Source organism: Adiantum capillus-veneris, chromosome 3 (genome assembly GCF_014529385.1).
Source record: "Adiantum capillus-veneris isolate H3 chromosome 3, ASM1452938v2, whole genome shotgun sequence".
NCBI lineage: Eukaryota > Viridiplantae > Streptophyta > Polypodiopsida > Polypodiales > Pteridaceae > Adiantum > Adiantum capillus-veneris.
Genome location: NC_140933.1, coordinates 93,714,290 through 93,858,468, shown reverse-complemented (window position 1 = coordinate 93,858,468; position 144,179 = coordinate 93,714,290). Strand labels below are relative to the sequence as shown.

General features: G+C 42.9%; 2 protein-coding genes and 1 long non-coding RNA gene across 5 annotated transcripts; 1 reads left to right on the top strand and 2 right to left on the bottom strand.

Annotated features, from left to right (window-relative positions):
* Positions 1 to 7,747: 7,747 nt before the first annotated feature.
* LOC147461323 (putative glucan endo-1,3-beta-glucosidase A6) lies at positions 7,748 to 14,081 on the bottom strand. Its single transcript, XM_086508892.1, has 3 exons — positions 13,092 to 14,081; positions 12,464 to 12,898; positions 7,748 to 7,966 (listed from the first exon to the last, which is right to left on the bottom strand). Exons 1-3 carry the CDS (start codon positions 14,062 to 14,064, stop codon positions 7,929 to 7,931), a joined length of 1,446 nt encoding a protein of 481 aa, XP_086365018.1. The 5' UTR covers positions 14,065 to 14,081; the 3' UTR covers positions 7,748 to 7,928.
* A 26,848-nt stretch (positions 14,082 to 40,929) lies between these two features.
* On the top strand, positions 40,930 to 112,110 carry LOC147461321 (uncharacterized). The gene is made up of 2 exons (XR_015187584.1): positions 40,930 to 41,304; positions 111,823 to 112,110. It is a non-coding gene; the product is annotated as an uncharacterized LOC147461321 (long non-coding RNA).
* LOC147461322 (uncharacterized) lies at positions 108,922 to 112,000 on the bottom strand. 3 transcript variants are annotated; one of them, XM_086508894.1, is made up of 4 exons: positions 111,807 to 112,000; positions 110,992 to 111,100; positions 110,558 to 110,913; positions 108,922 to 110,055 (listed from the first exon to the last, which is right to left on the bottom strand). In XM_086508894.1, exons 1-4 carry the CDS (start codon positions 111,998 to 112,000, stop codon positions 109,275 to 109,277), a joined length of 1,440 nt encoding a protein of 479 aa, XP_086365020.1. In that variant the 3' UTR covers positions 108,922 to 109,274. The 3 variants fall into 3 exon arrangements, with proteins under 3 accessions (XP_086365020.1, XP_086365021.1, XP_086365022.1); XM_086508895.1 differs by having other exon boundaries at positions 111,817 to 111,952; XM_086508896.1 differs by having other exon boundaries at positions 110,992 to 111,149; positions 111,807 to 111,926.
* Positions 112,111 to 144,179: the final 32,069 nt, after the last annotated feature.

Sequence of the window (144,179 nt, the reverse complement as noted above, 5' to 3'; positions counted from 1 at the left end):
AGCTTTTGAGTTCTGACCATCAAATTTTTAATTTTTTACAGTTTATGGTCGTTTTGCCCAAAATATGGTTTTCAACAATTTTTACCATGATCTTTTAGCCCAAATTTAATGGTGGTAGTTTCTATTTACCCTACTCCTATGTACTGGAAAGAAACATGAAACAAAAATAAACAAAACAGTATAAAATAAAGTCGTAACAGAAAATTGAACAACACTCTGAAAGCATAAACAAATTAGAAGAATGAAATGCTTTTAGCTATCTCACTCACAACACCCTTTACCTCTCAAGAATAGATCTAGCAAGTTCTCAACTTCTAGACTCTATCAAGCACTAAACCCCGTGTCTAGCTGCTTCACTGCTAGTGTAAATGGAATGGAAAGATTCAAAAAAGAATGCTCTAAATATGCACTAGGTCACTCACCATCTAAGGATCATTCCCGAAAATGGCACCAATGTTAGCGGGTTGTAGCGACAGATGTCTATTGCATAGCTAACATAATATATCAATACTCAGAGAAATGACTCGATGGGGCTCGAAGACTCTTTGAGGTTGTCAATCCTCAAGAAGTGAACCTAACAGGCAATCACATCAACTCAATAAGCAAACCACCACTCAATGATCGGAAGTTTGCCTATGTTCTTTCTCACCACTCTCAATCATCACGCCATTTTGGAACTCAAACAAACTTAAAATGCTACAAAAATTTAGGAGGAGGTCAAAGAGGCCTAGGTGCACTATCCTACTAAGTCTGGTCCTAATCTAGAAAGGTACCAAAATCACAATCCATCATAATCAAGGTCCTAAAAATTGTAACAGAACTATCCAGAAAGGTCACCCTATGGCCTAGGAGCACCCTCCTATGACCAAAACGTCAAAAAATAGTGATTTAGGCACTCAATTATGAAGAAATAGCTCACTGACACATAGTTGCAAATCTCTACAAAACTGACAATGCTTACACTTAATTGAAAGAGCAAGGAAAGAGGAACACAATGCAAGTTTTGTAATTGAAAATGAATAATCTAATCACCATATATATTGATTACAAGTTGGAGTTAAGAAGCCACTTGAGCGTACAACAGAGCTCTTTTCTTCCTCTAAAGATAAGCCTCCTTTCACATTAAGGTTATTGACTTTTATACCTTAGGCTTTCTAAATGGTCGGTGGCCGGTTTACATGGGCATTTACAAATATCATGAAAAAATTACTACTCAATGAAAGATCTGCTCCTCTCATATTAGAATTTACACACAATGTAGCTACACTAGCTCAAAAAAATAACAGAGTACAAATTCATTAAAAATGTGGTGTTCTGATAGGCATTTGGCTAGGTGGGCATCCGTTCAATGAATCCACCAACACCCACTCTCTTGCTCTCTATCTCTCAACACCCTCTCTCGCTATACTCGTGAGATGTTCCAACCATTCTCTTTGTGAGCTCTCTTTACATCACAATCTCTTCCCTCCACTACTTTTCCGCATACTTTCTTTCTCTACCAAAACCAAATAAGACTTTCTTCACGCGACACAATTCACTTTACAATTATGCACATACATGTAATCAACAACATAATTAGAAAGAAATATTTCTAAATTTGTCAAAAAGGAATTACAAGGTAGAATTAGACCACCAAATGGCATGGGTGTTCTTGGGATGCAATAATTATAGTGTACTCATTAGCTTTGACTAAAATTATGAGACGATAATTGAACACTCAAAGTAGATCCTCATTGGTTAGCTTGCTTTGATGGATAAACATGTTATGGTTCACATCCAAGACAAAGTAGCAAAGGAAGAGAAAGTAAATATGCTTGCAAGCCATGTACGTTTTGTTCAATGCCACTCTATCTGCAAAGTATCCACATGTACACATCGGACTACTTGCAATGTGAACTTCATACATCTTGCCTCAGACCTAGGAACTCGTTGTTTCAACCATGAATTTCTCATGCATGTTTGTCTTAACAACAATATGTTGTACAATTTGAGCTCCATGGTAACTGTTGAGTCAATTCTCTTCGAGTCTTGAATTCCTCGTCAATAACATGCATTGTGTGTTTTTGTAATTACACTCTCTTAACTATGAACTCTATTGACTCCAAATTTTGCAATTCAATAGAAGTCAAGTTTGTTCCCCCTTTGTTCCCAGCTACACTGGCCATATGTTGGGTTCTCTAGATGGACATTGAATGATTGTGTTACAAATCTGCCATGTGTGATCCACACTGTCATTGTAGAATCACATGGATTGGGTCTTTGAGCCTCTACCATAAGCAATATCTGTTCCATTTTCCCAGGTTTTGATACCCCAAAAGGATGGTGCAGCAGCACCTGTACCGGTGTTTTTAATGTTTCTTTTGCACTTCTCGGCTCTAGACCCTAACCATCCTTGGCATTGAACTCTATTGCCCTTTGGTATACAAAAAATTTCCCACATTGTCTTGTGTATGTTGATCTCCTCTATCACTAGTCCCTCCTCATGTTCTTTGCATTCTTGAGAGGCCACTCTGCTAGTTGCTTGCACACCTCTTTGATTACGCGTAACGTTTTGCATCAAGTACTTTGGTCGATGTGAAGCATTTTCTTTCTCATAGTTGACATGTCATGTTTGTTTTTTCTTCCTAAACACTGTAATATTATCCCCTTCAACTGTTGGGTGTTGATAGAAAGGAGCACCTCCAATTTGATCCTCAATCTCTCTTGCAATAGATGCTAATGTGGGTGCTCATCCTTGTTCTTCCCGATGAGCCAACTTTTTTGCAAAAGGGTCCCATGGCATTTGCCCTCAACAAAAGCTAGCATTTTCATGCTTTGAAGCAAAGAGTTTGAAAGCTTAGACACGCATGCATTATACAAGCTCAACATCTCTTTGTTGACCTCACCTCCAACCAGCTCATGTGCTTTGTTTTTGCCAAGTTTGTTGTAGGAATGAATGATAATTCCTCCATTTCCTATAACACAACTATTATCCATGATATTTTTGTTTAATACAATTGCTTCATCATCACTTCTTGCAAAATTCCATAATTCACACAAGCACTTGTGCTCATGTGAAAATTTGTATGCACATATTAAGTTGTGTGAATTTGCAAGCTTTGCTCCAGTGAAACAAGCAAGAACCCTCTCTTCCCTCCATAACATTGTTGATCCCACCGTTAAATACTGTGGGGATTTCTTTTTGGTTTGCTCCTGCCTCATCGGCCATGAATCCTCTAAAATCACCTAGACGGTGTCCGTTCCCAAGAAACACAGCATTCATCATTTTCCAAAACATGATCTTTGCTTGCGTGTCTTCTCCTTTCATCTCACATACATCAATGGTTTGCATTTCTTGATCTTTGCATAGTTAGAGGGTTGGTAAATGGCTTTGTTGAATTAAAAAAGATCAAAGCTTACTTAGGATAGCTATACTTACAAAGGATCGTACACATGTGCTACCATTGTTGTCTAGCCCACAACCTTGCATACATGGTCAAAGCAAACCTAGCTTATTTGCAAGCCTCCATTCCCATCTTGTCTCATTCTATTGACTAGCTCAACAGCTGACCCGTGATTGATGGTCAACATTTTGAACACGTGACGTATTTTTGTTTGGATATGTGCACTATCTTGGAAAAACATGCCATGAAATACCTATACCCATATGTGTTCTTCAAACTAAGCAACTAAGACTCTGGTCCAGCTCCAATTCTTGTAGCAGTGGCTTCTTTCATCATGTGCTTAAATCTGAAAATGCAATTACTATGTTACTATCAGATTGCATGAATGTTCACTCTCCTCTCAAATAGGAATTGATACATTACCTTTGTGTATGGATCAATGGTCGCATACCTTCCAAGATGGAGAGAGGCTTATTGCTATCTAGTGTTCTCTCTATTTACGAACATGTGCTCCCATTATCATTTGATTTGCAAGATTTAATTCCAAATGCCTAGGGCTAGTTGTAGGTGTTTTGGAGACCACACAGGCAACAAGCTCTCTTATCCGCATATTGTTGATCACAACACACCTTTTTTCAAGATGGATGAACAAACAGGTCCAGTTGTTCAGTGAAGAGTAAGTAATAAATAGTGCAAGGGTAGTCAAGAAGTAGAATTGGACTTTGCCCACAATAAAAGCACTTTAAAGTTCTTTTTATTGAGCTTAACATACCCACATAAAAAATTGACGTCAATAATTCGGTCCATGATGTCTCATTTGGGCATATGTTTATTGCTCTGGTGGGGCATGTAATGTTGTTGCAGAGAAGATATCCACCACATTTACTTCGCCTGATGATAGCAAGATACTTCATTCTTAACTGTACGTGCTTCACCCAACAATAGCCATCATACTTTTGTTCCATTTTAACCATTTTTGAAACACCATCTGGTATAGGATCAACTTGTAAACACAATTATCATTTTTTTCTTGTGGCACTTCAACCACCTTTTTCCTAATTGAGCACCTTGAAATCTTTTTGCTCAACTTGGGGTATTGGTGGCTATTTAGCACTATGTACTCTAGAGTACTCTATGTTTTTTGGCTCTTGTGGGAACTTGCAGGAATGTTGCTTTCTTTGTTTTAATTTCTTCTTTGATCCAAACTTATTCCACAAAAGTTTTGCATAGTGAGCTAGAATCCTATGTTCTTTTTGGTTACAAAGATTATAAAAAACTTCCTCTTCAAAAGAGTTGTCGGATAGCTCTTGCTACGTTTGGAGTTGTGGACATATCTCTACCCATAGTGCTAGTTGATCCCTTGTTTAACACCAAGAGGAATCTTGTAGACAAGGATGAGTCCAATATGAATTAGAACTGATCCCCAAATGTCACACTATCTTTCACTTGGGTTTGATATCTCCCTCAGGGGTAGACAGATTGCATACATTTCGCTATTACTACAAACCCCAAATCTCTAGGGCTGACCATTGCAAACCTTGCTAGACGATCAAGAAATATTGGGTCAACAAAAAAAGCATCCAAAAATAAACTAACCTTGCAAGACGAGGAATAAGCCATGGCTCCAAGAGAGAGGGTCAGTGTCAAGGTGTATGGAAAATGGAAGTTAGTTATCTACGAAGGTATATTTATAGACAATTTACAGAACGATTATCTCTTTCAATCTCTCTCCATCATTGTGCATCTCACTCTCTCTCTCTCTCTCTGTTTCTCTCTCCCTCTGTCTCTCTCTAACTCTCTCCCTCCCTCTCTCTCTCTCTAGTCATTACTCTCTTTGTCCTCCTCTCTATATCTCTATGTCCCTACCTCTCCCATTCCCTCTTTCTCTCCCCCATCATCTCTTTGTCTATCACCATCCCCCTCTCTCTGACTATTTTACCTAGCCTCTCTCTCTCTCTCTCTCTCTCTCTCTCTCTCTCTCTGCCATCCTTTCTCTATCTCTATCACTCCCTATCTCTCTCCCACCCTCTCTCTAGTCTATTTCAAGTCTTTAGTCTCTCCATCTCCATCTCCATCTCCCTCTCTCCCTCTCTCTCTCTCTCAATATCTCCCACCCTCTCTATCCTCTTCGTACTCTCCTTATCTCTTCCCCATACTCTCTCTTTTCAAAATCTTTACTCTCTCTCTCTCTCTCTCTCTCTCTCTCTCTCTCTCTCTCTCTCTCTCTCTCTATATATATATATATATATATATGTATATATATATATATATATATATATATATATATATATATATGTATATATATATATATATATATATATATATATATGTATATATATATATATATATGTATATATATATATATGTATATATATATATATATATATCACTCTCTCTTTCTCTATCTCTCTCTCTATCCCCCAATCATCTCTCTCTCTCTCTCTCTCTCTCTCTCTCTCTCTCCATACCTCTTGCTCTATTTCTCTCTCTCTCCCATCATTTCTCTATCTCTCACCCTCCCCCCTCTCTCATTTGTCTCTTTCTCTCTCTCTCTAACCCTCTCCCCTTTAATCACTCCCTCTCTCTCTGCCATCTCCTCTCTATCTATCTATCTCTCTTTCTCCTAGCTATCTCTCACAACCCCCCCCCCTCTCTCTCTCTCCTTCCCACACTCCCTCTCTTGCTCTCTATGTCCCTACCTCTCTCTTTCTCTCTCCCATCATCTCTCTCTCTCTCTCTCTCTCTCTCTCTCTCTCTCTCTCTCTCTCTCTCTCTCTCGTGCATCCGTTTTTGACCTAGTAGACAATAGTTCACTCTTTTGGTCATGAACGTTCCACTCAAACTCCGATTTGGGTGATCTATAGCCTCAATTGAAGAGCACAACATTCTCTATGCATTGATGTAAAAGAAGAAGAAAATTAGAGTTATCGAAGGTTTTTCTACAGCAGCATTTCTGAAGTTAACAACTTTGGGAAAGTTAACTCTCATATCTTAGCTTACATACAATGTCTTTCGACAATCGCAATGGTTCTTCTTCTTCAACAAGGTCCGCAACCATTGTAGCACCTAGGTGCCATGCATTTTCAAGTAGATGCAAACTTTGTTCCTCATATCCAAATGATATACATGGGCCCTTCATTGTTTCTTTTGTTGTGGAGAGTTTCAAAACTAGATAGTAAAAGTATTCCACATACCATTCAGAAGGGGTCTACACTGAGAACCAATGATGTGCACACAGACGATCCAAAGCAGCTAGCATATACTTCGTATGAAATTTAGCGCAAAGCTTCAATCAATGGTATAAAATCATGAATTATCCATTCTTTACGTTTATTTATTTTTGTTGCAAAATTGGTAAGAGAAGGGGAAATGTCTAAGTAGGCGTCCAAACACTACGGAGGAAATAGTGAAGGATGGAAAATGAGTTGAAGCATGTCAAGTTATGGGGGACAAGTTGAGATTGTTTGTGAGTTTTGCCAAAAATTAAAAAATTAAAAATTGGGATTGTTTGTGGCATGTTAATATTATTAATCCATGGATAATATCTAGAAAAGTGAACTTAGGTCAATATGCCATACTCGCAAAGTGGAGAATATATTGCTCCCTACAACAACTCGGTAAGCTCACAAGTGAATCCTAAGTGTCAGAGAGACAAAAATTCTACTTATATAAGAAAAAAGAAAAGCTAAAAAGATATGGTGATCGTATCTATATTAGATTTCTGTTTAAGCCAAAAAAAAAAAAAAAAGTTAGATAATGTAAGGAAGGGTACCATTAATGTGCAAAAATACTAATTTTTTGGTCTTTATTTTGCAAATTAGAGGATCTTCAACTATGCAACCATATAAGATATTTCTCTAGATTTCGAGTACACGAAAGTTAAGATTTCGAGTACACGAAAGTTAAGGTCCAACACATTTATGATCTTAATTTATAAAAAAATTATCGTATAAAGTAGGATGTGTGAGATATAGATAACATCATTGATGGCAATGCCAATGACATTGTTAACCTCATAAATGGAAGAATACTAATATGTTTTTGTCAACAAAATATGAAATTTAAGAGTAGAGAACGTAGCACCGCGATCAGGGCTAGAAAAATATGTTTTTCCTAACCAATCAAAATAAGGGGAAACTTGACATTCTCTGCGTTTTCAGGTCAAAATTTGAAGCTTTTGCCGGTAATAACACCAAAACTTGTGCAAATTTGCCGGATTTCTTAAAGGCAAGCTCAAAATCTAACCGGGATTTTCTAATTTCAACAAGTTAAAATACACTAGACCCCGATTTTTTCTAACACTGACCGCGATTAAAGAACTGAGTTAAAGAACATCAATAAGAGGGGATTTCAATAAAACAAAGTACCATAAACCATGTGCATCCCTTCAAGAATAGTAATGCTTAAGTATATACACAGCCAAGGTTGTTTTTTGCACAGCATTTATCTATTTCTAAGTAAATTGACCAATTTTCACGGGTGAAAATGTGAGTTGCATTTTGAAAAATGCCATAAAATAATGTTGTAACTCAATAAGTGTATGGTTCAAAATACCAAAGGGGAGTATTTGCAAGATCCATAACCTGCAAAATAAAAGCAACAAAAGATGATTAAACGACTACTTTATTAAAGGAAATCTTTCACCCCTATTTTTTTTGCAAACGTTGGAGTTGATTTATCAATGCCAAAGTTCTTCTCTTCACTTTATAAATGTAAAAAGTGCATCATAATGATTTAATTATGTAATGTAGCAGCTATCTTTATTTGTGTTTGTAGACAAGTTTGCCATTCTCAACTCATGCAAGCTCACATCTTTGCTTGATGCCAAAAGCTATTCTATGCATGAAACATATTGAGCATAACAAAGGTCTAATAATTCCTATTCCTTTTCAATTCGTTGTGGAGTTGTATCGTCCTTCTAGTGTAAATATTAAATGTTAGGTTTATGGTTTTATCTTATGCTTGTGTGTAACACCTCGTCTATTCGATGCTTGGGTGGCATGGAATCATGTGGTAGCATTTGGAAAAACAACTAAAGGATGCAGATATTCGTGAGAGGCATGCTTACACTAGCTCTATATAATGTCCTTTTCGTACTCACGCTAAAGTAATCTAGTTATCAAATTTATGTTTACACTCTACTCCAATCTCTAGTGTGTAATTTGTATTTAAGTGTTGACTACTATGCTAATGCCACGAATGGTTCCTTATTTTACCCTCCCTAATCTTTACAAATGGTATCAAACCCATAATTAGTTCTCCCTAATCTTTATCATTGATTATCAAACCTATAATTAGTTCTCTCTAATTAATTACTTGGTTCATCTCTCTAATTAATTATTCTGTTAATCTCTCTCTAGCATAAGTTCCTTAATCAATAACGATGCTGATTGATTTTTTGGTATGTCCTTGACAATACCAATGAGCCACTACCCTCGTCTTGAGGGACTTATGATTAGAGGAAGAATAGGCCCTATGATTGCATGATTAAAAGCACACTTTATATTACTGTTTGCATAATTTTTCCATTCCCTAGAGTTCCCGCTGGAAGAGGGATTCCATTCATCAAAAGGCATATAACAAGAGCTTTCACATGCACTTTTTAGCTCTTAGTTTGGGTTTGATTAGTATATAATAACTCCATTAAGGAATTGTGCGTGCATGTGTAGTTGGCCCCAAGAAACCGTACAAAGAGATCCTTTTGTGGCCTCCCTCCACAAGGAAACAACATGGATGGGTTGGTTAACTTACAAAGTTTGGGTCATTGACCCACACATCACAGGCTCAATCCTTGAGGCTATTTCAGATAGTGGGCGGACTTCAAACCCTTGCACCAAATTCCATTGTGCCCACGTTCGGGTATGTAGGCATTGCTCATACATACGCGATCACAAAATTTTTCTTTGGAGAAAACTCCAACACCAACGGCCATTCACATTGCCTCAATTCTCTTTTCAGATCCCACCAAGGGTAGCTTCCCATGACTCTCCTTGCCCAAATCCTTCAAGCTCTAAGAGCCCCAAGCCCTCTAGGGCCTCTTTCCAACAGGCAAATTTGAGTAAACCCAAGCCCTCCTAAGGAGTGATTCTCACGAGTAGAAGGCATGTGTCATGTCCAGCTAAGAGACGGTTCCCATAGAGGTAGAGACTCGTCTCTCTACAACACCAAAGTGCAAAAGGAACTTCAACGAGGCTTCAAAGCAAACAAAGGCAAAAGGTGTTATCTATTGGGAAGGGACTTCACCTCAAGGTGAAGATGTACTTCACACAGAAGGAGAATTCACTCTCTCTCTCTCTCTCTCTCTCTCTCTCTCTCTCTCTCTCTCAAAAACTGATTAAAATCCAAACATTTGCAACCAAGCAGAATATCTTTGATTTATATGCTTTTATATTACAAGAAGAGCATTTGCAGTTAGTTTTAGCAATAACACTTGTTTCAAGTGTGGCAAAGAGGGACATATAGCAAAAGATTTCCTAGCATCAAAGGCTTGTAGCATTTGTGGGAAGAAGGGCTATCCTCCTTCCAAGTGCTTCAAAAAAGAGAAATAACAGCAGTTCGAAGCCTAGTAGATCACTTTGTCTGGCAGAAGAAGGCAAGGAAGAAGATAAAGAAGAAGACTACAATAGCCTTCTAGTCTCTTGTGGCTATGACTATGATGAAATTCTCTAGCTTTTGCTTTATCCTTTACCTCTTAGTGTATTTTGTTGGAGATAGCTTGGATTAGCTTGGTCTAAATGTTTATACATCTGTTCAAAGGAAGGTGTGTAGTGTCTTTTAGATTAGAGATATTTTGTCTCTTGGATTGGGTATGGTCTCCTAGATTGGAAATGTTCTTTTGCTCCTTGATTGAAACGTGTCAGAGTTATCAGATATCATAGTCTAAACCTCAAGGAGAGGATTGTTAGGTTTATGGCTTTATCCCATGTTTGTGTGTAACCCTCTTGTCTACTCGATGCTAGGTTGCATGGAATGTGATAGCATATGGAAACACCACCTAAAGGGTGCACGTAGCCATGAGAGGCATTATTAGAGGGTGTGGACTTAAGTAAATTTAGTAAAAGGGTTCCTAAAGTGGCTTAAGAGAGTACCCATGAATTCACAAGTGGATTTGGACTGATTTGAAGCTTTCTATGATGTCATGTATGATGTTGGATGAGATTCGTATACTAACTCTATATAATGAGCTTCTTTGTACTGACTTTGAAGCAATTTAGTTATTAAGTTTGTGCTTACATGCTACTCCAAGCTCTAGTGTGTACTCGGGGAAGGAGAGTTCACCCATAAATATATTCACATAGTACATGAGTTCAACATAAGGGGTTTAAAACCCTATATTTAACCCTTATTTAACATACAAAAGGGTATCAAATAAAAGAGGCTTACACAAGTTGAATAAAAAAAGGTGCATTTAATCCATGAAAAATCAATAGGTAGGGGGTTTTTAAAATAGGCTTTGAAAGCACGTGATATGGGAGGTTTACAACCAGTGAACCCCCCCCCCCTTCTCTTCCCGAGAGTATGTAATTAACTGTTAATTATGATGCTAATGTCATGAATGGTTGTCTATTGTATCCTCCCTAACCTCTACATTAAAGGGCCATCTTACTATGCAATTCTCTAAAATGGTGTCCAAGGTTGTCTTCCCATCTAATCTACCTAGACAAAAAAACCATTCAAGCATGTAAGCATGTTCTTTCCTACTAATAATTCACAATGATCTTAGACATCTAGAAATCAAAACAAAATGAAAAAAGGTCTCAATGATGCAATCTTACATACACTTTTGGGGTAAATTGCAACAGGGTAAGCTAAGTACTTCTTGACATCAAGCCACTCTAATCGCTCTTTGACATTAGCTAATTTTCTACTGCCTATTACTCCATTCAAACTCCAATTTTGGCTTCCATTAATACCAAATCAACGAGGAAGAATGTGTCGAGAAAATTGTTTACTTCCCAAAGGTAAATAATTTCCTAGTATAATATAAGGCTTGGCTTGCTTCCCATAATTGTTGACATTGATTAAGGAGGTTCTAGCTTTTGAGTTTTGTAAAGCTTGCTTAGAGTATAAGCTCGTACAACTTGGAGGGTCTTCCAAGCCCTTTCAAAGCCATCACATGGCCATAGACAATGAATCAACTGGTTTACATATGTCCAATAGCTCCAAGTATGACGACAAGTGTAACACATCGAAAATAGTTGATATGCTTTACCCAATGAGAAGACACATTGTGAGTTGGAGAACAAAGCACGCTCTGCATTGGCCTCCAGTTACGAGCGAATCCAAGAAGCAATAAGGATTGATAGGCCCCAAAATGTGGCATATGTGCTCACATTTCCACTGTGGAAGTCCACAAAGTGGGGGTATATTATGCGGTCAAAAGTTTATCTTATAACTATGTGGTCACAGTAGCAGTTATCAGTAATATTTTACTGTTGCAACTATGCCAAAATAGTTCCTGTGAGACCAAGCATGAGGCACATTTGTTTCAAAAAATAAATGTCAACTATGCAATGCTCATCAATAACTGCCTAACAAGCTTATGGAAAAGAAAAATGGCATCAATTATCAATTATCTATCTTATGTAACTGTGGAAATCGGCTAGGATGTAAAAGCCTCGCGCATACACAAGAAGATCTATAAATTTTCTCATGTAGGAAAATGGAGTCTTTTTCATTGTTTTTCATACAATGCATAACATCATGAGCTTCTGCTCGGGAGGCACCAAATACCCAGCTAGGTACGATTGGGGGCAAGGGACCCCCAGCCCTCCCCGGCCCCCAATCGTACCTAGCTAGGTATGCAGTGCCTCCCTCACAGAAGCTCATGATGTTGAGGTAAGTCACAATGTGAGAATTATTGTGAGAATGTGTCCAAAACTTCCTGTGATAGTTACATAAGATAGATAATTGGTGCAACTGTGACCGTTGGTTACAAGTAACTTTATCGATAACTACCTATATGCCTCTTCCTGCTTCGCGTACCCACTGCTTTGTACTTTATTTTTCTCCACAAAGGTCTCTCTTAGAAGGCCTAACAGAACACTTGAAAAGTGAGCAAGGAGAGGAAGGGACCTTACTTGGATCTGTGGTGGTGAGATGGGCAGAAGCACCAAAGACGCAGGAGCCACCGAGGGCCTTGAAGAGGACATAGTAAGCGTTGAAGGCAAAGGAGGCATGCGAGAGGGTCGTATTTGGTTGGAAGCAGGGCTTGTCCGCTTGCAATGGTGCACAAATGGAAGGGTCCTGTGCACACGCGTACTCCAAACCCGCTTCCAAACTCTCCGAGCTGGCACTTGAATTCGCTACGCACCAAAACTTCTGCGACCCCACCGGCGGCTCCGCTGGCGCCGGTAGCAGCGGCGGATACGCTGCCTCAGCCATCTGCCCTGTCAGGTCCACGTCATAAACTCTAGTTCCGTTGGGGTACAGAAGGCCCCAGTTTCGCTCGGTGGTAGGGCCTGGCTTCTCGTTCTCGTTGAACAGCGCAAAAATGTAGGTTGGAATGTGTGTTCCTGTATCACAGAGGGTTTGGAAATTGGAATGGGCAGAGAGAGAGACACAGACGAACAAGAGTGTAATCGAAAATGCATCAAACGAGTTTTGAACTCAGGCCGTGTGCGCCGGTAAGAGATAGATACAATGCGCCACCGACATTGGCCAGGCAGTAGCCACGTCAGACAATGAGAGAGGAGCTGATTATCTAACCTGGGCGGCGCGGGGTGCCATGCGGCGGGACCGCCACCATTTTCTGAACGAGGCGGCGGTTGTAGAGGGCGGCGTTGTGGATGTTGGCGCCGCGCTCGTCCCACCCTTGCGCCGTCGGCCACCCCGTCTCACTCACCACCACCTTCACCTCATCATCTTCTTCCTTATTAAATCCCAGCCTCGCCATCGCTGCCGCCACCGCATCCAGCTGCACATCCAACAAGCTCCCATACCTCAGCCCGTTCCCCCCATCCTCATACTCCCCCTCGAACAGCGCCAGCCCTAACGGAATTTTCCCTGCATCATTCTCCCACGCCAAATACGGATACACATCCACAAACAGCGCTCCCCTTGTCTTCCCCAGAAACTTGAGCAGCGGCCTCATCACACTCTCCCGAACATTCTCTCTGAACGTCGCATTTGACGGCGGGAAGAAGGCCGAACCCTCCAGCATATCCATTGCTAGCGGCGTGCTGATCTTGATCTTGTGCCGCAGCTTCTGCTTGATCAAGGCTTGGCGAAGGTTCTGCATTGCCGGGACTATTTGCGTCCATGTCTGCTTTTGGTTGATGTCGGAGAGAAGCTCGTTGCCGACTAGGATGGTGCGGATGCGAGTGGCGGGGAAGAAGGCGGAGACGTTGTGCGCTACCCACAGATCTGCCACCTTCTGGCTTGCGGCTATGGCGGGGACCTCCGCATCAGTCACCATGACGGCGACGGTGATTTGGGTTCCGGCGAGGGCCTGCAGAATGGCGGGATTGGCGTCGTAAAGCTTGACGTGGCCAATGTGCATGGATTGGAGCAAGGCGACGGCGTGAGCAGGCGATGGCAAGTTATTGGCGAGCTGGCCATAGTTGACGCCGATCTTATACTTGGCTTCTGCAAAGGAAATGCAGAGAAATATGGCGGCTACTAGAAGAGAAGCCATGGCGGAGCTTGATCTGCAGAGCAACCTGAAGCAGCACGATGTCATTGAGTGAATATATATCACAAGAACTCTTCCTTCCCCGCTCCCGTAGCTCGGTGCGGCCTCATTCTTTGACTTTGGTTTTCTCGTGTCGAAGGTCAACAACACCAACAATTAGCAAAGTCCACTCACACGTGTCACCGTCGCTCACGAGTCACAAAATTCACAATCTAGAAGCTTTTAAGTTTCGACAATATATATGCTGAAACGTTCAAAGCCCATGGCTGAATCATGGCTTGCCTAAAACATAAGTCCTGACCAAAGAAACTAGTCTTGCTTGGTGGCCTTTGCTATAGAACCAAAGAGGACATACACATCTAGCACTGAAGTAAACAAACTACAAAGCACATTGACGAATTTTTTCAACAAAGTTGCGTATACGATGACCAATTACCTCTATAGCTGTCTGTAAAATGGTCCAATTCCACGGCATTGATGAACTTTTAAAAATGAAATGCATGTGTATTTATTCTCCAAATCAAGTGTAGCCAATTTTCTCTTATGGGTTCTTTCACTTTTCTTCAAATAGGAAAGGAGAATCTTGGAATCTTGGAGAGCTTTTAGTTTTGGATTCTCATTGGTTGATCATGGTAGTAACTCCTTAATACAAAGAAAATGGCAAGTTGAAATGCACTACCAACATTGTAATCGTGTACGGGTGTTATCCCATTCTGCAAGTCGGGAGGACAATGTTTGAATCAAGCTACATAAAAGCAATGTGAATAGTTAAACATTTCATTTTGCAGTTAGGCACAAAGTGAAAATGCTAAATATATAGTGCACGTCATGCAGAAGTGTCGAACAAAAGTATGGTGGAGAGTTGGCACTGTGGTCTCTCCAAAAATTATAAGAAACGGAAGTCATGCCCTACCCCGTAGCATTTATGTGTGCGTCAAGCAAACGTGTATGCATAAAAAATTGGATACATATAACGGACCTTGCAATGTTCTCGAGCTAGAGTCATGCTTGTGTAGTCAAAACGCCCACTATTGTGAATATATGTCCTCTCTGCCAAACACAAAACAGGAATCAAGACAAATATAAAAGATACAAGATATTGATTAAGCTTAAAGAGAAGCAGAGGTAACTTTATATTGTACATCATAGAAAGCGTAGGGTTTATTGTAGTCATGAGTTCTCATTTTGAAGTTCCACTAGAACCTAGTGAAGCACATTGCTGCTATGAGCCATCTCATAAATTGCAAATTTTACATATCTCAATCATTAGCAATTGCGCTAATGCCGAAGAGGTGACAGGTGTCAAACTTGTCCAAATTAGGCGGACAAGTGTAGTGGTTTTAAGCGCTTTGGCAGCACCTCCACCACACTCATCGTCTCCTTTTGACCAGATATGGATCGAGGTTTAAAGCTTTCAACCTATTGTCACAAGCTTCTACAGTCCGAAAAGCATGTTTGTTGCCTATGCAACGTGACCAATACCATACAGATCAAAAGAGCACTCTGCTAATGATAGATCTAATTATGTGCCACCTCTCATCTAGCTCCTCTTCAGTATATTCATTCCAATCCTCTGTGCCCAAGCCTCCTCGACAATGATGCCTCCTGCTCTCAATCACCAAGAACCTAAGCTACCTTGAACCCCTCAATGGTGTTGATCGGGTGCTGACCTCTATCATCCTGTCTTCAAAAGACTTTCGAGCCCTTTGATGCTCTCTGACATTGCTTGCTCTTCAAGCATCATCACGAGCCATTACTTCTATATGCCCTTTGAAGCACCCGCTTGCTTTGGCCCCCTCGCTCTCGCCACAACTCCACCATGCCTTTTTTCACCCACTCACTATCATTGTCCACGACTCTTGGAGGGACCACATAAGATCTTTGTTACCTTACCCAATATAGTCTATGATCCATGACCATCTCTCTCCATCTAGGACGGCCTAGGCTCAGCTTGAGCCACATGCTTTTTGTTTACCCGTCATGTCTCAATTGCAAGGATGGAGTTGATTACATAGTAGAGAGCCTTCTTTTTTAGAGTTTTATGTAGGCAGGTTTGTTTGAGCTGGTCAACCACACCGGACTATTGTGGATTTACCCCATCGAGCTATTTTTGGTTGATGCCACTTGTAGTCCATAGAGCCAGGGCGTGCTATGTCTTTTTTAGGATTTGGAGGGAGATTGCAAATCCTTCTGTGCGAGGCAACGACCCCTTTATTTTCGCTACATACAAAATACAATATACGAGCTAACGACCTCTCAATCATACTTATTTTCAGTTTTAGAGCCCAAGTTGGTTCCAATGTGTTGTTTGGTACTATAAAGAGACTTATGTAACCGCCAAGTGCCAACAATCTAAGCAATGACTACCAAAGAGCCTTTGGTAGTACCACATGCGTTCAAGATGAAAGCATAGGTGATTGCATTTGAAGAGATCGCATCCGCTGAAAATAGCCTAGTGCTTCTTGGACTGCAACATTTGGCATACATATTGACCATGGTAGGGCCAAGCATAATGTTTTTTTTTTTTTAGTCCGTGACTAATAATATCATTGTGGGTTCTTTTGCCCATCTCAACATCTTCCAAATTGCCACGTGCCTTTCAGGTGCAAGCATAGGTGATTACATTTGGAGAGATACACTCACTTTGTATAAGCTGAAACAGTCCAGAGCTTCCTAGCCCTGCCCGTTAGTCGGCATATTCCGCAATCAATGAGTTCTAAGACTTAACATTCTAGACAAGTAGGTCCTCAAGAACTCTTTGTGCTTTGTGAAGTACACCACATCTTCCTTGCTTTGCCCCTCTTCAGAATATCCTGCAATCCATGCATTCCAAGAGTCGACGTTCCGTACAAGAAGCTCCTCAAGCACTTTTTGTGCTTTTTGAAGTACACTATATTTGGCATACATGTCCACCAAGGCAATGCCAAGCACAACTTCTTTTTTTATCACCCCCAACTAACAATGTGATCATGAATTTTGTTGTACCTCCAATAGCAAGGGGATCGACAGAGACGAGGGCCTATGGGGGTGGACCGACATAGTTGATGGCCTTGGGGATGGATTGATAGGGTTGCCGACATTGGGGGACACCATGAGTTAGGCGCTCATATGGGTGATGGATTTTGTGTTTCTTTACCAAGTTAACGTCGCCCGTCTGCATGCTTGGAAAAGTACTCTTAAGTTTTTTATTTAACGTCGTCCTTCTGCTAACAGTTTGTGAGAACCGTCGATGATGGCCTCCAGATCTTGTGTAAACCTGCAAAATGAGTACTCTAAAGCTTGTAACTTATAACATCGACCTTCTGCTGATAGTTTGTGAGAACCGCCGATGATGGCCTCCTGATCTTGTGCAAACCTACGAATGAGTACTCTAAAGCTTTTTAACTTAATGTCTCCCTTTGTGAATCCTTGGAGGAGACCACTCTCTATGGGAGGACTGTGATGAAGCCGCCCACATAGGTGATGAGCATGAATCACCCATTAATAACCGTGAGGATGGGCTGTTGTGTGCACATAACGGCTATTTTGTACTGCTAGAATCTGGACGGCTAAAACGCTGTTGAATTTCTTTGGGAGCCATTGTGCACGCGAGGAGTCAGGGAAAAAAAGCAGTTGTGAACTATCGTTGTTGTACAGTGTGCGTGAATCGCGTAAAAAAAACGGTGCAATCATGCGATGGGCTCAACCTCAAGCATCGACGAGGAGTTGTGCGCTATTAGAAAACGCAGGCGATAGCCTCAATTTTGAGCGTCGACGTACGATTTAGGTATAAGCCAATGGCTTTGATCGTGGCAAGCGGCCTCTTATTGGCTCAAGAATCCATGTAAGGATGTTAGGCTTACCAAGTAAATAAGGGCACACCCAAAACTCTTGGGGTTCTTATTAGGTCAAAAGTAGCATTTACAGATGTTTACCTTAAATTTTTTAAAAAAATTCTCCGTTTTTTCCGAAGGCTAGCTCAAAATCTAGCTTGGATTTTGCAATTTAAGCCGCTTAAATATACATTAAACCTCCATTTATTTGCAATGCAATTTTACCCGCTTAAAAATACACTAAACCTCCATTTATTTCGAAACACTAGGGTGCATGGATTGTGATGAGCGAAAACCTTAGCACACATTCTACAAACACTTGCATTTTGACGAGGGCAAAACGCCATTCTACATTCAAGTTGGATGCTCAAATAGCATTTCCAATTCCCCAAAATTAAAAAACCATTTTCTCAAGCATTGATTCTCAAGGCAAACTAAAGTTTGAGGCAACAAGGATTTACAAAAAAAATCTACGCTATTTATAACTATGTTGCCCAGATTTTCAATTTGAAAATGAAGATGCGACAAAATTATTAGATACAAGGATTTTTTATTTAGAGCTAGGGAATGCACACTACAATAGTGTGCATTTTCCCCACTCCTTTGGTCATCTTCTTCATGAGGGGAGAGGGGGGAGGTTGCATTATGAAGGGCTTTGCAATTATCATGTGGTGTACCACCAAGACTATGTAAGCTTGTGTTAAAAGATGACATAAGTACTCGATGTCATGGCCATTCGCTTCTATGATGGCTTTCTAAAACAAGCCTTAGTGAAGAAGGGAGTAAGGAGTGCACTTTACCGTTGCATGTGAAGCATTGAAATCTTCTTTGTTTTCATTTGGCCACGAGTACACTTTACTTTTGCATGTGAAGCATTGAAATCTTCTCTGTTTCTTTTTGGCCACTGAGTGGCAAGGCCTTAGTGTTGGCTTTGGTTATTTTTTGAGCTTTATAGATGAGGTAATGTAGGTGCTTTCAAATCATTGTTTGTTCCTCAATGCTAAGTCATCAAGACTATTCTCTTTGCTTTTCCACTCCTTTCCTGAGATCTCTCTCTCTCTCTCTCTCTCTCTCTCTCTCTCTCACACACACACACACACACACTCTTATGAATATTCTTCTTGATTTTATGATTTTCTTACATTCTTGAACGTTTCTAATGCTTGTTTAGTTTGAAGATGGGCCACAAGGGTGTGCTATTTAGTTTGTAACCAGGTCAAAAAAGGGTATGCTATTCACACATTGGGCTCTAAGAGTTTACTCATGAAAATCCACGTCGATGTGACTTTTCACAAATAAATTCTTAGTGTCACGTTTCCTTGTTGCCCTCTCCGTCCTCATCATTGCACTTGATTGCCCTCCTCTCTTATTCGTTGCTAGTTGCCCCCTAACTCCAAACAATTAAGAATCTTATCGTCATGATAGCGGTAGTGTCAATTTTAGACAATAGGATTTCATCATTTGAGCCTATCATAGGCTTTCACCCTCAATCATGAGACAATGTGGGAGCCATATATGTAGGGAAGCATAGCAATGATTGAGAACTAGCTCACAAAACAATAGTATAAGAGGTAACATGGGAAGACAAGGAATCAAGAGCGGGAAGAGGCATCGAGGGAAGCTGATCACATTAAGTTGAACAGCAAGGTACAAGTCTTTCCACTCGAGTTACACAAGAGGGTCCCTATTTTGAGACAGAGAGAGAGAGAGAGCGCGCAAATTAGAGAGTATGCACGAACCACATGGCTCATCCTTCAAGTTTGAACTTTTTGGCTTCAAATTACAAAAGTTTCACATATTTCCAATTAGGTCGTGGTCACTCAATGCACATATTTTTGTTCCTTTTTCCAATGAGTGTGCCTCATGCATGGTCACACATGGGCTTGTTATTTGTTGTATATACAACAACCTAAGTCTTTTTGTAACTATGCCAAATTTTGGCATAGTTGCATTAGTAACATATTACTAATAACTGGTGCATGCATGATTTCATCCTCAATGACCCCCATTTGGTCATCGTGGGTTCAAATGAGGGCGAATCCAGCCCTCCCCTCTCTCACTTGCCTCCGCTCTACCACTTCACAAGAGCCAATGGTAGAAACTTTTCAAGATGAATTAATGAGTCATATTCTTTTAGTTGCAAAGCTATTGGTGAGTGTTGTTGGAATTAGGGTTGCAGAGAAATGCACACAGCTTGGAGAAGACGAAGGAAGCTCAAGGCACACAATAGAGAGTGTGTTACTTAGTATGGAATGGAAAGATAGATAGCCCTAGAGTGATGGGCGTATATACAATGCTCGGGGGGGAAAACCTCCTAAAGAGGGAAAAATGCTCCAGCGGTCCTAGTGTGTTCACACACATCACTACCACATGTATATGGTAACAAATCCCCTTGGAGTGATGCTGTGAACGAGAGCTGGCACATGAGTAAAGGGAAGTGCCATGCCCTGAGGAGATCAGTCCACAAAGGGGAGTAAGCCCAAAGCTTTGCGAAAAGCTTCAAGCTTCTCACGAGACAATGCCTTTGTGAAAAGATCTGCAAGGTTGTCCTGTGTTGCCACATAAGCCAAGCTGATCTCTCCTGCTAAGAGCCTCTCCCTGACATAGTGGTAATGCACCTCAATGTGCTTTGTGCGAGCATGAAAAACTGGGTTCCTCGCAACTGCCAATGCGCTTTGACTGTCAGTGTAGATAGTGTTGGCAGTGTCTTGTCCAGCACCCAAATCAGCCATAAGGCGTTTGAGCCATACACACTCAACCGTAGCTGTGAAGACTGCCCTGTACTCAGCCTCACAACTCAAAGTGGCCTTAGTAGGTTGCTTCTTGCTCAACCATGATATACATGAACTGCCAAGAATGAAACAAAAACCACTTGTGGACACTCGCATGTCAAAACAACCAACCCAATCTGAGTCCCAAAAAGCATGTAAGTTTGGCGGCAATGATCCCCCCTTGGGATAAAACAAGCCAAGATGTAAAGTGCCACTAAGATAGCAGAAAATCCTCTTGACAGCCTGCCAATGCTTAGACCCTGGGCTATGCATAAATTTGTTGACCTGTGAGACTGCAAACTGAATATCTGGCCTCGTGTTGTATGCATAAATGAGGCAGCCAATAGTAGTTTGGTAAAGAGTGACATCAGCAGGATCGCCATCATCATGTAGACTCAACTTCAAACCTGTTTCCATGGGAGTGGCAATAGGTTTGCAATCCTCAAGTCCAAACTTACATAGCATGTCTCTCTGTAACTTTTCTGACACAAGGCAATACCACCATCACACTGCTTAAACTGTATACCCAAGTAATGATGCAACAGCCCCAAATCTTTCATTTTGAAAGTAGCATTTAAATCAGCCTTAAATTCAGCAATATGTCTCTCATTTGGTCCAGTGATCAGCAAATCATCGACATAAAGAACCACAATGAGAAGTACATCATCCTCACACTTTACATACAATGTGCTTTCTATTGGACTGTTATGAAAGCCTCGTTTAACCAAATGAGTGTCATCTTTCTCATACCAAGCGCGAGGAGATTGCTTCAACCCATACAAAGCCTTCTTACATCTTCACACTTTGTCCTCTTGTCCTTTTATGACAAAACCGCGAGGCTGCGTTACATAAACTTCCTCAAATATGTCACCATTCAAGAAAGCAGTAACAATGTCTTTTTGTTGTGCATAACCCTTTGCAACAAGTCGAGCCTTATGGCGATCGATCTCACCATCCGGCTTGCATTTCAACTTGTAAATCCACTTCGTACCAATGGCCTTTTTGCCAGGAGGCAAATCACGTAAATTCCATGTGTCATTTTCTATAAGTGCATCATATTCTGATTGCATGGCAGCCATCCAATTTTCTGAATTCTGTGCTTCATCAAAAGACAAAGGCTCCTCAACATCATGTAAGCTAGACACAGCCAAAGCATAACAATCTGATGCATAAGATGCATGGCGAGAGCCTGAACGAGTACGGCTAGACAAAGGTGCATCCAATTTACTGTCACGCAAAGTGTGCACCAACCATTTTGGCATACCTCTAGCCTGCTCATTTTCAGCCCTTTCCTCATCAAGTACATCATGTACATCTTCATCAGTAATAGGTTGATCTGTAACATTTTCAGAAACCCCCATAGGCTGTACATTTGCCTCATTGGAACTTACATTCGTATTTCCACCACTGAAAAGAGGCAACAAAGTGTCATAAATGTCTTGTGAGCTTACATTACTGTCTCTATTACATGACAGCAAGGGCTGAACAGAATCTTCCACAAACACTACATCCCGTGAAACCAGAATACGTTTTGTTTGCGGATGATACAACCTGTAACCTTTGCTTTCAGCACTATAACCAACAAAAATACATTTGACAGCCTTATCATCCAATTTTCTGCGCTGCACTTGTGGCACCAAAGTATATGCCAAACAGCCAAAAACACGCATGTGCTCAATAGAAGGCTTTCTATCACGCCATGCTTCATATGGAGTAATAGAGTGCAAAGCTTTCGTAGGACACCTATTAAGTACATAAGTGGCACACATGATGGCCTCAAGCCAAAAAGAATGTGACAAAGCTTGACTTTTGACCATACATCGTGCCATTTCCGTCAGTGACCTGTTTTTCCTCTCAGCAACACCATTTTGTTGAGGTGTATAAGGCACTGTACATTGGTGTTTTATCCCACGACTATCCAGAAATGCATGAAATGCATGAGACATATACTCCCCCCCTCGATCGGAACGGAGGAGTGCCCATAGTACATTTCGAGACATTTTCAGCCATAGCCAGAAATTGTTTGAAGCACATAAAAACTTCGGACTTCGCTTTAAGCAGAAATACCCATGCATGCCTGGAGTAATCATCAATGAAAGTCACGAAGTATAGGTAATTGCTTAAGGACGGAGTTTGCATGGGCCTACAAACATCACTATGCACAAGAGCAACCTGCATGTGGCCTGAACTGAAAAACATCCTTTGGAAACTTAGAACGCTGCATCTTACCCAAAATATAGCCTTCACAAACACGTTTGATAGGTGCTTCAAGAGGTGGCAAAGAACCAACCATATTAGATTTCTGCAAACGCAGCAAACTGGCAAAATTCAGATGACCAAAATGTGCATGCCAAAGTTTTGCATCTGAAATAGCCCTTGAATCTGCAACAGCATTTGCAAAATTTTGTCCACACTTGTCATACAAAGTGAGCTTATACAGCCCACGGCACAAAAGGCCAGATGCAACAATTTCATCACCAAAACTGAGATCATGAATTGTACATCTGTCATCCACAAATTCGACTACAAGTCCAAGTCTAGCAAGTGCGGATACAGACAAGAGATTCTTCTTGATCCCAGGTACATAAAGTGCATCAACAAGTGTGAAGGAACTGCCATTAGTAGCAGTGAGCACAATCTTTCCAACTCCCTGAACTCAATAAGAGACATCGTTGGCATAAGTGACAGAATTCCCATGAGGGATAGCCTCAAGAGAGGTAAACAATTCACGATGTGAGGTAATGTGCTTTGTAGCACCACTGTCGAAATACCACACATGTGAATCTGTAGCAACTGACAAGCATGCATCATGGACAACAGGATTATAAGTGCACTCTGCGCTAAAAGCCCATTCTGCATCAACATCAGCATCACAGTCTCCTTTCACAGAAGACTCAACAATGGCTGCATTTGTAGTGGAACCAGCATTTGCAGTGGAACCACCCTCTTTCTTCTTAGCCTCTTTGGCCTTCAACTTAGGACACGACTTGATCAAGTGATCATTAGCTTTACAATAATGGCAACGCATCTTCTTTTTGCCCTTGTCACCAGAATTGCCCGACGAATTGCTGCTAGCAGAACCATTAGGAACAAAAGTTTTGCCACTCGTAGCAGAACCATAAGAAGTGGCTGCATTGCTGTTACCACCCTTTCTTTGAGAAGCAATAAAAGCATGTTCAATTGCACGCTGTCTAGTCCTATTTTTTTTGGAAAGTGACTCTTGTAATAGCAATGTGCATAATGCATCAAACTTGACAACTTCTGGATTTCCTTGGGTCATAAGTCTCCAAGTACTAGCAAAAGTCTGGTAAGAATCTGGTAAGGCATCAAGAACAGTCTGCACAAGGGAACTGCCTGAAATGACTTCTCCTGCAGAAATAAGTTGCTCATTGATATCCTTGACACTAGCAAGGAAAGTTTCCATATCATCTTCCTCATGCATAATCTTCGACTCCAGCTCATTATGTAGCAAAGCAATTTTAGCCTCATTGCGACTTGCATAAAGACCAGTCAAAATATCCCAAGCCTGTTTTGCAAATTTTGTTGAACGGATGTGAGGAACAATGGTGCGTTTCACAAACAACACAATCAATGCATGAGCCTGCGCATCCTTAACATCCCAACGAGCTTGTTCTGCCGTAGGCAAAACAACTCTAACAGCAGCAATCCTTGCAGCAAGACCTGCAACATCCTCAACATCGCCTACATCCTCAGAACCAGGACGTACATCAATGCCCTGCACAATATTCGAGACGTCCTTTGACACAAGAATGTGTTGCATCATATAAGCCCACATAGGGTAATTGTCCCCATCCAACCTGTCCTCAGCAGCAAACATCTTGAACACATCTGTGTTGTTGTTGTCAGCTATGGTAAATGCTGCACCTGATGTGAAAACTGCCCAAAAATAGGAGAAACGGAGCGAGAACAACACGTGTTATATAGCACAAACCGTGGAAGACTATAAGGCACCTGTTATGCAGAAAACGGCCCTGACAAAAATTCTGCACAAAATGACGAAATTGCATGTGCAGACCTGCCTGTAGTGGAAACGGAGACCAAAATGAGTCCGAATCAAAAATCTGAGCAGACTGAGCTCTATGAGCTCACCCGAAATATTTTTCAACTTGCGAGCGCTTGCCAAAGCTCACTGAAATCGGAGAAAGTGAGCAGGCGTGTGCTGGAGCAGCTGGCGACTAAGCCTGGGAGGATGCAACCTGCTCTGATACCAATTGTTGGAATTAGGGTTGCAGAGAAACGCACATAGCTTGAAGAAGACGAAGGAAGCTCAAGGCACACAATAGAGAGTGTGTTACTTAGTATGTAATGGAAAGATAGATAGCCCTAGAGTGATGGGCGTATATACAATGCTCGGGGGGGAAAACCTCCTAAAGAGGGAAAAAATGCCCCGGCGGTCCGAGTGAGTTCACACACATCACTACCACATGTATATGGTAACAAGTGCAACACGCTTACCTTGTTTCATGTTGGAAAAAAAAAGGCATAGGTCTTTTGGGGGAAGGCTCATTGGATTTTGTGGTGGGTCCAAAAATGGTAGTACGTTTTTCATCCAATGATTGATTGACACATAGATTTGACACCCCCATTTGATTCTTTACCTTTGCCTCATGAACTTGTCCTAATATTACCCCATTATTTGTATTATCTAATCATCCGAGGGGAAAGTTTTATTTTTTATTGTCAAAGAGATGAGGTAGTATTAGATATATGACTTGAGAAAACGCCATTGATGTGGCTTTTTCTTAGGCTGCAACCATTTGGCTTTGACTATTATCGACAAAAACTCGCTTTCTCTCACATCTCAACGCTGCATGCCTTGTGTAGCATCAATGTGTTGCCTACCCATACAGTGGCAAGAGTGTCCCTCTCCCCATCTCCCTACATACCTAATGAGTGGGAGACTATATATATGCCACGAAGTGACCAAGTCACTTGTAAGGACATAGGAAAAATTACGTCCAATTCTTCACCCAACCAACACCTATATAGCCCTTTAGCTATCCTAGGTCCCCTTTCCATTCCATGTGTGCTCGTAGCCCCTTGCTCACGCCTTGCCCACCAGGACCCTTGTCTTTGCACTAAACTATCAAACTTTCAAAACATTTACAACGGCCCTTTACCGCATTTTGTAGAGAGAGAGTCCAAAATGGGATGGGCAAAGGAGAGAGGGGGGCATTTTTTTGCAAAGTAAATATTACCACTGCTATTACTTGTATCAAATTTTTGGTCAGTGGATTGATGGGATATAGATGACTTGTAGAAGAGAAGTTCAAAGTGAATACATTGATATTATGTTACAAGAAAATAAAGGTGATCACTCACTTACTCACAATTGAGTGACAAAACTAAGTTGTCACACCTCCCCTTGTGATGCACACTAGAGTCCACCATGTAGAGCCCATTCTCATGCCGTTTAGACACTCAAAGATGAAGGTATGAAAGGTTTTAAAATTGACCTTTAGTATCCTTTCAATAGTCCCACAATACCTGGATTCATCACCATTTGTGTTAAGGTTGCCCATGATGCCACAATCCATGGTGGTTTGATGCTCGTCAATGTGGCATGTATGATAGTGTCGACCCTTTGATCACATATACAAAATGGTTTAAGCGTATGAGTACTCTACCTTTGGTACACAACCTTGTGCATACTCCCATTCTTTGTCGGTGATGTCCTCTCCTTGTGCCTTTGCTTACGTCATTCTCTCATGGATCCTCTCGGCACTAAATGAGATCTAGGAAATATGCAAGGTGTTGAGGAACCGGGGGTGCCTTTCTGCCTCCATGAGCTTGCTTCCATGCTTCCCTCTCTTGCAAAGGCCTTGCCTTTGCCTTTGTCCACAAATCGACCCTATTGACATAACTCTTGTATTGAAGATGCAAAAGTTGTTGACCACTTGGCGTAGATCCATATCCATGTATTTTCATATGCTTAATCTAGTGCAGCATTGTAAGCATTGACAAGGTTCATATTATCCTTAAGCTAGGTTCCTTGCATCCATTGAGAATCTTTAAAAGGATATTTCTTTAACTTAATAAGATATCGTCAGATAATCTTACCGTTTCTTAATACCTTGTCTTCATGTCATAGGATGGGCTTAGATTGAAGTACTTCTTCTTGATCTTCAATTTTTGGAGGGTCTGCAACTATTGCTTCTTTTGATGGCGCTCCTTTGTAAGGCTTATGTAGGTTCTCATGGAAAACATTATGCATGAGCCAATGATTGGGCAACTTCAATTGATAAGCCATCTCATTGACTGGCTTAAGAATTTTAAGGACCATAGTATTTTTTTGCTAGTTTAGCATCATATTCTTGGTGGTCCGTAGGACTCTTGCCCGTAGTATGTCTCGGATGAGCCTTGAGAAACTTTAGCTACTCGACCCAATCATTTTCCTTAAAGGCTAAGGCTCTTTTGTGCTTATTAGCACCATCCCATTTTGCCTTTCTGTGAGATGGATATAACCCCTTTAATCTTTGTAAAAGATTCTTGTACGTCTCGGCTACATTCATCAGCAACGAAGAATGTACTTTAAGTAGTAACAGACTTTTGGATCTTCCTTCTTTAACCTCAAAAGGTACTTTTCCCATAGAAGTATGTACAATATCATTGTACGCATATTCTATAAGTGGTAGGCACTTCTATCATTGAGAACATTGATCTACTTCCATGACATAGGCTTTTAGTAGATCAAGAATCATTAGATTAGTTATTTCACTTTGGTCATCAGTTTGTGGATGATAGGCCGAAAGAGAAATTTAATCTACTTCCTAGATTCTCAAAGAGACCCTTCCAGAACTTACTGGTCATTCTAGGATCTTTGTCCGACACTATGGGTGTTGGAAAGCCATGATGCTTGAAAATTTAAGATCTGAAGAGGGTTACCATTTGATGTGCCTTAATAGTCTTTTTGACAGGCATAGAGTGTGTTTTCTTGTTAAGCCTGTTGACTGAAACAATCCAAGTTGCTTCCCTCGATCAAATTTCAACTTTTGGTATACCACACATTTTGAATACGCTTTTATGTTTACTTTTCATGGTAGACCAATAGAAATACATTTCTAGTCCTTGAAGAGTAGATTATGGATTCCCTCTTTGCCCCGGATAAGGAGAAGTATGGGATTCATACATGACCTTCTTATTGTATGGGTGAGTAACACATAGCCTATTGCCATTTGGAAGTTAACCATCCTTCAAGGTGAGTGGTTCTTTTTTCTTCCCTATTGCAAAGGCTGTAACTATGTAATTAAAGTTTCAGTTAGTAGCATACTAATCTATCATAAAAGATAGATCATTGTGAGTTGCTATAGACACCACATTTACCCTTGGTCGTTGTGAAAATGCATCGACCACTTGATTGTGCTTGTTAGCAATGTGAGCAATATGAAATTTAAATTGAAAAAGAAAATTTGCCCACCTCATTTGTTTGTCAGAGAGCTTGGTTTGTGTCACGAAGTTCTTGAGTTTAATGGAATTGGCCTATATTAGTTTGAGAGTAGCGGAAATTAATGAGAATACTTTTGGGAAATGACTTTGTGAGCATAGCGGGTGAACATAATTGAATATAGAAACATAATCATAGCAATTAGTTAACTTGGCATGAACAATACTTTTGCAAGAGAGAGAATTTAGAGAACATGACAACAGTTGAGGACCGGATTTACGTGGAGCCAGTCCCCCCTCCAATAGGCATTTGTATTATGATTTCTCCCATTAAGAGAGACTTGTTACAATACAATCTTTTTGTTCCTTGTGACCTAGGTGATGCAATGAAGATGGAAAGCTTCATGCATCACAAACATAACATAAAATTGAAGAAAGCTTTAACTATCCCAAGACCTCAAACACCTTCGAAGGTGGAGAGAGCTAGCAGGGAATGAGGGTAGGGAAGAGGAAGAAGAAACATTTCGTAGGAGAAAGAATTAGTTCCTCACTTATCATAACTCTTGTTGCTAGCATACGTAATAGCATAGTAATGAAGAAGAAGGAGATGGCAAGCTTAAGCATTGAAGCATGGCTCTTGGTTGGATTTGCACTCCATATCCAAGAGTGTTGGTGTAGGCTCTCAACCTCTACTTACTTGGAGAAGGAGAGGGAGCTCTTGCACTTTGCATAGCACACAATGAGAGTGTTTGTGAGTGTGTGTGTGAGTGAGTATACCCCCTAAGCAACCCCCTAGCTTGCTTGGGCCGACCCCCCCTTGTAGCTCATGCTTGAAGCTCATTGGACCCCTCCAGGCCTAGCCAATCACAGGCAGGAGGCATTACAAGCAGCAAGGGTAGCCTTGAGACAAGTGTCCCCCTTTCCCCTTTGAGAGAGAGGGCTAGATAAATGCTAAATCAATTAATTAAATCTCCTAAATTATTATTGGACCCCTTGGGTGGCCAACCAATAGGCTTCAGGCACACCATGAGGGCAACATGAGGAGGAACTTGACAAGTGTCCCTCTTGCTTTCTTTGTACCATGCATGCCTAGTGTGAGTGTGTGGGTGTTCTCTCTCATCCCCCCTCATGTAGGGCTCACCCCCTCCTTGTAGGGATTGAATATTTGACTTTTTGACACCTCAAGCCCCTCATACATAGGCCCAGTTCCCACCACAAGCTTGGTCGTTAAGCACTTTAAGCTTGGGCTAGGTTCTCACCTTAAGTGCAACCCTAGCATCTCAAGCATGTCAAGCACCTCAAGCATCTCAATAATTAAACACCTCAAGCACCTTAGTCATCAAGCATGACAAGCAGGACAAGCACCTCGAGCTGGGTCGGGTTCCCGCGCCTCAAGGTCAGCCCTAGCTTACCTAAGGTCAAAGGACTTTTACACACATTATTGGAGGTCTTCAATGAAGCTAACCCTAAGGTCTTATGCTCCGTTGGTTAGCCTTGCTCTTTGATAGACCATCTCTCATTTGGGCCCCTTTACCATTTGCCCCATGTTGAGATAGATCTATAAGCACATGTCTATATCTTAACCCTTGTTCCCGTTTATTCTCCCACATTAAGTGATCAGTTTAATATGAGAGAATCATTTGGGTTGGTTAGATATTAGATATAAGATTTTATGACATTGAGGCTTTGTGATCCATTCGTAGGGTGAATGGAGTCGCCAAGAGATAGTGTTTCCACGTGTTTAGGACATATAGAATAGCTAGTAGCTCTTTTTCGTATTTGCCCAATACACACTTATCGAAGTTGAGTCTTTGACTCTCATATGCCATGGCATGCTCTTCTTGAAGCAAAATAGCTCCAAGGAAATCACCACAAGCATCATATTGGACCTCAAATGGCTTTGAGAGATCTAGTAGTGTGAGCAAACATTGAGAGATAAGCTTCTCAAAATCTTCTTGCACTTTTGCAGTCCATGAATACTTAACGTTCTTTTTTTGTTAAGTCATGCAATGGGCCTACTATTAGCGAGAATTTTTTCTAAGAAGCATCTACAGTATGCACACATACCTATGAAGCTTTGTACCTCCTGTAGATTCCTTGGATTAGGCCATCCTTTTATTATCTCTAACTTTGTTGGATCCATACGGGTGCCATCTTTAGAGATAATGTGACCTAAATATTGAATCTCTTGTACGAAAATATCACTTTTCTTTTGATTAATGAAAAGCTTATTCTCTCTCACAACTTGAAAGATTACCTGGAGGTGTCCCTTGTACTTCTCAAGAGAATTTGTCATGGCCTGAAGATTTTTGTCCATCATGAGTTTGAATGCATCTGGAGCAGTTGTCAGGCCAAAACTTGTAATTATCAAAAAGATCTTCTACCCACAGCACGGGAAATATATTTTTGATAGTGATCTTATTTAGTGCTCTATAATCGACACACATGTAATATGTGTCGTCTTTCTTTTGCACTTAAAGAAATGGTGAACAAAATGGAGAGCGGCTAGACCTCACCATCCCTTTTTTCACCAATTCATGCATTTGCCTCATGATCTCCTCTTGTTGAGCTTGTGAAACTCGATAAGGAGGCTTGTTAGGCACTGAGCTTCCCTTTATTGCTATTTGTAAAACCATTGGAATCATTTGCAGATTCTCCAACAAAAATCATATACGCAAAAGTAGAGCTTTTCATGGACTTACCAAAAGCAAGTGTTTTAATAGTGGATATGGTGTTCCCTGACTCATTAGCATGTATGTACATGCTCTTTTCCCTGAAGGTGAAGTAGATTCTCCTTTCAAGGTAATTCATGTTGGAAGCCATGGAGTTAAACCATGGTGCCCCAAAGATAACATTCTCATGTTTTAGAGGGCAGATGAAGAAATCCTTTTTGTCCACATAGCTTTGGACATGAAGCCTTAATTTTCCAATTAAGGAAGTAATTGAGACATCTTGTCCCTTGATAGCTCCATTGGCTTTCAATGCATCTCCCATCTCGTGGGCTTGTATGCCTAGCTTGGTGGTCAACTCCGTGGATATGAAGTTGTGAGTTGAACCAGGGTCAAACAAAATAAAGGCATCATGCTCTTGCAGCTTTCCCCAAGCATAGGAAAGGAGAAATCCTTGGCAATGAGCATCCTCCTTTGTAGCTTCAAACATAGAGGCTCTAGGAGTCTCATTGTGGCCAATTCTCTTGGGGCAAGGACGATAACGATAGCCTTGTCCCCCCACTTAAAACATTTGTGGTCCTTACAAAAAGCTTCTAGCTCTTTAGGAGAGAGTTTATATTTACCTTTGTAAACCCCCTTCTCCTTGGACCGATTGTTGTTGTTGTTGGAATAGCCTTGGTAAGAATTTTGGGCATTGGTTTTCCCCTTGGCATCACTTTTGTCTTTATTTTCCATGGGCTTGACATTACGTCTAGCCCCTTGTTGGAAATTGATGCGCGAAGTAACCATGGTGTGGTGAATTACTTTGGTGATAGAACCAGGCCGTTGAGAGTTGACATACTCGGCCATCTCTTCGGGTAATCCCACACAGAATTGTTTCTTTTGCACGACAAAGTCTATCTTTTGAAAGATAGTAGCCATGAGATGTAAATCCCAAAACTTGTCCACATATTTGTGGATAGACTCATGAGAGAGGACTCAAACTCCGCCATTCGGTGAGCACTTTGTCCTTTGCATTGCTTGCAAGGAATTTCTTCATGATGGAAACTCGTAGAGTTTTCCATGTCTTTGGGGCTTCGCCATTGCCACGAAGGCTAGCCCACCATTGACGAGCCGATTTTTGGAAGTGCACAGCTACATGGCATAGCTTGGAGGACTCCATGAAGCCCTCGTCTCCAAAGGCCGCATCAAATTGTTGGATGAAGGCCAATACTTTGTTAGTAGCACCAAAGGTGCCATCATAGGTGAGAAAAGAGATACTCTTTCCTCCTTCTTTGAACTTCTTGAGCTTTTGTGACCTTAGCCATGCAGGATAAGATTTGCGATGTCCTCCCTCTTGTATACTCTAGGAGAATAACTATTGCTTTCATTGGAAGAGGAGGAAGGTGAAGAAGAAGGAGAAGAGGGTGACCTATTTCTTGCCCTTTTCTTCCTTTGTTTCCTCTCTTCCCTTTTGGAGTGACGAGGAGAAGGACTATCGGTTAATCGTTTCCTCTTGGCAGGAGTTGACAATCGTTTGGTCCGCCTTCTTCGTGGAGCCACATCTTTGGAGGAAGTTAGGGATTCATTACTTTCTTGATCTTCCGATTCCTCCTCTCGTATATGGGAGAGAGTCTTATTTTGGGGGTCTCATCAAGAGGCCTCCTAAGCTCTCTCTCCTCTTGGAGAGGAAAGAAAATCCCATAAGCATGAAGTTGTTGAGTAACTTCGGCTGGCAAAGCGGGGTTGCTCATAGCTTGTTGCAACCTAGTAACAAGATAATTAAGAAACATGGGGGCATCATCATTAGCACCTTCGTGCAAAATCAAAGTTATCAATGTTCATTCTACTCTCTTGGTTATTGTCAGTCATGTTAATTAAACTTATGTGTTTACTTATTGTATGCTTCGGCAATTCAAAACCTTAGTTGTTACTCCTCTTAGCCTTTGAAAATAGGCACTTAAGTATCTACACCCACGGCTCGAATCGGTTAATAGAGAGTAGTGGAGTGAGTCTAACATAGCGAAGTTGCCGAGCGATAGCTCCTTTTGGACTTCTTATGGCTCAATAATGGTAAAGCCGTAGGCAAGTCTAAAAAGACTCCATTATTAAAACCAAAGCTCCCGAGGTGTGCACCATATCCCACATAGTGGGCTCAACAAAACCGATAATAGATCCCAGTCCCACTTACCGTAATATAATTAACAAAATCAACCATTAATAGGCTACTTAAGGATCTCTCTTCTTAAGCAAGAAAAGAGAAACCAAATGCTCTGATACCAATGTAATGGAAATGGCCTATGAACTTTGAGAGTAGCGGAATTAGGACATTAGGTGAGCATAGCAGGTGAACTTGATTGATGGTAGCAACATAAACATGGTACTTAGTTAACTTGGCATGAACAATACTTTTGCAAGAGAGAGAGTTTAGAGAACATGACAATAGTTGAGAACCGGATTCATATGGAGCCGGTCCCCCCTCCAATAGGCATTTGTATTATAGTTTCTCCCATCAAGAGAGACTTGGTACAATACAATCTTTGTGTTCCTTGTGACCTAGATGATGCAATGAAGATGGAAAGCTTCATGCATCACAAGCATAACATAAACTTTGTAGAAAGCATTAACTATCCCAAGCCTCAGTCCCAAGGCCTCAAACACCTTCGAAGGTGGAGAGAGCTAGCGGGGAATGAGGGTAGGGAAGATGAAGAAGAAACATTCCATAGGAGAAAGAAATAGTTCCTCACTTATCATCACTCTTCTTGCTAGCATGCATAATAGCATAGTAATGAAGATGGAGAAGATAGCAAGCTTAAACATTGAAGCATGGCTCTTGGTTGGATTTGCATTCCATAGCCAAGAGTGTGGTGTAGGCTCTCACTTCTCACAACTTGGAGAAGGAGGTGGAGTTCCTCAACTTTCACCAAGTGAGAATGAATCCACAAAATGAGTGTGTGTGTGTGTGTGTGTGTGTGTGTGTGTGTGTGTGTGTGGTGTATATCCCCCCAGCACCCCCCTTTCTTGCTTGGGGTGAGTTGTAGCTTTTACACATGTTTCAAGCTCACTGGACCCCTCTTCCCCCTAGCCAATCACATGCAACATGCATTCAAGTACATGGGTAGTCTTTGGACAAGTGTCCTCCTTACCCCTTAGAGAGAGAGAGCTTGAAAATATCTAGATATTTGATGAATGGAACTAGAAGCTCGTTGGACCCCTCTTTAGCCCAGCCAATAGCATTCAAGCACACCATGTGGTTAAGCATAGGGAGAGTCTGACATGTGTCCAATGTGCCCCTTGAGAAAAGGGGTGCCCTTTGGGTGAGTGGAAGGTTAAGTCAAAGATTATCCTAACTTTGGGACTTTCACCCTCCTTTGTAGGGTCTCTTTTTGACTCAAACACCTTACCCCCCATGCATAGGAAGCTTCTCAAGCACCTTCCTCATTAAGTTTGTAGGTTCTTTTTTGACTCAAGCACCTTACCCCCCATGCAAAGGAAGCTTCTCAAGAACCTTCCTCATTAAGTTTGTAGGTTCTCTTTTTGACTCAAGCACCTTATCCCTCATGCATGAGAAGCTTCTCAAGCACCTTCCTCATTAAGTTTGTAGGGTCTCTTTTTGACTCAAGCACCTTACCCCCCATGCATGGGAAGTTTCTCAAGTACCTTCCTCATTAAGTATGACAAGCACCTCAAGTACCTTAGTCATCAAGCATGACAAGCACCTCAAGCACCTTAGTCATCACGCACGACAAGAACCTTAAGCTTAGGTCGGGTTCCCACCTCAAGGACTTTTAACACTAACCATTGGAGGTCTTTAATGAAGCTAAACTTAAGGTCTTTTAAGCTCCATTAGATGCACATTGCTCTTTGATAGACTACCTCTTTTGGACCCCTATTGAGATGTAACCATCTCTCCTCTTGGTCCCTTGCTGAGGTAAGTCTAGAAGCACTTATTGCACATTGCTCTTTGATAGACCATCTCCTTTTGGACCCCTATTGAGATGCAACCATCTCTCGTTTTGGTCCCGTGTTGAGATAGGAAGCACATGTCTCTATTCTAACTCTTGTTCCCGTTTATTCTCCCACATTAAATGATTAATTTAATGTGAGAAAATCATTTGGTAAAGTTAGATATTATATTTTATGACATTTATGTATGCAACACGAGGCCGGATATTCAGTTTACAGTCTCACAGGTCAATAGATTTATGCATAGCCTATGGTCTAAGCATTGGTAGGCTGTCAAAAGGATTTTCCGCTACTTGAGCGGCACTTTACATCTTGGCTTGTTTTATCCCAAGGGGGGATCATTGCCGCCAGACTTACATGCTTTTTCGGACTCAGATTGGGCTGGTTATTTTGACATGCAAGTGTCCACAAGTGGTTTTTGTTTCATGCTTGGCAATTCATGTATATCATGGTTGAGCAAGAAGCAACCTAATGTGGCCACTTCTAGTTGTGAGGCTGAGTACAGGGCAGTCTTCATAGCTACGGTTGAGTGTGTATGGCTCAGACGCCTTATGGCTGATTTGGGTGTTGGACAAGACACTGCCAACACTATCTACACTGATAGTCAGAGCGCATTGGCAATTGTGAGAAACCCAGTTTTTCATTCTCGCACAAAGCACATTGAGATGCATTAATACTATATCAGGGACAGGCTCTCAGCAGGAGAGATCATCTTGGCTTATGTGCCAACATAGGACAATCTTGCAAATCTTTTCACAAAAGGCATTGTCTCGTGAGAAGTTCAAAGCTTTTTGCAAAGCTTTGGGCTTACTCCCCTTTGTGGACTCATCATGTCCTCAGGGCATGGCACTTCCCTTTACTCATGTGCAAGCTCTCGTTCACCACATCACTCCAGGGGGGATTTGTTACCATATACATGTGGTAGTGATGTGTGTGAACACACTAGGACCGTCAGGGCATTTTTTCCCTCTTTAGGAGGTTCCCCCCTCCCCCCCCCCCCCCCCCCCGTGCATTGTATATACGCCCATCACTCTAGGGCTATCTATCTTTCCTTTGCACACTAAGTAATACACTCTCTTTTGTGTGCCTTAAAATTCCTTCGTCTTCTCCAAGCTGTGTGCGTTTTCCTACAACCCTAATTCCAACACTCGGTTTAGACTAGCCTTGAGCCTCTAGGAACTTGGCCTGACACCCTAGCCCCTAGGTGGTGAAAGACCTTACCTTTTGAGACAATCTCACCAGACCATTGAGATGGGTCAGACGGGTCATTTTCTGGAAGCATTTGAACAATCTATAGAGCCTTTCTCAGCATTTGAGGACCATCTTTTAAGAAGAGCAAGGAGTGGTCTGCAAAGATCTTAGCCAGGAGTTGTTTGTTACCTGGTAAGGACAACCCTCGAATCTCCCCCCTTGCAACACTTGCTTCCAACATGGTAACAAAGGGGATGAGAACCGATGGCAAATGAAAGTGGGGCAAGAGGGCAACCCTATTTGATTGATCTTTTGACTTCAAAGGAGCCCACAAAAATAGTAGCTCAGAGTGGCTGCCTACCAAGGGTATGTACCAACCGACATAGCCGAGGTCCAAAACCCAATTATTTCAAGACGCCTTCTACGGACTAGGCAAGTGGGTCATATGCATTGTCCACATCAAGTTGCAAAAGGATACACTCTTGATCGGTGAAGTTTGTATATTCAATGCCGACCATTGCTGCCAGAATGTTTTCATATATTGACCTTCTCTTTATGAATCCATGTTGATGAGGGGTGATGGATTTATCAAGGAGGATGTCAATTATAGAAGTTCTTAACCCAAGTATGAAAAGTTGGATATGATATTGCATGTATCATTTTAGGGGAATCTTGTGTGATTCTCTCTCACTTTTATGGAAACCATGTTCAGGAGGTAAATGTCAATGTAGTAGAAGGCAGGGCATGCGGTGCACTATTGATGGGCAAGGGCACCTAACACCATGATACGCACCGCATGTAGTAAGTGGCAGGAGGTACCTAGCGGAAACAAGGGCGACATGGCAGGGCAACATGGGTGGATGAGTGCTAAGAAGCATTGCCTTTCTTTAAAAAGGGGGAAGGTGCATATAGGCTATAGCAATGGTTAGTGTGCAAGTGGTTAGTGCAACCTGCAAATAGGCATCTCCATATGCGCTCATATTCGAGCCCATTTCTCTCAGAGCTCTTGAATTTGAAGCTTCATGGGGAGGGGGATTTGCTGAAGGAATCCCTAAACGGAGTCATGTTTGAGTCCATTTCTCTCAGAGATCTTGAATTTGAAGCTTCACAGGAAGGGGGGATGTGCTAAAGAAATCCCTAAAGATTCCACATGATGTCAAATGAAATATAGCCATTAGGTCTCTCCAATTTTAGAAAATTAAAAATCCTTTCAAAACATCTCGATTGCATAGTGAAGATGGAGGTGAAAAGTGAAAAGAAATTTTTTGTGTGCATATAAATAGAGATGGTCGAATGCACCTTATACATTTGTGTTTTTCTTCTTCTTCTTGATTTTCTTTCCTCTAGCATTTTTAGGAAAACCTTTTCTTTTTTTTAGAGCCATTAGGTTGTGGGCTTAAAATTTTGGAAATTGGTTTCTATTAGGTGGAATCTCAAAAGATGCTGGCTTCGAGATTTAAGAGGAAAAGGGAAGGGACAAAAATATATATCTCTCCTTTTCTTTTCATGCGTGTGATATTTCTATCTCCCATAGTGTTTTTGAAAGTGGTTTTGTTAGGTGGAATCTCACAAGATGCAATTTTGGGGATGTAAGGGGACAAGGGAAGGGAGAAAAAAATATATTTCTCCCTCTCCTTTTCTTTCCACACGTGCATATATTTCTCTCTCCATCTCTCTCTCTCTCTCTCTCTCTCTCTCTCTCTCTCTTTTTTTATTACTTTGAAGCATGAACATGAGGTTCTTGTCATTCCTCAGAGCATGAGGTAGGGATTGTTGTTGGGAAAGGTCCCTGTGCCGCAAGCCCTAGGTCTTGCAATTTGGGTGTAGCAGTGCATTCTTGAACCTCATGGGCAAGGTGTGGTGATCAAGAGGCGGAGGGATGGCAAGAGGCAGTGATCTCTCTCTCTCTCTAGCCTCCATAGTCTCATGCTTTGATAGTCCCCCTAGGGCGAGGGCTAGCGCTATAGGGGACATTAAGCCTCTATCATGCACCAGCCAAAGTTGGAGCTGCTCTCTCGCCTTCCTCCAAGCAGAAATCACATTTTCTAACAAGCTCATTAAGCTGAGATCTTGGCGTTTCAAGTCAACCTGCATGTTGTTTGTGTGGTAGCCCTATGAAGCTCCCATGGTTGCTCTCGGTGGAGCTGCTCCATGGAATTGACAAACCCATGGAGGGGACGCTCTGTGGCAGACAACTGATATGCGACGCTCTAAGTCGATCTCCATTTTCTGCCAAAGTTTTGTTTCTGCACATCAAGTCTATTTTTTGCCAAAGTTATGAACAATTTTTTGCCAAAGTTAAAGACATCTGCCACGAACCAAGTCATCTGCCGCATACCAAAAGGATCAAATACATGCCTTTTGGAGCTCAGCAATGATGAATACCCCAAGAACTCCAGCACAAGGCATAATTTTGCGGCTGTGGTAGCAGCCCCTAGCAAAATTGATAGCTTCACCCAGGTTCAAGAAGCCCTCGATCGAGTCATGGAAGAAAATCGTGAACTGAAAGCTTGCCTTATCAAGCTAGAGGCACACTTTGATTCCATGGTCAATCTTGTCACTGACAAAGTAAAGAAAGTTGAAGCAAAAGTCACCCAAGCTCACTGGACAACTATTGCCAAAATGAAGACTCATGTGACAACAAAGCTTCGTGAAGGAAGACTTCAAGAAGAGAACACCCTCCAGAAACCATTTCTTGGATCAACGACATGCATAGACAGGTGCATCTTGATCACTATGTTCTCACTTTCAAGGACAAAGAGGACCGGATGACACTACTACATCAATTCCGCCTCTCTCAAGGGAAAAAAGCTTTCGATTACCAAGGAGCTAACCCCGAATCAACTCAAGATTAAAAAAGCTAAGCTCAAGAAGATGCACGAAGCCCACAAGCAAGGTAAACGGGTAGTTTATAGAGGCGATAAATCCGTAATCCAAGAGTTTGGAACTCCCAAAGGGGCTCTTGACCCCACTTAGGTTTTCTTCTGTAAAGCCCCTCTGATGGGCCCTCAATCCTTAAGTGATATGTATCTCATGCCTTCATTTAGAAGGAAGCGTTGTACTGTTTTGTCTATGGTCCCATGGGTCATATTTGACCTTTGTGGATGATAATCCGAAATCTCTCTCTCTCTCTCTCCCCTTTTAGTGCCTATCAGAGGCTGTGTTACCAAAGGGTATGTGTATGTGTGTGTTTTGGTTTAGGCATGAAGGAACGAAAGTAAGCGTGAAGTAGAATGGGGACAAAAATTGTGTAGTAGATCTAGAAGTCAAGAAAGTGTGTAGGAGGGCAATCGACACACAACAGGGTCGTGGCCCTCTCACTGAGCATCGCACTGCAAGGTAGGGTAGGTTGCAATAGGGCTGTGCAGAACCGGGGGGGGGGGGGGGGGGGGGCAATGTGCAGCGGGTGCCAGCTGCCAGTTAGCTTTTTTCTTCAGAGGGCTAGATATATTCCATCCAAATGAAGCGACTCCAAAATGGAGCCATAAGGAGGGGTAGAGATTGAAGGGAGCTTTTTGGCACATCCTTGGTTGCATAATTTGACAATTGAGTAAAAGCTAAAGTTGATTTTGTGAAGGGTTGTCTTGTCTTCTCTCATGGCAAGCGGTGTCTGTATATAGAACCTATTTACCTCCCTCTTTTTTGATGAGCTTGTAGATTTGTTAATTAGCAACTTCTTATTCTTTTAGCATAATTTATCTAAATGCTACAATTAGTTTAAAAACATGCAAAATATCCCACCTTAAAAGAAAGTGCTTAATCTTCACAGATTTTTCACCTTAGATAGATTCTTGATGGCAACATCTTCCTCTTTGAGTTTGAGGACACATAAATGATCATGATCAAAATTAAAAAGCATAATTACTTTTAGAAAGCACGTTTGCTTTCTTGAATCTAAAGGTGCTTTCTTGAATCCAATACCTTCAAGAAAAGAAGTGTATAACCAATTTATTAAGAGGTGGTAAAAAAATCATAAAATGCACATCATAAAGTACATAATTGGTGACATTTGAGGAAGGTGATCAAGTTTTACTATGTTCCAGAGTAGAACAGATTAAATGGGTGCCAAAAATATTGATCCTGTTGAGCATGGTTTGTGACATGTAATCATTTGTGAGTTTTGCCAAAATAAAAAATAAAAAAAAATATATTTTTTACTATGTTCCACAACATTTCAAAAGTCCATTGGAAGTCCATCCACTAGAGCTCTTAGGTATCGTGGGCCATTCACAATAATAAAGAAGGCACTTTAAGGCCAACAAATTGTATCTATCAACAAACCCTCATGTCCATAGAGTATACCCCCACACAACCTAATGCCTCACTTGATAACGATGTTTGTACACTCTCTTATGAGCCACAACACATTCCGGATGATCACAAACAAGAAGTGCAAATCATCTTGGAAGACAACCACTTGATAGAAGTCAAAACACACAAGAGAAAGGCTCCACTTGAAAAAATATCAGTGCTCATGTCTTTTACTATTATACTCATGCTCAAGTAGCCACCCAATGATCAGAAGGGTCAATGGATAACCCACTATAGATCAGCTTCTTCCCGGGGATCATAAAATTGCAAAGCTGTCTTTGTAGTACGTTTTTAATGAAGAAAAATTCAAAGCTTAGGAACATTTATCTCGGGGATAAGCATGAGTAGGTTTGTTCAATTTTCATGCATTACTTTTAGTAGCAAGATTCTGATGAAAACGTTTGAGTGAAAGCTAAAAAAAATGAAAGGGGAAAAGGGGGGGGGGGGATATGCGCACACACACACACACACAAAGAGAGAGAGAGAGAGAGAGAGAGAGAGAGAGAGAGAGAGAGAGATTTATTTACTGTGAGGACGGCATTGCGAGAGCATTTTGAGAAAGGGCATCCCTTGTATACAGAATGAAAGCATGGAGCCATTGCTCTCAACATCAAGAGCTAGAGTGTTATCGTGAAACTCTACGGCTCTTGTATGATTGTGGAATGGTTGAGAGACATATCGAGATGGGAGGGGAGAGGTGAAGTGCATGCTTGCACAAGAGAGCGAACATTGCTCACCCATGGGGAAAGGGGCTGAGTACAACAAGTCATGAGTAGGGCTATGAATTAATACATCTCTTTAACAATAAGCTGTCCTTAGGACCATAAGGAACACTTTTTTTTAGCAAAGAGAATAATCCCCCACAGCGGAAGGTAATTGTTACTTTTTGGATGTGACCTTGTCACACCTTTGGGAGCGATTATGCAACAAAATGTACATTTTCATGTTGGATTAGGCCAGCCTACCTTCGCGCCCCCCCTCCCCAACAAAAAAAAAAAAAACCAAAAGAAAAATTCTTTCTCTACACGTTAAACAGCAAGCATCATCGCAGGCTCTGGAGTGGGCAGAACGAAGACGCCATCTTGAAGCTGCAAAGCAGAGCAATGAAGACGCCGTTTTGAAGTTGAAGAGCAGCAGAAAGAAGACGCCGTTTTAACGCCGGTTGATCGCCTCCTGACCCTCCAGGTCTGTTTCCATCTCATCCTCCAGTCTAGGTATACTTCAAGCAAGCTAGATCTCTTGAAGACGAACAATGCTGGTGTTTTTTGCTTTGTTGAGCTGTCATTGGTTTATGGAGTTCGCTCCATTATTTCAAACAGCTGGTGGATTTTCGTTCTTTCAACTTATATCATAATGACTTCCTGCCTGTTACAAACAATTGATCCTCGCATAGCACGGTATTATTTCATTCGCTAGTTTCGGAAGAAGGATTGGCACATGCTTGAAGTAGTGCTCTGGACAAGCTTATATTGCTGTCTTTGTTTTCGAACTGATTGACTTTTGAAGTAAAGATTGGGACAAGAGAAGTACTCCCATTAAAGCAAAGAGAAGTAAGTAACAAGGTGTAAGATAGGTTTGCATCATGTAGCTGTAGATTTGTTTCCAGTTTATGTTGTTGGCGTGCAGGAATTGCATGCGATGTCTATTGTAAGAAAGAAAGGGTTTGCATGTACATGCATTGGGTGTTGTCTGTAGGATTAAGCAGATTTCAATACACAAGAGTCACTCAAATAATATGAATAAGGAGTTCATAAATATTCTAGAGCTTGAGTTTAATTATTTTCCTTTTTAGCCGGTCCAATGCTTGTTTTTTTTTCTTTTTTTTCTCTTCTTTCTATTGGCTGCTCAATGGTATGACAAATAGACACAAAGTTCCTCTTACATTGCACCTTTGTTTGGGGTGAATGTGCTCAAACTTTCTGTTGGTGATCCTCATAAGTAAGAGTTGCTTGCAACCCTTGAAAGCGGTTTTCATGTTTCCAGAGCCTCACCATCCTTTTGGACATTTCCTGTTTCAGTTTGGCTTGAACAGAGCTTGCACTTAGAGGCTCATTTGGCGCAAATTCCTATTGTGTTCAGCATGCTTGAAGTGATTGTTCTCTCTCTCTCTCTCTCTCTCTCTCTCTCTCTCTCTCTCTCTCTCTTTCATTGAGTTCGAGATTGTTGGATAGATCTTTGGGTCTCTTGGGATAGTTCTGTGATGTTAAAATTTAATTCTCTCTATGTATCCATCTATCTCTCAGTTTGTTACATGATTCTTCGAAGATTGCAGCCCAGGGCGCTGGCTTGGGCATCTTTGCCCTGTGTGGCCCTTTGGAGGGCAATTTTTGGTTGCTGTTCTCAATTTGAGAACGTCTAGAGGCAGAGCTTATCGGTGGCATTGTTGTTATGTTTTTTTCATTGCTGCAAGCATAGTGGCTTCGATGTGAAGAATCAGGTTTGCAAAAAAAAATCTCTTTCTTTCTCTCTAATAGCATAGCAGTCATCACTCAGTCATTCTTGTACCTTATCACATCCAACAGCTATTGTTCACATTGTCATTGCTGTATTTGTACGATGTCTAGAGGGATAGATATCTGTACAGGGAGTCGTTTCAGCAGCCAGTTTTCCATGGCCTTTAGATGACATTGATATAATCTTTCTCTTGATTTATTGTCTTTCTTTTATCTCTATTTCAAACTAGCATGTTCTTTAAGGAAATGTGGAGCTTATGGACAAGTAGATTTGTGTTCATCAAGCTAAGCACTTCCTTTTAGATTTGTCAACTGGATGGAAGTAGGTAACGCATGAGAATTTATTGCGGTTTAGTGAAAGCGACAAGAAGCTGTTGTGACTGGATGCGCAAGCAACTCAATCCAAAGGAAGAAGGGTTACTGTTCCAAACAGAAACCCGCACAATGGGTAACCGTGCGGCCTTGGCCACAACTGATGCAGTAGTGCGCGAGGTCTCCAAGACGATTCCAATCATGGAACCAATCGTGGAAAGTAAAGGGAGATATTCCCGCCTTAGGCCTGGGAAGCAGATTGAGATAGGGAGATCTGCCTCCTCCTCAAGCACATCTGACGTTGGGTCGAAGCAGTGGTGCCGCTGTTGTAAGCTTGAGCCGCCCTAGCGGGCTCATCAACATCACATTGGCTGCCTTCTATGGAGACTCAAACTCTTATCTGATGATAACCTCTCTCAAAAATCTGCACACCAATGATCTTACCCACTTCAGTGAGGAGTCGGGCCTGGAGCAAGTCCCGAACCTCACCTTGGTTAGGCCGTGTGCCAACAATCTTGCAAATGACAAAGGTGGCTTGGAGCCATTCCACCTTGGCCGTCAAGCTTGCTTGCTCTTTTGGCAAAAGAGCAAGTCGAAGGGTCAGCTTCGCGGTGTCGGACGAGGGGGCGTCAGTAGAGTCCCCCTGAGATGGACCAGGGGCCGCCATTATGTGTGCTGTTGTAAAGAAGAGGAGGGAGGCGTCAATGTAGACCATCAGCAGGTTGAAATCAGCCCACAAACAACTTGCGAGGGCGAAGGGGGGATGGGGCTATTGGATAAGGATGTGGCGGGTCGGGGGTGGGGGCAATACGAAGCACAAAAGGGGTGGGGTGGGGTGGGGTGGGGGGGTGGGAGGGAGCATTGCGAGGGAGGGGGGAGGGGTAGCGAGGGGTTGCAGTGCGAGGGCAGGGGGACGAAACGTGTGAGGGGGATGGAGCGAGCAGCGAGCTGGAGAGAAATGGAACGGCGACCTTTTGCTACCTCTCAAAAATTTCGGGAGTGGCACTGTTCCTTTAGAAGTTTTGCATATTTAGGATCCTTTGAATACTTCATAAGGCACTTAACACAAGTGCTAACTTGCAGTTTTTTTCGGTTACCTGGAAGTTGTGGATCCTTTATTAAAGATTCTTCAAGTTCACAAGTGCTAACTTGCAGTTTCCGTTGGTGATCTGCAAGCTGTGGATCCTTTACTAAAGATTCTCAAGTTGGTCATCCAACTCGGATTTGTCTTTATTCGAATCTCTATTGCCGTTGTGTTCTTCATCCCTCAAAACTGTAGGTGGGATAACTTCGCTTTCTTGATTGGATTCTTTGTCAGAATCCATGGCATGTGTTGCAGAAAGTCTGACCGGATCCTCCGTAGATAAAGAATCGATTGTAGCCCTGATACCACTGTAACCGGCTTGGCCTTAACTAGGCGGTAATCTCACAACACATGAACAAAATTGAAAACATCAGCACTTGAACTTGAAATCAAACTATAGTTGTGACACGAAGTGGCAGAGTTCCGCCTCTAGATGCATTGGCCCCAAAGTATGGCGCCCCTTTCGGTACTGCTTTTATATTGATAAATCATAGGAGTACAATTGTCGGGGAGTCATCTTGCAATTTGCTTCCAAGCAATGATCTGCCAAAGTGCTCACTTGGCATCGCTTAAAAAGGCTCTAGGCCCAAAAGCAATAGATACAAAAAGCTGGCGCTGTCAAAAGCATCTACTAAAATAAGCCAGTCCACTCAATAGTCAAAAGGCAAGTGCCACTCATCCTGCAATATGGCCTGCCACATGTGAGCAGCCGTACAGATGCCACATCAGCACCGTAATTCGCGGTGGGTTTTGCACTGATACTACCACGTCAGCAATTCTCTCTCTCTCTCTCTCTCTCTCTCTCTCTCTCTCTCTCTCTCTGTGTCTTTGTCTCTCTCTTTGTGTCTGATGCACTTCATGTACCAAGGATCGAAAAGAACCTTTTGTCTGTATTTGCACTTGCAAGATTTGCACTTCTTGTCAAATTTGTGGATGATAGATGTACAGTTCACGATCTTAGTTTTGGTGATGAAATTGTTGCATCTGGCATTTTGTGCCATGGGTTGTATAAGCTCACTTTGTGTGACAAGTGTGGGCAAATGCACTTTGTTTTAGAAACCAAACTTTGGCATGCACATTTTGAGCATCTAAATTTCGCTAGTTTGTTGCATTTGCAGAAATTTGAAATAATTGCTTCTTTGCTGCCTCTTGAAGCACCTTCTAAGCATGTTTGTGAAGGCTATATTTTTGGTAAGATGCAACATTCAAAGTTCCAAAGGATGGTTCAATAAGAGCTACATGCAGGTTACAACTTGTGCATAGTGATGTTTGTGAGCCTATGCAAACTCCATCCTTGGATAATTACTTGTACTTCGTGACTTTCATTGATGCTTACTCCAAGTATGCATCGGTGTATCTACTTAAAGCCAAGTCTGAAGTGTTCATATGTTTCAAGCAATTTTTGATTATGGCCAAATATGTCTCTAAATGTACTATGGGCACCCTCTGTTCAAATCAAGGGGGGGAGTATATGTCTCATGAATTTAATGTATTTCTGGCTAGTCCTGGGATAAAACACCAATGTATTGTGCTGTATACACCTCATCAAAATAGTGTTGTTGAAAGAAAAAACAAGTCATTTACGAAGATGGCACGATGTATGGTCGGGAATCAAGCTTTCACGTATGCTACTTATTGACTTAACAGGTATCCTACCAAAGCTCTGATACCAATGTTAGGTGTAGCGGAATGATTGTTTGCGCTTTGATCAAGATGAGTGCTCCGAACTGTGCTCAAGGTTCCTTTTGTTCTTATGGAAGGTAGAGCCTTCCGTTCTTAATGAGAGAATGCTATGATCACAAACAAAGTGAATGGACACTGTGCGTGTAAGTGTATGAGACTGAGAGAGAGAGAGAGAGAAGAGAGATATGACACTAGAGATGTTGTAAAACCCTCCTCCGAAGGCCCCACTCTCGTCGGCGAGAGTGGTCTACTATTGATTGCACAATCTGGTACAAATGAATGCAAGTGACTGATGCAAGTCTTGGCTATGTCGATGATGACGACGGGGATGACGAAGTTGACCTAAGGGCTGAAATCTGCAATCTTTCTACTGCTGTCCAAAAACGCTATGGGTTGAAATTTGCGACTGAGCCAAAAACGCTGATTTGGGGGCTGTTTTCGATGGTTCCTTAACGCTGAAAATTCAGGTTTAGGGCTGAAAACTGAGGTTCCTAAATGCAGAAAACTGATGTCTTTACCGGGCTGAATCTGCTACTTCTTGTGGGCTGAATCTGAAGGTCTTTATCGCTTGGGATCTGCAATCGCTGGACCTCCTCAAAACGCTAGGGTTGCTTGTCTGCTACTGACAAGAAACGCTAGCTGATCTTGCATCTTCAAAAACGTTGGGTATGCGAAAAATGCAAGGCATGTGATGGTCTTTCCGGCGACGATCTGATGCAAAAACGCCAAGGGCTTGGCTTTCCGGCGATGAAGGCTGTTGAAAACGCTAGGGATAGGAATCTGCTGCTTGGAGAAAACGCCAAGGCTTGGGATCTTGCTTGGAGGGAATCCACCAAGGTTCTGCTAAGAAGTTGCCTGTTGAGCAAGGTGCTCCTGCCGCCTCTTCTGCCATTTAGTGCTAACTTGGATTTGCTTATATATTTTCTTAGCAAAATTGCCCTACTTACTTTTGTTGGAAAGTCACTTAAATTAATAAGTGAAAAATGTCAAAAGTAGGGAAAATAGGCTAAATGCACTGAAAAAATCCCATAACTGATTCTGATGGGAATACTGATGATCATGCTGTGTGCAACCAGAGGATATGCATCTATACTAAGTGACTGGGCATGCACGGTCTACGAATAGACTCACAAAAGTGCCAGATCACTTCTAATCTAGACTGACTGGACTGACCGAACCCTGATCATGCTGTAGCTTGTCCACGGACACATAGGGTTGGATGTGTCACGTGACATCATCAAAATAGTGTTGTTGAAAGAAAAAACAAGTCATTTACGAAGATGGCACGATGTATGGTCGAGACTCGAGCTTTCACGTATGCTACTTATTTACTTAACAGGTATCCTACCAAAGCCTTGCAGTCTATGACTCCTTATGAAGCCTGGCATGATAAGAAGCCATCTATTGATCACATACACGATTTTTTGGTTGTTTAGCTTATGCTTTGGTGCCACAAACGCAGCGCAAAAAATTGGATGATAAGGCTGTTAAATGCATTTTTGTTGGTTATAATCCTGAGAGCAAAGGGTACATCTTCGTTTCATGAAATATTGTATTTGTGGAAGATTCTGTCCGTTCTTGGTTATCATGAACCAAAAACATAATGTAAGCTCGCAGAACATTTATGACACTTTGTTGCCTCTTTTTAATGATGGAAACTTGAATGTAAGTTCTAATGAGGCAAATGTACAGCCTATGGGGGTTTTCGAAAATGTTACAGATCAGTCTATTACTGATGTAGATGTACATGATGTACTTGATGTGGAAAGGTTGAGAATGAAGAGGGTAGGGGTATGCCAAAATGGTTGGTACATACTTTGGGTGATAGTAAATTGGATGGATGCATCTATGTCTAGTTGTACTCATTCAGGTTTTTGCCATGCATTATATACGCCAGATTGTTATGCTTTGGCTGTTTCTAATTTATATGATGAAGAGGAATGTCTTTCTTTTTTATGAAGCATGGCTGCAATGCAATCAGAATATGGAACACTTATAGAGAATGAAACATGGACTTTATGTGATTTGCCTCCCGGCAAGAAGGCCACTGGTACGAAGTGGGTTTACAAGTGAAATGCAAGCCGGATGGTGAGATTGAAAGCTACAAGGCTAGACTTGTTGCAAAGGGTTATGCAAAGCAGAAAGTCATTGACTATAAAGAGACTTTTGCCTCCACTTGTCGTATGATTGTTGTTCATTTTCTTCGTGCATTGGCAGCTTTCTTTGGATGGAATGTACATCAATCCAACATTGTTATTGCTTTCTTGAATGGTGATATTTTCACAAATTGATGACGTGGCAGCTTGCAGGACATCCCTGAAATGCGCCGACAGGCTGACGTGGCAACCATCGGAAAATCTGTCGCAAAACGCGTTGACATGCTGACGTGGCAAGCCATACGGTAGTATCAGAGCACAAAAAGATTCTTCTTCTACCGAGGATACGATCCTTTTTGCAGCACACGCAGACTTTTGTGAAAGAATCTTCGTGTCCCAACCCCGGACTTATTAGCCACTCCCACCCTTCATACATCGTGCATCGGGCGCGCTCTCGTCTTCATCGCTGTGTCTTACAAGGCCTAAAGCCATAAAGAATCCCAGATTACACATGGGTACTCGTGAAGAATTTGACTGAGATGACACCTCTCAATGGGAAGGCAAAGAAAAGTTGAAGATCCGGCGCGGGAACTGAAGAAAAGAATGAAGATTTGGGCAAATTTTTTTCAGACAAGTTTGCCAGAACGGAGTACAAACATCACCTATAGGTTGGCATGTGTGGACAGATTGATCAAGTACTCCAGGGACCTGAGATTGACGAGACACCTGAAGAATTACCCGATTGATAAGATTTACTCGAGATGGCATGTAGCCATTGTTTCTCCTCTCAGGTAAGGAGGAAAGCCGAAAGGACAGACGAGTGCAGAAAAGCGGAACCTGTACACGCAGAAAGAGATGGACCAGAACTCAAAGGACCACCAGAAGATAAACTTGAGAGTTACAGAGCAGCAACCGAGTGCGGAAGAAAAGGAAAGATACTAGTACCACATTGAGTGGGGCTCGAACCGAGTTAGATGAACAAAAGTACAAAACTTTGCCGCCCTTGGGCAAAGTGAAAGATGTGGAAGCCCTCATTTTTTTTTAATGGAGGAGCCAAGGCCAACTTCTTGAATTGGCGGCTTGATTTGGAATTATGCTCGACAGGCTGAGGCCGCAGGCGGAGGCAGTTCTAGCGGCACCCGGACGGGATGTTGCCATTACACTGATCATTGGCAAACTTCGTTTGCAATGTCAGTGGTTTTAGGGCACGAGGACTTCTACGTAATGCCCTTAGGAAGGTTGTGACGTCCTCCTCGAAATCCCTTGGTACCACAAGAACAATGCAGTGGTTGACTATCGGATTGAGAGAGCAACTTTGACAAATGAAGGGCAAAGAGATTGTACTTGATGAAATTCAGTTTCTTTATTCGATTTTTCTTGAGAGAACTAAGTGATTGAAGGTCGAATATGTTTGACCTCCAAAAGAAACGACAAGATTTTTTTGCAATAGAGGCTGACTATTTCTCTTAAGGCGTACAAAACGAGTTACCTCCTTTACGTCGTGAACATCACATGATTGATTCGGCCACCTTACAGCGTTAGCCGAGGCCAAGATAAAGAAACAATGAACCAGAACAAATTTCCACATTACGAGGATCGATGATATACTCGACAGACTTCAGAATTTTACTTGCCGAATTGATATGAAGAGTGATTATCATCAGATTGGTATTGCTCCTGGGGACGTCTACAACACAACTTTCAGGATGCCTTTTTGGATTTTCAGAGAATATTGATCATTTGTGGGTTTCCCAGACACTGAGGAAGCATAAATTGCTTATAAATGTGAAAAAGAGCAAGTTTTTCTTGCCTGAGATACATTTCTTGGGACACATCGTCTCAATAGAAAGGGTACAGATGGATCTGGCCAAAAGTGACACTATCTGCGATTGGCCTGACTTGAAGAATGTTCATGAAATTAGAAGCTTCTTGGGCTTCTGGTCTTACTACCGGTGGTTCATTCGAAAGCTTGCAGAGGTAGCTTCCCCTTTGCACATTTTGACACAAAAAGGAGTCCCTTTCTCTTGTGCGGATCCACAGAGGTGACTGCCTTTCAGACACTTAAAGAAAAAAACTGACTACTGGATCAGTGTTGGCTTTGCCAGACTTGCAAAAAAACCATTCGAAGCATATTGTGATACTTGTGGTCGTAGTCTGGGAGCGGTCTCAATTCAAGAAGGCCATGTGACTGCCTATGAAAGACAATGTTTTCAAGGCCTGAATTGACAACACATATTTATGAGAAAGAGCTATTGGCATTGATCCATGCTCTTAATCAGTGGTGACATTACCTACTCGGAGCCGATTTCACGATCTTTACTGATCATCAGAGTTTATGCTACTTCTTGTCACAGAAGCAGCTTTCGGAAAAGCAGATGCGGTGGGCTAACATCTTGTCACAGTTTCACTTCGAGATTGTCCATGTTCAGGGACAGAAAAACTTGGTGGCAGATGCTTTGTCTCGGAAGCCCCTAGTCTTGGCTATTTCCGCGATTCATCATAGAAGCTTCGATGACATGGTTGATCAGCACGCCACATATCCGGATTTTTCGGATGTATTCACTCGAATATAGAATGGGGAGGTAGTAGCGGGATATTCCATATGGGATTTCCGATTGCTACTTGATGAAGAAAACGATGTTGTGCGTTACACAGCCGTTGAGGGAAAAGGTTCTGACTGAGTGCCATTGTCTACCTTTTATGGGTCACCGCGGCATCGACACCACCTTGAAAGGTGTGGAGTGTTACTTCTTTTGGCCGAGACTCAAGAAGGGTGTGAACGACTTTGTTCGCTATTGTTTAGTACGCTAGAAGGTCAAGTTTGACAGGCATAAGGCACAGGGATTACTACAGCCTTTACCCATTCCCACCCGCCCCTCGGAAAGTAATGCAATGGATTTCATCTTTGATCTCCCGAAGACACAGAGTGGGCATGATGGCCTTTCGACGATCATCAACAGATTCAGTAAGCAGGCTTACTGCTCTGCAGTAAAGAAAACAGTTAAGCCCAATCCTTTGGCAAAACTGTTCAAATATATGGCATGTTTGAGTCCATTGTTACAAAGATCCCCGATCTACTAGTTGTTTTGGACAGCAATTTGGGAGAACATTGGCATGTGGTTGCAGTTCTCGTCCTCGTTCCACCCGCAGACAGATTGGCAATTTGGAAATAGCCAATTCAATGGTTTTGAATTTGTTGAAGGCTTCTTCTTTGGATCAAAAGACTACATTGGAAAAGTATTTGCCCTTGGTGGAGTTTGCCTACAACGACACACGAGAAAGATGCCATTTGAAGTGTTCGAGGGTGCTAAGAAGCTTCTTCAATTTCTAAGCACCTAAGACAAGATTCTTTGAAGGCGATTTTTGAAACAAAGTCTAGAAGGCATAGAAGGCCATCTAGCTGTTTACAGGAGGAGAGGTCGTCCTCTTTTGACAATGAACAAATCAACAAGAAAACCAAGGAGTTCAAGGAAGGGAGTCAGTCCAGGACACCCATCGAGCCCTTGAGTTGAACAGTTAGACGTCGCCTTCTCTGGAGCGTGGTTCTCAGAACATTGTAGGGAGCGAAAGGTGGCATCTTACTTGAAAAGAACGATGAATATGCAAGAGATGCCATCATGCCTTGACATCACTTGAAAATGATTGAGAAAGATACATTGGATGGCTATTGTCCATAGGTTTTGGGATACTTGTCGAAGATTCTTTTGAAAGACCAAATTGAGTAGTTTTGCTATGATTTGCTAAAGAGATTCAAGACTATGCTTTAAACCAGAAGTCTGACTCCATCCAGAGACTTATGGGACATGACTAAGTAACGATTTGGAATGCATGCCGGCTCATTGACCTATGCAACGGGTAGGATAGTATCCACCTCAAAAAGGTAAGAGTCTGCCAGTGAAGAGAATGAATCAACAGAACCAGATGATAGCTCATCACAGGATTCTGGTGAATCAGAGAGTTTCGACGAACTAAGGAAACCAGATGCAAGTTCATCAAAGGATTCCAAACAAGGAAGCGAAAGACGCTACTGGCAGGTCCCAGGGCACAAGGAAAGAAAGGAACAAGGGAATCAGCTGGTAGATCAGAACATTCCCCAGACCCAGGATAGGATTTTTGAAGCTGACCAGTACCTGAGGGACTTGGACACTGCTTTTACCAAGATCCGGGAGGCTTTAGAGAAATCTCAAGAAAGACATAAGAAGGCAGCAGATCGACATCGCCGCGATTTGAAATTAAAGGACGATTGGGTGCTCTTACGTTTTGAGAAAGCACGCCTAAGAAAACGAAAGAAAAGGAGTGGCTTTTTCCAAAGCTTGGCATGAGGTATTATGGCCCTTTCCAGATAAAAATGATGTCTCCTTTAGACTGAAGCTGCCCGATACTTGGAAGATTCACAATGCATTTCATGCGAGTCTATTGAAGCCTTTTAAAGGCGATGTGCCCGATGATGGGGAGCCAGATGAGCAACCCGAAGTGGAGGAAAACGAGGAGACTCGTTCCAGAACAGATATTGGCACACAAGGATAGAAAGATTAAGGTAAAGTGATTAGGCGGTTCTTGGTTAAATTCAAGAACTATCCTACATTCGATGCGAAGTGGATGAAGGAGGAGGACCTAGCAGATACTCCTCAGATTTTGAAACTTTACCTTGAAGCATTCGGTTTAGCATAGTCTATCCCAATACAACCTCGATTTCAGCATGGGTGAATCTAGTGCAGCAGGTTTGCACAAGAGGGGAGTCACTCCGCTCCTTTGTCAACGGATTACCCCGATTTTGAATAGAGTCACTAATGTCCCTTTGGGTTTCAGGGATACTGATGGCCTGACAGTATTCTGCTCTATGACTTTATGAACTGGAATTCTCGAAAATGAAAATGAAAATGATTGATTTGTACTTGACTTCTTTGAGTGCAGGAACTGAAAGACGAAACGACTACAACATTTCGGTCTCATAAATCTCTATAGACATGATTGCAATAAGGATTAGTTAATCGGGCATTTGCGAGGTCCCAACTGGATCTAGATGCGATTACTGAATACATTGCCATTAATCATGGTATGAGATTTGGGATGAATTTGAATGTGATTTGTCCTGTGATGTCAAGTGATGTCTGGTGATGTGACTGTCGATTTGTACAAGTGCTAGATGTGTTGTGTCTAGTGCGTCGGTACTAATAGTCAGTGTCTACTAAGACAGTTTATGGCCTCTGTCTATTTTGTAGGCGTAATCGAGGGTGATTACAATTCTTTCAAGAGGGGGGTATGTCACAAACCGATGATGTGGTGGCTTGCAGGACACCCCTGAAATGCGCCGACAAGCTGACGTGGCAGCCAACGAAAAATCCGCCGCAAAACGCGTTGACATGCTGATGTGGTAGGCCGTACGGACAGCTGTACGGACATCCCGCTTTTTACGTTGGCAGCCGTACGGATTTCCGGAAATTGCGTTGAGAAGCTTTTTGGGCTTAATGCTTTAAATTTTAAAAGCTTTTGGAAGACCAATTGTTTTTGGGAACTTTGCTTTTGAGATGAGATTTTTGGGGCTCTGTTTTTGGGCATCCCTTGTACCAATAAATAAGTTGGTTGGGCACTCATTACTCAGAGCATCTGATGTGTCGTCTTTGTAAATCGTTTTGAAGTGAATCTCTGTTGTGTCGCGGTAGAATCTTGACTTGGGGTGTCCAAGTTTGTTACAGATATATTTGAGGAAGTATATGTAACACAGTCTCCCGGTTTTGTCAAGAAAGGACAAGAAAAGAAAGTCTGCAAATTTAAGTGTAAGGTGTAGCGGAAGTGAATGTTGAACTTTGCTCAAGATGAGTGCTCCGAACTGTGCTCAAGGTTCCTTTTACATAGGGAAGGGAGAGCCTTTCGTTCTTTAATGAGAGAGTGCAATGGACACAAACAAAGTGAATAGACACTGTGCGTGCAGGTGCTGAGACTGAGAGATAGAGAGAGAAGAGAATACAACACCAGAGATGTTGTCAAACCCTCCTCCAAGGGCCCCACTCTCTATGGCGACAGCGGTCTACTATTGATTGCACAATCTCTACAATGCTTGGACTCGCCGACGATGTCGACGACGACGAGACGGGCTGAAATCTGAAAATGCTAAGGGCTGAAATCTGCAAATCTTTATCTGCTGAATTCGGACTCTTATGTCGATGACGATGCAACGACGACATGCCGAAAACGCAGATGCTGAAATCTGGGTTTTCCTGGCTGAAACTGCAAACTTCGCGAGATCTGACCGTGCGGCGTGGATATGTTGCAGGAATGTGAGATCTGCGAGGTTCGAGACTTGTTCTGCGGAGAGTCTATGCTGAAAACTGAAAACGCTGGTCTTCTTGTTGTCTTGTTGCCACAAAACTGCAAAAACGATGGTGGTGAAGCTGCTCCAAAAACGCTAGGCTGATTTGGTGTCATGCGGGGAGAATTTGCTAACGCTAGGGCTGATCTGCTGTATCCTTCTATCGCCAGGCTGCTGCAAGTGCAAAGCGTTGGGCTGATCTGCAAATTGAAGGGAACGCTGGCTTCTTGCTTGAAAAACGCCAGGCTCCCTGGTTGGTCTTGCTTGAGAAGGTGCATGTTGAGAAACGCTCTTGCTGCCTCTTCTGCCAAAAAGTGCTAGCTCTGGTTTGCTTATATATTTCATTAGCAAAATTGCCCTACCTAGTTCCCAACAAAAGTCACTTAAAATAATAAGTGAAAAATGTCAAAAACAGGGAAAATAGGTCTAATGCACTAGAAAATTCCCCTGATGGATTTTGATGGTAATGTTGATGATCATGCTGTGTGCAACCGGAGGATATGCATCTACTCTAAGTGTCTGGACATGCACGGTCTGCGAACAGCAGACTCACAAAAGTACTAGATCACTTCCTATTCTAGATTGACTTGACTGAACTGAACCCTGGTCATGCTGTAGCTTGTCCACGTACACATAGGGTTAGATGTGCACGTGACAATAAGAAAGCTTTATATGGGTTGAAGTAGTCTCCTCGTGCTTAGTATGAGAAAGCTGACACTCATTTGTCTAAACAAAGCTTTCAAAAAAGTCCAATTGAAAGTACTTTGTATGTCAAACGTGAGGATGATGTATTTCTCATCCTCGTTTTGTATGTAGATGATTTGTTGATCATTGGTCCGAATGAAACGCACATTGCTGAATTCAAGGCTGAATTGAATGCAAGTTTCAAGATGAAAGACTTCGAGCTTTTGCTTCATTACTTGGGCATACAGTTTAAGCAGTGTGATGGATGTATTGGTTTGTCCTAAGCAAGATACATAGAAACATTACTATGTAATTTTGGACTTAAGGACCGCAAACCACTGCTACTCCAATGGAAACAGGTTTGAAATTGAGTCTGCATGATGTTGGAGATCTTGCTGATGTCACTCTTTATCAGACTGCTATTGGATGCCTTATTTATATATGCAGTACGAGGCTGGATCTTGCTGATGACACTCTTTATTAGACTGTTGTTGGATGCCTTATTTATGTATGCAATCGTCATTTTATTTATTTATGTCTCATAGGTCAGTATATTTATGCATAGCCTAGGATCTAAGCATTGACAGGTTGTTAAAATCTACTTGAGTGACACTTTACATCTTGGGTTGTTTTATCCCAAGGGGGGATCATTGCTACCAGGTTTGCATGCTTCTTCAAACTCAGATTGGGCTGGTTGTTATGACACACGAGTGTCTATAAGTGGTTTTGTTTCATGCTTGGTAGTTTATGCATATCATGGTTGAGCAACAAGCAACCTAATATGGCCACTTCTAGTTGTGAAGCTGAGTACATGGCAGTCTTCACAACTACGGTGGAGTCTGTATGCCTCAGATGTCTTATGGCTGATTTGAGTGTTGGACAGGGCACTGCCAACATTATCTACACTATCAGTCAGAGCGCATTGGCAATTGCAAGGAACCCAGTTTTTCATACTGGCACAAAGGACATTGAGGTGCATTATCACTATTTCAGGGAGAGACTCTCAATAGGAGAGACGAGCTTGGCTTATGTGCTGACATAGGATAAGCTTGCGGATCTGTACACAAAGGCACTGCCTCGTGAGAAGTTCGAAGCTTTTTGCAAAGCTTTGGGCTTGCTTTCCTTTGTGGATTGATCATGTCCTTAATGCATGGCACTTCCCTATACACTATGTTCTAACTCATTCACCGCATCACTCCCGGGGGGATTTGTTACCATTTACATGTGGTAGTGATGTGTGTGAACACACTTAGGACCACTGGGTCACTTTTTATTTCACTAGGAGGTTTTTTTCCCGTGCATTGTATATATGCCCATCACTCTAGGGCTAACTTATCTTTTTTTTTTTGTGCACTAAGCAACACTTTTTTTGTTATGTGCCTTGAGCTTCTTGCATCTACATCCTTGCAACCTTGATTCCAGCAAAGTTCTCCTCTCTTGTAGTGCTTCCAAGCTTATCTCCCTAAGAGAGAGCCTTGGACACACTTATGAAGGTTTACAAGGGACCCAAGAACAAGGCGCCACCAATTGCTTTCACTTGCCAAAAGATATTCCCAAAAAGCCTTTGTGAAAAATTGCCCCGACTTGCTGTATGGATTGCCACATGGAAGTCCGCAATTGGCGATGTGATTTGCTGGTCTAGACGCGAGCTGTTGCTATGCAATTTTTAATGGCCTTGCTTTACTTTGTATGTCCGGCCTTTTTAGTGGGCCCCTTAAGATCCACTAGGGTGTCACATTTTCACACTTGTGATAGAGCGCCGTCTTGAAAAAAGAGTAGTCACCCTCGATTACGCTTGCAAAATAGACAAAGGACAACAACTAGCTTAGTAGACACTAACTCTTATGTATCTATGCATTAGAAAACACACATCACGGGTATCTTGATCTACTAAATCTTATTGCTATCTCATTCACATCACCTGTCAGGTGAATAGATAAAACGTTACAGTCATTTCATCTTTTCAACACATACTCAAACAATACACACATGAAAGAGCACATGTAACAAGTTCATTTCAGGAATTCTCATTTCAAAGTACATCTATTCGTAAAGTCATTCCGCACGATATTGTCAACCTATCAATACCCCTAAAATCTCATGGAGAAATTAGTGACTTCATTCCATCTAGGAAATTTGTGGCAAAGGAATGGAGTGGCTCTCTCTTGTGCGACACGTATGGCTCCTGTCACGTGCACATCTAACCTTATGTGCATGTGGACAAGCTACTTCAGGTCTAGGATTTAGGTCAGCTTAGGAAGTGTTCTGGCACCTTTGTGAGCCTGTGAGTAGGCCGTGTACGTCCAGGCACTTAGAGTAGTTGCATAACCTCTGGTTGCATACAGCATGATCATCAGCATGACAATCAATAGCCATCATGAGCATTTTACAGTGCATATAACCATTTTTCCTATTTTATCAAATTTTCACTTATTATTAATAAGTGACTTTGTTGGGAAACTGGGTAGAGCAACTTTGCTAAGTTAATATAAAAGAAACCTAGCGCTAGCACTTTCTGGCAGAAGAGGCAGCAGAAGCTCCTACACTTGTAGTGCACCTTCTCAGCAAGACCGGCAGAATTCCCTAGCGTTTTCAGCCAACAGACCTTCTGGCGTTTTCTGCAGTAGGTCAGCCTTGTCGTTTTGCTGCAGAGTGCCTAGCGTTTTGCAGATCCCCAGATCAGCCTGGCGTTTTTGCAACTTGCAGATCAACATCAGCATTTTGCAGTTTGCCGGCAACAGATCAGCCCCAATCATTAGCGTTTTCAGTTTTCAGCACTTAGACTCCGCAAGAGCAGCCCCAAACCTCGTAGATCGCACCTACCCGTAGCAGATCCTCGCCGCACGGTCAAATCAGCCAGCGTTTTCAGTTTCAGCCCGCTATTCGCAGATTTCAGCATCTGCGTTTTCAGCGCATCGTCGTCGTGTCTTCGCCATCGCCGTCCTCGCCGACATAGTGTCAGAATTCAGCAGTTAGCAGATATGTAGAATTCAGCCCTAGCGTTTTCAGATTTCAGCCTGTCTCGTCATCGTCATCATTGTCGTCGACATTGTCGGCAAGTCCATTGCATCTAGACCATTGTACCAGATTTTTGCAATCAATAGCATAGACCTCTCTCGCCATAGAGAGGGGGGCCCTTGGAGGAGGGTTTGACAACCGTTTGGTGTCGTATTCTTCTCTCTCTCTCTCTCTCTCAGCACCTTCATTCAGTGTCATTCACTTTGTTTGTGATCATTTGCATTCTCTTATTAAAGGAACGGAAGGCTCTCCCTTCCGTAAGTAAAAGGAACCCTTGAGCACAGTTCAGAGCACTCATCTTGAGCAAAGTTCAACATTCACTTCCGCTGCACGTTAGAGCACCAGATTCAACGGTCAACCCATTGATCCGATGTGCACTTAAGGAATAGACAGTGCTAAACCAGAAGCCTTAAGGTACAACTCTAGTAACTGAGGAGAATCTAGTAAGTCGTCCTTGTCCATCCACTTTGCGTCAAGAGCAAGATAGTTCCTGAACTTGACCAAATATCAACGGACCAACTTACCCTTCACTTGCCTTTCCTTGTGCAGCAGGACCTGTTCTAGAACGAAAATCTCTTCTGTCTCTACCACTTCTAGATGCTCCTTTGGCCCCTGTTCTCTAGCACCTCACCTTTGAAAGGTCTCAAGAGACTCACAAGAAAAGCATTGTGAATCTTCCAAGTATTTGGCAACTTCAATCGGAAGGATTCATCATCTATCTTTCCTGAATTTGGAAGGGCCCATAGTATCGCATACTAGGCTTTGGGAAAAGCCTCTTCTTACCCTTCCTCTTCTGTAGGTGTGGTTTCTCAATTTGAAGTAGCACCCAATCATCTTCTTCAATTGCAAGTCACGACGATGTTGGTTTGCTGCCTTCATATCGCGTGATTGAGACTTCTATAAAGCCTCCTTTACCTTGGCAAAAGAAATCTCCAGATTTTGTGTACGATTGATGCAAAAATCTTGTCCCTGGTGCACAAAATCGGTGAAACCTTTCTGTCACCCTTGACAATCTCAAATGGCGTCTTCCCTGTAGACTTGTGAACAATGTTGTTGTAAGCAAACTCCATTAGAGCCAAATACTTCTCCCACTGAGTCTTGTTGTCAAAGATATAGGACTTCAACAAGTCCAAAACCACCGAGTTAGCTATCTCTGATTGCCCATCTGTTTGTGACGAAATGACGACAAAAGTTTAAGCTGAGTGCCTTTATTCTCCCACTCTCTCCAAACTCTTGAAACTGGGGTCTCTATTTGACACTATGTCATGCAATGTGAAAATATGTGAGACAAACAATTTAGCCATATGGTCAGCTTTTACTCTCTTCTTTACTGGTACGAAGTGAGCTTGCTTGTTGAATCTGTCGATTATGGTTCAAATACCATCATGCCCACTCTGAGTCTTGGGAAGATCAAAAGTGAAGTCCATTGCTTTTTTTGCCAAACTTAGACTTGGAATAGGTAAAGGCTATAGGAGTTGTCCTGATTTGTGTCTGTCAAACTTTACCTTCTGACACACCAAACAAGTGCACACAAACTCGTCCACGTCCTTCTCGAGGTGAGGCTAGTAAAAATACTTTTTCATCCCTTTCAAGGTACCCTCGATGTCTCTATGCTCAACAAAAAGAGGAATGTGGCACTCCATCAACATTTTTTGCCTCAATCCACATGTCACACACAACATGGATTTCCACATCAAGTAACCTTCCTTGATAGTATATCCTGCAATCATCTCCGCACTCTGTACCTAGATGTTTGCAAAATCGGGATCTGTGGCTTATTGATTAAGCATTTCTTTAAAGTTTTGACGATGTACTGCTGTGATAGTAGATATCCGTGGCTTGTGAGACTAACACATTTGCCACCATGTTCTTCTTTTCCGTAACATGCACAATGTGGAAATGTAATTATAACAAAATGTTTGCCCATCTCATGTGCGTATCCGAAAGCTAATTGGGACAAGAAATATCTCAAATACTAACGATATGTAAACACTATGAAATGTGCTCCAATTTAGTAACGCCTCCACTGAAATAGAGCGTGTATCACTGCTCACATCTCCTCCTCATAAATTTGTGCACCCTCTCATGTCTGGAGAACATTCAACTCTCGTAAGCTATGAGATGGTCCTCTTGCATTAAGATTGCACCCAAAAGCATCACAATAAACCTTAAACTGTTTTTGTAAATGATGTAAAATGAAAACAGGACGAATCGTCAACTTCTCTTGAACGTTGCAATTTTTGAGGGTCCCTAGGTGAATGGAACACCTTTCTGAGTTAGGGTATGCAAGGCAAAGTAATCTCGGTTAACTTTTTAATGAACCGCTTGTAATACGAGCACAAATCCAAACAACTTCAAACTCCATGCACATTCTTAAGATCCGCCCAATTCCGAATAGTCTCTACTTTGGCTGGGTCCATCTATCACCTTCTGTTGAGACGATGTGCCCAAAAGTGTATCTATGGCAGAAAGAACTCTGTCTTCTTCCCGTTGTTGACCAACTTGTGTTTCCGTATTGCCTTAAAAACCTATAAGAGATGTTGCGTGTGTTCCCCTTCATTCTTGGAGAATATGATGATGTCATCAAAGAAGGTGCCCACAAACATAATCTCTGAAAATCTGGTTCATCTTCTTGCTGAATGTTGCAAGAGCATTCGTGAGACTAAAAGGCATCACCAGATACTTGTACCATTCGAAGGATGTTGTGAACCGAGTCTTGTATACATCTCCAAGAGCGATCCTGATCTGATGATAGCCACTTTTTAGATCGATTTTGCTAAAACACAAAGAACTTTGTAGTTTGTCAAGTATATCATCGATCCTGGGTATTTGGAAGTTCTTGTTGGTGATTTTGATGAGAGCTCTGTAGTTAATGCACATTCTCTAAGATCCATTTTTCTACAAAACAAGAAACACCGGTGAACAAAAAGGCGAAGTACTATGTTGAATCAGACCCTTTTCTAGAAATTCTTTCACTTGGTTCATTGTTTCTTGATTTGGGCTTTGCTCACTCTGTAAGGTGGCTAGTTCAGTGGCGTATTGCCAGGTATCAAATCAATCGCATGATCTTCATGCTTTTCAGGAGGTAGGTCTCCAGGCAAACCCTCTAAGAAACAATCAGCTTGAGCTTGCAAAAATTCTTGGCATTTTGTTGTGTAAGAAATCTGAATTTTTATGTTCTTCCAAATCTCTCAAAAAGATGGAGTAAAGAAAAAGGCTAGATGGCGTTACTTTAGAAATAGTTGAATCCGATACAAGTGGTATCTATCGTCCATTAATTTTTATATCTAGGATGATTTCTTTGCCATCTCATTCTTCAATTCTGCTAGTCTAGCCCAATAGTCAGCCACAATATGGTCCTTGTGGTACCAAGGTATCCCCAAAAGTACGTCACACCCCTCCAAGTGTAATAGACTTGGACACTCTTAAGTCAAAGATCTACAACACACGTGAGAAAATTGCAAACAATTGAACTGAACTTGAAAAAGAGGGAGAGAGAAAAGGAGAGTCGACACGGCACGGCGGAGTTCCGCGCCCAGATGCACTAGCCCCAAAGACTGGTGCCCCTTCTCGATATTTCTTTATTATTATGCTTCACAAGGTACAATGTCCGAGGGTCCTCTTTCTCTTTTAGTGCTTCCAAGCTCATGTGAGGAGAATGAGGCCCTAGTCACACTTATAAAGGCCCTTGGTCTATTCCAAAAGTAGTTACATGAAAAGCTTCAATTTTAAAAGAAATTGGACTAAAATCTGGCGCCCCAAAAGACTTACGCAAATCGCGGAAATCCGTATAGCCGCCACATCATCAGCCTCTACGCAATTTTGTAGTTCTTGCTTTATTTTAAGGGGTTTGGGACCCCTCGGCCAAACTCGATAGGCTTATAATTTTAAAACCTAATGCTATTTATTTTGGGCACTCGGCTAGAATCTGTAAGTTGGTGAAAACTTCTACTTCTTCCATCAGGGTTTAGGCCCCTCGCCTACCCGTTAGGCCATTCCACGTCATCAATTTGTGACATAACCCCCCTCTTGAAAGAAATGCAATCGCCCTCAATTATGCTTGTAAAAACAAACAGAGGACAAAAATTAGTATAGTAGATATTGACTCTAAGTATCGCTGTACCATACCACACATATCCAACACTTGCACAAAGACGACAGTCACTGAATATTCACCCGTCGAGATCTTAGATGAGAATCATGATCATTGTAACTTATTTAGCAGTCACATCAAGACCGCATTTATCTTTTTACGAATGTCGTAATCTACTAAATCTTGTTACTATTATATCCACATCACCCCTCAGGTGAGTAAGACAAAATGCCGCAGTCATTTCGCCTTTCAGATACGCACTCAAGCAATACACACGTAAGAGAGCACATGCAATAGATTTATTTTTGAAGTCCCCCCCAATACACCAGTACTCTGCGTGGGACGAGGACTCCACAATATGTGACCAAAACTTAGCCTGTGCACTTGCATGATTGGGCGCATAAATGTTCAAGAAGCCCACAAGGCTACCTTGAACCTGCATGGTGACCCACTGGGCCCTACTTGGCACAATAATCATAGTTACCAGGAACGGGGAACCGGAACGGGAACGCCGAACAAAATGCCATTCCCTGTTACGGGTACTCACGTTTGAAACACGGAACGGGGATTCGGAACGGGAACTTGGAATGGGAACGGGGAACGGAGACCTGAAAACATCCATTCCCTGTTACTATGACAATAATACCTCTGCCCACAATGGCCTGCTGCCATGAGTCCACAATAGTCATACATACACCACCCTGAATGCCGCCATGCCCAAAAGCAGCTGACCAAAAAGTCTCATAACGGCCATGCAAGATCTATCCACAACATCGAATACAACTCTCACAAAGATGGTGCTCCTGAAGCATAAGAATATCTATTGTGCCACTCACAAGGCATCTCTAGAGGTCCTGTCGCAATCGACCCCTCTAGCACAGAAATTGGGTCCACCTAGACCTTGCACATTCCATGAGACAATCCTCATGGGATCAGTAAAAGGGCCGATGTTTCCACGGCAACCAACCTCGTAATCTTCAAGGCTAGCTTGGATGGGGAGTAATCCGCCTCCGAGCAACCCCGAGAGAGGCGTGTCTAAATTGAATGTCCAACCCATGCCCAAGAAGAGCATGCAGACCGTAGGGCTACATCCTCTGTCTAGGAATCCTCATGTAAAAATTGATAACATGGAGCACTTTGATTGTTTGCAAAGAAGTATGTGTCTACATCCATCTGCATCAGGTGGCGTCACAGTGAACTTGGCTAGCAACCAAAGTGTCACCAAGAAACCGTGCAAAGTCCGAGTCGAAAAAATCCCATCATCGGCAAATGTCAAAATTGGTCAGCCGGCGAGGGACTGATGCAAAAGGAGAAGCCTTCACTAGAATTAGCGTTTTTAGGTAGGGTTGTCCCTCCCAAGCCATCCGGCTTGTAGCGAAAGCATTGCCAAGAGATTGTCGAGCTGCTGAGGAGTGTCCAGTCCCCTGAGCATGAGGTGGAGTGCGGGAAGGGTCAAGAGATGAGGCTAAGGGGTCAGTGGGAGAGATGGGGGGCGAGAGGGCATGCGGGGGGGGGGGGGGGGGGGGGGTTTGGTGGGGTCACGGCGAGGCTGAGGTGGAAGGAGACTTCTCAGGAATATCCTGTTGTAAAGGGTCAAAACGGTTCACTTTAGGAACCAAATGTTGCTGGCCTGTCATATGTAGGCCACCAAGAGGGGTGGTGTGGCGAGCCTGTCCCTGACGGTGGCAGCCGTGAACCTGCTGCCTGATACCGGCCCGTAGGGCGATAGGCTTTGGCTTTCACCCAAAATTCTTTACTTTAGACTTTACGACACAAAGGAACTTCACGAATAAGCCTGTGATTGACTGGAATTCAAGACTTCAAGACAAACCACGGCCTGGCAGCTAGAGCGCTACCAAGTAGACAACGACACCCTGTTGGCCCCAAAGACTGGCGCCCCTTTCGGTATTTATTTATTCTTATTATACTTGAGAAAAACCTGTAAACTTCCACAAGATGTCCCACTTTTATCGGGCTCAAATTCCTCTACTCCAACCCCATTTCGGGAACATAACCACAGTAGAAGTCTCCACGGACAAAATCCCAGGCAAACATTGACTTTCCACGCACTTTAGAGCTCTTTGCAAAACCTGGCAAGAAATTGCAGCTCACTGAATTCTCTGTTTTTGCGCTCCGATCTGCGTGCTGATCACTATTTTGGGTAGTCCTCGAGCTCTCGCACCTGTAGGGTCACTTGTCCCTTGAATTAGACGAGATTCCTCGCGGGAAATCTCTTCAAAATGGCCTGTACAAGCACCCAATGCTTTCCCGAGACTCCCCTGACAAATAAACGATCCGAACCCTTGCATCTAGCCCTCACCAAGCTGTCCAAACCTGTCCATGGCTGTAATTGCAGGTTTTTGACCCAATTTCGCCAGCATAATGACGCAAATATCCCTGTAGGTCAAAAGTACACGTCAAGGACACTTTCCCTTGTGGTATGGAAGCTTTCCAGTGAGCTGTAGGTCATTTTCAGCATGCTGTAATTTTGTTATTTGCCACTTTTAGGTGCCTACTGCCCTGTACACGCATCCTAAGGCCTTTCCAAGGCTCCCCTGGCGATTCCCTGCAGTTTAGGTGCGAAACCCTAAATTTGCAGAAAAACACAGCAAGCTGTAATTCTCTGTTTTGGACGGTTTGGAGCGGAGCGAGCACGCCTACGCGTGTCTCAGGTGCTCCCGCACGCAATGGGACAGTTCCCCTCTAAATCGGACGAGTTTTCATGCCGGAAAACTCTCCGTTTTCGCATTCCTTCGCGATGGAACTGTGCGTACTTGAAGAGGATTAGCAATTAGCTAATCCAGTTCCTGTACAGAAGGCTCTTGCCTTGGCAAACGCGCATAACATGGTCATCTGAGAAGCGCAACTAGTGGGGCATTACCATATGTGCAAAGGGGAGAGAGAGATGCGCGAGAGCAAAGCATCTCGCTACATAGAGCAAGGGAGAAGGCAAGCTTTCCATTAAAGGTGTGATCACCTGCACCCACTACTCACACACACTATAGCACTTAATGGGCTGAAATCAGCCCCCTTTCTCAAATTGGGCGCCCCCTCTTCATGCAGATCTAGCAGATCAGCCTGGAGCCGCCATGTGTCCAGTTTGCCTCTTTTGAGTTAATTCCCTAGTACCCACCAACTTATAAGTGTCGCGAGGGGCCTAAATGACTTTGCAATGAGCCTAGACACCCTTTTATTGCTCGGATTCCAGTGCCGATTAGCCCGACGAACTCGTGGTAACCTGCCCTTCCCGACTGCGGGTGAAACTCTTGGTCGTCGGCCGTTTCGCACTGGCCACGCAATTGCCGGTCATTTGCAACTTCAAAAAGAGGGTTCCAAAAATTAAACAAAAATCATCGGAAAGAAACCAACAACTCAAGTTAGCAATTGCCACGTCCTGGTGACATACCGCCCTCTTAAAATCGCAAACGTCCTCGATTGCGTGCCATATATACATGTCATAGATGATCTTGTGTGGTAAGCACCCTTTTATCATCGCATGTATCCGCAAGAAAGACTGTCAGAACATGTGTACAATGACTTAATGAGACCTTCATACTTTTGTCAAACTGTACACTTCTATTGCACTGAATCCATGAGTACATTTGATGTGCTAGCTCTATCATTACCTCTCCTTTGCAGACGTTGGGTTGGGGCTGTAACCCAAAGGCCTCAAGGTAAAGCTGCAATACAGTTCATGCTCTTCCATCCACTTTGCATCCATAGGTGGATAGTTCTTGAACTTCACCAAGAAGCATCTTTGCAACCTGTCCCTTAACTTTTACGTGTGCAAAAGGCTCTTGCCTCTGCAAACGAGCATAATTCCACAACCTGTGACGTACCACCCACGACCAAGTAAGCTCAAATTTCAAGATGATTTACCGATGGGTCAAAGAATCCAAGCAATCGCCTCAGAGAATCGGCAAGCAGCGTGTCACTTGGCAGACCCACATCACTCCCGCGGGAGATCTAGTGGCCAATCTACCACCGTGAGACCTCTCCCTATCTCATCTTGGTTTATACTTGCAAACCCTAAAACGTAGCAGAAAATCAGCCCTAATTTGACCACTTTTTGGCAGGGCGAACATGCAGAATTTCCTGTTTGTCCTGTGAACCCTCTTCCCTGGTGTCATCTGTCCTGTCAGCCATAGTGTAATTCCAAGTTCCTGTACTCTGTGTCTTTACCCAAAACAACCGAGGCTCACTCTTTCAGGAAAAAGTGATTGATATCCTAGCAACGGAACCTTGAAACCGGTCCGTAGGGCGGTAGGCTTTGGCTTTCACACGAAATTCTTTACTTTAGACTTTACGACACAAAGGAACTTCATGAATAAGCTTGTGACTGGAATTCAACACTTCAAGACAAACCACGGCTTGGCAGCTAGAGCGCTACCAAGCAGACAACGACACCTTATTGGCCCCAAAGATTGGCGCCCCTATCGGTATTTCTTTATTCTTATTATACTTGAGAAAAACCTGTAAACTTCCACAAGATGTCCCACTTTTATCGGGCTCAAATTCCTCTACTCCAACCCCATTTCGGCAACATAGCCACAGTAGAAGTCTCCACAGAAAATCCCAAGCAAACATTGACTTTCCACGCACTTTAGAGCTCTTTGCAAAACCTGGCGAGAAATTGCAGCTCGCTGAATTCTCTGTTTTTGCGCTCCGATCTACGTGCCGATCACTTTTCTGGGTAGCCCTCGAGCTCTCGCACTTGTAGGGTCACTTGCCCCTTGAATTAGACGAGATTCCTCGTGGGAAATCTCTTCAAAATGGCCTGTACAAATTAGGGTTTCTGCTGTCCGCCACGTCATCACTTTGTGACAACAAGCACCCAATGCTTTCTCGAGACCCCCCTGACAAATAAATGATCCGAACCCTTGCATCTAGCCCTCACCAAGCTGTCCAAACCTGTCCATGACTGTAATTGCAAGTTTTTGACCCAATTTTGCCAGCATAACGGCGCAAATATCCCTGTAGGTTAAAAGTACATGTCAAGGACACTTTCCCTTGCGGTATGGAAGCTTTCCAGTGAGCTGCAGGTCAATTTCAGCATGCTGTAATGTTCTGTTTTGCCACTTTTAGGTGCCTACTGCCCTGTACACGCATCCCAAGGCCTTTCCGAGGCTCCCATGACGATTCCCTGCAGTTTAGGTGCGAAACCCTAAACCTGCAGAAAAACACAGCAGGCTGTAATTCTCTGTTTTGGACAGTTTCGAGCGGAGCGAGCACGCCTACGCGTGTCTCAGGTGCTCCCGCACGCTATGGGACAGTTCCCCTCTAAATCGGACGAGTTTTCACGCGAGAAAACTCTTTGTTTTCGCATTCCTTTGCGATGGAAGTGTGCGTACTTGAAGGGGATTAGCAATTAGCTAATTCGGTTCCTGTACAGAAGGCTCTTGCCTTGGCAAACGCGCATAAAACCCCCATAACTGTACATGGTCATCTGAGAAGCCTAACTAGTGGGGCATTACCATATGTGCAAAGGGGAGAGAGAGATGCGCGAGAGCAAGTCATTGCGCTACATAGAGCAAGGGAGAAGTCAAGCTTTCCATTAAAGGTGTGATCACCTGCACCCACTACTCGCACACACTGTAGCACTTAATGGGTTGAAATCAGCCCCCTCTCTCAAATTGGGCGCCCCCTCTTCATGTAGATCTAGCAGATCAGCCTGGAGCCGCCATGTGTCCAGTTTGCCTCTTTTAAGTTGATTCCCTAGTACCCACCAACTTATAAGTGTCGCGAGGAGCCTAAATGACTTTGAAATGAGGCTAGACACCCTTTTATTGCTCGGATTTCAGTGCCGATTAGCCCGACCAACTCGTGGTGACCTGCCCTTGCCGATTGCGGGTGAAACTCTCGGCCGTTTCACACTGGCCACGCAATTGCCAGTCATTTGCAACTTCAAAAAGAGGGTTCCAAAAAATAAACAAAAATCATCGGAATGAAACCAACAACTCAAGTTAGCAATTGCCACGTCCTCGTGACACTGCCAGCCATTAATTGATTGGTCACCCATCTTTGAAGAAGTGCCAGCATGTTGTCGTATTGCAATGTGAGCACGGGTGGAAAATCAGCAATCAGAGAGCAGTTGTGCGTTTTTGCGGATTTGGTGCTTTTGAGAAAAAGATCCTTCCATTAGTTAATAAAACTGCCCATAGGGCTACAACCACCTCTACTAGAGAGGGTTACATCAACCATAAGGGGAGACTCTCCCAATGAAAAACAACATATGTACAATGAGGGCTAAATCAAGAGATGGGAGGAGAGAAGAGCCACACAGGTGGGCGGTAGTGCCATCTGGGCTTACCCTGGACCATGGTGAAGAACGGCCCATGGTGCTAGAGTGGAAGGAACGCCTCTGTGCGCTCCCGCATGCGGTCGGAGCTGCCTTGAAGTCTCTCGAACTGACCCTTGAGAGTATGGATCAACTCCATCCAAAAATCACGAACAGTCTCTGCCTGTGGGACAGGGCGAGCCTCGAAGATGTGGAAGCAACGGGCCCGCCAAATGAACCAGAGTGTCAGGCCACAAATGAGCTCTCAACACACCTCTCTCTCACTGCACCACTCTTGGGGGGTAAGCTCTGTAGCAAGCTGGAGTGTAGGTCGACCTCCCTGGATCACTATCATCTTGCTAGTGGAAGATAGATCAAAATGTAGCGCAGGGCCCGTGAGGGTTGACCAAGCAGTTGCACCCCAAGTGTACTGTCGTGCTGTGGAGAAAGCTTGCATCAGCTGAAGAACCCGAAGCCAAACCTGTTGTGCCATGGGGCAGTCCCACGGACATTGACACTGACTTTCCAAAGGATGGTCGCAAGCTGCACAGGCTGTCGAGAGGCCATTATGTACCAGCCAACTCCCCACTACTATAGTTCTATGTGCAACTAGCCACTGGAACGAAGTGACTCGCTGTGGCTGTCTGGAGTCCCACAACCTCGCCCAAAAGCTTGACAAGAACTCAGCTATGAGACCCTCCTCCTGCCAATGAAGTGCTGCAACAGGACGAGCCTTTTTCCGTGCTGCGAGTATGTGATGCCCAATTGAACAATGTACTGAAAGAAAGGGATCCCTGGGTGGTTGGCTGAAGAGAAAGGGTCTCTCCAAAACCACTCTCTAGGATCCCACTACACTCTTGCAAGAGGGCAGCTCTCCCAAGCCCAAAGCCTCCAATGGCCTGTCTCAAGAGCTGCTGGGTCATGATCTATGACACAAGTCCTCCCACAGATACCCACTACTCATATCCTCTGAAAACAACACTCTGCAACCTGTGGAGCCTCTACTGAGACGCTGTGTAGTCGACCCTCGCCCTGGATCTCAAAGAACATGGAGGGTACGGTCTCTGAGCAAGTGCGAATTGCAATGAGGACCTCCAGTCGCGTAAAGGCCCCCATCCATCTGGGAGCTGCTGGCTCTAGAGGAGTGAGCCACTTAGTTGGTAAAGCCTCTTTGATGTCTTGGCACATGCTCTGGACCCCTCTCATGCCCTGCAGCTGAATGCTCTCAGCTCTGTATCTCCTCTAGCAAACCTGAGAATTGAATCCAGTTGGACCCTCTGCCATGGGACCCCAAGAAACATGGGGCCTGCTAACCACGGGGTTCCACACAAGAGGTTGTCTCAAGCGCTCCTCCGTGCAAGTGGGCTGGTGTTGCTCCAAGCCACTCCGTAGCTGCTCCCAAGAGCGTAGCAGGCTCGCAGCAAAACGATCCTCCAGTCTCCTGCTCAGACCAATCCTGCGCATCTCTGTAAAGATCCACATGGTGGACGGGCTCCAAGGGCCTCCTGCATGAGGCACTTGCGCTCTAAGTCGCTGAAGCAACAACTCCTTCTAGGGCTCCTCCCTCGGAAGCAGTGCTCTGACCACAAACTTCCCAAGAAGGACGTTGTTCTGCTGTGCTGGGTCTATGATCCCCAACCCCCCCGAGAACATGGTAAAGTGATGACCTGCCATGCTACTTTGGCCCGGGCTAACTGAGTGTCGCGCCCTGATCAAAGAAAATTCTTGATCAGCCTCTCTAAGTTCTAACTGGCTGATACAGGAGCTTCAGAAAATCCAACAAGATGTAATGTACCACATAGTAGCCAACAACACCTGGTTGGCCACTACAACTCTGCCTACCAAAAAGAGCCGTGCCGAACTCTAATGTAGAAACTTCCTCCTGATGGACAAGAGGTGGGGGGCAGTTTGCTGCTTAGGAGACAAGTCTAGGCCAACCTGACAACCCAAGTAGCGAACTGCAATTTTTGGGGGAATCCATCTGAAACTCTCACCTGGCGACCAAGCAGGTGTAAGAGCACTGCCAACCCAAAAAGCAACTTGTCTTTCTCTAGTTGATCAGTGCGCCTGATGCACAACAAAACACCTTGAGAGCCTACTCACACCTGTGCAGATTGGCCTCATGGCCCTCCAAGTACAAGAGTTGTCGGCAAACTCAGCATCAAGAAGCTCACTTGCCCTAATTAGGAGCTCAAGACCACGCAGGCCAACTTGCTGGGAAGTCAAGAATCTGCTCATCGCCTCAGCAGAGAACAAAAAGAGGAAGGGGACAAGAGGGCAGCTTTGTTTGACCGAACGCGTGAGCAGGAAGCGCTCCCCTCGCCCCCCTGCCAAGTGCACCTGACTGAGCTGACACTTCTGATCCAAGCATCTGTGAAACCCATCCTGTGCAGAGTGCCCTCCAGGAAATCCTAGTCAACTCTGTCGTAAGCCTTCTCAAAGTCGAGAAGTAGAATCACCATATCCTCTCCTGGGAGACGCGCAAGGGCTGACGCCTCCCAAAAAGTGAAGATGTTGTCAAGGATACTACGCTCGTTGACTAAACCTGTCTGAGTTCCATGAATGATGCTCTCTAGAAGTGGCTGGATCCTCAAACTCAGAGCCTTTGCTAGAATTTTGTAGGATGAGTTGAGGATGGTAATGGGTCACCACTGCGGAATCTCATCCAAGGAGCCACCCTCCTTGGGAATCAGGTAGATCAAGCCCTTACTCATGTTGTCAGGCATCTCGCCAGTGTGCAAAACATACTGAAATGCTGTAACAAATTGGACACCCCAAGTCAAGATTCTACCACGACATGGCAGAGTTTCGCTTCAAAACACTTCACAAAATTAAGAGAGTCGACACGGCCCTGCGTAGTTCCGTGCCAAGAGATATTGGCCCCAAAGATCGGCGCCCCTTTCGGTATTTCTTTTTATATTAATCTTTGAGCAAAGTACAACCGCACGCGGGTGCTTGCTCTCAGACTCTGCGTCCAAATGCTCTGTAGAGTGAGCCCCTTGGGTTCAATTTAAAGGTTACAAGGGTTGCTAAAAGCAGAGCCCCAAAAGCATTAAACTTAAAAGCAATTAGCGTTGCCAAAAGCAGCCAGTGGAAATCGTGAAATTCCGTACGCACTGCCATGTCAGTAAGTTAGCGCGAATCGCGGGATTCCGTATAGCTGCCACGTCAGCTAGTCAGTGCGCATTGCGGGATTCCTTACAATTGCCACGTCAACCAGTCAATGTGCATTGCGGAGATCCGTGCTGTTAGCCACGTCATCACTTGGGTGTGTGTGTGTCCGGGCACTGCCACATCATCAATTTGTGACATACGCCCCTCTTGAAAGAATTGTAATCGCCCTCGATTACGCCTGCAAAACAGACAGAGGCCATAAAATGTCTTAGTAGACATTGACTGTTAGTACCGACGCATTAGACATTTAGTACTTGTAAAAAACGACAGGACATCACATGACAAATCATAGAAAAATTCATTCCAAATCTCAGACCATGACTATCAGTAACGTATTTAGTAATTGCATCTAGATCCAATTTGGACCTCACTGATGCTCGATTAACTAATCCTTATTGCGATCATGTTTATAGAGATTTATTAGATCGAAATGCTTCAATCATTTCGTCCTTTAGTTTGTGCACTCAAACAAGTCAAATGAGAGGGTACAAATCAATCAATCATATTTATTTTTGGGAATTCCGTGTCATAAAGTAATATAGCAGAATACTGGGCAGCCCATTAATATCCCTGAAACCCAAAGGAGACATCAGTGACCTTATTCAAAAATCGGGGTAATCTGTTGACAAAGGAGCGGAGTGACATCCCTCTTGTGCAAACCCGTTGCACTAGATTCACCCTTGCTGAATTCAGGGTTCTATGATCTATCAGAGTAGACTATGCTAAACCGAATGCTTCAAGGTAAAGTTTCAAAATCTGAGGAGTATCTGCTAGGTCCTCCTCCTCCATCCACTTTGCATTCAATACGGGATAGTTCTTGAATTTAACCAAGAACAGCCGAATCACTTTACCTTTCATCTTTCTTTCTTTGTGTGCCAAAATTTGTTCTGGAACAATTATCTCCTCGCTTTTGTCCACTTCGGGTTGCTCATCAGGCTCCCCATCAACTGACACATCACCTTTAAAAGTCTTCAAGAGACTCACATGGAATGCATTGTGAATCTTCCTAGTATCAGGCAACTTGAGTCGAAAGGAGACATCATTTATCTTTTCTTTAATCTGGAAAGGGCCATAATACCTCATGCTATGCTTTGGAAATAGCCGCTCCTTTCCTTTTCGTTTCCTTACGCGTGCCTTCTCAAAACGTAAGAGCATCCAATCGTCTTCCTTTGATTTCAAATCTCGTCAATGTCGATCTGCTGCCTTCTTATGTCATTCTTGAGATTTCGCTAAAGCCTCTCGGACCTTGGCAAAAGCAGTGTCCAAGTCCCTCGTGTGTTGATCGGCTTCAAAAATCTTGTCCTTAGTATTTAGAAAGGGTGGAACCTTCGGAGCACCTTCAATTATCTCAAATGGCGCCTTCCTTGTCGAAGAGTGAACCGTGTTGTTGTAGGCAAATTCCACCAAAGGCAAAAAAATTTCCCATTGAGTCCTTTGGTCAGAGATGTAAGACTTCAATAAATCTAGAACAAATTGAATTTGCAATCTCAGATTGCCCATCTGTCTGCGAGTGGAATGATGACAAGAACTGCAACCATGTGCCAATGTTCTCTCAAATAGCCCTCCAAAACAAACTCGTGAATCGGGGATCTTTGTCGGAGATTATTGTCTCAGGCATGCCATGTAATCGAAATACCTATGCAATGAACAATCTCGCTAAATGATCCGGCTTGACTGTTTTCTTCAGTGGAATGAAGTGAGCTTGTTTGCTAAATCTGTCGATGACAATCCAAATGCCATCGTGCCCACTCTGTCTCTTTGGGAGATCAAAGATGAAATCCATGACATTACTTTCCCAAGGGTGGGTGGGAATGGGTAAAGGCTGTAGTAATCCCTGCCTTATGCCTCTCAAACTCGACCTTCTGGCATGCTAAACAACTACGAACAAAGTCGTCCATATTCTTCTTAAGTCTCGGGCAAAAGAATTAACGGGCCACACCTTTCAAGGTGGTGTCGATGCCGCGGTGACCCGTAAAAGGTGGACAATGGCACTCAGTCAAAACCTTTTTCCTCAATGGCTGTGTGACACACAACATCGTTTTCTTCATCAAGTAGCCATCCCGGATGGAATATCCTGCTACTACCTCCCCATTCTGTATCCGAGTGAATACATCGGAAAAATCCGGATCGGTGGCGTACTAATCAACCATATCCTCAAAGCTTCTATGATGAAACATGGAAATAGCCAAGACGAAGGGCTTCCGAGACAATGCATCTACCACCAAGTTTTTTTATCCTTGCACATGGACAATCTGGAAGTGAAACTGTGACAAGATGTTATCCCACCGCATCTGCTTTTCCAAAAACTGCTTCTGTGACAAGAAGTAGCGTTAACTCTGATGATCAGTAAAGACCGTGAAATCGGCTCCGAGTAGGTAATGTCGCCACTGAGTAAGAGCATGGATCATTGTCAATAGCTCTTTCTCATAAATCTTTGCTGTCAATTCAGGTCTTGAAAATAATCTGCTTTCATAAGCAATCACATGGCCTTCTTGCATTAAGACCGCTCCCAGACTACGACCACAACCATCACAATAAACTTCAAATGGCTTTTGCAAGTCTGGCAAAGCAATACTGGTCCAGTAGTCAGTTTTTTCTTAAGTGTCTGAAAGGCAGTCACCTCTGTTGGTCCCCACGAGAAAGGGACTCCTTTTGGAGTCTAAGTGCAAAGGGACGTAATCTCGAGCCGTGTGAGGTGAAATGAAGTTGGCCTTGGCTCCTCCATCGAAAAAGATAAGGGCTTCTTGATCTTTCACTTTGTCCCAAGCTCGACAAAGTTCTGCACTTTCATCTATCTGGCTTGGATCAGTTTCCATGCAATCCGGTACCAGTCGTGCTTTCATCTTGCCTTTTTTGCCGCCTTCCTCTGCTGCTCTAGAAGTCTCTCGTCTGTCTTCAGTCTGTCCTTGCTGTGCCTTTTTGGGGCACTTTGCAGAGATATCCCCTTGTTTCCCGCAACCAAAACACTTCCCCTCTTTGAGATAGTTAGTCCTTTCTCTAAGAGTCAGTCGGGGTCGTGTATCCTTCTTTTCCTGGGGACTCTTTTTCTTTCTACTTTCATTGTTGGAGGTTTGTCTAGTCCTTTGAGTCTTGGAGGTTTGTCTAGTCCTTTGAGTCAAGATTTCATCAGTGGGGTAAGTCAAATTCCATCGAAAAACCCTGTTTCGCATGACCCGTTAATTCTTGAATAGAGTCCGACTTTTGTTCCACGCTGTCATAAAATCTAATATCTAGCTAACCCAAATGATTTTCTCATATTAAACTGATCATTTAATGTGGGAGAATAAACGAGAACAAGAGTTAGAATAGAGACATGTGCTTTTAGACCTATCTCAACAGGGGACCAAAAGGAGAGATGGTTGCATCTCAATAGGGGTCCAAAAGGAGATTGTGTAATGTGTAATAAGTGCTTCTAAACTTACCTCAACAGGGGACCAAAAGGAGAGATGGTTGCATCTCAATAGGGGTCCAAAAGGAGATTGTCTACCAAAGAGCAATGTGTAATAAGTGCTTCTAGACTTATCATAGCAGGGGACTAAGAGGAGAGATCAGTACATCTCATTAGGGGTCCAAAAGGAGATTGTCTACCAAAGAGCAATGTGTAACAAGTGCTTCTAGACTTATCTCAGCAGGGGACCAAGAGGAGAGATGGTTACATCTCAATAGGGGTCCAAAAGGAGATAGTCTATCAAAGAGCAACGTGCATCTAATGGAGCTTAAAGACCTTAGGGTTAGCTTCATTAAAGATCAAAGGTTAGTGTTAAAAATCCTTTGACCTTAGGCAAGCTAGGGCTGAGCTTGAGGTGGGAAGCTGACCCAAGCTTGAGGTGCTTGTCATGCTTGGTGACTAAGGTGCTTGAAGTGCTTGTCGTGCTTGCTGACTAAGGTGCTTGAGGTGCTTGTCGTGTCACGTGTACATCTAACCCTATGTGCATGTGGACAAGCTACTTCAGGTCTAGGGTTCAGGTTAGCTTAGGAAGTGTTGTGGCACCTTTGTGAGACTGTGAGCAGGCCGTGCATGTCCAGGCACTTAAGAGTAGTTGCATATCCTCTGGTTGCACACAACATGATCATCAACATGACAATCAGTACCCATCATGAGCATTTTACAATGCATAGAACCCTTTTTCCCTATTTTATCCATTTTTCACTTATTATTAATAAGTGACTTTGTTGGGAAATTGGGTAGGGCAAATTTGCTTAGTTCTATAAAAGAAACCTAGCGCTAGCACTTTTTGGCAGAAGAGGCAGCAGAAGTTCCCACAACTTGCAGTACACCTTCTCAGCAAAACCGGCAGGATCCCCTAGCGTTTTCAGCCAACAAGACCTCTAGCATTTTTTATCAGCAAAATCAGCCTAGCATTTTGCTTCAGCAGATTCTGCTTGGCGTTTTTCATCAGCAATACCAGATCAGCCCTAGCGTTCACAGTTGTAGATCAGGACCAACGTTTTTGCTATAGGTAGCTTGGCGTTTTTATTTGTTGATAGCATCAGCGTTTTGGAGTTTCCCGGCGACAGATCAGTCCCTAGCATCAGTGTTTTTAGTTTTCAGCGCTTAGATATAGCAGATCCCGTCCCTAGTCTCATGGATCTCACCTACTCGCAGCAGTCGCTCGCCGCACCGTCGAATCAGCCAGCGTTTTCAGATTCAGCCCGCTGTCCACATATTTCAGCATCTGCGTATTCATCTGCTATTGGTTTCTCTTTTCTTGCTTAAGAAGAGAGGTCCTTAAGTCTCCTAGAGAATACAAGAGGGGAGAACATCGCAAAGCTTACCTTGCATGGTGAAGGTCCCAATTTCCAAAAGCTCAAGAAGTTCAAAGAGGGAGGAAAGAGTATCTCTTTTCTCACCTATGATGGCACCTTTGGTGCTACCAAATAAGTATTGGCCTGCGGTCTTTGGAGAGGAGGGCTTCATAGAGTCCTCCAAGCTATGTCATGTAGCTATGCACTTCCAAAAATCTGCTCGTCAATGGTGGGCTAGCCTTTGTGGCAGTAGCGAAGCCCCAAAGACATGGAAAACTCTACGAGTTTTCATCATGAAGCAATTCCTTGCAAGCGATGCAAAGGACGGCTAAAAGGAATGCCAAGCCGATGGAAAACAAAGATCGAAATGAAGCAAAGGGGAAGAACAATGCTCAAAATTCTTCCCAAAGCAACTCTATCAACAACAATAAAGCTAAGGAAAAAGGAGTCTACAAAGACAAGAACGGACTTTCTCCCGAGGAGCTAGAGCGTTATCGCAAAGATAACCGGTGCTTCAAGTGCTGGGAGCAAGGACATGTCTATTGTGCTTGCCCCCAAAGAAATGTGCGCAATGAGCCGCCTAGAGCCTCTATGGTTGAAGCTCCAAAAGAGGATGCTCATTGCCAAGGATTCCTCCTTTCCTATGCTTGGAAAAAGATGCAAGAGCATGATGTTTTTATTTTGTTTGACCCAGGTTCAATTCACAATTTCATATCCACGGAGTTGACCACCAAGCTAGGCATACAAGCCTACGAGATGGGAGATGCATTGAAAGCCGATGGAGCTATCAAGGGACAAGATGTCTCAGTTACTCCCTTAATTGGAAAATTGAGGCTTCATGTCCAAAGCTATGTGGACAAAGAGGATTTCTTCATCTTCCCTCTCAAACATGAGGATGTTATCGTTGGGGCACCATGGTTTAACCGCATGGCTTCCAACATGAAGTTCTCTGAAAGGAGAATCTACTTCACCTACAGGGAAAAGAGCATGTACATAGATGCTAATGAATTGGGGAACACCATATTCTTGGTAAATATGCTTGCTTTTGATAAGTCCATGAAAAGCTCTACTTTTGCGTGTATGATTTTTGTTAGAGAATTTGTAAACGATTCTAATGTTTTGACAAATAGCAATAAAGGAAATCAAGAGGAATCAGAGTTGTCTAATTTCCTAAATGGATTCTAAGATGTTTTCATTGATGATATCCCTAGTGAGCTACCTCCAAAATGAGGGATGATGACCATGCAATTGCGCTCCTACTAGGAAGCTCACTGCCTAACAAGCCTCCTTATCAAGTTTCCCAAGCTCAACAAGAGGAGATCATGAGGCAAGTGCAAGAGTTGGTGGAAAAAGAGATGGTGAGGCCTAGCTCCTCTCCATTCTGTTCACCAGTACTTTTAGTGCAAAAGAAAGATGACACATATTACATGTGTGTCGATTATAGAGCACTAAATAAGATCACTCTCAAAAACAGATTTCATGTGCCACTGGCCACTCAAATTCTCTTGAGGAGTACAAGCGAGAAACCTCCAGGTAATCTTTCAAGTTGTGAGAGAGAATAAGCTTTTCATTAATCAAAAGAAAAGTGAATTTTTCCTACAAGAGATTCAATATTCAGGTCACATTATCTCTAAAGATGGCACCCGTATGGATCCAACAAAGTTAGAGATGATAAAAGGATGGCCTAATCCAAGGAATCTACATGAGCTACGAAGCTTTATACGTATGTGTGCATACTATAGATGCTTCATAGGAAAATTCTCGCTAATAGCACAGGCCCATTACATGACTTAACAAAAAAAGAACGTTAAGTATTTATGGACTGCAAAAGTGCAAGAAGCTTTTGAGAAGCTTAAAGAGAAGCTTATCTCTCAACTTGTGCTCACACTACTAGATCTCTCAAAGCCATTTGAGGTCCAATGTGATGCTTGTGGTGATTGCCTTGGAGCTATTTTGCTTCAAGAAGGGCATGCCATAGCATATGAGAGTCAAAGACTCAACTCCGATAAGCGAGTATTGGGCAAATACGAAAAGAGCTACTAGCTGTTTTATATGTTCTAGACACGTGGAAACGCTATCTCTTGGGGACTCTATTCATTCTACAAATGGATCACAAAGCCTCAAGAACTGCATGACGTAAACCAAGCTCTCTGACAAACAAATAGGTGGGAAAATTTTCTTTCGTAATTTAAATTTCATATTGCTCACATTGCTGGCAAGCATAATCAAGTGGTCGATGCACTTTTACGACGGCCAAGCGTAAATGTGGTGTCTATAGCAACTCACAATGGTCTATCTTTTATGATAGATGAATATGCTACTGACCGAGACTTTAAGTACGCAATTACAACCTTTGCATTAGGGAAGAAAAAAAGAACCATTCACTTTGAAGGATGGTTATCTTCCAAATGGCAATAGGCTATGTGTTACTCCCCCATACAATAAGAAAGTTTTGTATGAATCCAATGCTTCTCATTATGCGGGGCAAATAAGGATTTCATAATCTTCTCTTTGAAGAGTAGAAATGTATTTCTATTGGTCTATCATGAAAAGTAAACATACAAGGGTGTTTCAAAATGCATGGTATGCCAAAAGTTGAAATTTGATCGAGGGAAGCAACTTGGATTGTTTCAGTTGACATGCTTAGCAAGAAAACACACTCTATGCTTGTCAAAAAGATTATAAAGGCACATCAAACGGCAACCCTCTTCAGATCTCAAATTTTCAAGTATCATAGCTTGCCAACATCCATAGTGTTGGACATAGATCCTAGAATAACTAGTAATTACTGGAAGGGTCTCTTTGAGAATCTAGGACGTAGATCAACGTTCTCAATGTGAGAAGTACTTACCTCTTATAGAGTATGCGTATAATGACATTGTACATACTTCTATGGGGAAAGCACCTTCCGAGGTTAAAGAGGTAGGATCCAAAAGTCCCTTACTACTTAAAAGTACATGGGAAGATCTTCGCTGCTGATGATATAGCCGAGATTCACAAGAATCTTTTCCAAAGATTAAAGAGGTTATATCCATCTCACAACAAAGGCAAAAAGGGCTCTTGCTAATAAGCACAAAAGAGCCTTAGCCTTCAAGGAAAATGATTGGGTCTTGCTAAAGTTTCTCAAGGTTCATCGAAGGCATACTACAGGCAAGAATCCTACGGGCCACCAAGAGTATTATGCTAAACTAAGAAAAGATACTATGGTCCTTTTTAAATTCTTAAGCAAATCAATGAGATGGCTTATCAATTAAAGCAACCCAACCATTAGCTCATGCATAATGTTTTCCATGGGAGCCTACTTAAGCCTTACAAAGGAGCGCCACCAAAAGAAGCAATGGTTGCAGACCCTCCAAAAATCGAAGATCAAGAAGAAGTACTTCAATTTGAGTCCATCCTATGACATGAAGACAAGGTATTAAGAAACGGAAGATTATCCGATGATATCTTATTAAGTTTAAGGATTATCCTCTGAAAGATTCTAGATGGATGCAAGGAATTTAGTTTAAGAATAATATGAACCTTGTCAATGCTTACAATGCTACACTAGAGTAAGCAAATGAAAATGCGTTTTAAATGAACAATGTTTTTGTCTTATAAGACTCATTCTCTTTCTTTTATTGTGCACAAAATCTAAGAAGTATGCATGCTTAGGATCATATTTATGGTGACAATGTCTCCCAAACACCAAGTAGAACTCGTCACTCTACTTTGGAAGTATGATATGCACTAAAGAGCAGACGTGCTTGCGTCAGCTAAATCTCTCAGGCACCAAATTGATTAATCATCCATTCTGGAATGATGTCGCAGGGTAAGAAGGGATCCTCTACCAACTAAGAAACATGGACTTATGACTAGGCTTTATCTTCTCTACCTCTCATAGTCGAGGACGACTATGATTTCAAGAGAGAGGTAATGTCATAAAATCTAATATGCTTCTACACCTATCTCAGTAGGGGACCAAAAGGAGAGAGTTGCATCTCAATAGGGGTCCAAAAGGAGATTGTCTACGAAAGAGCAATGTGTAATAAGTGCTTCTAGACTTACCTCAGCAGGGGACCAAAATGAGAGATGGTTGCATCTCAATAGGGGTCCAAAAGGAGATTTTCTACCAAAGAGCAATGTGTAATTAGTGCTTTTAGACTTCTCAACAGGGGACTAAGAGGAGAGATGGTTACATCTCATAGGGGTCCAAAAAGAGATTATCTACCAAAGAGCAATGTGTAATAAGTGCTTCTAGACTTATTTCAGCAGGGACCAAGAGGAGAGATAGTTACATCTCAATAAGGGTCCAAAGGAGATAGTTTATCAAAGAGCAACGTGCATCTAATGGAGCTTAAAGACCTTAGGGTTAGCTTCATTAAAGACCTCTAAAGGTTAGTGTTAAAAGTCCTTTGACCTTAGGCAAGCTAGGACTGAGTTTGAGGTGGGAACCCGACCCAAGCTTGAGGTGCTTGTCATGCTTGTTGACTAAGGTGCTTGGCGTGCTTACTGACTAAAGTGCTTGAGGTGCTTGTCGTGCTTGTTGACTAAGGTGCTTGAGGTGCTTGTCATGCTTGATGAGGAAGGTGCTTGAGAAGCTTCCCATGCATGGGGGTAAGGTGCTTGAGTCAAAAAGAGACTTTACAAAGGAGGGGGAAAGCACCAAAGTTAGGGGATCTTTGACTTAACCTCCCACTCACCCAAAGGGAACCCCCTTTCTCAAGGGGCACATGGACACATGTCAGGCTCTCTCTATGCTTAGCCACATGGGATACTTGAATCCTATTGGCCGGGCTAAAGAGGGGTCCAATGAGCTTCTAGTTCAATTCAACAAATATCTAGATATTTTCAAGCTCTCTCCCTCAAAGGGGTAAGGAGGACACTTGTTCAAAGGCTACCCATGTGCTTGAAATGCATCGTGCATGTGATTGGCTAGGAGGAGAGGGGTCCAATGAGCTTCAGGTGTGCTTGGGGGTATACACCTCTCACACACTCATTTTTCAAACATTCTCACTTGGTGAAAATGGAGAAACTCCATCTCCTTCTCCAAGCTTATTGAGAAATTGAGAGCTTACACCACCACTCTTGGCTATGGAATGCAAATTCAACCAAGAGCCATGCTTCAATGCTTATGCTTGCCATCTTCTCCATTTTCATTACTATGCTATTATGTATGCTAGCAAGAAGAGTGATGATAAGTGGTAAACTATTTCTTTCTTCTATGAATGATTCTTCTTCCTCTTCCCTGTCCTCATTCCCTGCTAGCTCTCTCCACCTTCGAAGGTGTTTGAGGCCTTGGGACTGAGGCCGGGGATGGTTAATGCTTTTACAGAGTTTATGCTATGCTCGTGATGCATGAAGCTTTCCATCTTCATAGTATCATCAAGTCATAAGAAACACAAAAATTATATTATACCAAGTCTCTCTTTATGGGAGAATCTATAATACAGAAGCCTATTGGACTGGCTCCACATAAATCGGGTCCTCAACTGTTGTCAAGTTCTCTAATTTATTCTCTCTCTCTCTCTCTCTCTCTCTCTCTCTCTCTCTCTCTCGCAAAAGTATTGTTCATGTCAAGTTAATTAAGTATAATGGTTATGTTGCTACCTCTAAATAAGTTCACTCTCTATGTTCTCAAAGTAGTCTCACAAAAATGATCTCTTCAATTCTCCTAATTCCGCTATTCTCAAAGTTCATGGGCCATTTCCATTACACAGGCAGTAATCTCGGATCTCTGCAGGGAGTCCGCTGCAAAACCGCTCAATCTGTTCCTTAAAGGTGACCTTAAATGAAGAGGTCGGTAGAAAAGAGTCTCAAAACCTCTTGTAATATGCGTCCAAAGAATCTCCCTTGGTCATTCGAAGATGGTTCGAAGTGGTTCTTACATCCCGTTCGTACTCCCGGTTCAGCCAAGAAGAAATAAAGAGCCGTTTGAATTTTAACCACTTGACTGGAGCTTCTTTGCTCAAAAGAAGAGTGGACCATCATGTTCGAGCATTTCCTTTGAGAAAAGATGCAGCCCTCCTGATCTTGGAGTGCTCTAAGTAATGCCCTCCAAAGAAGGCTATGTCAAATTGTTGGATGAAGCCAAAGCCCTCGGAGCATCTTAGAATCCAGAAAAGGATTCAAATTTTATTGACTGTCCCCCCTCTTTAAATTCCTTAGTCTTCTTGCTTTTTTCTTCGAGGAAGTCGTATTGGTTGGCTCTGTAAAAGTGCTTCTTCTTCGTGTAAAACATGTATTCGTCGGAGTCCGAACTGTCAAAGGATGACTCCTCCGTAGAGCTATCAAAAACTTGTCGGAATCTGAGTTTTTTTTGGCTTTTTCTTGCTCTTTCCGAAGCTTTTCTTTTTGGTTCGCTTTTTGCCTTTTTGGTCCTCCTCACTTGAGTCGGAAGAGCTAGAAGAACTTTCATAAGAAGAGGAAGAAGAAATGGGTAGTCCTTCAAAAAGCACACGCTTCTTCTGCTTTCTTGCAGATGCAAAAGAAGATTGACGGCCCAAGTAACCAGGGTAGTCAATCCCCTTCTTGCGCTCTTCAATTGCTTTTTCGATTGATTCTTTGTGTCCAAAAGCTGGCTGATCTGGGTTTGAACCACCTCTTGAAGTTCTTCTGCTGTAAACATCCTCGGAGTAGGAGGTTTCTTGATTGCCGGTTTGATTGGTGGTTCGGTGACTTTCTGCCCATTGAGTATGCACTTCAGCCATGGACTTTTGAGTCAAAAATTTTGCATTTGGGGATCTTTAACAAACTAAAGCATCTGCTTTGTGCACTTGTCAACCTGTTGTCAACGTTATGAAAGTTAGCAGCGGAAAAAGTGTGAGCCACGCGCGTCGAAAACGCTGGAGAGAGAGAGAGAGAGAGAGAGAGAGAGAGAGAGAGAGAGAGAGAGAGAGAGAGAGAGAGAGAGAGAGAGAGAGAGAGAGAGAGAGAGAGAGAGAGAGAGAGAACACAAGTGCTGTGCAAATGATGCTCTCAATACACAATCTGAATAACTACAAGACCCTAAGCATTCTATTTACAGAATCTTAGGTTGAGGTAGGGCAAAAATGTGTAAATGGTGCAAAAAACATAAAAGCCCAAAAATGGCTAAAAATGTGTGTACCCAGCCAGACTCAGAAAATGATCGGCCGGACACGTGCTAAAAGTGTCCGCCCATGTAATCTACATGATGTGCGATGGGTGGCCAACTCGAGACAATCACTAACTGCACAAATTGGCGAAGCAACGGTGGTGTAGCTCTAACAACCCCTCTGAGCACTGAATGCTGAGACAACACACATGAGTCGAAGGTGAGAAGCCAAAGTCCGCTGAGGTACAGCCTTCGTGAAGATGTCTGCTGCATTGTTTGCTATAGGAACATACTCCAAATGAAGATCTCCAGCCAAAACCTGCTCCCGAACATAGTGGTAGTGCACCTCAACGTGCTTTGTCCGAGTGTGAAGGATAGGGTTCTTGGCAATAGCAATGCAACTCTGATTGTCGTACAAAAGACAAGTTGTAGCAGTCTAGGGAAAACACAACTCTCCCAGAGATCTCCGTAGCCATATGGCCTCACAAGCAGCATAGCAAATTGCTTTGTACTCCGCCTCTGTAGAAGACAGCGCAACGGTGGGTTGCCGGTCTCGATCCGAGTGTGAAAACGACTCCTGTAGTAGAGGGCCGAGTATCTGTATGTCCTGTCCAATCTGAATCGCACCAACCTAGTAAGGTGCAACACTTGGAGCGACCATAGAACACACCATGGTCCATGGTGCCGTTGATGTACCGCAAAGTACGTTGGGCACACCGCCAATGTCGCTGACGAGGTCGAGTGTTGAAGGAACTGAGGACAAAAACTGTGTAACATATGTTTGGTCGGGAATAGGTTAGCCATACAAGGCACCAACAACATTCCTGTACTGCTCTAAGTCAATCCGTGGGAAAGGATCGTGAAGCGATACGTTCTCTCCGAGCTCAAGAGGAGTGCCAATAAGTTTGCAGCCTCTCATCTGGAATCTGTCCTGGATAGCATTCGCATACTTCCGTTGAGAAAAAAAGATGCCGTCTGGTGTCTGAAAAATCTGGAATCCAAGAAAATAGTGAAGAAGCCCAAGATCATTCATCTCGAAACGCGTCTCCATAGCTTTCATGATCAACTTGATCCTGTTGGTCCAAGAACCTTTGAAAATGAGATCGTCCACATAGACAATCACTATCGCAACCAAAGAGCCATCAGAGACAACATAACAGTTGGATCTGATGAGGTACGCCGTAACCCAAGCTTCACGAGAAACTGGTCAAGTGTGAGGTACCACTGTCGTCTAGCCTGCTTCAGTCCATACAATGCTTTCCACAAGTGATAGACCCAATCCTCCTTGCCAGGTATACGAAACCCAGGAGGTTGCTCCATTCAGAAACGCACTTTTGACATCCATCTAGAAGATAGACCAACCAAAGTTGCAGCGAGAGCAAACACTGTGCGTATGGTAGTCATGCAAGCGGTGGGAACAAAGGTCTCGCCAAAGTCCACGCCTGGTCGTTGTGTCAAACCTCGAGCAACAAGTCTTGCCTTGTGTTTGTCAAGGGAACCATTGGCCTTGTACTTTGTCTTGAAAATCCATTTCGTAGAATCCACCTTCCGCTTGTTGGGCCTGGGAACCAAAGTCCAGGTTTTATTCTGCTCGATAGCGTCCATCTCTGTCTGCATGGCACGCTTCCAACAATCATGCTGGAGTGCTTCCTCCACCAAGGAAGGCTCAACAAGTGAAGCCTGAATCTGAGACATGAGTGCAAAGTTCACGAACTCTGCGCCATCATAAACTTGCCTGTCCTTGAGGCGTGCAGAACATCGAGGCTGTCTAGGGTTTGGCAAGTCTGGTAACTTCATGATGCCAGAGGAAGAAACCGTAGAGTAGAGCCAACCAGGAATAACTCAGGAAGATGACCTTCTTTGCCTTGAAGTCTAACTTCTGTCGCTTCTCCTTTGGCACATGGACAAAGGCCGGACACCTTAAAACTCAAAAGTGTGAGACCGAGGGCTTGCGCCCGTAGTAAGCCTGATAAGGAGTCATGTCCTGCAAAGCATGGGTAGGAGAACGGTTTTGGATGTAAAGCGCCGTGTTGCACACCTCTGCCCAGTAAACTCGGGGCAAGGAAGCATGCGAAAGCATCGCACGAGCCATCTCCATGATAGTCCGATTCTTCCGCTCAACATTCTGGGAAGGAGTGTAAGGAGTAGTCAGCTGGCGCTGGATGCCCTCTGACTTGCACCACTGTGCAAATTCCTTCGAGGTGAACTCACCCCCTCTGTCTGAGCGAATACATTTGACGTGCAAGTCCTTCTCCTTTTCAACCATCGTCTTCCAATTTCGAACAAAATTGAAAGCCTCCGACTTGAGCTTTAGGAACCAAGCCCAAGTGTACCTTCTGAAATCATCCACAAGCACAAGCCAAAACTGTGAGCCATAAAATGAAGTAGTGCTCACTGGGCCACATAGAGCAACGTGAACCAGTGCAAGTGGTGCCGAAACTCTGTTGGATGCCTGCTTCGGAAAGGCAACCCTGTGTTGCTTGCCCATTTGGTAAGTCTCGCATACGCCTGATGAGGAGGGTATCGTAGGTAAACCCTCTACCATAGAGGTCCTAGCAGCCTGCTGAAGCTGTTGATAACATAGATGTCCAAATCGTGCATGTCATAGAGAAGAAGACTCCGTGGTCCTAGACAGAAGAGCAGAGAGGCGGTATAGGGAACCATTGCGCTCACCGCATGCAAGGATAATACCTGTCGTAGAATCAGAAATGGTAACTGTGCTCAAAGTGTATGTCAGCTCCCTGAGAGTCCAAACTCGACACAAAGAGGAGGTTGAAGGCCATGTCCCGAATATAAAGTGCCTCCTCTAAACTGAACTTCGGGTCTGAGGTAGAACGAAAGAGGGTAATCTGGCCTGTGCCAGACACTGGAATCTCATGGTTGTCACCCATATTGACGGTTTGCCCGTGAGTCTCCCTAAGAGAGCTAAACCATGACTCTTGGGGAGTTATGTGAGTGGTGGCTCCACTGTCAACAACCCAAGTACCTGACTGCAATGTAGCAAGAGCGTGGTCTGTCGTCGCGACAAGAGAGGTCCCCGCCGTCTCGTGAGAGGCTACTACTGTAGTCGAGGCTGTTTGTTTCTCCCTGTTGGCCTCGTCTCATTTCTTCTTGATGCATTCTGATTCTCTGTGCCCTTTCTTGTGGTACTGGTAACATTCGATGTCCTTGTTCTTCTTCTTCTTCTTACCTTTACCTTTCTTGTTACCTCCTTGAGCTATCAAAGCTCCTTCTGCCTCAACAACACCTCTCGCTCGGAATGCGGAATGCCCCTCAATCTGTCTAAGGGAAGGGAGAATCTCGTCCCAAGTGGGAAAAGAGGTATGTCCAGATGTGACCAAGCTCTGAAAATAGGGATGAAAGCGCGGGGGAAGCTTGAATAGTAAGAGGCCAACCATGCGTGCCGAGGTGATGTTGCCTCCGGCAGAGACAAGGTCGTCCCAGAGTTCCCGCATGCGACGGTTCAACCCATCAAGTGAGTTGAAATCCTTGAACTGGAGGTTGTACAACTCGCGTTCAAGTGTGATCTGTCTGGTAAACGAGGTCTCGTCAAACTGGTCAAGAATTTGTCTCCACAATGGATGTGCATGCTCCTCTTTGGAACTTCCTTCCTGATGCGGTCCGAGAGGTTCATCATAAGAAAGGTGAAGACTCGTATGTCCCGATCCACCCACTCGTCGATCTGGGCCTGGGTGGCGGTGGGAAGGGAAGGTTGAGTAGCCGAATGGGTGAAATCATTCAACCATTCCCAGAGTCGATGGTAGGCAATAATTGTGCGGGCTCGTGTCCTCCACACAGAATAGTTGTGTAAATCAAACTTCTTCTCCTCAACAAACTGGGTGAGGGCATAATTGTTGGATGTAGCGTTGGCAGATGCCGACGTAGTCAAAGAAGTGGAAGTGGCCGTAGTCGCAGAAGACGTAGTGCCCCCCTTGTGGGACTCTTGTTGTTGTCCCTTCTGCTTCGGAGTCGACATGTCGCGTGCTTAGAGAGAAGTCCCAAAGGTAGAATGATAAGATCGCAAGTCATCGATGAAGGTACTGTTCCCAAGACTGTAGCAATCCAAGATAACCGCACGGACAACCACCAATGGTTCGACCGCACAAGTAAAAATTCAGCGTGCTGTCCGTCCAAAACACGCTGCAAAGGGTGCTGAAAACGCTGGTGTAATAGAGATTTTAGTGTGCCTATACGCCACTGGTCGGTGCGGGAGCGTCATAGAGTGTCGGAGGAGAGGGTTCTCGCACTTTTCAGCCTTCGAGGGGCTGAAAACTGAGAAAAAACAGTAAGTAATAAGTACCGAAAATGGTGCCGATTGGGTGTAGATACTTGTCCAAGGTGTAGATCTGCAAGTTCCAGGCAATGTAGAAGACTCCTGGGTGTTCCGTGGCCTCTCCCGTAGGTGCACAAGATCAACGTTTTGTGAAAAACGCCGCAAATCACCAAAAACGTCAGCAAAACACTGAAAAACGCAGCAAGGTCTGCAAAAGGCAGATCTGTCCAAAAACGCTAGGTGTTGCAAAAACGCTAACAGATGTTTGGTGTAACAGACTTGGACACTCCAAGTCAAGAATCGATCACCACAGCACCAAATAACCACTTCAAAACAATTCACAGATCAAGAATCAATCACCACAGCACCAAATAACCACTTCAAAACAATTCACAGATCAAGAATCAATCACCACAGCACCAAATAACCACTTCAAAACAATTCACAGATCACAATAGATTTGCACTGGCCCGGTGGAGTTCTGTGCCTAGAGATATTGGCCCCAAAGACTGGCGCCCCTTTCGGTATTTCTTTATGTATTAAATCAATGTCAAAGTACAAAGAGCGGTTAGGGTTTCACTCTCAAACTCTGCGTCTAGATGCTCTGCAGAGTGAGCCCTAAACCGTTTACTTAAAGGTTACAAGGGATGCCCAAAAGCAGAGCCCCAAAAGCTTTCAAAACAAAAGCAAAAAGTCTCTCTCTCTCTATCTCACACAAACTCTCTTAAGTTTTGTAAAATAAAGCAAATCTAATTCTCTCTCTCACAAGCTCACTTGCGTAGCCAAAAGCTGACGTCAAAAGCTCTAAAAAAAAACGCCGCAAATCACGGAATTTCTGTACTGTTGCCACGTGGCATTTCTGCCGCCCACATTAGGGTTTCAGCCACATTTAGGGGTTTCAGCCAGCAGTTAGGGTTAGGGTTTCCAAAAATTAGGGTTTTTGGCAGAAATTAGGGTTTCTGCTGTCGGTGGCCACGTCATCACTTTGTGACATACCCCCCTCTTGAAAGCATTTTAATCGACCGCGATTACGCGTGCAAAACCGACAGAAGCCATAAACCATCTTAGCAAACACTGACTGTTAGTACCTACGTACTAGGAACACACATCTAGCACATGTACCAAATCGACAGTCACATCACACGACATCACAGGACATCACTAGACATCACAGGACATCACATGACATTCAACATTCTTTCGGATCTTAGACCATGATTTATCGGCAATGTAGCTAGCAATCGCATCTAGGTCCAATCGGGACCTCATCGATGTCCGATTGACTAACCCTATTGCAACCATGTCTATTCGAGATCAATCAGACCAAAATGCCGCAGTCATTTCGTCTATCAGTTCTTGCACTCACAAGAAGTCAAGAACAAATCAGTATCATAATCAGGAATTCCATTTCATAAAGTCATCCAGCAGAATACTATCAGCTCTCAGTATCCCTGAAGCTCAAAGAGACATCATTGACTTTAGTATCGAAATGGAGGCATTTGTTGACAAAGGAGCGGAGTGACTCCCCTCTTGTGTATCCCACTGCACCAGATCTCCGGCCAAGCTGAATTCTGGGTTCCGTTTGGAGTAGACTATGTTAAACCAAAAGCATCGAGGTAAAGTTTCACAATCCGAGGAGTATCTACTAGGACCTCCTCCTTGATCCACTTCGCATCAAATGCAAGATAGTTCTTGAACTTAACCAAGAACCGCCTTCGGACTTAGCCTTTAGTCTTCATATCCTTATGTGCCAAAATCTGTTTAGGAACAAGGATCTCCTCGTTCTCTTCCACTTCGGGTTGCTCATTAGGCTCCCCATCATCACGCACATCACCCTTAAAAGGTTTCAAGAGACTCACATGAAATGCATTGCGAATCCTCCAAGTATCTGGCAGTTTCAATCGGAAGGAGATATCATTTTCTTTTCAGTGATCTGGAAAGGTCCGTAGTATCGCATACTGAGCTTTGGAAAAAGCCTCTCCTTTCCCTTTTTCTTTCTAAGGCGTGCCTTCTCAAAACGTAAGAGCACCCAACCATCCTCCTTCAATTTCAAGTCGCGACGATGACGATCCGCTGCCTTTTCTGTCGTTTTTGAGACTTCTGCAAAGTCTCGCGAACCTTGGCAAAAGCCGTATCCAAATCTCGCGTATATTCATCTGCTTCAAAATTCTTATCTTTCGTGCTTAGGAAGGGTGGAACCTTCGCAGCACCTTCAACAATCTCAAATGGCGCCTTCCCCGTCGAAGAGTGTATTGTGTTATTGTAGGCAAATTCCACCAAAGGTAAGTACTTTTTCCATTGAGTCTTCTGATCCGAGATACAAGACTTCAATAAATCTAAAACCACTAAATTGGCAATCTCAGATTGCCCGTCAGTCTGCAAGTGGAACGATGACAAGAACTGCAACTACGTGCCAATGTTCTCCCAAATTGCTTCCAAAACAAACTCGTAAATCTGGGGTCTCTGTCGGAGACGATCGTCTCAGGCATGCCATGTTATTGGAAAATCATCGTGACCATTCTGTGTTCTCTGGAGATCAAAAATAAAATCCATTGCAATACTTTCCCAGGGGCGGGTGGGTATGGGTAAAGGCTGTAACATTCCCTGTGTCTTATGCCTGTCAAACTTGACCTTCTGGCATACTAAGCAAGTGCGCACAAACTCTTCCACATCCTTTTTGAGTCTCGGCCAAAAGAAGTATCTCTCTACCCCCTTCATGGTGGTAGCAATGCCGCGGTGACCCGTAAAAGGTGGACAGTGGCATTCAGGCATAACCTTTTCCCTCAACGGCTGTGTAACGCACAACATGGTTTTTCTCATCAAGTAGCCTTTCCGAATGGAGTATCCTGCTAGTGTCTCCCCATCCCGTATCCGTGTGAAAATATCAGCAAAATCTGTATCTGTGGTATACTTGTCGACCATATCCTCGAAGCTCCTATGATGTATCGCGGAAATAGCCAGAACCAATGGCTTCCGAGACAAAGCATCTGCCACCACATTCTTCTGTCCCTGCACATGGACAATCTGGAAGTGAAAGTGTGATAAGATGTTCGCCCATCGTATTTGCTTTTCCGAAAGTTGCTTCTGTGACAAGAAGTAGCGCACATTCTGATGGTCTGTAAAGACAGTAAAATCCGCTCCGAGTAGGTAATGCCACCACTGAGTAAGAGCATGGATAACCGCCAAAAGCTCTTTCTTATAAATCTGTGCTATCATCTCCGGCCTAGAGAACAATCGGCTCTCGTAAGCAGTGACATGGCCTTCTTGCATTAAGACCGCACCCAGAGTACGACCACAAGCATCACAATATACTTCAAATGACTTCTGCAAATCCGGCAAAGTCAAAACGGGTCCCGTAATCAATTTCTCTTTCAATGTCTAAAAGGCAGTCACCTCTGTGGATCCCCACGAGAAAAGGGACTCCTTTCTGTGTCAAGATATGCAAAGGGGAAGCAACCTCTGCAAACTTTCGTATGAACCGCCTGTAGTACGAACACAGTTCCAAAAAACTTCTAACTTCATGGACATTCTTCAAATCGAGCCAATCACGGATAGTCTCCATCTTGGCCGGATCCATTTGCACTCCTGCTGCTGAGACAATGTGTCCCAAAAAATATATCTCTGGTAGGAAAAATTCACTTTTCTTTGCATTAATCACTAACTTGTGATCTCGTAATGCCTGAAAGACCTGAAGCAGATGATCTCTGTGTTCTACCTCATTCTTGGAGAAAACAATGATGTCGTCAAAGAAAGTGTCAACAAATAGCCTGTATTCTCGAAAAATCCTGTCCATCATCCGATTAATGTCACAGGAGCATTGGTTAAGCCAACAGGCATCACCAAAAACTCAAATAACCCAAAAAGTAGTCCAAAAGGCTGTCTTGTAGACGTCTCCCGCACGATTCGGATCTGATGATATCCACTCTTCAGATCAATCTTGCTAAAGCAGGAGGATCCTTGTAACCTATCGAGTATATCATCGATCCTAGGAACCGGAAATCTGTTCTCGATGGTGATTTTGTTGAGAGCTCTATAGTCGATGCACATTCTCCAAGATCCGTCTTTCTTCAAATCCAACAACAGTGGAGAGCAATACGGTGAAGTACTAGGCTGGACAAGACCCTTTTCCAAGAGGTCTTCACTTGGTTCGTAATCTTTTCATTCTATACTCGGCTCACACGGTAAGGTGGCCGGTTCGGTGGCGTGCTCCAGGTATCAGATCAATGGTCTGATCTTCAGGCCCTCTAAAAAGCAATCGGCATGAATGTGGAGAAAAATCCTTGGCATTCTTTTGTTCAGGTCAAAACATATTCAACCTTTATCCATCGTTCAGTTCTCTCCCAAAAGAATGAGTAAAGAAACTGAAGTTCATCAAGTACAATCTCTGAGCCCTTCATTTATCAAAGTCGCTTTCTCGGCCTGGTAGTCAACCACGACGTAGTTCTTGTGGTACCAAGGGATTCCGAGTAGAACGTCACTCGCGTGCCTTACACCCCTGTCATTGCAAACGAAGTTTGCCAATGCTCGGTGTAATGGCAACATCCCGTCCAGGTGGTAGTCAAACTACCCCTGCCTGTGGCGTCAGTCTGTCGGGCGTAATTCCAAATCGAGCCGCCAATTCCGAGTGAAAAGAAGTTGGCCTTGGCTCCTTCAAAAGAGCTTCTTGATCCTTCACTTTGCCCCAAAAAGCGGCAAAGTTTGTACTTTCATTAATTTGATTCGGTGCAGGTCCCACGCCATGTGGTACTAGTTCTGCTTTTCTATCTGCCTTTTTTGCCATGTTCCTCAGCTGCTCTCGAACTCTCTGGCCTTTCGTCGTCTTTATCATTCTGTGCCTTTTTAGGGCACCATGTTCCTCAGCTGCTCTCGAACTCTCTGGCCTATCGTCGTCTTTATCATTTTGTGCCTTTTAAGGGCACTTCGCGGAGATATGTCCATGTTCCCCGCATCCAAAGCACTTCCCCTCTCTGATGAAGCGAGCTCTCTCCTCAGGAGTAAGCTTGGGTCGTGCATCCTTTTTCTTTGGGTTGCTCTTATTCTTTCTACTTTCATTCCCAGTAGTCTGTTCGGCTCGTTGTGTCATGGCCTCATCTATGGGGTAGGTCAGTCTGCCAGAGTGAATGGCAAAGCCCCTCTTCGCATGACTCATCAACTCTTGGATCTCGGATCTCTGTAGGTAGACCCAAGGTAAACCGCTCAATCTGTTCTCTGAACGAGATCTTCTTGAATGAAGAGGCGGGTAGAAAAGAGCTCCAGAATCTTTCGCAGTAAGCATTTGTTGTATCTCTCTTGGTCATCCGAAGATGGTTCCAAGCAACTCGTATATCTCGTTCATACTCTTGCGTCAACCAAGAAGAAATAAAAAGCTTCTTAAATTTCAACCATTTAACTGGCGCAGTCTTGTTTAAAAGAAGCATGGACCACCAAGTGCGAGCATTCCCCTTAAAGTAAGAGACAGCTCTCCGAATCTTGGAGTGCTCTGAGTAGCGTCCTCCCGCGAAAGCGATGTCAAACTGCTATATAAAAGACAAAGCCTTCGAAGCATCTGAGTATCCTGAAAAAGTATGAAATTTGATCGAGTGTCCACCTTCCTTAAACTCTCGAACTTTCTTGCTTTTATCTTCCAGAAAGTCATATTGGTTGGCTTTATAAAAATTTCTTCTTGTTCGCATAAAAGTTTCTGTCATCGGAATCTAAGCTGTCTGTAGACAAGTCCTTAGTAGAACTGTCAGTCTCTGGGCGAGATTTAGCCTTCTTTGCGTTTTTCTTGCCCTTTCCGAAGCGTTGTTTCTTGCTTCGCTTTTTGCCTTTCCTGTCTTCTTCGCTCGAATCTGAAGAGCTAGAAGAACTGTCAGAAGAAGAAGAAGAAGAACTGGGTACTCCTTCAAAGTGAACACGCTTCTTCTGTTTCTTTGCTTTGTCAAATGTCGACCGACGACCCAAATAACCCGGGAAGTCAGTGCCTTTCTTCTGCCTTTTGCCTTGCTTTTTGGCTTTCCTTTGCGCGTCAAAAAGCTGAGCAATCCGTGCATCAACCACCTCTTCTAATTCCTTCTCTGAGTATTTCTTGTGAGCAGAAGGTTTCTTGAGAGCGGGTTTCGGGGGTGGTGTAGTGGTTTTCTGCCACTGCTCATACACTTCCTGAAAAGAAGTCTCGCTCATATATTTTGCAAATTTTGGGTCCTTCACAAAATTGAGCATCATCTTTGTTGCATCGCCGATCAATTGACGACGCTCCATCTCTCGTCGCTCCGCCTGAGTAGGCCGAGGCGGGCCATACTCTCTGCCGGAATCTTGGTTGTGATCCCTGCCCACATCTCGAGATGCAGAGGGAGTCGACTCACCCTTGCATGAAGCCATAGGTGCCGTGGAAAAAAATTGGGGATCGGATTTCCCGTAGAAGAGAAATCGGCCGTGCTCTGATGCCACTGTAACAAACTTGGACACTCCAAGTCAAGAATCAATCACCACAACACCAAATAACCACTTCAAAACAATTCACAGATCACAATAGATTTGCACAGGCCTGGCGAAGTTCCGTGCCTAGAGATATTGGCCCCAAAGACTGGCGTCCCTTTCGGTATTTCTTTATGTATTAAATCAATGTCAAAGTACAAAGAGCGGTTAGGGTTTCACTCTCAGACTCTGCGTCCAGTGCTCTACAGAGTGAGCCCTAAACCGTTTACTTAAAGGTTACAAGGGATGCCCAAAAGCAGAGCCCCAAAAGCTTTCAAAACAAAAGCGAAAAGTCTCTCTCTCTATCTCACACAAACTCTCTTGAGTTTTGTAAAATAATGCAAATCTAATTCTCTCTCTCACAAGCTCACTTGCATAGCCAAAAGCGGACGTCAAAAGCTCCAAAAAAAAAAACACCGCAAATCACGGAATTTCCGTATTGCTGCCACGTGGCATTTTTGCCACCCACATTAGGGTTTCAGCCACATTTAGGGGTTTCAGCCAGCAGTTAGGGTTAGGGTTTCCAGAAATTAGGGTTTCTAGGGTTTGCAGGAATTAGGGTTTCTGGCAGAAATTAGGGTTTCTGATGTCGGTAGCCACGTCATCACTTTGTGACATTTGGTGCTAGTTTGGTGCGAGTCTGCTGCAAGAGGGAAGCGCTAGGATTTGGGAGTGCAGATCAGTCTACAGATGCAAAAAACGCTGGCTGAATCTGCAAAAAACGGTAGGTTGTTGAAAAACGCTAGGCTGAAATTTGCAGTTTTTTGCGACGGAAGGAGCCAAAATTTCAAGCGCTAGCCTTAGGAGAAGGGATTGATGCAGATTCTCCACGTCTTGGCGACTGATACCATGTGAGAGTGAGCGGCGAAAAGAGTGTGTGCCACGCGCGCCAAAAAACACCGGAGGGAGAGAGAGAGAGAGAGAGAGAGAGAGAGAGAGAGAGAGAGAGAGAGAGAGAGAGAGAGAGAGAGAGAGAACACAAGTGCTCTGCAAATGATGCTCTCAATACACAATCTGATTGACTACAAGACCCAAGCATTCTATTTATAGAATCTTAGGTTGAGGTAGGGCAAAAATGTGTAATTGGTGCAAAAAACGTAAAAGCCCAAAAGTGGCTAAAAATGTGTGCACCTAGCCAAGCTCAGAAAATGACCGGCCGGACATGTGCTAAAAGTGTCCACCCATGCAATCTACATGATGTGCGATGGGTGGCCAACCCGGGACAATCACTAGCCGTAGAAAATGGCGAAGCAACAGTGGTGTAACTGTAACAGACGTTGCGTCTCCGAAAGTTCGTATTGTGTAGGCCGAGGTGGCTCGTACTCATTATCTGTTAAGTCGTTTAAATCTTTTGCGTTGCTTCCTCCCGCCTCAGCGGTTGCAGAAGAGGTCGAATGATTCTTTTCGGAATCCATAAGTGTCGCGAGAAAAGGGATCCGATTTCCCAGTAAAAGAGAAATCGGCCGTGCTCTGATACCCCTGTAACAAACTTGGACACCTCAAGTCAAGATTCTACCGCGCACATTAGAGATTCGCCTCAACACACCTTACAAAATTAAGAGAGAGTCGACATGGCCCGGCGTAGTTCTGTGCCAAGAGATATTGGCCCCAAAGACTGGCGCCCCTTTTTGGTATTTCTTTTCATATTAATCTTTGAGCAAAGTACAACTGCCCGCGGGTGCTTGCTAGACTCTGCGTCCAGATGCTCTGTAGAGTGAGCCCCTTGGGTTCAATTTAAAGGTTACAAGGGTTGCTAAAAGCAGAGCCCCAAAAGCATTAAACTTAAAAGCAATTAGGTCCCAAAAGCCAACGCTGCCAAAAGAAGCCAGCAGAAATCGCGGAATTCCGTACGCACTACCACGTCAGCAAGTCAGCGCCAATCGTGGGATTCCGTACAGTTGCCACGTGAGCCAATCAACCAACCAACGTGCATTGCGGAGATCCGTACTGTCAGCTATGTCATCACTTGGGTGTGTGTTTGTTAGGGCACTGCCACGTCATCAATTTGTGACAAGTGCACTGCATAGATCTGAACCAAGCAAGTTCCAATACTCCAAGAAAAAATTGGGGGTTCAACCATCCTCTCCTGGACAACTACCATGGGGGATTGCTCTGAGGTCCTCATGGAGCTCTTCAAGCTGGAGGGAAAGCTCAAGTCTCTGTCGCATCTCCTCGATAACAAGGCAAGGCATCTGTGCCCAAACCTGCTCCTTGCATGCCTCCTAGCGCTCTAATTGAGGCTCAACTGACAACAGAACGCGGTAGAAGTCAATAGCAACTTCACACATATCCTCAGGCTCGGAAGCAACGGATCCATCAGGTCTTCTCAACTGGCTAACCTGGTGTACGCATGTTGAGGCCCCACTGTCTCAAGAAACTCCCCAGTAACTTGGTCACCCACCTGGGTCCACTGAGATGCTTGCCGGTGGAAGGCAAACTCATGGTGCCACTCCTCAATGCGAGTCAACTCTTGCCTAGCCTGTTGTATCTGCTCCTCTAACCATGGACTGTCTGGATGCTGCTCCTGCATCCTCTGTAAGGAAAGCATCCTCTGTAAGGAAAGAATGCCCCGTCGAAGATGCTTCTCATCCTCCCTGACTGCAGCCAAGCGAGCTGTAGACTCCTGAAGGAAGAAGCGGCCAAGCTCTGCCAGTCCAGAGGCCACTCTACCAGGAGGGGTGTCCTGCGTGTCCAGACTCTCAGTCCACAGTGTCTCCACTCGCTCTCGAAGCCCGGGATTCAACAAGATCCGCTCGGGGGTGCGTAGCACGGTCCTCCCTCCTCCGTCTGCTTGTCACAGTGAGAATCACAGACGCATGGTCAGAAAAAGTAGTCCTGCAAGGATGCTAGCACATCCCCTCATGTCACAAATGCGGTCACTGGCGTAGAAGCGATCTATCCTAGATAGATTCACTCCTCCAACCCTGCGATTAGAGCTAGAGAAGCCAAGTTGTCTGGGGGCTCACAAAACTTGAATGGTGCCAAACATCAGAAACCATCATAGTCATACATAGACGCTCCCAGGTTGCTAGCTCAGCCTTGTCCACACGTAACATGGCCACCTCCAATCCGGTCAAAGGGGTCCTCCAACATGTTGAAGCCCCCCCCCAACACACCACTGCTCTGCATGCGGCAAAGACTCCACAACCTAAGACCAAAACTCTGCCCGTGCACTTGCCACATTGGGCGCATAAATGTTCAAGAAACCCATGAGGCAACCCTGAACCTGCATAGTAATCCATTGAGCTTTGCCTGGTACAATAATACTTTTGCCCACAATGGCCTGATGCAAAGAATCCGCAATAGTCATACATACCCCTCCTTGGATGCCTCCAAGTCCAAATGCAGCTGACCAAAACGTCTCATAGCGACCACGCAAAATCTGACTACATCGTCTAATGTGGCTCTCACACAGATGATACTCTTGTAGCATAAGAATACCAATCTCACCACCCACGAGGCATCGCTGAAGCTCCTGATGCAGTCGACCCCTCTGACGTTGAAACTGGGGCCCTCCTAATCCGTGCACATTCCATGAGATGATCCTCATGGAGCAAGTGAGAGAAAACAGATGCTGCAACAACAACCAACCTCACTATCTTTGAGGCTGGTTTGGATGGGGAGTAATGATGAAGCCTATGGTGGATGCCACCTTGCAGGATTCGTGGCGTGCAAGTAGAGAGCAAGATGGAGAGAGAGAATTCGACATAGCAGCAAATACAAAACCCAATAACGCTATGCTTAATTTTTCTTGTGTATAATTCTCAAAAGAAGCCTTACATATATAACCAAACTTGCCATGCAACACTTAAACTCCAACTAAATCTTACCTGCATGCTATAAACGGTGTTCCCACAGGGAGATTACCACTGAAACCGGGCTTGCATACCTAACAATCCCCCCCTCAAGCCCGAACTAGACAGTCTGTCTCATGATACCTCGAGTTTTTGGTGTACTTGTCAACCGTGAGTTTTAGGTTCTCTCACAACCAAGGATTTTTGGTGTATCCATAACCTGGTGCTATGATAGTAAAACCCCCCCTTGAACATATAGGGTGTAGGCCAAATATTTAGCTACCCCCTTGAACATATAGGGTGTAGGCCAAATATTTAGCTACCAAAAATGGAGTTTTTGGTTCACTGCCAAACCTTGGGTTTCAGGTGTACCCATAACCTCACGAGAAGCGGGACAAAAAATAGGCTGAGAACAAATAGTTTTGGGAGGTCTTACCACTCATGTGTGGCAGTGTCTATAAACCGTACAAATTTTTTGGCACATATCAATACTTGACAGCTGATACGCTAAAAGAAGGCTTTGACTAATGTTGTTGACAAAAAAAAAAGACAAACTTTGATGAACAAAACTATGATACTTAACATGAAAAATAGTTTTTGTATGCTGTGTTGCTAATATACCGAGTGCTCGCAGCAACACTCGTGAAAAATCGTCACGCACTTGCTTTCTGTTGCTTTGATTTTGGAGTCGCACTTATGGTTTTCTTCGGTATCAATATCTATAATTGAGTTATTGACTAGCTGATCAAATTCAACATCAGACCCAACATCCTCACCATGAAGCGAGAAGCTTTGCAAACAATTGTCTTCTTTGTTACTCTTTGTTGTGTATGATCGTCATCAAAAACACCACAATTGCCTTGGTTATTTGCTACACAGTTGCCAAGCAACACTTTGCTAGGCTATGCCTTGAACGACCAACTTCACCACCAAAAGGCTTGCTGTGTCGGAAGCAACGGCTAAAAGAAGTGTCAGCTTGACAAAAGGGGTGTGAAGACCCTCTTGTTTTAAAAGGGTTAATTGAGATTGGCCACTTATTTAAGTGTGAACACAAAGGCCTTCTCTGTAGTAGAGTCGAGCAGAGAATAACAAACAGCGCGATGCCGTCTTGCTTTTGAGGAGCCTGTAGAGGCCGATTTGGCAAGAGTTGTAGTGTCGAGATTTCACCAGCAAGTCTAGGCGAACCCTCTACTGGCGATCATGCTCGAAATCAAGTAGGTCGATGATGGCCAAGTTTCTTCTGCAAGCAGCGGTTCCCGCCATGCTTCTCAAACACGAGCCTTCAATCCGCAGCTCTGATACCAGTTGATGAAGCCTGATGGCCAAGTTTCTTCTGCAAGCAGCGGTTCCCGCCATGCTTCTCAAACACGAGCCTTCAATCCGCAGCTCTGATACCAGTTGATGAAGCCTATGGTGGATGCCACCTTGCAGGATTCATGGCGTGCAAGTACAGAGCAAGATGGGGAGAGAGAGAGAATTCGATACAGCAGCAAATACAGAACCCAATAATGCTATGCTTAATTTTTCTCGTGTATAATTCTCAAAAGAAGCCTTACATATATAACCAAACTTGCCATGCAACACTCAAGCTCCAACTAAATCTTACTTGCATGCTATAAACGGTGTTCCGAGAGGCAGATACCACTGAACCCGTGCTTGCATACCTAACAAGTAATCCGCATCTGAACGACCTCTAGACAAGCGCGTCTGGAGTGACTGTCCCACCCAGGCCCAAGCCGAGTGTGCAGCCCGTAGGGCTACATACTCTGTCCAAGAATCGTCATGTATAAACACATAGCAAGGAGGGCTTTGAGTGTCAGCAAACAAATGCACCATAATGTGCTTGCAACCCGCTGCATCTGGTGGCGTCACACTGAACTTGGGTAGAGGCCAAAGTGTTTGTACCAGATCTATCACCCATAAGTCCCCTTTGTGGTGTGAGAACTCAGTAGTCTAGATCTGGAGCCATTCAAGAATCGTGTGCAGGGTCCAATCTGTAGGATCCTTGTCGCACAGCAGGAAGGAAAAACCCACCGCTATATCCAAAGCCTCAATGCCTCGAGCTGCAAGAAAGAGGACGTGGACTCGAAAGCAAGCCTCCTCCAGGTCGGGAGAAGAGTCACCTAGGAGTCATGTGAAGCTGTAGTCGAAGAAGTCCCAGCGTCTGCGAATGTCAAAGCTAGTCAAACCTTTAGGGACTGCTAGAAGTCTGAACCAGAAAAGGCGGCTTGAGATGGGGCTGTCCCTTTCCAGCCACACGGCTTGTAGCGAAAGCACTACCAAGAGACCTCCTCGCGGCAGACGTGTGTCCAGTTCCCTGCCTCTGAGGAGGAGTGAGGGAGGGGTCGAGAGATGAGGCTGTGGGCCCCATCAGGGAGAGAGAAGGGGCGGGAGGCGGGGTGAAGATGGAGGAGGGGGAGGAGGCGGGGGAGGCGGAGCGGCGGCGTCTGAGGGAGGAGGAGGTGGAGGCGGAGAATCTGAAGTGGATGGGGCTTCCTCAGGCGGGTCCTGCTGAAGGGGTCAAAACGGTTTCTTGTTGGAACCCAGCGCAACTGAGCTGTAGGAGGTCAGCCACCAGGGGGAGCAGTGGGGCGAGCCCGTCCCTGTCGGCGTCGGCCAGGCACCTGCTATCAACCGTCAGCCGTCTGAGGCCTGGTCTCTGTCCAGGTACCAGCCTGTGCATCTTGTGTATTTGGCTACTGGGCATGCTCAGCCTTGGGAGGCTGCGCATGCGCTGTGGGTCGAGATCTCTTGCGAGGACATGCCTTTTCTAGATGACCCATCTGTTTGCAAATGAAACATTGATTCAAGAGACCCAAATACGATCCAACCCCCACTCACTTGAGGCAGAAGTATCACCTTTGGGAGGGAGTGTGTGTCTCGAACAAGAACCCGCACAGTAGGTAAACTTGCGGCCTTGGCCACAACTGAAGTTGCAGTGAGCGGGGACTCCTGAACTGTCCCGAACATGGAACCAATCCTTGGGAGAAGAGGGAGGTACTCCCTGCTCAGATCTGGGGAGCAGATAAAAATCGGCAAGTCAGCCTCCTCCTCAAGCACATCTGTTGTAGGGTCAAAACCATGATGCCATTGTCTGAAGTAAGCTCGAGCTGCTCAGATGCTGAGCGGGCGTATCGATACGACCTTGGCCTTCATCTCTGGAGACTCCAACTCTATCTGGTAGTACCCTCTCCCGAGGATCTGGACATCAGTGATCTTGCCCACATCGGAGAGGAGACGGGCCTGAAGTAGATCCCAAACCTTGCCCCGACTGGGCCGAGTGCCAATGATCTTGCAGATAACCGAAGTGGCTTGCAAGTGTTCCACTTCGGCCATCAAGCTCGCTTGCTCTTCTGGCGAAAGAGCAAGCCGAAGGGTTGGCTCCGTGGTGTCGGGCGAGGGGGCTTCTGTAGAGTCCCTCTAAGGTGGAGCAGAAGCCGCTATTTTGTGTTGCTGCTGAATCGTGGACGGCATTGGTGACGAGGTACTCACAGCAGGCTGAAAAACACAGCCTACCTGCGAGCTGAGAGCGTGACGCGAAGGGAGGATAAGGTGGGGGGAGTGCCGATGGCGGGGGTGGGAGTGTATGGCAGCAGCGAGCCGAAGGTCTTTGAGAGAGTTGGCTACTCCCGGATTTGGTGCAAATTGGTAATCGATGTGTTCGAGAAATGTGGCCAAGAATAGTGATTCATATGGTGTCCCCCCATTCACTGATAGAATATGGCTCGCTGCTGCTCCTGCTCGTTCCCCTCCCCCCCGCCTGCTCCTGCTCCCCCGCGCCATAGCCCCCCCTTCGCCCTCGCCCTCGCGCTGCCCCTGTTGCGCGCTGCCCCCTGCCTGCGCGCTGTCTGTCCGTGTGCGCTGCTGAGCTTACACCCAGCCTGCGCGCAGCCCCGCCCGCTGCCCCCCCTCTTGTTCGCTGCCCGCTGCCCTCGCCGCTCCAGCCCCTTATTCCCCCCCCCCCCCCCCCCCCCCCCCCCGAAGGCCTCGTTTGAATTGCCTGGCAGTGGATTCTTAGTTGGTTTCTCCTTGCCGAGCTCTCAAGCGTTAGCCTTCTCGTCTGCCCTTCTCCTTCAGAGCAGCAGACACTAATCGAGGCTCATGCTCCACCCCAGAGGGACTCCTCCGAAGCCCCCTCGCCCGACACCGCTGAGCCCACCATTCGACTTGCTCTCTCACCGACAGAGCAAGCGAGCCTAGCCGCAGAGGTAGAGCGTCTGCAGGCGACCTCGGTCATTTGCAAGATTCTCGGCACCCGACCCAGCAGAGGAGAGCTGCGTGACCTTCTCCAGGCCCGCCTTCTCGCAGAGGTGGGCAAGATCTTGGATGTCCAGATTCTCGGACGAGGGTACTACCAGATCGAGTTCGAGACCTCCGAGATGGCTTCCAAGGTCATAGCTATGAGTCCACTGGCCATCCGAGCATCACGCGCCCACTTTCGACAGAGGCGACATGGTTTTGACCCGACTTCGGATGTGCTAGTAGAGGAGGCAGACATTCCCATCTCAGTCTGCTTTCCGGGTTTACGGAGGGAGTACCTACCACTTCTCTCCAGGATTGGCTCCGCCATCGGGACTGTCCTGGAGACACCTCGTACGGCAGCATCAGTAGCTGCCAAGGCGGCTGGCATCCCCTCAGTTCGAGTTTTGGTCAGAGATACCCACACGCTCCCGAAGGTCATCCTTTTGCCTCGGGTGAGTGGGGGTTGGTTTAGACAGAGTGTGGAGTACTCGGGTCTTCCGAACCAGTGCTTCATTTGCAGACAGATGGGCCACCTAGCGAAGGCCTGTCCATGGAGGAGGCCACGACCTGCACCTCAGCCTCAGCCCCAGCCTGGCAAGGCTGGGCCGCAGCCACAGCCAGCGGCACAGCGCACAGATTCAGAGTCACCCTCCGAGCCTGGGGCTCCAGCGGAGGAGGGGTGGCAGCAGGCCCGTGGCCGTCGACGCCAGGGGCCACAGCGAGAGCCTGACACTCAGAGTGGCCCTCAGGTGCCTACTCAGCAGCAGTGGGTTCCCATGGGGAACCGCTTTGGCCCTCTTGAGCAGGAGGAGCCCCCTACGCCAACCTCCACCTCCGCTTCACCCTTGCCAGCCGCCCCCCCTTCAGAGTTTCCCTCCTCCTTCTCATCCCCCCCCCCCCCCCCCCCCCCCCCCCCCCGCCCTCTGCTCTCGTCCACTCCCCACCTCACCCCTCTACCTCTTTCGCCCCACCCCGCTTTTCCTCCCCCCCGCCCCCTCCAGCTCCTTACCCCTCCCCTCCTGCTCCAGTTCCACAATCGACTCAGAAGACTGGTTCCTTGCCGGCAGCTAGGAGATCTCTTGGCAGCGCCTTTGCCACGAGTCGCCTAGCGAGAGAGGGTCAGCCCTTCTTGCGGCCCCCTCTGCAGATTCAGACATCTTCCCTTGCAGCTATCCCTCGTGGTCTGACGAGCATTGACCTCCGACGCCGCTGGGATTTCTTCGACTACGGGTTCACTCGCTTTCTCGGTGATTCCGCAGCAGACCATGAGGCAGCCTGCTTCAGGGTCCATGCTTTGTTCCTCGCCGCTAGGGGGACAGAGGCCTTGGACTCAGCAGTTGGTTTCTCCTTCCCCCTCTGTGGTAGGACCGAGACAGAGTGGTCCCTCGACTCAGTGATGGGATGGTTGCATACACAGATTCTCGAGTTCTCTCACCACATGGGAGAACTTGGAGTTACAGATTGCAGATGTTGTGGCCACTGGCCAAGTTTGCGGTGACACCCCCAGAATCAGCAGGATGTAGGCACATTGTGGTGTCTTGCCTTCTCTAGGTCAGACCGCAGAGTGGGTGGAGTGAATCTATCGCGGATAGATCGCTTCTACACTAGTGACCACTTCAGTGACTTGGGGGGATCAGTGGGCATCCTGGGAGGGACATCCTTCTCGGACCATGCACCAGTGATCCTCACAGTGGCAGACAGGCAAAGGAGTGGGAGCACGATGCTTCGCATCCCAGAGCGGGTCTTGTTGGACTCAGCACTCAAAGAGAGGGTAGAGGCTCTTTGGACAGAGGGCATGGACAGCCAGGCTCTACTTGCAGACAGAGTGGCCTTAGGCCTAGCTCAGCTTAGCCACTTTTTTCTCCAGGAGTCTCTGGCTCGACGGGCTGCAGCGAGAGAGGAGGAGCAGTGTCTGAGACGAGGCATTGCTTCACTACAGAGGATGCAGGAGCAGCATCCAGACAGTCCATGGTTGGAGGAGCAATTACAGCAGGCTCGACAGGAGCTTGCTTGCACAGAGGAGAGGCGTCATGAGTTTGCCTTTCACCGACAGACATCTCAGTGGACTCAGGTGGGTGACAGAGTGACAGGTGTTTTTTTTGAGACAGTGGGACCTCGGCACTCGCATGCCAAGGTCAATCAGTTGAGGAGACCCGATGGGTCAGTTGTTTGTGAGCCAGAGGATATGCGTGCAGTTGCTACTGACTTTTACCGTGAGTTACTATCGGCTGAGCCCCAGTCAGAGCGGCAGGATGCATGCAGAGAGCAGGTTTGAGCACAGATGCCTTGTCTTGTGACTGAGGAGATGCGCCAGAGACTAGAGATGTCTCTTCAGCTTGAGGAGCTGCACACGGCTCTTAGGGCCCTACCTCGTGGTAGCTGTCCAGGTGAGGATGGGCTGACTCCCAGTTTCTTCTTGGAGTACTGGGACCTGCTTGGCCCAGATCTTTGTAGTGCCTTTCAGTACATTCTGCACACAGGAGTGATGCCGGATAGCATGAGTGACGGCTTGATTTACCCCATTCCAAAGGAGGGTGGCTCCTTGGATGAGATTCGACAGTGGCGCCCCATCACCATTCTCAACTCAGCCTACAAAATTCTTGCCAAGGCTCTGAGTTTGAGGATTCAGCCACTTTTGGAGAGCCTTATACATGGGACTCAGACAGGTTTTGTCAAGGAACGCAGTATCCTTGACAACATCTTCACTTTCTGGGAGGCTTCTGCCCTGGCACAGCTCCGTGGGGAGGACCTTGTGATTCTTCTTCTCGATTTTGAGAAGGCATACGACAGAGTTGACTGGGACTTTCTAGAGGGCACTCTACGCAGGATGGGTTTCTCAGATGCTTGGATCAGAGGGGTGTCAGCTTTGTACAGACAGGCTCACAGTTAGGTGCTTTTGGCAGGAGGTAGAGGTGAGCGCTTCATGCTCACACGATCTATCAGACAGGGTTGTCCTCTTGCCCCCTTTCTCTTTCTGTTCTATGCGGAGGCGATGAGCAGATTTTTGGTGTCCCAGCAGGTTGGTCTGAGGGGCTTAGCACTCCCTATACGGGGAGATGAGCTTCTGGATGCTGAGTTTGCCGACGACTCAGCCTTGTACTTAGAGGGCCAGGAGGCCAATCTACACAGATGTGAGCAGGCTTTGGAGACCTTCTGCTGTGCATCTCGCGCACTTATCAACTGGAGAAAGATAGTGGCTTTCCCGGTTGGCAGTGCTCCTGTGGCAGATTGGATGCCAGGAGAGGGTTTCAGGTGGATTCCTCCAGGGACTGCAATTCGTTACTTGGGTTGTCAGGTTGGTTTGGACTTGTCCCCCGAGCAGCAGATTGCTCCTCTTCTCGTGTCCATCAGGAGAAAGCTGTTACATTGGAGGTCAGCACGACTTTCGCTGGCTGGTAGAGTAGTAGTTGCGAACCAGGTGTTGTTGGCGACTATGTGGTACATCACTTCTTGGTGGATCTTCTCGAGTTCTTGTATCAGCCAGGTAGAGAGGCTGATCAGGAACTTCCTTTGGTCAGGTCGTGACACTCAGATTGCCCGAGCCAAGGTGGCTTGGTCGGTCATCACACTTCCTTGTTCTCAGGGAGGGCTTGGGATCATTGATCCAGCACAGCAGAGCAGAGCCCTTCTTGGGAAGTTCGTCGTCAGAGGACTTCCAAGCGAGGAGCCCTGGAAGGAGTTCTTACTACAGAGGCTTCGTGCCAGGGTGCCTCAGTCAGGAGGCCCTTGGCAACCTTCGACTAGATGGATCTTTACAGAGTTGCGCCGAGTTGGTTTGAGCAGGAGACTGGAGGACCGATTCGCTGTGAGTCTGCTTCGATCTTGGGAGCTCTTACGGCGTGGCCTAGACCAGAGACAGCCGACGTGCACGGAGGAGCGCCTACGGTAGCCCCTCGTCCGGAACCCCATGGTTAGCACTCAGAGAGGCCACTTGGTTGGGAGTCGGCCTCATGTTTCTTGGGGTCCCATGGCAGCAGGTCCAGCGCGTTCTCTAGGTGACTGGCTTGAGTTCACAGGTTTGTCTGAGGAGGTGCAGGGTGTCCAGCTACAGGGCATGAGAGGGGTGCAGAGCATGTGTCAGGACATCTCAGAGTCAGTTCCAGCTGAGTGGCTCACGCCTCTCGAGCCAGTAGCACCCCGGTGGATGGGAGCCTTCACACGACTGGAGGTTCTCATTTCAGTCAGGGCCTGCTCAGAGACTGTCCCAGCCCTGCTCTTCGAGCTTCAGGGTGGGGGACGATTACAGCGAGTTGCAGTAGAGGCCCCGCAGGTAGCAGAGTGCTGTTTCCAGAGGATCCGAGTTGTGGGCATCTGTGGGAGGACTTGCGTCATAGACCCTGACCCAGCAGCTCTTGAGACTGGACACTGGAGGCTATGGGCTTGGGAGTGTTGTCCACTGGCACGAGTACAGTGGGATCTTGGTGAGTGGCTATGGAGGGACCCTTTCTCTTCTGCAGACCGCCCAGGAGTCTCCTTCTTTCAGTACACTGTTTGGCTTGGACGTCATATACTTGTAGCATAGAGAGAGGCCCGCCCCGCTGCAGCACGTCATTGGTAGGAGGAGGGCCTCACAGTTGAGTTCTTGGCAGCCTTTTGGCAGAGGCTGTGGGACTCCAGACAGCCGAGGCGCGTCACTTTGTTCTAGTGGCTGGTTGCACACAGAGCCACAGCAGTAGGGAGCTGGCTTGTGCATAGTGGTCTCTTGGCCGCATGTGCAGCCTGTGACCAGTTGGTGGAGAGTCAGCGTCACTGTCTTAGGGACTGTCCCTCGGCCCAGCAGGTGTGGCTACGAGTTCTTCGGCTGATGCCTGCCCTCTCCACGGCTCGACAGTACACTTGGGGGGCAGCGGCTTGGTCCACCCTCACGGGCCCGGCACTTCAATTTGAGCTATCTTCCACCAGCAGGATGATAGTGATGCAGGGGGGGCGACCTACACTCCAGCCTGCTACAGAGCTTACTCCACAAGAGTGGTGCAGTGAGAGAGAGAGGAGTGTTGGGAGCTCATCAGTGGCCTAGCTCTCTGGTTCATCTGGCGGGCCCGCTGTTTCCGCATCTTTGAGGCTCGCCCTGTGCCACTAGCAGAGACTGTTCGTGACTTTTGGCTAGAGCTGATCCATACTCTCAGAGGACAGCTTGAGGGACTACAGGGCAGCTCTGACCGCATGCGGGAGCGGCGCGAGGCTTTCCTTCGACTCTGGCGCCCTGGGCCTTTCTACACCATAGTCCAGGGGGTGCCCAGATGGCACTACTGTCCACTTGTGTGGCTCTTCCCTCCTCCCATCTCTTGATTTAGCCTCATTGTATATATGCTGTTTTTGCATTGGGAGAGTCTCCCCATCATGGAGAGGTGGATGTAGCCCTATGGGCAGTTTTCAGTAACTAATAGAAGGATCTTTTTCTCGGAAAGAAAAAATAGTGATTCATATAATTTTATGCAGGGAAATAGTGTTATGCTCTCTGTTTAGGATTGATTTAAACGAATTTGTGTATGCCCGGGATGAGGATTTTTCTCGGAATACTGTTTGGCACATAGGTTTTGAGCAGATGACAATGTGATTGATGTTTCTTATCCAAAATTAGGCTGTACTTGTGCATGCTTTGTGACTGTGTTGTCTTGACAGAGACGATCCAATGGGAGAGAAACTACCTCACAAAGGCCAGAGGGCACAGCCACAAAACAGCCCCCACTCCCTATGATCCACCCCTAGGAGATAGTGGGGCACTAGTAGCTCTGTCCAGAGAGATGATCAACTCTAACATGGTGACAAATCAAACTTCACCCTCAATCTTTTTTGGGGACCTAATGAGTATCATGTGTGAAAGTATCAGTGTGTGGGTCCTCTGATCTTCTCCATGATAGGCCTAATAAGACGGGTTCATACTTGAACTGCATATAGTAGCATTGGTATTATGTATATATTAAATAGCCTGCTCCACCTGCTCCCATCTCTACCTTCACTCTTATTTTAGTTCAGTTTGTTCAAGTGATGTAAGTGTTGGAATTCTGGTCGTCTACAGGCATATTCTCTTGATCACTTGTCCAAAGTGGCTACACTGCCCATAGAGCCATATTATCTTGATTACTTGTCCAAAGTGGCCACACTGCTCATAGAGCCAAGGCAAAAACTCCAGGGAGCTAGTCGCACAAGGGCCAAACCTCCTAAAAATGGATTCGTCTCTGTATATATACAGAAGCATCGTGCACATGTTGAAATGTTTTGAGTCCATTAAGTCCTAAGTAGGTAAAGACTACCAAGATGTGCATAGGTACAGATTGAACTAACCATAGGCCATTGTACATATACTTTAAGACATTTTTAGGCACCTCAAGTGTGATAAAACCATCAGAGCTGAAAGCGTGCACTCTAAGAATGGATATGCTGTGATTGTTTAGATGCAACTTTTATTGTTGTATTGGAAAGACCTGTTTCCTGAATTGTACGCAATGGATGCTTGACCATGGTCACCATAACAGTGATTGAAATCATTTTCCGTTTTCTATTACAAAAAGTTGGAACGGCTTTTATGGGTGCCCTTTGGTGAAATGTGCTGTGTACAAGATTGGGTATAGACAAATCCGTGAGATCTTTTTCCATGTGTACCCTCAACAGATTAAGAAGCTTCAGCCACCAGGGCCTATGCTTGGGCTATAATACTTCTTTCCTTATTTTATGTGGTGCTGAATTTCTTTGGATGTTTCTAGAGTCATGAAACAAACTCTTTATCCAGTCGTTTGGATGTAAGTTGTGCATTTGCAGGATGTGCATGTGGGAGGTACGTTGATACCTAGTTAAAATTATATGGCGATTGGGCACTGATCACATTCGTGGGTATAGTGCGATATCTAGTGTCAAGTCAAAACTAAGCATGATGGAGATCATGGTTATGTTGTCTTGTGGATGACTATCATAGGCTGCAACATTGCGTTTTCTTTTTAGGTTTTTGGGGTTTTCCGGAATTCATATAGGTATATATGTCATATTTGTGGAGGACACTCCAAACTACTGAGGATCACAACCGACAGATGTAGTCCAAAGTGTCTAGATAAGTCCTGAAGATTTAACACTTTACCAGCCTGATTTAGTTAGTGAAAGATGATGCCAATGGTCAATGCCAAAAAGACGTTGGGATCTTGAGATTGGTAGCTAGAGGAGGAAAGTTGTACAGCATTGAGATGGTGTCTTGACGGTGGTAGACTCTTACTTGCGACAATTGTTTTTTGCAATAAGCTGCTGATCTAGATTGATTCTTTTGGGTGCTTCTACAATCTTTCATGAAATCCATAAATCTTAATTTGTCACCTGTAATTTGAGCTGGAAAAAGGGCCTTTTTAACCTAAATTCTTAAAGGGGGTAATGCATGACACCCATCTTTGAAGCAGAAGTGCTTGAAATCAGCTCATTGACTACCTTGAGCTGCTCTGCCTGTCTTTATGCCTCATTTCCTGCAGCCTGTCCATTCCACCATCTAACGACATCCGATATCCATGGCGCCTCGCCCCCCGACTTGCTTGCAGAGGTGAAAGAGAATTGTAAGAGTTGGGACTTCCCTTTTTACAAGGACAAGGAAGCTTCTCAAAACTGAGTCTAAGTAGGCTTATTTCATAGTCCTCTAAAGTTCTTATCACATCTAAAGGAAGAATGGCCTTTACATACTCGCCACTTGACACATTTTTGTATGTGTCAGAGTGAACAAAGGTGTACCCATGGACCTGGTTTTGTCCGATGTCTTTCAATGACCCTGGTTTGACTGTTAAGCCAAAATCAGGTGTTTTTCCTGCTTCCAAGGGTGTCGGTGAGTCTAGGGCATGGGCCCCTTTTAGATGTGAGAAGTTGTCATGTGTCATTCCATCAGCAGGAAGGTGGTTTTGGGGAATGGTTTGCTGGCAGGTTAGGCAGCTGAACATGGGTTCTTTAGTGGCATTTATATAGTGTGGCTTCTCTGATCTGGTGTCAAAATCCATCTCATAGAGAGTACCTGTTTGTACATAAGGTTGATTGTAAAGAACAGACTGCTCGGCATCAAGAGGTTTTTCATGTTCTGAGCTAGAGTTATTGACCGTGTTAGCTATCTTAGAAGGGTGTGGATCCATGCTGTCAGTTGTGTGCCATGTATCATTGTTGTCGAAGTCCTCGCTCCTTTCTGGTACATATAGCTCTCTTCTTGACCCCCCATATGTTTTCTTTCTGTAATCATGTGCAACCCAACAGCTGCTTACAGGCTTGCCAATTCAAACTACAAAGGTGCAAAAGAGTGACTTTCACGTGTTTGTGGTGTGCAAGTGCAAGCATTGCATCTCCAAAATCAGTATGGTGATTGTAGGTGGCAACACGCATGAGTGGTATCTTGTATATGTAAATGGTAATGGAAGCAAGAGAAAATGGTTTGTGCACTAGTAAACAGAGGTATCAAGTGTCAAGCATCCAGCATATGACGTCGTTAATTCGTTTAAAAGCAGCAAACCCCCCCTCCCTCTCTCTCTCTCTCTCTCTCTCTCTCTCTCTCTCTCTCTCTCTCTCTCTGTGCCTGCTTCATTCTTGTTTGCCTATTTGAGCCTCTATTTCTATTGGCAGGTCTATATGAAAAAGCGTAACTTGTTTTTGCTCCTTTTTTTTCCACACACACACACACACACACACACACACACACACACACATACAGAGAGAACGGGAAGGGGGGGATTGAGACCTTAGCTCGTCATCATTGATTATTATGGATTCCTTATCCATCACAGAAGTTTCATTGATTTCTTTGCTAAGAAGACCTTCATGTTGATTAGTCATGTGTTGATGCTCCAATTGATGTCGCAAAGAGGACGGTGAAATGAGAAAGATACCATCCTCACTACTGGAGATCTCTGAGCAGCAATCAGAGTGCTCTTCTCCAGAAGAAGGCTCTCTAAATTTTTGAAGTTCCATTCTCTCATTGTAAGAGTGAAAACTTCGTAGTTTAGTGCTGTATCTTGGAGAAAGGATGAGGCCATGGTGCTCCGCCTTTCTCCTCCTCTCGATTTCTGCGTATAATCTCTTTTCAAGCTCCAATACCTGAAAAGCAATTTGAATCCTGATTTGTCCTTAATGCCTTCATTTTATGTAGTGCTAACGACTAATGATAATCACTACCTTTTTGGCAAGCTGTTGGGCTTTTTGTTTCTCTGCTTTGTACTCCGCTCGTTGAGCTTGAAGTCGCGCTTTTAGAAACTCAATAGTCATGGAAGATGGATCTTCATCTCTACCAAGAAGCAATGTGACAAGGTTGTATGTTTTAGAGACTGTGTGACCTTCCTAATAGAGAACATTATTATTCAATGCACGAATGACAAGGAATTCAAGGCATTAAGCATAATTATTGCTTTATTGTATTGAATAATAATTGAGGGTACAAGATCAAGCAATAATTATTCTTAATTAATGTCTTGAGGATTAGAAAAAAACTTAGCTCCTAGACTTCTTAGGGAGCATGGATGCTTGAGGAGGATTTACAGATAATGAGGAAATTGGGCCAGCTAGTTAACATTCATTTGAGTGATATTTTGCCAGGATACCGTTGACCTTCAAACAACTGTTGATAGACATTTGTACTATAAAATCAAACAGTCTGGGCCTTATATTTATGCTAACCACATAAAGGGTTTAGATACAGAATTTCTCTTCTCAACTAACTTGCCTCTTTTATGCCTTTATTGGTGATTTCGTAATTGCATTTTCAGTAAGATACATGTTCTTGTTTTTGTTCAAGAGAAATAATTTTATCAAAATGCACTGGTAGAAGATTATGGCTCTTCTTGTTAAAATAATAAAAGCATTAGGTTTTTCTGTTTGCCTCTTGGGAGGTGTTTTATATCTTGTACGTAATGCCAATGGCAAATCACGTCTCCATACAGAAAGGGCACGATGTTTTTCTGATGATAAAACATGACAAATAAAGAAATGCTGACCTTGATTCACCTGTAGAGAAACTCAAGCTGCGTTCGAATGTCTTGAAGTAGCTTCGTGCTTTTCTGTCGAGGGACTTGACAAAGCTATTGATATGGGCTGATGAAGAGGGACTTGTTTGTTCTTGCTGAATGTTCGGAGGTAGAGGTGGTGTGATAGTTATGGCAATGTCAGCAACACCACCTTGTGTTGCCATTGATCTCTCTTTGAAACTCACTCCCTGAATAGATAAGCCTTTCATACACATCAAGGAGGATGATTAGTTAAGATTGTTTGGATGAATAAAAATGACTGGTAGTTACAGCTCATTACGCGTCGTACGAAATTCATATCACAAATTGGTAATTGAAGGGGCATGATATTGAGATGGACAAGCAAAGCTGGTTATGTTGCTCAAACTTTTTCTACATCGTATCTTGCCCTACGAATCTCATGGCATCAAGCACTTTTAACGCAGATTCAACATGATATCTATTAAAAGATCTTGATACCTAAGCTCCAGCTCAAATTGATGAAGAGCTTGAGCTCTTAATTCAGCAGATATCAATTTGGGATGGAGCTTAGATGTTAAGAACCACCTATATACCTACCTTTAGCCTCTCGCTGGATGCTGCGAAAGACGAGAAGTTGAAGCAGATTATTTACAGGTCTGATTAACTCTCTCTCTCTCTCTCTCTCTCTCTCTCTCTCTCTCATGTGTTGAAACATACACCCAAATACACACACACCCTACCTTGGATGTTATTTTGAGAAGAAAATAACGTAGCAGTGGTAGTACCGGAAGGTCTAGGTATGGAGCTACGATTTAGCCTTTCGACAATCCTTAAGCGGCAGCCACATGTTAGCAACTGATCTGCTGTACCACGGCTCGCCTTGATAAGTAAGTGCTTATCTATATATATACATATGTAAATGCATGTATAGTGATTGAAAGGTAAACGATCCCCATGAATAGTTCAATTTGGTATTGCTTTGAGACAATTTCATAAAGTAACCACGTGTGTGACAACGAAGAAAGAGGTTATGGGTGCGTATCTTTCTAATGTCATCTATGGGTTTGTGGGAGTTTGATGGGTGGGTGGATGTGTGTGTGTGTGTATAAAAGAGAGAGAGAGAGAGAGAGAGAGAGAGAGAGAGAGAGAGAGAGAGAGAAATGAAATGAAATGTAATATTAACGGCCAAAATGACCTATGAGACCAAAAGTTTACATGTGGGGGGGGGGGGGGAGGAGGAGGAGGAGGAGGAGGAGGAGGAGGAGAGAGAGAGAGAGAGAGAGAGAGAGGTTTTAATATTGTAGGAACAATCCAAGAGACCTCAAAGATGAGTCTTGAACTCAAGGCATGTTGAGAGAGAGAGAAGAAGAAGAAGAGTGTCTCAACGGCGAAGGAAACTATCCAGAGAGAGAGAGAGAGAGAGAGAGAGAGAGAGAGAGAGAGAGAGGCATAAATGCACAATTTAAAAGCTTGGAGCACTTGGTTTAGAATGTTGGAGACATGCATTTATATTAATAAAAATAAACTGCAAAAACACTTTTTTTGCGCAGTGGAAACGATATATTGTTTGCTTGTGGAGCATCATACGATTAACCCTTTTGTGCTCCATTGTTAATGGAGTGACACCTTTGTGTGTCTAGCTTGATTGATGTCCATACTTTTCTATGCAACGGCACAAAGAAAACATAAAGCACCAAGGGATTATTTGTAAAGTATGGTTAGTGGAGCAAAAGGAGATGGTTTATGGTCTAAAAGGGAAAAGGGACTTGATATAATTTGACCAATTTACCTCCAATTTTGCTAGTGCTCAAAACGCTGACAACAAAATTCCTGATAACAAAGGAGGGGGCCATTGCAAGCATGTTCAAAAGATTCTAAGTGGGTGGTTTTGCCAAAAGGAACTTTCTTTTCTTATGATAATTTCCTGATTAATTAATTCTTGAAGCACTTATATTGGTAAGCATATCACCTTAAACCGTTTCCCATTGATTGGGACACCTTGAAGTCATAAGGTGCACTATGATGTGGATATGAAAAACTTGGGTAATTGACCACACTCTTTCCTATCATGGAGTTTTAACCATCGAAAAAGAATATTCCAAAGTAAAACAGAGTTATTTATGTTTAATAACTCCTTTTTAAATTTGAAGTAAGCATGACAATGCTGAAGGACCCCACCAAGTACATGTAGTACATTTGATGCTATTCCTCAATTTGAAGATTGCACGGAAAACACATATGAGACACCTATTAAGCGCTTTATAAAAGCGGCATTATGTGATATAAGCATGAACCTTAAGATATTGACGTACTAAGATCAATCCTATATTTTGGAGAAAAGGCTCAAAGAATTTCAAGTAAATACGCTTTAATTAGTTCCAAATCAATGTTTGAGAAATGTGTCTCAGCTTACAATTGTGCCATTTGAAAATTCAATATTGTTGGTATGGAGCAAGAGAAAAAGTAGATATTCTATTAAAAATTTACTAACATAATATGGTAGAAGGGGGAGCCCTTTACACGTGTCGCAATCTGCGACCTGAAGGCTAAAGTCCAAAACTAAAAAAAGCCCCTTTGCACGCGATAAAGAGGGAGAGAGGGGGAGAGAGAGAGAGGCCGTCGAAGGCGGCCGGCCGTACTAGTTTGAATTAAAATAATGAGAAAATAACTCATTTCTCAAATTATCACGTTGAAATGGCATAAAATAATGAAATTTTTGGACGATGATGCAAAAAAATAAATTATGTATTAAAAAAGTGATTTTCTCGGACAATGATTAAAAAAAAAAAGTAATAAAACATTGATTTTCTTGGAGCAATGATTCTAATAAAGGAAAATAGAGGAAAATTATTTGTATATACAGACATACATACGTCAATCCATTGAGAAGTAATTAAAAATTTTAACCTATGACCATGTCTTTTGGTGATTGAAAGTATAACGATCTTGTCTCATTCAAAAATAATGCCGGACTTTTGCTTTTCAACAGATTAGTAACAAGAATCATCAAGGTCTAATAATGTCTACCATGAAAAGAAAGTGGTGTTGATTTTGTCTTCATGTTATACTGTTATAACTTTCTTCTCCCTTGTTAAAAGAAGATAATCGAGACATTCCTTTTGGTGACATAAGTGTAGTAATTTCTTCAAGAAAAACCTCTAGTCAAAAAGCTACCTAGTTGGTTGCTTAACATGTGTTATATGGAAGGCTTGCCAAAGAAAAGACAACAAAGGAACATTAAGAGAGAAGACATATAATTTACCTTAAGATTAATATTAAAATTATGCACCATATGTGATGCTACTTGCCACTTTGATTAAAGAGCTTCTAATCTTCTCTATATGGAATTTTACTTGGAAGAATGTCCCATAAGTTGCTCCATAAGGTTTTCCTTTGTGTTGTGAATTTGGAATGTGAAACTTCTAATAGAATTTCTAATTGCTCATATATCCCGTTTTTAGTTAAAATTTATTGACCGGTAATGAAAAAAATGGGTGATTTGCAAGGTTAAAAATTGGGCATTTAGCCTAAAAAATACCTTGGATTTTGGCAAAAATCCCGGTTGTATCATTAGCTTGACCTTACAAAACAAGGCTAAGAAAACGGGTTTGTTTGTGGAGTGTTCTATGCCCCCTGTTGTCCCAAAGTTTGGGAAACTGCCCAAAACATTAATATGTACTACACAAAAATGAACATATGGGCATGCAAACGTATTGCTTTTATGTTTATTTGTGTGCTCGTGTATGCTTGTAACAAAATAAAAAGACGTTGATCATCTATTAAATGTATGTGGACATACATGTGTAGCGTATGTGCACCATTTTATGTAGAGGTAAATCAAGCTGTTCCTTGGGCTTTTTTTGTTTTGTTTTTTTTGGCAAAACCCACAATATGTGGGTGAATATATTAGTTAACAAAAAAAAAAGACATCATAAGGCCTGCTCATCACGAGCCAGGCCATCACCATAACCACCAAATCACCCTCAACAAAGTGGTGCAGGGCTACCAAAAAACAAATTTACATCAGCTGTGAGGGAGCCACCCAACCATATCACGAGTACTTAGCACATACATTGACTGAAACAGGGAGCCACCCTCTCGATCAGAGCATATATGGCTGCATATGGGAGGAGGCATAACCTCCATCACCGTGAGATGCATACATCCAAATGCCACCAAGAAGTAACCCTTGCCACGAGCCGTCCCTTGTCCGCACAGTAGGTCCCCTTGGGCATTTCTAAGAAAAATGTCCTTCCAATGAGATTTGCTCTCCTTTTCCCAACCAAATGATATACAAAATGGATATGTAGAGCTTTGTACATGCCACACATGCAAATAGCACCCAAGGAAAAGCTATACATTGTGCCTATACTTATTTCTTTGGAACACGTATAGTACACCTTTGTGCATGTGAACTCCATGCAAAGGGCTTGTAAGGCACCTAAGAACATACAAAGGGTATATATTGTACCTAAATTCCTTTGTGTGCATTATCATTCTTCTTCAAATTAACTAGATGCATGCATGTACGTTTGCATTATCAAAGCGAACTTTGTTTTCGGCATACATAAGGCCTTAGTTAAAGGAAGTCTTGGGAGCAATTGTGGACCGTTGGATAAAGCTTGTGGAGTAGTAGGGCCACATGACAAGTAGATGATGGGAATCCTTTTGCTATGTTCTTCCTTTTTCGTGATCATAGCCTTATGTATATGTGGGCTAATGTGAGAAATAGTTGACATTTGTTTTCCTTTAAAGAAAAAAAAAAGAAAGAAAGAGGGACATTGAGTAGTGGGTCACACACTCTCTTTCTCATTCTCTTATATAAGCAATTGAGACTTTTTGCCTAGTTTTCTTTGAGATTCGATAAGCACCGAGTGAACTTTGTTTGTTTCCTCTATAGTAAGATTCACATTATGGGCTTTGAGCTTGTGCGGATCTCTAGATAAGTTTTATGATGGACATTCTGAGGTGCTAAGGGTGTTTACACACCAAAACACCGTAGGCTATCCACAGTTGAATGTGGGAGGGAGGGCTTCACATACTATAACAAGTGAAAGGGTCATGACGGCTTTCAAAAACAATAAGAAAGTGATAAAATTATTAGGTTGAATTAAATCGGTATCAATGTTTGGGAAAGGATTGCCTCAACTTATCTTGAGCCGATTGAAAATCGAGACTAGCTAGCTGCAAACCATGGTAAATGGAAGAACAAACCATGGTAAATGGAAGAAAAACCGATGAAATATGTGAGAAAGTCGTCCAAAAATTTTACAAATCTTAAAATTTTTGACAATATTTTCGGTTTTCTTCTTTGTGAGGAGGAAACTTGATCAGGAGCCGCTTAATAAAAGAGACTTTCTCGAACGTTAACACTGATTGGAATCAAGCTATAAAATGCAAGAAATATAAAGCCATGTGAAGTTGTGAAATGAAAGGTGAACTAAAAAGAACTAATTAATGTGTGTGTGTGTGTAAAATTTATTAGAATTATGCAAGGTGAAGCTTCACTTTAGCATTCTAAAACAATAGAATGCAAAAAAAAAAACCATATATGTGTGTATAAAATTTACTAAAATTATGCAAGGTGAAGCTTCACTTTACATTCTAAAACAATAGAATGCAAGAAAAGTAAAGACATGTCAAATGTGAAATGAAAGGTAAGTCTCCATCATGCACCTAAAACAATGAAAGTCCCCTAACCCAACACAACACTAAGGGTTTCTTTGAGAAAGCCAAAAATTGTTATAAATCACTTACCTCCCATCTTTAATGTAGCAAGTTAATGGTTTAATTTGTATTTCTATGATGGGCACATGGGTTGACCCCTTAGGCAGGCGCTACCTTTTGGCAAGGATAGGGGATGGGGGACTGTCCAAAAGTTTGGTGGCCTTGTTTTGGCAAGGATACGGAGCCATCCAAAAGCTTGGAAGCCTTAATTTGGACATCCAATGTGAGGGCTATGCTTGGTATCGAGGTATACATAGGCACTTGAGCACCAACTATGGCACTTAGTGTGTAAACAGCCTAAGATCCATCTTTCTAGTGCCTTCAGTATGTGCCAATTATTTTGGAACTCACATTTTTAAAGGGGAATTTGATAAGATCCTAAGGGAAGCATTGTGAATGGAAGCTAAAAAAGATGAAATGTGGGGGGTAGGTAGCTACCATGCGGCCAATAGGTGCCTATGACCTCCAATTGCTTGTGCTATTGAGCGTGAAGAAGAAGGCGAGGGGTGCGTCGTTGGATGAGGGGGAGGGACCAAGGGACGATAGGGTAATGCTTTTTTATTTGGCATGCTAAAAAAGGGATTAGACATTAAGGGGGACAGTCAGTCAAGTTTGCAATTTCCATAAATGTGATCGATGTCAAAAGAGAAATATATCATTATAATAATGAACTATTTAGATTACGATATATTCGAAAAGCATAAAAGGTAATGACTTAAAAGCACATTTGGAAGCATCGCAACAGATTAGAAAAGGTGAAAGAGGATGAGAAAGATTGTGTGTCACACAATACTCAATGCTCCTCTTTAAAAATAAAGGTACACAAATGTCAACATCCTCTCACAAGGGCCTTCAAGAAATATTAAACAAGGTAAACATTTACGGCGGCCTGTGAGAGAGAGAGAGAGAGAGAGAGAGAGAGAGAGAGAGCTCTACCTCGACTCCAACGAAGTGAGAGAGTGGGGGGCACTCCCATATGCACGCATTAAAATCGAAAAACGTTTAAATGCCACATGGAGAACATCCAACAATTCAATTCAATGGTAAAGGAATTGCACCAAAATTCTTCACTTCTCCTTATGCCTTTACATATGAGTGTTATATAAATTGACCTCATGAAAACATAAAGCATATAAAATATAAGTGAGAGTTTAGGAATTGATCTAATTCTTGTATAAATATATCAATAAAATAAATTACACAATAAAAAGATGCATGCTATTAAATGAAAGAAATTTATAATATATTTAGAATAGAAATGAATATTGAAAATGTCTAAACCTAATCCCTAATAATAATACATACACTAAAGTAACAAAGCAACATTTACATATCAAAACAAAAAGCTGAAAAAAAAATCTTAGATGCGAAAAAATTCTAAAGCTAATCTCTAATAATAATACATGCACTAACGTAATAAGATAACATTTGCATATCAAACCAAAAGCTGAAAAAAAATTCCTAGTGGTGAAAAAATGCTTTCATTTAAGGACAATTTATAGTTTTTTAGTTAGAGATTGTCTATAAATGAAAAAAAACTTTACAAGAAAAAAAGTATGTTTTAAATAAAAAAGTTGACAAGAAAGTCATTAAATTTTAAATGAAGAGATTCATTTATGAACTAAACAAAGATTTTTAAAAAATGTCAAGTGAACATTAAATAAAGGGACCAAATTACAATAATGAAAAGAGACACTTACATTATAAAAGAAAAATATAACCTTTATAAAACTTATAAACTAAACAAAGATTAAAAAAAAAAAAAAGTCAAGTGAGCATTAAATAAAAGGACCAAATTACAATGATGGAAAGACTCATTTACATTATTAAAAAATATATAACCCCTATAAAACAAGGAAGTCAATTGAGCATTAAAAGAAGGGACCAAGTTACAATGATGGAAAGACCCATATACATTGTAAAACAAGCTCACCTGACATGTGTCGTCAATCCGTGATTCTCAATCAATGGTCCAAAAAGTGCACCAATTCTCCACCCACTCTTCTATGGCCTTCTGAAGGCCAAAAAGGCCATGCTCCACTAATCAAGCTTGCATTCTTTTTCTCCAAAACTCACAATGGTGAGTAGATTATATTAGCATAATTTTCTTTTTACAATTTCATGCCATGCTCCTGCTGCGAGCCATGGCAACTCCAATAGACTATAGTTGCATTGGCTTGTAGGGGAATCACCCCACGAGTCCACACCCTTAACCATGTAAGTCAGTCATTGCAGCACCACTTTCCATGTTCCACTCATCAATGTTCATCCATTTTCCAATGGCAATAATCGCTCTCTTGCTTTTTGTATTATCTCTGTGAAACTAGCTGTTTCCATGGCATTTCTTAATACTCGACAGTTCCACCTTTTAAGCTTGTTTGAAATAAAAAAATTTAACAATTTGTGTTGCGCTAAGCAATATTTGGCTCTTGAACACCTTTCCTTCTGGGAAGAGATTGTTCTTAAAGAATCCTATCTTCCAATTCTTTTGAACCCATTTGCAAATCTTTCTCACTAGGCCGCAGATCGTTAGACAATCCTTGAACATATGCGAGAGGTCTTCACTAGCCACTCTGCATTGCAGGCATCTATCTCGACCTATACCCCTGGTAAGAACCTTCACCCTAGTTGATACGGTTCCCCATAGTACCTTCCATAAAAAGACCATCATCCCATGCAGCCATTATTGGCACCAAATGTTCGTCACAACAAGCTTTATCTAATGGTCCACAATTGCACCCAAAATTGAACCCTTTGTTAAGGCTTTATGCAACCCAAAAACAAGACAGAGAGTTTTCCTTGTATGTGTAACAAGGCTTTCCCATCGTGTGTTGCATAAAGGAATACAATTGGTTTTATTCATTTTTTGTTTATTCACATGGTGAATTTGGAATATGGAATAGTTAAGAGGAAAAATAGAAGAAGAGGTTCTTTTTCATAAACTTTTGCTGATTTTCCTATTTGATGCTCCTTCAATGCTAGGATTCTCTCTCTCTCTCTCTCTCTCTCTCTCTAAATCACGCACGGGCTCATGTGGGTGCCTTGGATAGTAAGTGTCTCCATGCCTATCCTCTCTCCATGAATTTTGTAGGTCATCGTGAGTCCTCACCTGGTTTGTACTAAAGGTATGCGACCCTTGACACAGTGAAGACCATCTCGGTGATTTTTACCGTTGTGTGGTGCTGCAAGGAGAGTGAGCGATGGACTTTGTCTAGATTTTGTTAATGAAATGGAGAAAGAGACATGAGCTTAATGATTTTGCAATAATATTAACAAAAAACATTAATGCAACCTGGTTTCGAATGCATTTCCTCTTCATTGGCAACATGATGCCCTAACCACATGCCCCATGGGTTTCATTGCTCCCCTAGCCACTTAAACTCAAACCGATCGGATAAATCATGAGCATCACGATAAGTGTGCCCTACTTCTCTATTGTCGATCCCACTGCTTGGGGTTCATTCAAGACCCTGTGGACATAGTGTTAAGAAGTTTTTCCCTTGCACTGTCATTGTAAATATGATATACTCTTTTGTCTTTGTAAGTTATATATGTGACTTTAGAATTCCATACAAGAGCTTTTTACTCAAAATTTCTTGGAGCGTATATTAACATAAATATCTATACATGCAACAAAGTATTCCTCTATCAAAAGAGTAGTCATGCTTGGATGACCTAACGATTGTAATTGCAACATTGATGGTGTGGTAACTTAGAAGGGATAAAATTAAATTGTCCACTAGCAAAGCACACACTTGCATGAAGATAAACCAAGAGCGTTCTAGAAAGGAGACTTAGTTTTTCTTTAATAGTCTAAACTAGGATCTCAAAAGCCCAATATGAGGATTGCACGGTTTGGACCTTATTGATTGAATGAGTGTTCTCAAATGATACGAACAAATTGAAGGAATTGTTATATCTAATGCTTCTCGGTATCGACCTACTTTTGAAGAGAAGGGAGGTAGGCTAAGAGAATAAGGCAGAAGATTGGGATCATATCGATAAATTTTCAAGCTCTAATGGTTAGGTAGAAGTTAAGCTTGATGACAATGAGTCAAGCATTTTGAGCGTAATTATTGCAATCTACAAAATGCAAAACAAGGTTAACAAGGTTGAATAGTAAAACTCAAAGTCTAAATCCTCAAAATAACTTTTGAAGAGAAGAAATGGCACGAATATCAGTATAGGAGAGCCTCAAGAAACTAGGTTAAAGCACTCTTGCTCCATTTTATGAAGACTTTCTAGTAGACATTTTTGGCACTTCATTAGCTTCTGAGTCTTTTGACACAAGCTCAACCTCTACTTATTTTCTTGTGTGCACTCATCCTCTTCACTTGATTCTCTACATCTCACTCAAGCTACCATGGGGAAGAACAACAACAAGAGAGTTGACAAAGGCGAGTTGACATAGGAGGAGCACATACAACAACAAGAAGAACAATAGGTGGCAGCGACTACCACAAATAATGTGTTTTACCGAAAGTTGGGTAAGTACCATATTCAAGATTCAAAAGAAGACTTTGTTGAATTTATGGAAATTCAAGATGATTTTGGTAGACATTAAGATTGTAACAGAAGTCTTGTAGAGGTGTGATCCAAATAACAAAACTGCTATCACCTATAAGGAAGAAGTGTTAATGATTATAGTAGCTATAGTCACCATTTAAAAACTTCCATTAGGAGACCTTAGAAAGTCCTTAAGCTATCTATACCCAATAGATGTGCTAGTGGAAGAACCTGAGCAAGCAGGAAAGCTAATCAAGGTGTGATGCTCAATCAATTGAATAAAAAAAAACATTCAATTTTATTATGGTATTGGTGAGTATAAGACAAACTTTATCATACATTTTAGAAAATTTGTTCAACATACTACTAGTTAAGGGCAAGGATAGCAAGTGCTCCCTTGATTTCTCTAACGCAAGCTCAATATCTATTTCCTCTTCTTGTGTGCACTCATCCTCTTTATCTAATTCTCTACTCTCACTTTTTCTATTATGTGAGGGAAGCATAGGATCGAGACAGTCGAAAAAGGAAAGTCAACATAGCATGTTTGTGAAAGATGGTTGGATAGCTACTACATCATTTCTTCATAAACTCATTAGAACTAGACTAAGTGAGGGAATATCCACATCATAAGAAAAAGTTGAAGAAATGGGGATTCTCTTATGTCCTTTGAGAAAACCGTGCTCAAGACCAAGGAGGGTGAGTTTGAGCATCTAGCTATTGAGCATATTATTATGAACGAGGTGATGTACAAAAAGGTTGAAGCTACAAAAGAGAAATGGTATAACATAACAAGAACTACAAACTGTAGTTCTTGGTGTTGAAATTTTTTTAGAGGCTCTATAGATACATTGATTCCTTTATAAAAAAGATTTGCAAAAAAAAAATAAAAAAATGAAGGTAGTACCTCACATGGCTACAGGTGGTGATTAAAATTGTTTTCCCACTATATTGTTACTTTGGATACATTTTCTTCCACTATTGTTTGCACTGTTCTAAAAATGTCTTATTAAGCTATTCATCTTTGTACTCTAGCTATACTAGTTTTGGGATTTAAACATACTTCTATTCTGGTTCATCTTTACATAACTATGATCCATTTAGACCAATATGCCATGTTCTCTCATTCATTTGTGCCTTCTAGTTATTGCACTCTGGTTCCCTATTGTACTAGGCCTTTGGGTAGCTTGGCTATACAATACTTGCAATTGAATGTTCCCAATAATGTATGTAGAGATTCAAAAGCAGTAGTGCAACTTGAACGCTCAAATAATATGAAAGGGAACACTTTTTTGAGCTTGATAAACATCATATTATCATAGTTTATAGCGCTAAGGTCCCCTCAGTTACATGAAATGCTTCCACATTAGAAACATTGACATATACAAAACACAATGAAATAGCAAACACTAGGACTAGGAAACATTGGAGGTATACTCAATGAGGGTAGAAAAGCATTCAAAAATGCCAAACATCAAAACATACAAAGTGACAAGATTTTCATATACACATGAATAGAACATCATCCAAATTCTTTAATCTACATTAGCATAAACAAACAAAATAGTTTGCATGAGCACATAAAATTGGAAAGAATCCAAATTTCATTAAGAAATAGTCCAAGTAGTAAAAAAAATCATTTATAAAATGGGTCACATAGCATCAATGTCACCTCCATTTCCTCTTCAATTTGAACTTCCCATGCCACATCATCTTCCACATCCCAAAATCATATGGAACTACAACATAAGAGGCTTCTTTTGTAGATTACAATCTTTAGAGACTATGCACATACACCAAATCATCAGCCATTTGATGTTGTAAATGGTTGTGCTTGTTGGAATGTATGAATCTATACATTGTAAATGGTTGTGCTTGTTGGAATGTACGAATCTATACATTGAAATTTTTTTGTCACATCCCGAAGCACTACATACCTAAGAAAAAAATCTTGATGTTTTACCTCCACTATAGTTTGAGAGGATGCTCTCTAAGTAGCACCAAGTTATGGGAAAACCTAAAACCCTTGGTTGTGGAGTAACCCATGGTTGATTAGTAAACTAAAAACTCATGGTTGTAAGTAAACCAAAAACCCCATGTGGAAGGATCTAGTGAAGAGGAGGAAACTAAAAATATAATGATGAAGAAAGTCCCAAGGTTGTCTTACATGGGCATTTGTTGGGTAAGCCCAACTTGTGAACTATAAGTGGTGCCTAGTTGGAAGGCTTGCATAAATTGGCTAGATGAGAGTTCCCTAACACCTCAAGGTTTTGGGGTCTAGATGGATAAACTAGTTTGTGAAAATCTTGCAGGGTAAGCGTGTATGTGCGAATAGCACTAGGACAAACAACCTCTTGGGAAGTTGTGACCTTATTCCAGATTAAAAACCCTAGAACATTTTTGCATTTCATCCAAATCATCAAGCTCCCTTGAAATCCAATATGATTAGATAAGATTTTGTTTAGATGTGTCCTTATTGTAGCACTACTTTTGTCGCTATCAAGTGTTTTCCTCCATCCTTTCATCACCTCATTCTCCCTATCCGGTGACTAAGAAAACCATTTTGGATTCAACAAAAAGGTTTTTGCATGGAAAGGAGAGTGTCTCATCATCTATCGTGCTTGTATGAACTCATTCAATTATTGAAACATCTCTTTGTTATCCACCTCCTCTCTCAAAATATCTTTGATCTACTCAACCATCCGATCCATACTTTCAAAAATTACACATATATATACCTCATCCCTACCAACAACCATGTGTTGCATTGCCATAATTGGCCAATGCACCTTGAAGTACAATTAAATGTCCTTCCAAAGGCGATAAGATCTCTATGACTTTTGTATCTTTATTTTGATGTGTCCAAGCATCCCACATTCACATGTTACCAAGTGCTTCAATATGATATTTCACCCTAGCCAACCTATGAGGCATCATGAAATGTGAAAAAAAAGGGTATCTTCTATCCTAACCAGTCTCACTTGTAACACCTATTTATAGACGGAATGCTTAACCGCCTCAAGGGAAAGCTTGCTAGGAAACTTCTTCCACGCTTGATGCTTCGTCTCCTCAAGGGAGAGCTTCCTAGAAAAGCATAGGTTGTATTGGATCATGTTTGTGATGAATAATTGGATAGTTGTCTTCATCACAACTTGCTCCAACCGCTTAATTGTAGTCAAATCCTTCAAGATCAAGGTTAAACAAGGCGGTAACAAGGATTCCAATGATTCCTTTGAACTTCTTCTCTATAATTTTTCTAGCAAGTCTAAAATTTGTAGCATTTTTAATGATAACTTGCACAACATGATCAAATCCTACCTCCATGATGACATCCTTAAGTGCACTAGCTATTAAGTCCCCTATTTTTTGATTGTAGTGTCAATAGAGCCCTTATAAAGACTACTCCTCTTGGGCTTGATACTATGAACTTGATCAATGGACTTTTATTTACATTTATCCCACCCAGTAGTAATAAGCAAGCACACAAGATGTTGCAAAGAATAACTTCACAAATGAGAGACTTCTCTCCATTCTTGGCTCTGATAACTTCTATTAAAACTTATTGATAATTCAAAGTGATATACAAGTTATTTAAAATCATTCCCTCAATTCTCTTATGTAAATGGCTCTACATTAAGTGGTCTAAGTTGATTTTTTGCTTTCCTATGAATATTGTTGTGAGAGTATGTATAAATGCTTGGATGTATTGATCCAATTTGTGGTTGAGTCTTTATGCACTTACCACCATATTTTCTCAATGCGTATAGTTTATAGCTATTCATGCACTTTCAGACTAAGTTGATTCTTTATAATAGTGAGCAGCTTATGTGTTTATTATATCTTTGCAAGAAGGCATACATTAAGTCTTTCAAAGAGCTATCAAATGTGGTAAATAGCTACTTTTATTATTCCTATGCCGTCTTTGAGAACCAAGTTTGATGTACATCTCTAACAGTCATACGCTCTCATGACACCAAATTGAGAGCACTTACACACTTATATTCGAGGTTTCTATCAAATTTGATGCACTTTTAACCAATTTTCTGGGTTTGGATTTTTTAAAAGCATTGGGTATCCTCTTCATGGGAGGTGGAGCTGCACTTTGCTGGCAAGTGGGTGTTATAACTCTTATTGTAGACTCTTTTTCTTGTCGGTGCTTATATTTGCATATGCACTACTATTGTGTGTGTGTTTCTATATTTAGATTCTACTTATACACAAAAGGACATTTTGTTCAAAAGAAAATTTTCTTTAGACATTAGGAAGGTGGTTTGTACAAAAACAATTTTGGATTCGACTCATTTTTGTACAATATGATCAGAATGAAATAACATTCCAATTATCCTATACATCAAAACTAAACCATTTTACAACGATGAAACACATCCTCATATCCGAGATCTGCAACAAAGCTAACCCTTTTAAGCAAAGATAGAATTATCACTTGCATCCATATAAACAAGACAACAAATGTTTTTAGACTTGTCTAAGTATGTACGTGTCAAAGAACCTATTAATTGTTATCCATATCGTACTTAAAAAATATTAGACTAGCTATTGTCTTAAAAGTGAAGAAATAATTCAAGTACAAGTGTATAAAGGGAATTTTCAAGCTTTTCCTCTTTTAAAATAACCAAATAAGAATTCAAAGATTTTTATTTACTTTAAAAGTATGGTTTTATTTTGTTTTGAATCCTTTTCCACCAGCCTGTCGCACCAAGGCATGCATTCCAAGGGGGGAAATGTCCGACGCACCAGAGAGGATGGGAGTCATTGGGGAGAGACCAACCAAGTCAAATCCTTGTACATAGGATTTTGGGGGGAGAGAGAGAGAGAGAGAGAGAGAGAGAGAGAGAGAGAGATAGAGAGAGAGAGAGAGAGAGAGAGAGAGAGAGAGAGAGAGAGAGAGAGAGAGAGAGAGAGAGAGAGAGAGAGAGAGAGAGAGGAGAATAGAAGGTATCACCACGACACGATGCTCAAGGGTAGTATTAAGTTTCAGTCCCAAAATCCCAAGGGATTTAGGAAAAGGAAAATTAGGGGGAGGGCCACACCACCATTATTGCACTTGTATGAGGAGTTATTTGAGGCCACATGGTGAGGAGGAAATCTAGAAACCCTTGGATTGTAAAGGAGCGAAATCATAAAAAAGCCATTTATAACACACCATTATTGTACTTGTATGAGGAGTTATTTGCGGCCACAATGTGAGGAGGAAATCTAGAAACCCATGGAATGGAAAGGAGAGAAATCATAAAAAAGGCATTTATAACACAATGTTGTCCATTATTTTATGAAGAATGTATAGATATGTCTTAGCAATACAACATCGAAGCATACTTTCATAAACTTCAAGAAGAATAGGCAAGAAGCCCACAAGAGGGATATTGGTGAGCATCTACCAAGCACAGGCTCCATCACTGTAGACAAATCCAAGCATTATACATCCTAAAAAACACAATCCGAGGATAGAGTACTATTGTCAGTAGCAAAGGCAACAAGGCATTCCAATTTTTTTTGGGAAAAGGATCAAGGTTTTTTATTTATTTATTCAAAAAATGGGCTTAACAAATAGCACTAGCGTGCACGCGCATGTGTGTGTGTGTGTTTTCATTGTACAACTCACATAGTAGTTGGAATATGTAAAAAAGGTAGGGAATGGTGATCGTACGCATTAAATATGCATGCACTAGAGGAGTGGGATCTTGCAGCTTGATCCACGTAGTGGGAAGAGGAGCAGGCAAAGAGATAGAGAGAAATAAGTTAGGAGAAATAAAGTGAATGTGATACAATCCCCAATCCAATCCAATTAAGTCCTAGGAAAAAGAACAATAAGGGGTGGTTCCTACTTAATACTTACTCAAGAGGTTATTGTTGGTAGAAATCAAGTAGCAGGTCTTATGAGGCCCAAAAATTATTCCATGCTCCATTATGCAACAAGACAATATAATCAATAGCTCCATTATGTACATAATAAGCCATATCCACCCATTGACAGAAGTACAAGGAAAGGACTCATGGTAATAACCCATAAGACAATATAACCATCAACTCCATCGTGCTCAATATAAGCCAACTACAAAAAACAGGTGAAAGTAAGCAAGTTGAAACAACTCCTTAGCACAAGTCAAATTCCAAAAGAGTTAGAATTCCTTTAAAAGATAACATGCAATAGTAATAAGAATACTGTAGCCAGATGAAGCAATCATAGCCAAGTAAAGTTACCAAGTGCGTGTGTGTGTCCACTGTTACCCAGGCACCATACTCAATGTTAAGGCAATAGGCCCATTGAGTATGGGCCTACTGCCCCATCAAGTCAATGAGAGTAAAAAAGTCAAGTTTCCAGCCAAAAGAGTTGCAACACTTCAAAAATCTATGAAAAAAGTGAATCGGGTCTCTTCAAAACAATATCCAATAATGTCTTTAGAGAAAATTGTACTCCAGTAGGAAAATAGTGTGGATGTGTTTTGTAATCTTTATCAGAAAAATACTTCAGTATTATATACAAAATTTACCAAAAAAAGTATAATCGATAGCTCCTATTACTTGTAACTAGCCAACTGAAAGGACCATAAAGGCTGTGAATATGAACCCCTATTTGAGGCCAATGTCTGGACCACCTATTTCATGTCAACCAAAAAGGATTTATCAATAGTGGGCTTTTCAAAGACCACAAACACTTCATTAGTTCAAAGCCATCATCCCAAAGAGATCCCAACCAAGCCAATTTCCTAGGAAGGCTTTGTGTTTAGGATGTGTGTGTTGATGTATTAAGTTATTTGTTGACGGGCTGAACACAGAAGAAGCCTTTCCCAACTTTCCATTTTTTGTATCACTTATTTTTTAGAAGAAACATGACATTTTGTAATGGGTTAAGAGGCCAATATTCTTTGTGAGAATGAGCCTCTCAGGAGGAATTGTATACAAGACAATTTTTGTATCCCAAAGACATACTTTTGAATTAATCTAATCTTACATTTATAGTGCGATGTGTCAGTCAGAGAGAGAGAGAGAGAGAGAGAGAGAGAGAGAGAGAGAGAGAGAGAGAGAGAGAGAGAGAGAGAGAGAGAGAGAGAGAGAGAGAGAGAGAGAGAGAGAGAGAGGGAGGCTTCTTCTCTTCCCTATGCACTCTATGGAGCTTCCACTATGAAAGCAACACCACTAGTGCGTTAGCAACAGCGGGGGCTTCAATCCAATGCCAAGCTTGCACAACTTTGGTGTCATCGCGAAGAGAGCTCCTACGAGCTTCCAGGTGAGTTTTCTTGCAAACCGTGTGTCCGGTTGGTGATTTCTTTATACTTGTGGGTTCAGGTGAGTAGAGATACACATTAGGATCATACAAATCAAAAAGTGGTGACATGAATTTTGGTGCTTGTCTTCATACGCGATTGTCGCACGAGTGGTTCTAGGTAGGGTATCGAGTCAAAGTCCATAGGGTGATGACCTCTCGGCCAGAAGAGTATTTCCTATTAGTTCCTTGACTTTTCAAGTGTGTTTGATTTAGTTTTGGATAGTGTGAGCATTGTAGGTTGAGTTGCATTAACAAGCGCATAAGACATCTAGATTTAGTTTTCTTGAGTAGCTAGCGCCCGCTTGCGGCATATGCGCCAACATTGGCACCGCTGCCGGCGACGAGAGTCCTAGGTAGATGACCTTAGACCAATGCTACGAGATAAAAGTCTCTCTGGTTTGCCAAAATTTTACTACTTTACTTTAGGTAGAATCCCATAGTAGGACTTTTGAGATCTTAGGGAGGTGTGAGTGAGCATACAGCTTGCATAGGTCATCGGCATTTGACAGTTTTGTTGTAGTTAGTGTGGTTAGAGAGTGAGTGATATGTGAGGTGTTAAAAGCGTAAAGTAGTGCGTGTGTGGAAGTAAAGAATTTTTTTACTCATGAATACAAAAGTGTACATGATTTTTGTTAAAGATTTTCAAAATGAAACTAATGTTTTAGCAAAAGAAAATATACACACTCACAAGGAATTAGAGTTATCCAATTTTCTCAAGGGGTTTCAAGATGTCTTTATTGACGACATCCCTTGTGAGCTACCTCTCAAACGAGGCAATGATGACCATGCAATTGAACATATTCTAGGAAGTTCACCGCCTAACAAAACTCCTTATAGGGTTTCTCAAGCTCAACAAGAGAAGATTATGTGGCAAGTGCATGAGTTAGTTGAGAAGGGCATGGTTAGGCCTATCTCATCTCCATTTTGTTCACCCGTGTTACTAGTGCAAAAGAAAGACGACACATATCGAATGTGTGTCGACTATAGAGCACTAAATAAGATCACTATCAAGAATAGGTTTCCCGTTCCACGGGTAGAAGACCTATTTGATAAGCTACAAAGGTCCACCTATTTCAATAGGATTGACCTAAAAAGTGGCTATCATCAAATAAGGATAGTTGATCAAGACATTGTAGAGACCGCATTTCGCACTACATTTGGTCTTTACAAAATATAGTCATGCCTTTTGGCTTGACCAATGCACCAGCCACATTCAACCGCTTGATGGAGAAGCTATTCAGGCCTCACCGAACCTTTACTGGACTATTCTTTGATGATATCATCATCTACTCTAATTCATTAGACGAACACAAGAAACACCTCTAGGTAATATTTCAAGTTCTAAGAGAGAATAAACTTGATGTTAATCGAAAGAAAAGTGAATTTATCTTACAAGAGATTCAATACTTAGGTCACATTATCTCTCAAGATGGCATCCAAATGGATCCATCAAAATTAGAGGTAATAAAAGGATGGCCTAAACCAAGGCATCTTCATGAACTAAGAATCTTTATAGGTATGTGTGCATACTATAGATGCTTCATAGAAAATTTCTCACAAATTGCAGGACCATTACATGACCTAACAAAGAAAACGTTAGGTATACATGGTCTGCCAAGGAGAACAATGCTTTTGAAAAGCTCAAAGAAAAGTTTATCTCTCAACCTATGCTTACACTACCAGATCTCTCAAAGCCATTTGAGGTCCAATGTGATGCTTGTGGTGATTGGAGCTGTTTTGATCCAAGAAGGGCATGCCATAGCCTATGAAAGTCGAAGGCTCGACCCTATTGAGCAAGCTCTAGGCATATATGAAAAGGAACTCCTCATAGTTCTACATGCCTTAGACTCATTGAAGCACTATTTATTGGGGACTCCTTTCATTCGGTGAATGGATCACCAAAGTCTTAAGTACTTCATGATGTAGACCAAGATCTCTGACAAAAAAATGAGGTGGGAAAATTTCCTTTTGCAATGTCATTTTCATATTGCTCACATTGATGGAAAGCATAATCAAGTAGCCAATGCACTCTCAAGACGGCCGAGAGTGAATGCGATTTTCATAGCAACTCAGAATGATCTATCTTCTATGATAGATGCGTATGCTATTGCTCCCAATTTTAGAGATGTGATTTCAGCCCTTGCACTAGCTAACAAAGAGGAACCATTTACTTTACAAGATGGTTATCTTCTCTATGGCAATAGACTATGCGTTACTAACTCACTACATGAGAAAGTAATGTATGAATCTCATGCTCCTCCTTATGGGGGGCATAGAGGGATTCAATCTACCCTAAAGCGGATTGAAACATATTTCTATTGGCATACCATGAAAGCAAACATAAAAGAGTATGTTTATAAATGTGTGGTATGCCAAAAGACAAAGTTTGATAGAGGGAAGAAACTTGGATTGCTTTGACCGTTGCCAATCCCTAATTCACCATGGGAGAGCATATCCATGGATTTTATCTTTGGATTGCCTAAGTCTATTCATGGGAATACGGAATATGGATGATAATAGATAGGTTCAGATAGCAAGCTCATTTTATACCTGTCAAAAAGACTATCAAAGCCCATCAAATGGAAACCCTCTTCATTTCACAAATCTTCAACTACCATGGCTTGCCAATGTCCATAGTGTCGGATAGAGATCTTAGAATGACCAGTTATTTTTGGAAGGGTCTCTTTGAGAATTTAGGGACAAGGATAAACTTCTCTTCGGCCTATCACCCACAAACGGATGGCCAAAGTGAAATAGCTAACCTAACAATTCTTGATCTACTAAAAGCCTATGTAATGGAAGTAGATCAAAGATCCACGGGAGAAGTACTTACCCTTAGTGAAGTATTCCTACAATAACACTGTACATACTTCCACGGGAAAGGCACCTTTTGAGGTAATTGAGGGAAGATAAAAAAGTCCCCTACTACTTAAGGTACACGGGAAGATCTTCACTGCAGATGAGTATAGACGAGACCTACAATAATATTTCCAAAAGATTAAGAATGCTATCTCTATCTCACAGCAAAGGCAAAAGGCTGCTGTTGACAAGCACAGAAGAGACCAAGCCTTTAAAGAAAATGATTGGGTCTTACTCAAATTTACCAAGGCTCGATTAAGGCACACGACGGGCCACAATCCTACGGGACACCTAAAGTACTATGCTAAGTTAGCAAAAAGGTACTATGGTCCCTTCCAGATTCTTAGGCCAATCAATGAGATGGCCTATAAACTCAAGTTGTCAAGCCATTGGCTCATACACAATGCTTTCCATGTGAGCCTACTAAAGCCTTACAAAAGGAGAGCCACCTCAAGAACCAACTATTGAAGACCCACCAGAGATTGAGGACCAAGAAGAGGTGCTGCAGCCCGAGTTCGTCCTCCAACATGAAGACAAGGTACTAAGAGGCGGTAAGACTATCCCACGATATCTTATTAAGTTTAAGAATTATCCTTTTGAAGATGCTAGATGGATGCAAGGCATACAATTAAAGGATAACCTAAACCTTGTCAATGCTTACAATGCTTCCCAAGAGTAAGCAAATGTACAAACGTTAAAAATGAACAAAGTTTTTGTCTTATAAGAATCTCTTTTTCTTTATTATGCACAAAAATGAAGTAGTATGCATGCTTAGATCAAGCAAAGATGACGTCTCTCGAACACCAAGTAGATCTTGTCACTCTAATATGGAGGATTGATAGGACTAATGTGCAGATATGCTTGCGGTAGCTTAGGCTCAAATGGATTAGTCATCCATTCTGGAACGATGTCGTAGGGTAACATAGGGATTCTCTACCCGCTAGGAAAAGGACTAATGAATATGCTTTATCTTCTCTATCCCATAGTTGAGGATGACTATGATTTCAAGAGAGAGGTAATGTCACAATAACTAATATCTAATTCTCCTAAATGATTTTCTCATGTTAAGCTGATCATTTAATATGGGGAAGTGCCAGGGAAGAAAAAGCTAGAATATTGGTTAAGTTGGCAGACCGGCCACAATAGGGATTCAAAGGAGGGAAAATAGGGATCCAAAGGAGGGGCCATTTGCAAAAGAACAAGGTGCAACAATGGGCTTAAAAGACCCTAAGGTTCAGCCTATTAAGACTTCCAAAATGCTAAGGTTCCAAAATTCAAAGGTTCCAAAATTCAAAGGTTGTGTCTAGAGGTCAAACACTAGGGAAATTGGATGCTTTGTGTGTGTCCCAAAAATTCTTCATAATCCCTACATAGGAGGGGGCGAGCCTTGCAAGTAGGGGATGAGAGAGAAACACACACACGCACACACACACACACACACACACACACACACACACACACACACACACACACACACACACACACACACACACACACACAAGATTCCTTTACACAAAGGGAATGAGGGACACATGTCAACTCCCTAGCCGAGATGTCCACAAGGTGTACTCAAATCCTATTGGATGGCCATGGAGGTGGACCGATGAGAATTAGGTTAGAGTAAATATAGTCTAATTAATTTAAAAACACTTAAAAACATAACCAATAAGAATTAAGCTCTCTAGAAGACTATTGGACAGTCTCCCAAGGGTCCAATGAGCATTTAACAGCCCAATGGCTTGCCTGATTCCTATTGGCCAGGAGACAAAGGGATCCAATGAGAGTCTAGTTGCATTTATTAATTACCTAAAGCTCTCACAAAAGGGGAAAGGGGGACACATGTTAGAAGGCTATCACTTATGCTTCTTAATACTCATTGGCTAAGCCTGGAAAGGGCCAATAGGGTGTGAGCATCAACAAATGGGGTCAACCAAGAGAGAGAGGGGGCTGATTTTCTCAAGGCATTATCACAAAAAAACTCATGTGTGAAGTAAGAAGACTCTCTCTCTCCTTCTCAAGATTTAATAGAAAGCTTATCACCTACTCCAAGCTTGTGAGAAGGGAGGCCTTTACCAACAACTCTTGGCTTTGGGATGCAAATCCAACCAAGAGCCAAGCTTCAATGCATGCTCATCTCCTCTACCGAGCTAATTACTAAGCTAAGCTATGCTAATATGAGTGATTATGTGAGGAGATGTACATCTTTCTCGTAAGAATACTCCTTGTTCCTCTCAATCTACTCTCATACCCCGCTAGCTCTCACCATCTTTGAAGGTGTGTGAGGTCTTGGGTCTGAGACCGTGAGGGAATTGATGTTCTGTTGAATAAGTGTTTTGCTTAGTGCTTAAAGTTTCCATCTTCATTGCACTAGCTAGTATTGAAGGAGCACAAAGAATTGTATTGTGAAATGTCTCTCTTGATGGGAGAAACCATAATACAAAGCCTTTTGGAGGGGGGACTGGCTACATGCAAATCCTGTCCTCAACTGTTTTCAATAGCTTAATTTCTCTCTCTTTTGAAGTATTGTTCATGCTATCTAACTAGGTGTTATACTTTTTGTTTCTCTCTCCACCCAAGCACTCTTGTTATTCTCATTAGGAATCTATTCTAATGAAATGCTGTTTTCCGCTACACATAAGTTACTAGGCCATTAAATGTTACAGAGTGTGTGTCAGATGCTATTGACTTAGGAGACGATTGTGATATTTTCAATGAAGAAGATGTCCCTAAGGATAACCAAAGTGAGAAAACAACATCCACCAAACCAGCACAAGTGGGAACCACTGCTGCAGCACCGATTACAGCCATAGAAGACGTGCTTAAAAGGATGAACAAAATGATGAATAACATGCAAAAAGCACCTATGAGGGAACCAGGGCAAGGGATACCTCAACAAGGACAACCAATTAGACCGCAAAAATGGTGTGCAATCGAGGAAAAATGGACCAACCATGAGACCAATGAGTGCTATTACCGACCAAAGTATGATGGGAATGCTCAATATGTGTCTATGAGGCTACAAGGACAACCCATTTACAAATATCAGCCTAATATGACCCTAGCTCAAAGACCACCGATGGGTATGGAAAGAACTCAACCCGTATTGGGTCAACAACCTCCATATCCTGGACATAATGCAGTGCCTATAAAGTACATGCATTCAGAGGGAGTCATAGATGAATAAGCACTAGTGCCTGCTACACCCTATGCTGAGCCTAGTCCATCTACAATAATGATAGAAGGAGATTGATATAATTCAAATCCACCACCAATGGAAGAACGTGTGACTTATACTACACCAAAGCTTGCACCAATGTACTATGTAGCTAATCAAGGTGTTAGACCTTTGATGGTACGAGCCATGATTAAGTCAAGAACTAGGAACTGTCACAACTATGGTGCAAATGATCATTGGAAAAATGAATGCCCAGAGCCTGACAAGAACATTAAGCCAATTGAAGATTATTGCATACAATGTTGCAAAAAAGGGAGGACACTTCCCTGAAGATTGTCCAAAAAATCCTTTAAACAAGGGTAAAACAGTAGTGAAGGTAGTCCAAGTGACACCTAATAGCTCATCTGAGAGTGAACCTATTGTTCCAATCAAGGTAATCACCAGAGCCCAGGATAAGAAAAAGAAACATAACTCCTCTGATGATTTGGAGAATACTAAAAGTTCCTCTCAAAAGACCAAAAGAAGCAGAAGCAAAAGGTATGAGATGAGAAAACAAAAACAAAGGGATAAAAATTGAGAAGAAAGCAAAGAAACCATTCCAAGACAAAGTGAAAGAAACTGGAAGTGAAATCAAGGAAACCATCGTGAAATCTGGTGGATCAATTTTAGTAGACAAAACTTTTGAGCCAATTAATGCAACCTTGGAAGCTTACCAAGCAGGACTTAAAGCAGGCCAAAACATGAAAAACAAATGGAAAAACTATCCTTCTCTGGATATGGAAGCAGCCAAGCTTGAAGCTTATCAAAATCTGGTAAGAATTACTCAAGAGATGCTGGAAAAACAAAAACCCAAGCTCGAGAGTATAGCAAAATCTGAGGAGCTTGTGGTAGGGACCAGTAAAGAGAAATTCAAAGTTGTAGGGGAATCCCACCTTGAATCAAAAGAGCCAGAACTCATATAGTCTGGCAGTGAAGATGCCTTAGATGAAATTCCGTTCGTAGAAGAAGATTGGCCAAGACACTTATAAAAAAAAGTTAGAGAGATTAATGATGGGAGCCTAACTCTGAAGTTAGCTCCTATAGAGGAAGTTTGGTTAGACAATCTACCTCCTAATATGGACATGGATGTACAATCCCTGTATGGGGATTGCGGCTCTGAAGCTTCAGGAATGTCTAAACCACTGACCTTGAAAACACTAACCTCTTACTTGGGAGATAACGAAGATGACTCCATAGTGTGTAAAACCACTCAGATAAAGAGAGTGGAATAGAGCCTAGAAGTAGATAACATCCATTTAATCATGTCTACACCCATTCAATGCACTCTTACTTTACGAGAACTATTAAAAATTAGACCATATTATGGAATGATCTACAGAAAACTCTAGAGAAGGTGGGGATAACTGGGCTAATTGCAAAAAAATTGAAACAAAAATTGGATAATAAAGAGATTAGATCCGTCCCAATGAACAAAGTCAGAGAATACTACGAAGGGGAAGAAGAAAACACAACCCTTCCAGTGAGATATAATGATATAGAAACCATGGCAATACTGAATAGTGGGGCAGGCATATCCATAGCCATGAAAGTAGTATGAGAATCATGGAGACAACAAGACATTAGACAAACTCGAATGAAATTGCACTTGGGACTGATGGACACATTGAAAGACCCTTATGACTGCTTGAAAAAGTGATAGTTAATTCCTATGGTATTGGTTATCATCACACTTTTGCAATAGTGGACTTTGGAAAGAAACTCAATTACAAAATCATCTTGGGAAGACCTTTCATACGACAAGTACAACTTATCCAGGATTGGGGAAATAATTATTTGTACTTGAAGCAAGAGGGATCCATAACAAGGGTTAATTTAAAAGATTACACTTATAGAGACGTCATGAAAGCACCCATACAAGAATTTGACTCAGTCTCTTCCGTTGAAACTAAGCTTCCATCTTGGTTGAACAAAGACACACCTATTTGGATGTGCGGAGCCTCAAAAAACGAGAGCTTAAAACGAGAAGAATGTATCTTAGAAAGGGATTGCACAAATGAAGCCTATGTACCTGAACCCTTTTCGGAGCATTTGTTTGAGCCATTTAAGTGGACTCAAATTCTAGCAACAATGGATGTATGTGTAAATAGTCTATGCCTACTCAATTTTGTAATGAGAACGGCTATCACATAATTCCCATACAAATGATCTCAACCCTTCGCATTGAAACAAAATTCAAGAATCCAAGGACTTCATGAAGGCTCAACAAGTCTTTTTAGACCTTTACTATGATGCAACAGATGAGCTAGAAGAACATTCAACTAACTTAGATGATTCGGGGTTAGAAAAAGAACATGTGAGAGCTAAACTACTCATAAAAGGAGGGGAGGAAAAGTTTTTTGACTTTCCAAACCAAAAACTGAGAAGACAGAATTGGTATAGAAGAAAAAGAGACACGAGAAACTTGAAAGCTAGACCTATGCCATCAGTCTCTAGCAAAACACAGTTTCTGATGCAAATAGATGCACATGATTGTGTGAAAGACAAAATCACTGGTAGATATCCTTCAAAGGAAAAGCATAAAATATCAAAAACATTGAGAAAAACAAGAAAGGAAATTCAAGCAAAACCTAAATACCAAGACAAGGATTCAACCATGACACGAGTTGAACGAAGAAAGAAGTATCAAGAGTTGAAGAAAGCTCTAAAGGCAATATATACAACTGAAATGGAAACCACTGAGGAGGAAGATAAAGATGTAATGAGTGTTCCATACCATATTCTCTCCAGAACAAAAAAAATCATAGTCGAACAACCTGTTAGGGAACTACAAAAACAAGGCAAGTCCTACAAAGGACCTGAAAACGCAAGAAAGATAGATCTGGCCGAACCAGGAGAAGAGCCTAGATTTTCCTACATTGCAAACAACCTAACGGAAGAAGAGGAAGAGGTTTTGTTAGGATTACTGAAAGAATATCGAGATATCTTTGCTTGGTCTTATAAGGATCTCAAGGGTGTTGATCCAAAAATCTGTCAATATATCATATCAATGAGGATGATGTGATACCAAGTAGACAGAGGCCATACACATATAATGAAACATTTGCTAGGAAGATCAAAGAAGAGATTGAAAAGCTAAAGGAGGCCGAGTTCATTTATGAAATTGAACACACACATTGGGAGTCTTCAATTATGGTAGTACCCAAGAAAAATGGAAAATTACGGGTGCGTGTCAATCTCAAGAAAGTGAATGCAGCTACCATTAGAGACAGCTTTCTGTAGACATGTAGTAGTGTTAGTGTGTATACGCACTTCACCAGGGGCACTTTTCTCCCACTGGGTTTTTGCCTCTGGACATCTGGTGTGAAAGGACACCTTATCTCTTAGGGTTTCATATAAGCTTTGTAGCTCTGAGTTTGTACATACACTATTATTCTAATACAGAGAGATAGACTACAGAGATCTGGTACGCAAGCTCTGTGTCTTCTCCTTCTCCATCTTCTTCCTACTTTGAGTTGCCATCTTCCTTGTGTTTCCTGTTTCATCATCTTCAACAATTGGTATCAGAGCAAGGTGATTTCCAGAGCCTCTACTTGCGTTTTTGCGTCCGCGCGCGCAATCGCAGTTTTCAGGCAGTTTTCAGAAAATTTTCTCGTGGGAGCATCCTCGACGTTCTGGGAGTATTCTGATCAAACGACCTGGGGTTTTACCCCCCTTTTGAAGCCGTTCGAGCCCTCAGAATTTTGTTCTGAGCAGCGTAGCAGAAGTTACTTTTCGGAGGCATTTGGATCAAAAGGGTGTGCTTTTTGACAGATTTTCTTCAGGTAAACAGGTCTTTTGGGAAGCAACTTGTCTTAGCTTTGTGCTGAGATTTTGTGTAGAGTTTTGCTTGCATTGGAGAGGAGATTTGTGAATCTCTTGGAGGTTCTTTTGATCTCTTGTGTGCATCCACAGTATGGCTCAATCTATGGAGAAAGAGAGTTTTGGTGCGTTTACATCCGAAGACAAATTGGATGGTACCAACTATTCTCTTTGGTCTTTTATGGAAACAAATATTTTGGTTGGTAAAGGATTGTGGGGTTATGTATCTGGAGATGAAGTTCGTCCAGGTAGCATTGCACCTGCCGCGCCTGGTTGTGGTGCAGCTGTTGGTGCAGGACCCTCACAAGTCACTCCAAAGCAAAAGAGATGGGATACTAAAGATGCACAAGCTATGGCTGTGATTGCCTTAACCATAAAGAGGACAATCACACCACATATCAGATCTTGCAGAAGTTCTGAGGATGCTTGGAACACTCTGCAAGCTATGTTTGGAGGAAGAAACGCTGCCATAATAGAGTTTTTGAAGAAACAACTTGACAAAATACAGATGGATGAAGGTGACGATATCGTCGAGCATCTTACAAAAATCAGGGATCTTAAAGAGCAATTGCTTAGCATTGATGAAGTGATTCCAGAGAAGGAATTGGTTTCCAAAACACTCAATTCACTACCACCATCTTTTTTGACTTTTTAGACTTCTTTGACTCTGTCTTTGTGAGCTAATCCTGAGCCTCTTCATTTTGAAGAGTTAGTGGCTTTGCTATTGCAGGAGGATCAATCACGTAAGAACAAGTCTTTACAGGTGGATGGTATGGAACATGCTCTTGTTGTACATAACAAAAACAAGGGTAAAGAGAGTGCTCATCACTCCAAGTCTGGTGCAGGACGGTCTTCAGAGAAGTCTAAAGGTGATTCCGACAAGTCCAAGAAGAAAGGTAAATGTCACTACTGCAAGAAACCTGGTCACTACATTAGTGAGTGTAAAAAGCGAATTGCTAAAGAAAAGAAGAAAGAGTCAAGTTTGGTTGTTTCAGCTTCTGGTGATTCTTCTACAGCTAAAGAAGAGTCTGCAAACTTTCTGCAAGATTCTTATGCTTTCTTAGTATATTCAGATTTTTTTGCTTACAGTGTTGACGAGACACAAATGATTTGATACTTTGATAGTGGTGCATCCAGGCATATTACTTCAAGGAAGGATTTGTTTTGTTCATTGGATGCAGCTCCAGCAGGAAAGAAGGTGACATGTGCAAATAATGCTTCTTATCCAATCAAAGGCGTCGGTAAGATTTTGATTACCATTTCAGATGGTTCAGATTTATGCTTGCCAGATGTCTTATATGTTCCAGGGATCAAGAAGAATTTGTTGTCTGTATCCTCTCTTGCAAAAAATGGTCTTCGGGTCATTTTTGAGGATGACAGATGTGTTGTACGAGATCGAGAGAATGGTTATTCTCTTATCACTACAGGTACGCTGGAAAATGGACTATTTGTGCTAGATCGTTATGAAAAGCAGATTCAGGTATGTATTGCAGAAACAAAGACTCAGGCCATGCAGGATGTTGAGTTGTGGCATGCTAGATTTGGGCATGTTGGTTATGGCAGTTTGATGACTTTACAATGTCATAATATGGTGCATGATTTGTCTTTATTGGAGATGCCACCAAGACATGTATGTGAAGGTTGTGTTCTTGGAAAGATGCACAGATTTGCATTTTCGCAGGATGGTTCAGTTAAAGGGACACGAAAGTTGCAGCTTGTACACAGTAATGTATGTGGTCCTATGAGGACACCATCTATAGGAAACAGCCTTTATTTTGTGACCTTCATTGATGACTTTCCCAGGTTTTGTTGGGTGTATCCACTCAAAGCAAAGTCAGATGTGTTTGCAGTTTTTCAACATTATGTCGCCATGGTTGAAAATGAAACAGGTTGCAAAGTACAGACTCTTCGTACTGATCGAGGAGGTGAATACATGTCAGGTGCATTTAAGGATTTTTTGGGAAAGAAAGGCATTTAACACCAATGCACTATGCCATACACACCACAACAGAATGGTGTTGCAGAAAGGAAGAACAGGTCTTTAATGGAGACGGCTAGATGTATGCTCAAGGCTAAGAGTTTGCCTCATAAGCTATGGATGGAGGCAGTTGCTTGTGCAACACATGTTTTGAACAGGTGTCCTACTCGTGCCTTGAAGACCATTACTCCATATGAAGCTTGGTATGACAGAAAACCTTCAGTCAGTTATCTTCGTGTTTTTGGTTGTCTTGCTTATGCTCACATCCCTCAGCAGTTACGTGGGAAGCTTGATGATAAGGCAATCAAATGTATATTTGTGGGGTACAGTAGTGGAAGTAAAGGTTATAGAGTTTACAATCCTGCTACAAACAAGATTTTTGAAAGTCGTGATGTAATTTTTGCAGAAACTACTGCTCAACCTATGGTTGCTTTTGATGTACCTCATATGCAGACACATGATGTATTTGAAGGTTTGCTTCCTTCTTTTGTGGAGAATCAAGAATCACAACAGGTTGATAATCTTGATCAATCTTTTGATCAGAATGTGACACCTCATGATGTAGAGGAAATTGTGCGTGAAGAGCAAGAAGTTCTCAGGGAAGAAAGGACCTTGCCTAAATGGGTTCAAAAAACTTCTTGGATGCACCGTTGCCACGAAAAACACGTGCTGGTACTACTTTTGGCAGAGAGCAAGTAGATTCGGCTTACTTTAGCACTCTTTGTGATGCAGATGAGCCTGATTCATTTGAAAAAGCTTTAGAGTGTGTTCAGTGGAAAGATGCTATGCAGCAAGAAATTGATTCTATTCATAAGAATCATACATGGGATCTAGTGGACTTGCCTACAGGTAAAAAGCCTATTGGTACAAAGTGGGTTTTTAAGGTAAAAAGGAAACAAGATGGTACTATTGATAGGTACAAAGCAAGGATTGTGGCAAAAGGCTATGCGCAACAGAAAGGCATAGATTATGATGAAACCTTCTATTGCCATAGAGAAGATAAGCATCTTGTAAAGTAAATGGTTCCTCTTTCTTCCCTAATACAAGGGCTGAAATCACAATTCTAAAATTGGGATCAATAGCATACTCATCTAGCATAGAGGATAGATCATTGTGAGTTGCTATCGAAACTGCATTCACTCTCGGCCGTCTTGAGAGTGCATCGGCTACTTGATTATGATTTCCAGCAATGTGAGCAATATGAAAATGAAATTGCGAAAGGAAATTTTCCCACCTCATATGTTTAACGGAGATCTTGGTCTACATCATGAAGTACTTAAGGCTTTGGTGATCCATTCGCAGAATGAAAGGAGTCCCCAATAAATAGTGCTTCCATGAGTCTAAAGCATGTAGAAATGCGAGGAGTTCCTTTTCATATATTCCTAAAGATTGCTCAACAGGGTCGAGATTTCGACTTTCATAGGCTATGGCGTGCCCTTTTTGAAGCAAAATAGCTCCAAGGCAATCACCACAAGCGTCACATTGGACCTCAAATGGCTTTTAGAGATCCGGTAGTGTTAAAGCATAGGTTGAGAGATAAGCTTTTCTTTAAGCTTTTTGAAAGCATTGTTCTCCTTGGCAGACCATGTATACCTAACATTTTTCTTTGTTAGATCATGTAATGGTCCCGCGATTTGTGAGAACTTTTCTATGAAGCATCTATAGTATGCACACATACCTATAAAGATACTTAGTTCATGAAGATTCCTTGGTTTAGGCCATCCTTTTATTACCTCTAGCTTTGATAAATCCATTTGGATGCCATCTTGAGAGATAATGTGACCTAAATACTGAATCTCTTGTAAGAAAAACTCACTTTTCTTTCGATTAACATATAGTCTATTCTCTCTTAAGACTTGAAATATTACCTCGAGGTGTTTCTTGTGTTCGTCTAGTGAAAGAGAGTAGATGATGATATCATCAAAGAAAACTCCAGTAAAGGTTCGATGAGGCCTAAATAGCTTCTCCATCAAGCGGTTGAATGTGGCTGGTGCGTTGGTCAAGCCAAAAGGCATGACAATGTATTTGTAAAGACCAAATGTAGTGAGAAATGCGGTCTTTACAATGCCTTGATCAACTATCCTTATTTGATGGTAGCCACTTTTTAGGTCAATCCTACTGAAGTAGGTGGACCCTTGTAGCTTATCAAGTAGGTCTCCTACTGTGGAACGGGAAACCTATTTTTCATAGTGATCCTATTTAGCAGTCAACACACATACGATATGTGTTGTCTTTCTTTTTCACTAATAACACAGGTGAGCAAAATGGAGATGAGCTAGGCCTAACCATGCCCTTTTCAACTGACTCATGCACTTGCTGCATAATATCCTCTTGTTGAGCTTGAGAAACTCTATAAGGAGGTTTCTTAGACGGTGAACTTCCTGAAAAAAGCTCAATTTCATGGTCATCATTGCCTCATTTAGGAGGTAGTTCACAAGGGATGTCGTCAATAAAAACTTCTTGAAACCCCTTGAGAAAATTGGATAACTCTAATTCCTTGTGATTGTTTATATTTTCTTTTGCTAAAGCATTAGTTTCATTTTGAGAATCTTTAAGAAAAATCATGTACATAAAAATAGAGCTCTTTGTTGAGTTATTGAAATCTTGCATATGTACAATGGGTATGGTGTTACCCATTTCCTTAGCATCTATGTACATATCTTTACGTGTACTTACAGTAGATTTTCCTTTCAAGGAATTTAACATTGGCAGCCATGTGATCAAACCATGGTGCCCTTAGGATTACATCCTCGTGCTTGACAGGAGAGATAAAGAAGTCCTCTTTGTCCACATAGCTTTGGACATGGAGCCTCAATTTCCCGATTAAGGGAGTGACTGAAGCTTATTGCCCCTTGAAAGCACATTGGCAGGTAGGACATCTCCCATCTCATAGGCTTGGATGCCTAGCTTGGTGGCCAACTCTGTGGATATAAAATTGTGAGTAGAAAAGGGGTCAAAGCATCATGTTCTCTTACCTTTTCCCAAGCATGGCAT

What these genes read in the sequence shown, in the direction of transcription:
- LOC147461323 (XM_086508892.1), bottom strand. Translation starts at nt 14,064, where the DNA reads ATGACATCGTGCTGCTTCAGGTTGCTCTGCAGATCAAGCTCCGCCATG. An exon ending in TGGCACCCCGCGCCGCCCAG is followed by an intron (nt 12,899 to 13,091) that starts GTTAGATAATCA and finishes TCTGTGATACAG; the next exon opens with GAACACACATTCCAACCTAC. An exon ending in TCTCACCACCACAGATCCAA is followed by an intron (nt 7,967 to 12,463) that starts GTAAGGTCCCTT and finishes TTTATTTTGCAG; the next exon opens with GTTATGGATCTTGCAAATAC.
- LOC147461322 (XM_086508894.1), bottom strand. Translation starts at nt 112,000, where the DNA reads ATGGCAACACAAGGTGGTGTTGCTGACATTGCCATAACTATCACACCA. An exon ending in TTCTCTACAGGTGAATCAAG is followed by an intron (nt 111,101 to 111,806) that starts GTCAGCATTTCT and finishes GCTTCTTGGTAG; the next exon opens with AGATGAAGATCCATCTTCCA. An exon ending in ATCAATGATGACGAGCTAAG is followed by an intron (nt 110,056 to 110,557) that starts GTCTCAATCCCC and finishes ACATGATTACAG; the next exon opens with AAAGAAAACATATGGGGGGT.